General features: G+C 36.1%; 1 pseudogene; it reads right to left on the bottom strand.

The window, feature by feature from the left end:
• Positions 1–81,276: 81,276 nt before the first annotated feature.
• Positions 81,277–141,956, bottom strand: LOC149185200 (galactolipase DONGLE, chloroplastic-like; annotated as a pseudogene).
• Between the last annotated feature and the right edge of the window lie 2,223 nt (positions 141,957–144,179).

Here is a 144,179-nt window from a genome sequence, read left to right as displayed (position 1 = left end):
CAAATCGCATATCGTTGATTCATCAAGAAGCATCCAATATACTGCATTGAAGAATCGCGATGCGATTTAATTATCGCATAGCATGCTCTCGATAAAAATAAAGTGATAAATATTATGAATACATGCGGTAAAGGGATAAATCAATAACAAAGAAAAAACGTGATTTGCCAAGATTAAAACCCGTTGTCCCCCCATGCTAGCTCAGCACTCATCGCAATCACAACTATGCAAACAAATCTTTTGAGTATGGCACTTGTAACTCCCTATTTGCAGTACGCGATTATTACACAAATATTAAAATAACGCAACCATTGATCGCAAATCACGGAGTCACGACACCTATTCTATAAAAGACCGTTACAAGACTTATGATGTGACATATGGTTTTAGCATTAAAGTTTCACATTGGAAGTTATGGAAAAACATTAAGAAGCAGTTATGGGTACGTCCTTTGAAGATTTCATCCGAGATAGCTAAGTACAACATAACATCTCATGCATGTAATGTGCTTACTACCTTTGGTCTGTAATTTGTATTATCTCTGTTCAATTTTTTCGACTATTACACTCTTATTTCTTATTTTGCAAAGTTGACTAATAATCACACAATCAGGCAAAATGTCTAAGAAATCTCGAAAGGCAAAGGCCCCTGTTGTAGTGGAAGAAGCACCAACAAAATTGGTGGTAATTGCAGATACTACCTGTCTAGGACTCAGAAAAATCTCGTGGGAAGGCATCTATACTTTACTTGAAGCAGAAGATCCAATGGAGATAGAAGAAGAAGCAACAACGGATGGAACTGATAAAACAGAGAGCACGCTTAATGACTTGGCTAGCTCCTTCCTCAATAAAATAGCAGCCTGAGCGAAAGCTCTACCATATAATGATTTAGTGAGATGGGTGATCAAAAGTATTAATATAACAAATAGAGCCTTCTTCACAGCGGATGGGAAGATGTTCGAGACATTCAAGCCTGAAGATGTTAAGAAGATGTATCATTTGCCGGATCCCTAGCGACACTACAACAAGGCATTTCTGGAAGCTTTCACTAAGGAGAATGACCTAGAGTCAGACCCTATCAAATAGTGGAGACATTTTCCAAACAAGCATAAACACAAGTCTTCTGGTATGTGCTATGTGGACTCTTTAGCATTCATGTATTGTTATGCTGTTGCAATGGTATGTAGGCTCTTTGGAAGCCCAGATTTTGCTAGGTTTTTAATAGAAATGGTCCCATTAATAGAAGCAGCAGTTAGCTCTTTTATTATGGATTGGGCAACCATTCTATAAGATAAAATGGCCAGTCAAATTTTAGATTATAGAAGAAACAAATTCGTCACCACTAGAGTCATGCCCCTATTTTATATGAGCGCCTACATAATGGACACTATCTATTTCAATTCTGACTTTCCCATTCTGGGGTGGAAATGGAATGTTCAAGATCCAACCCCCATTCATATTTATCATAAGTATCTATGGAAGTCTGAATATAAGAATCACATATACATAATTTGTCATGGTTTTGTTTTACCTTTTCATCAAGCCATCTTTAACAAACCTGCTCCTTGAGTCTTTGACGAAGCCAGCATCAACTTAACTTCAATCGACAGTTGGTTCGGGGAGGAGAATTTCACCCATATTAGGATTTTTGGGAGTATAAAAGACTCTCATGTCCTTCCACTCTCTATCCCAGACAAGCTATTAGCTATGGAAATAGCATACCAAATAGTGGAGAAGGGAATGACTAGAAACCTTAAAGACTCTAAAAAATAAGTGTGGCCTCCATTTCCCCTCCACTGTGGCACTTACACATTGCATGACTTTAAACATGCTGAGAAAGAGGTAGAGAAAACTAAGGACCTGAGTCTAGCAGTAATTCCTAAGAGATAGTATGATCCAAACAAGGTCGCTTACAATTTCACCAGTCAGGTGAAAATTGCTAAATTTATACATGAGGAGGATGAGTTTGATGATTTATTCGCTTCTGCAGAGTTATTTTCACAAGTAACTCATCTAGAAAGATTCAAACTAGGAGCCGCAAAGATGGATGAATTCATGGAATACAGGACAAGGAGGTTACAGACATTGCCTCTAGATTTATTAAATACTACCCCTACTGTTCAGCAAGAATAACACAGCGGGGAGCAGACTATTGAAGAGATTTCTGGGAAAGGGGAAACAGTTGAAAAGACCAGTGAATCCCCTAGCATAGATGTTCATATTCACCCCATCTTGATAAAATAATGGGAAATTTGATTAGCAGATCAAAAGCCAGAGTAACCCCCAAAACAGTGTTGCATCAGCATCGCCCGCAACTCAATAGCCCATCATTACTGAGAGTGCGATTAAAGGGACACCCAATACATACATAGCTCAGAAAGAAGTTGAAATTGTTAGTGTCAGTCTTTGAAGCCTTCCACTAGTTATCAAATATGCTCTTACAAAGTGGTCTCAGAGTGTCAAAGTCAAATTTTGTCATTTCAGTGAGTTTTCAAATAAAATTTGGTCACTAGGTATTAAGTCTAGGGTTTGTTTTCACTCATTCCAAAGCTTTCCAAGTGTCAGTCCATGTTACCATTCAGCCGATTGTACCATCATTCAAAGAGTGGTCATCATCATTTTGGGTTCCAATAGGTCATTTTACACCTTGTTCATGCTTCAGTTGTACTTGGGTAAGGCTCATTTCCCTCTCATAGGGTTTTGAAGGTAATTTCTCTTGGATGGTCAAATCATCAGCAAAAATTGTATCCTGATATTCATACACCTTCCCCTATCCTTAATTTACCTTATTAAACACTTCCCATCAATGATATCCCTCAAATTCCTCATTTTCCCGCAAACCCTAGTTTCTTGCTACAATTTGACAATTTTCTAGGCTAAGCCTGTGTTTAGCACTTCTGGACCCCTTCCCCTCACTCAATATTTGAAATTAAACTTTCCCCTATTTCCTAACATCTCTCCTACTTTCAAAAAATTTCTCAAGAATTTAGAAGCCCATTATCCCCTTCATTTCACTTCATTTCGACAAATCCCCTGTGTCACACATCGGGATAGGTTTTACTAAAATGATAATTCTGAGCAAGAAAAAATGAATTTGGAGAAAGTGAGAGAGGTTTTCGTCAAAAATATGCCAAGGACGAAAAAACTCCTTCACATTTTACACAGGTGTCATGGTTTTATAGAAATTTCAAAAATACAGTTACCTCAGGAGAATTGATGCACCTCTGACGTGACCTTGGGAAAATCAAGATATCTCCTAGCTTGGTTGGCCAAATGACTTGCGTGATGAGTTAAGTGATAACTATACACAAATATATTTCCAATGCGCTATCATGAGCTCAATTTTGAGTTGAGGAAGACCTTCAAAAGTTGACTGCAACAGCACTCTGCCTTTAGGCAGCCTCATTTTGCACATTTTTACCAGTCTTGGGAGATTTGACTTTTGACAAAGCAAATGAACTCCAAATTAAAAATTTAATGTTTCATTAGAAATTAGACTCAATAAGCTTTCCAATGAGATATCGTGCACCCAATTTGGACAATGGGAAGGCCTCCAAAACGTGATCTGAAAATGGCGCTACGTACATAGGCTTTTCGAACAGGTGCGTAGCGCCACCGACGCTCGCTTTTGATAGGGACCTCCATTTGAAGAAAAATTGGCGTTTTTGGATTCCTTATGAAATTCAGAAATTACTAGGAAATTGTGACAAGTTTTGGATCTCCAAAAGGGCCAAAAACACCTCACAAATGCCCTTTCTGCCACTTTTTGGCGACACAGGAAGCAGTCTTGGGAGATTGCAATTTTGGAGGGTCAAATGGACTCCAAATAAAAAAATTCAAGTCGTTCCAGAAGACTCATAGGGCTTTCCAATGAGCTATACTACACCTGATTTGGACCTCGAGAAGCCCTCCAAAAGCATCTTGAAAAAAGCGCTACGCACAGAAAAAATGGCGCTACGCATAGGATGAAAAAGTGCCAATTTTGCTCAAAAACTCTGTTTTTCGCCTAGTTTTCTTCTAGTTTGACTTTTTCTCTCTTATGATCAAATTCATGATGTGACATGATGTAAATTGATGTACTATGATGTAAAAATGATAAAAATTGACTTGATAAGGTAGATACATTAGTTGTAGGTGGTTTAGAGTTGAATGAATCAGTTTCCTAGGTTTTAGAGGCAAGTTGTTCCACTACCTATTTTTGTGTTCCTAGTTTAGATATGGTTGAAACCACCCCTCTTCTCATGGATTCGACCCCTGATGGATAGAATAGGCAGTTTAGAGGTCTATATCATGCGTTTTTTCAGTCATTTGTAAAGGTTGGACTCTTGTGGATGCATTGAGCACTATTGCACATCACTTCTGCAATTTGGCAAGGAAATAAACCAGGGTTTTGCGGAATTTTGTGGGATTCTTGTGGTAATGTGAATTAGCATTGTCTTCTTCTCTGTAATTCAGTTGATCTTATGTTTATGTGTGCCATCATCTCTCTCTTTCTGCATAACTAAATTAATCAAGTTTAAAGGTGGAATTCATTGGTGTTTCAGTGCTCTACCTTGGGGTTTATTTAGTTCTACATGTTTTCTACTATTTGAAGAGGACTCATGACATTTGCATGCCCTCTCTAGCTCCTCACCAGTCTTTAGACTCACCATTACACTCATTTCAAAGTGCTAAAACACTTTCCTACCTCACCTCACAGAAACCTCTGCAAATCTGTGTTCATTTCTGGACCCAAAGCTGCCTTCCCCATTTGATCCAGCAACCAACCATTAAATTCAAACAAATTCCTCAGAGAAAGCATACCTAGCCTAAAATTAGTTTTTATGTCAATCATCTCAAGTTTTCTTTGATAAATTTTCATTTAGATTGACAAGGAGAGAGCCCTCTCCTGACCTAGTAAGGCTAGCTACTAGGTTAAGTGTGGTTTGATGTTACCCTAGACCTGCCTTTCTCAGCCTGAAGTAGATTTAAGCCCTAACAGAAATAATCCCTGAAAATCCTTTAGGTGAAATTAAATTAAATATTGAGGAGATACCACCTTTGGATGTCTTTTACAGTGCTAAGCACAGATCTGTAGTCAGGAAACAGACGAAAAAGTAGAAAATTGACCAGACATCATCCATAACTCCTCAATCAAAATTTATGAATGTTATATGGAGGGATTTAGAGGTCAATCCTTCTGAGGATTTGACTAAGCTATCCCAATATGCATGTGCTTACACAACTGCCACAATTGATAAGGCCGCTGAGGTTAATCTATTAATCAAAGAAAAAGATCAAAGGATTGATTAGCTTGAAGAGAAAACAATAGCAGAAAAATAGAAGATTAATCGGCTTAAGGAATAGTTGGCCGAAGAAAAAAAAGGAATGAGAAGCTCAAACTTCAGTAAACCTAGAGAAACAAAATATTGACCAGCATGCCATCCTAAAAAAACAACAGTTGTCCCAACAACTCAAACAACTTCAATTGACACATCAACAAGGAATGAAGGCAAAAGAGGAGGAAATCTCACAGCTTCAACTATATACAAAATAGTTCAGAGATTATCCTAAGGTCAAGGAGTTCAAAAAGGAAGCTCTAGAAGAAAATAAGGCCTTATCGCGATAGCTCAATCTCCTTTGCCATAAAATATCACTTATCGACCCATTATGCATCATAACTGCATCACTGATCGATCAGGCAGTTAATACCAGATTAGAATTTGAGGACGCAGATGACAAGGTCTCAAATTTCCTCAAATGGCAAAGCACAGTGGAAGGCAGAGCTGCTAACCTACCAAAAATTCAAGAGTCACATAAAGAAGTATTGTTTTCGGAATGGGAAACACAGTTAATAAAGGCAGAAAGGGCTACTTCCAAGGCCAAAGCTATAATGAACAATGTGATAGAGTTGGTAAATGATAATTTATATGGAGTCAATTTGATTTCTGACTGTTCCCCTGGAAAGCTCCCAAAAGAGAAAATGTTAGAAAATCAATGGAAGCAAGATTTAGCCACCAAAGCAAAACAACTCAACAGAGTACAAGGCCTTACTTGGGATGCATTTTGGTCCTTTTTGGTCAAGCCACACTATCAACAGATGACCATCAAATGCCTTACCGACATTGTTGATTGCATGGTGCCCAAGCCTTCAGATGCCACATACACGGGACAACTACACTCAAGGATGAGTCATCCTCTGAAAATTCAAAATATGCTCTCAATTTGTCAGTTGCAGATATAGGAACAGAAATAGATACAATGAATCTTTTCAACAGCAATCACACTACTATTTTGGCAATTCAAATCCCATATTTTAATGTTTACAGTTCTAACATCTCTAAGAGATTTTTGTGGACAGTTTGTTTTAGTTCTATTATAAAAACCCTTTCATGTTATTGAGGAAAAGGTCCTCGATTTGTACAAAAACTAGACTTGATAAGTTTCACTTCTATGCTTCTAAATTTATTTTTTTATAATTAGTGGATCAAGGTTTTAGATTTTTGTGAAAGAATTTTTTCAAGACCTGCATTTTTGTATCTCCTGGAAGTTTCTCGAATAAAGAGGTGGAACCGGAATGTTATTTATAGATCAAGACTCAAATGCATGCAGTATTTCTATCACTGTTCTTTTTGTCTTGATTTAATTGGCATTTCATTTAATTTTGCTATTGTTGATGTATTCATATGCTTCAAATAATTCTATATTGAGTCATTTCTGAACGATTTAGAATTGTTACAATTAGAGATATATATCAGCGATAAATATTACAATGGCGTGCGATATGTTTTCATAATTACTTTGTTTAATTTATTAAACAATGTAATCATTATTTAAATGCACCTTTCTATAGATAAGTAAATCATATATATGATTTTTTGTCTGTTAGGAATTATCAAGAATCACATTGTTATTAGATTACCTGGGTTATGTAGGTATATTCGTATATTTTAAAGTCGTATATTTTTTTTTCCTGAATCAGACTAATCTATTATATTACAAAAAGTCAAAATTTACAACATCAGTGTTACAACAGAGCCGTAGCCCTGTGATTCCTGTCGAGAGATTGACAGAATGCTCAGGAATAATCATGTCCAAAATTACATGGGAACAAAATTGGAAGCGTATCGACACAGGACAGTACATAAGACCGACACTTAACATATATGGATAGCCGACACTGAAACACATAAGGACTGAAACATATATGGATATCCGACACTGAAACATATAAGGACTGAAACACATAAGGACTGAGTCCTGACACATACAAGATAACGGTGAGAGCAAACAGAGAAAACTTTCCCTTCTCAGAGACTTGGAGCGAACTGCAGGTCGAGTTATTCATCATCTGTGGTGTGCGGTTCGTCCTCCTCTTTGCATCTGAATTGCTTGGGGATGTCCAGGTCGGGAAGATTGTTCCTCTGCGCGGGTTCGCTGGGGCCTGCCCGAGGGTCTGGGGAGGAACTATCTTTGTCGGGGCGCAACATGTCAATAGCAGGAACTTGCATGTCGATTGTGGGAACCAACCCTGGATTCCGAGGAGGGCTTGCCTGCAGAGCTTCCTCCTGACCACCAGGATTGCTACAATGCTCCACCGAAACCGAAACTATGAAAGTTGAATTTGCCAGAGTGCATGGAATTCGATATCTCACCATGGGATGCGCAGAGTGGCCACAATCCATTATTTCTCGGTGCTCCGTTGCCCTGCCACGGCCGACTGCACGTCCTCTGGAGCGACGGTGGTCTGATGAAACCTCAATTGAGGAAGAGGGGGAAATAGCTTGCCTCTGAGACGAAGCACGACCTCTGGAGCTTCCGCGCCTGCTAATCATCCTTTGGCGCTCACGCTGCATCCCCAAATTGGCCAGAGAGCAGGAGTACCCCTTCGTAATCTCCCTCAGAACCAGAGAGTAATCCAACGCAACCTCCAAACGCCCAAACCTTATGCATGACTGCGGGAGAATGGCAGAGGTGCCAAGCCTTTGTAACTCCATTTTCCCACTACCAAGGAGAGCAGTTAATACCGAAAGGACTCGAATTAAATCCCGTGGATGGACTGTCGCCGCTGATCTTAAATGACCACCGGACCTGTAATGCGTGGCTCGTCCAGGCTGACACATGCCCATGTGACGAGCCACTAACCTGCTACGCGCTGGAGCCACCCGCATCCGGGAGGGAGAGGTCCTTTTGCACCAAAGAGATGCAGTCCCTTTTAAGTTGATCATCATCTACCATGTCCAAAGAGCCGGAGAAGTATGGTAATAGCTGAGAAACACCTTGGTTAGCCATTCTGTCCGCTACCTGGTTTGTTGTTCTTCGTACATGCTGGAAGGTTATACTTTGGGGATTCTTAAGCTTTGCCTCCAGGGATTCCAATCTACTTAGCAATCTCCAGCTAGTTGCTAACTTGACTGCTGTAGCCCCTGCCTGAATTTTCTTGGCTGCTGCTATAAGGATGAGAGAATCTCCCTCAACCTCAAGAGGGAAGAAGTGCTTTTGTTCTGCTAGACAGATCCCTTGCCAGAGTCCTTCCAGCTCGGCTACATTGTTAGTGTCTTTGCCTATTGAACCATAATAAATGTGCAGTAGTGCTCCTGTGTGGCTTCTGAAGATTCCTCCAAATCCGGCAGGTCCAGGATTTCCTTTAGCTGCCCCATCGAAATTGAGCTTGAAAGAATTGGTAGCTGGTGGGGACCAGGAGGATGGGGAGGTGGAGCTGCGTGGGGGATGGGTGATGACCTTGGCAAAGGCAGAAAGATCAAGATTCCATTCTTTCAAAATGTCCCTCTCTTGTTGCGTTTCTGGCATGTCTGTATCATACCAGGTTCTTATGGCTAAGGTTTCCTGGATGTTTTTTTTGTAGATGAGCCACAGAGCGTCTATTGTCCGGGAAGTGTTGTTGAAGATTCTGGAGTTGCGCTCTTTCCAGAGAATCCAGTACAAAAAGCCTGGTATGAGACCCCATAAAGTATTGAGAAGCTGGCTTTTGAACGGGTTCTTGTCCCAGTTCCTGATATTTTCCGTTACATCCTCTCCCCTGGGTTCTGTTCTCTTGTTGCATTTCTCCACTTTCTCCCAAAGTTGCTTGGCTAGCGGACATGTCTCCATTAAATGGCTGATGGTCTCAGAGTTGAGATTGCAATTTGGGCATCTTGATGGCCCAATGAATCCCCTTTTTATCAAATTGTCCCATGTGAGAATGCGCCTTTTACTTAGCAGCCATAAGAAGGTTGAGATCTTAGGCCATAGCCCTGGTAACCAAACTCGTGCCCATATTTGATCTTTATCCGCTTGGATGTCTGAATAGCGCAGTTGATGTGCTTCTTTAGTGGTGAATGTGCCTTTGTGCGTGTGACCCCATCTGAGCTTGTCCTGCTGGTTGGAGTGACGGATTCTTCGGTGAGTGAGTTCCTGATCAATATCTGAATATGTTTCGTCTTGCCAATCCCTCTGCCATCTGCTCGCTGGTTTCCATAATTGGTAGCCATGATGCCCTGATTGATGCCAAAATTGGTGAACCTGGATAAGGTTCTCTTGCTGCATATGAGATTGCCAGAGGGGCTTTTGGAATAGATTTGCAAGTTTGGGGAGTTGCTGCCACGAATCCTCCCAAAACTTGGCTGTCGTGCCTGAGTGGATTTCCCAGAAGCTGTGTTCTTGAATTTTTAAAGTCGTATATTAAACCACCTACCATCTTCGATATATATTTTAAAACATTCATTCATTAAACCACACATTATTTGGAAACTGGTCCCATAACCCCTAGTTAGAGTCACCATCCCAAATGGAAAAGGAGTTGTACTAAGGTCCGGACCGGGTGGTTATCCCCTAATTTTGGTGCTACGATTTTGGAGGCATCAACAAAGCCTCAAGGTACTAAAGGGGTGTTTCTAAGTCAACTTCTTGGATAATGTGCTAATGTCGACAAGAAGTGACTCATCACAAGAGGGCCTTGATGTATCCCACATCAACGACACGAAACGAGGTAAATGATTTTGGAGATGAAAAATCAACTGACAACAAAAGGTTCAGAAATGGCGGTCATGAAAATGAAGGCTTACAGTATTGCAAAGGATGAAGTTTGAACTAAATGACTTCTCTTGAACATATCAACAACACTAAGATGAATTGGTAGCATTGACCCAAAACAAAGTAATGGATGGTATGATAGACCAATGATGTGATAACCATCAAGCTGAGTGACCCAACCCACATAGTCACGATGATGAGGTGAAAGTGTCATGTTCAAGAGTGACTTGCTACCATAAAGTGTTTTCCCCTGTTTCCAATTTTCCCCAGCCATTGCTGACCAGTACCTCTTTATTGTTAATCAAGCTTGAGGAGGATAACATATGCTTGTTGTATAATTTCACCCTTCAGGTGAATCCATCGCTATTTGATGCTTTAACGAGTCTAGCGAAGGTGAAACTCGGTTTTGTCTAGATGGACAAGTTTGTCACTATTTGATGTTTTTAACGAGTTTAATGACAAAGATAACTCAATCCTTTTCATGTTTAGAGATTTTGAAAAGGGACCAAAAGGAAACTCCACAAGTTCTTTTTCGTAAAATAATCTCTCAAGTCCAAGAAAGTGTAAAATAATACAAGAGAGATATCATTTCCAATCCATTAACGAGCTGGAAGGGACAAGTGCTCAGCAATCTTTTCATGTTTAGAGAGTCTGAAAAGAGCTTAAAGAGTACTCCAAGGGGGCTATTTTTTTGTTTTTAACAAAGCTTGAAAAAGAGATAAAAGTTTTCTTTGTGGTAAAAAATGTTCAATTTACATTTTAGCACGTCAAATTCCGCATTTCAGTTGTTAAACCTGCTCAAAACACCATCAAAATATATCAAAAGTACCTATTTCATGGATAAAATGAATAAAAACTAATGTTTACTCGATTAATGTGAAAGAAATAAATATAAAAACAAGCGTTTCCATTCATTTTTACCATTTCACATTTACCCTTTGATTTTGGTGCTTTGCAACAATTTTTACCTTGACGTTCACCAACTGATTGTGGAGGATCCAGTGGATCATTCCTTGTGTCATCTGGACCAGGTAGGAGCTATCTCTGTTCTCTTTCATTTCATTCCATTCATTTTCAGTTTCAAGAAAAAAAATTGAGTTTTTGAGGCCCTTAGGGTTTCAATTTTGAAATATGGGATCAGTGCACCCTTTCAATATCGAAAGTTGCACTACATTTCACACACATAGAAGGTTGCATGCATTGCAGCGCACTGTCTCTAAGGCAGGGGTGCACTGGGCACAAAACCCAAATTTACATAGCTATTTTCTCCCAAATTTTGCTCTGTTTTTTGCAAGAAATGGATCCTAATTTGTCTAATGGTTGTATTACAAGCATTCATCAAATCAAAATGGTGATTATATGGAGAGAATGAGAGCACGAAGAACAAGATATGATTGCTCTAAATAATCAGGGTACAGTTGAGGCCCTAAGGAATTGTAGGTTACTCAAGTATTTCTGACTATCTAGCATGTGGTAGCAGATTAAGCTTTTACAGTTCCTTGTTCGATCATGGGATCCAACTGATTAGGCCTTTGACACTAGGGAGAAAGTGATCCCATTTACCATCGATGACATCTACTTTCTGACTGGACTGTCGAGGCGAGGTGCCCCCATCTCACTATCTGGATTTTCCAAAGGAGGTGAATCAGTGAGAGACTACATACGAAAGTTTTGCTGGGAAGGTGCACAACCTAGCAGAGATGGAAATATTAACATCAGGGATGTTAGTGATTTACCATTGAGGTCGATCATCTTTAGCATTACCAAATTGGCTGGAAGTACGACACTACACTTGGCATACAGATCATACATGTAATATGCTTTAGAGTGTTTAGAGCCAAAAGTGTTCAACTGGTGCGAGGCAGTACTTTCATCCGTGAAAGAACAACTGATCAAGGTGAAAAGCGGAAAGACAAAGAACTTTGGCTATGGGTTGATCCTGATTTCTTTTGCCTTGGAGAGAATTCCACTTATGTAGCCACAACTTGTTTCACTGGGTGTATCTAGACCTAGGGATCCACAGATGTAGAGATGGGTAGATCTTATGGCTAGGCATGATGGGTAGTCATTGATTTCATTTACCCCTACATTCTTCGGGTGGTTTGATCGATAGGATATGGCCATCATAGAATATCCATATTCAGGAATGGTTTTCCGTGGTGATCCAGACTTGATGTTACCAGTTGGAGCGTAGTGGGGTCAACTCTAAAGTGGATCGGGGATCGAGCCTACCACCGCTCAAGTTTTCTCGTGCTCCTCTGCATGACAAACCTATCAGAAAATAGATGTCATCTGGGTCAATTGTAAGCTCATTGTCCCCGATCCTAAACACCCCTTGGTGTTCATCCCAACACTGAATGATCCAGCTCAAAATTTCCTCCTGACTTTTCATCAGTTCTAGCTATGCATATTTCACCAAACCACATCAGTGCAATGCAAGTATACAAGTTGGATCGTTTCACATAAGTAATTCCTATCGATCATGGCCCGTTCTTTCCATAAACTAGTCATGATTGATCAAAACCTACACAAATCAACCCAAAAATCAATACAAATGGGGCAAACAATATTGGGAAATCACTTTTTGGGCTTTTAGAGTGTACCCTCATGCACTAACGCCCTCGTTTGTGGAAAAAATGGAGGACTAACACCCTCCTCTAGGTCATAAAGGGCATTTAACGCTCCCTATAGACCTAGAAGGAGGCGTTAGTAGTAGTTAATGAACTAAAAATCCCAAACCTTTAAAAATACACTACCAATGCAGCTAAAAAAAGGATTAAATAATGCAAGATAAAGGTTTTGGCATCTACCTAAGATAGATGTCATGTCGAATGGTCACCTGGATTGCCCACAATTGTCTGTGGAAGATCTGCTCCTCTTTAGCTCCAAAACACTCTCACAGCACTAAAATGATGCAATGGTGAAAGTGGAGGCTCAAAAACTCCCTTATAATCACTTTGGAGGTATGAATTGTCTTAATTGAAGTCGTTAAAGTACAAGTAGTTCATTTCATATGATATTTATCAGGCGCCATATCCCCATATTGTCAGAAATTACTCATGTTTTGATGAAAGGATTTTCAGGGCTGAATGGCAGAAATGACTATGTTCGATACCCAATGAGTGCTTTCTTTTATGGGATCTTTTCTTGCTCTTAAACTAAAAAATCTCCTACTTTTCATCATCGGGCTTGTTAAACTTCTACGAAAACGATATGAATGCTTTCTTTTTTAGGACTCTTTCTTGCTCTTAAGATCTATTGAGTTTGTTGTCGTGAGACTCATTAAAAATTCACAACGAATATCTAGTTTAGTCTGTCTCCTCGTACTTGTAACAAAATGAGGCAAACATCTATTGATTGTAGGTTTATCTCTTTATCCGGGCTTAGTAGATTAACTTACAGAAAAGGAACCTTTTCGGGATACTATTAAACCTTTGTCGTACCTAGTTAAAAAATATGACAAAGGGACCACCCTGGAGTCATTCTTTACGATCTTTTCAGACTCTCGAAATATGAAAGGACCACCGAGTTGTCTCGTTTGGACTCATTAAATTAAATAGATGAGGAATGGAGCCTCTCTTTATGATCTTTTCAGGCTCTTGAAACATGAAAAGGCCAATGAGTTTACCTATGTGGACTCATTAAACTAATCAGATAGGGAATAGAGTCACTCTTTAGGATCTTTTCAAACTCTTAAAATATGAAAAGACTAATGATTTTACCCATCTGGACTCACTAAATTAATTAGATGGGGAAAGTGGACAATACAATTGCTTTGTGTTAGTATTCTTAAAAGCGTTTTTTGGCAGCATCCACTCCTTTGAACATGGCACTCCATCAGCAAAACCTTCCTTGTGATAGCCTCTCAATATGAACCTTACCATCCTATGAGTTTAGCCTATATACCCTGATGTTCTTGCATCTCTATATCCTAACACTCTTTGGTGTTCATGAGTCTAGTGCTACATGGTTAAAACCTTTGTGTTGTGCCTTCTATTGTTCAAGGGAAAACCTTTATCTTCTATTTCCTCCATCAAACCATCAAGCATATTCTTCCATCATTCCCTCCGTCATTTTGACCAAATGCTCAAAAGCTTCTTAAAAAAACAATCTTTCGTGTCAACTGATGTAGGACACATTATTGCCTACCTTTCGACAGGTCTCTTCCTATTTAATTCAACACACTATCTAGGAAGTAGACCCAGAAACACTTCAGTGCCTTGGAACTTGCAAACATCAATGGTAGGTTACCTTGTGTTTGGTAAGGGGTTTTCATTATTAGCTCCTGGTCAAACGATTCTATGAGTGTTCGATGACAAAACATTATTCACACTCACTAGATTGTACTGTGCATCTTAGAGACCATCACCATTATCAGTGGCCATCCTCACGTCTGTTAACAGTCTCCATTATTGACTGGTAATTAGACGATTTCATACATGTTCGAACTTAACTCCTTTATTCACATGTATTGAACTATGTTGTTATGGTGAAACGAAAATCAAGACCTTGGGTAGAGGCTTCCATCAATCAGCCTTGTTTCCTCTCCCAAGTTGTGTTTATTGTTTTTTGGAGATAGCTCATCAGAATGATATTATTATGACACAGGTTCTACATTGTGCTTATCGATGGCTACGATCGTCATATCTCTTTGTTGAGAAATCACTCTGACATAGCTACTGAGAGTGGGAACTCACAACTCATGACATGATTTTATATTTTTAATATATGTGTTGTATCAAGTTTCTCGTATTCCCAAAGCTCTGATCCTCTCTCTCTCTTTTCCAAAATAAAATAACAGTTATATATAAAATATTTCGACCATCGTCTTTGCCTCTAATCTCACACTTTAGGGGGCATATGTTACACAAGAAAATGACCTCCTCATCAGTACATAGGAGAAGAGTAGGATGAATGAAGGACTAACCAAGTTCATAGGCCCATTTGTCAAGCTAACGCTGTCTAGGAACAAGAAACTTGCTTTATAAAGCTTCCTAGCAAGGCATACAGTGCGTTAGTGCCTAGGGTAACTCTGTTTGTTACCTCAAGAAGGGTGTTAGTCAACCTAAATGAGTTTCTATGGGTCGAAGGAAAAATTTGACCAAGAAATATCACGAGATTCTCTCTCATGTCAGCTCACAAAAGTAGGGAAACATCAAAACTCGACCTGTTTGGAGGAATTACTAATTCCTAATGGAGTCTACAAATGGAAAAGAGTACAAAATCATGGAAACATCTCTTCTTTTTCCCAAAGGAACTCATGACATATTTGGCAAGGCTTATCATCTCATGCTATATGTGCGAGGCTAGGGACATTGTGGAGGAGGCCAAAACATTTGAAAGGATTTCCTATTTGACTATTGAGACTAGTCTCTGACTAAGGCATAGCAAGAGGTTAAGAAGGGAGAGAGAGGGAGGAGTTGGAGGAGTAAGGGAAGGCTGATACAACTGATTGTTGTAATCACACTTTTCTACATTAATATAGAACTACAATTGTGTTGTCCACTCTGCAGCGTTGGTAGTGTAATCTGTTCACATATTTATGTAATGTCGTTATTATGAGTGGCTTAGATACACGTAATTAGATATCTTTATATGTTAATGCATTCTTTGTCAAAAATATATGCTGTGATATTACGCTTGTCTTATCTATGTCTAGGTCTTGATCTAGAGCTAGCTAAGGGGTCTTCCACCTTGCTACTTTTTGCTCTCCAGCAACACCACACCAAGATTTGAGGTAATAAGTCCTTCTTCCTACTTTGATTCTCATTTGTTTAACTTAGATATGCATGCATATTTGTGACATCTACAGCTAATGTGAAATTTTGCTAAGGATCTCGGGAAGATCCTTGAGGGTTTCTACCTCACCAAACACCCGTGCATTAATCCCTATAGCACACTTACTCTCTCACCTTCCACAAATCCTCTCTCATTCATACATTACCTTCTTTTGCTTCATAAAGGGCATGTACTATGTCATACCATATGGATATACACTTCACCATGGGATGATTAATTTCCTTTGGATTAATATATTGAATCCATAGTTCTTTATTCGTATAGTATCCTTTGGTGTTGGATAACCTTCGAAGCACCTTCATACAGAAATCGCCTATACAATTCGGTCCATACCTATGTGGATCTCTGGATTCAAATAATTGGATCTATTGTCCTATGATTCCTTTGTGCTCTTACTATTCTACCATTCAATAATTCAAAAAATTGAAAGATCAATGGTCCAACATTTTATATAAAAATCCATTATGTACTTGCACTTGAATGCTCCAGGTTTCCACATACATGAATTTATACCCACACATATTTTTGGTTCCATGCACAAGATTACATAGTAGTTCAAAATACTTCGGTTCCTCAACTATTCTTTCCCCAAACCATTTCAATTTCCATGCAGTTTCAATTAACTATTCTAGCTTGGTCTCAATTCGATGATGACCTTATCAATAGCAGGGTGCAGTCTTAAATCATGGATGTTGCAGCTCCTGTTGAGCCTCCATTTTGTCCATATTTTCATGATTTTATTGAATAATTTTATGCCTGTACTAAGTGTCTATAATCAATATTATTCTTTTTACGCATTATTAAGCTATTATTTAGGGGAATTTAGATCTCACAATTGTTGATCTATGAACTCTTCTTGTTTTTTTAATTTGAAGAGTATTTAATGTGAAAATAATGTTTGGCTCTTTTGTGGTAGGTGCTAACAGTTCATATACTAGTAGTTCCTGTACCAGTTGTTCTTGTACCATTACTACAAGAGATATTAATGTTAATGGCTTTGATAGCTTGGCACGAACCTTACATTCCCCGAGAGAAGTTGTGCTTACCATTTACTTGCTTGTAGAGAACAAGCCTTGGTCCTACATTCACCTTCCTGTATCATACAACATTCCTGCACCAATTCAGATTTTACATCATTCTTGCACCAATTTAGTTCTACAACAACATTCTTGCACCGATTTGGGCCTTTCATCCATTGACACGTTTTTGGGAAAATATGAAAGAGGTTTTTGCTCAAAATGTTGTTCAAACACTTCCACATTAGTCAAGATACACCGAGGTCTTCTAGATAATGCGTGGAGCTAAGGTCAAAGAATATAGTCAAACTATTTGTAGAAGCCAAAGGTTGTTAATAGTGTATTCTTCCTACGACTGTTTTGGAAAATACTTCATGACTTGGCATTAGTTGTTGCAAACCACAAATCAATTCAAATCTCTTTATTTTGGATCTAAATTTATATGGCCCGATAACTTTCGATCTGAATAGATGGGAGGCATTGTTTTTTGGTAAACAGTAGATCAATTCAAATCCACTCAGCGATCAGGTCTCCTTATTTTTGGTTCAAGCTTAGTTTTTTATTCTAAAAATTATCTGTGCTATGTAACTGTGCATCTAAATCACTGGGAGGCATCATTGTTATAAATGTGGAGACTGTATACTGTAGTGGAGATGCGGCATTATAGTTTTTAAATAGCATTTCTTTGCAGAACATGGGAATTGATTTCGCTGTGCAAGAAGGGAGGAGCCTATGCTCCTAGTGGGATGATCCCTAGAGGGGACCACTGGAGCCCAGCTCTGTGTTGTTCAACAATTATGTGACAAGACTTAGATATTAATATACCATGGCATTCTATTTTACATTTTTGTTTCTTCTGAATGTTTTGAGATTGTGATTTAATTGCTGCAAGGGAAACGAGCTGGGTGGTTGGGCCCACCAGCCAGTTTGTTGCCCCATAATTCTTAGGATTTCCTTTGCTGCATTTTGTTTCGCATGGTGTGAGTGTGATTTAATATAGTTCTACAATTTCATTCACATTTCTTCTTCCATATCTAGCCATTCGATTTCTAATTTCATTCCATAATTTCTTTTCCATTATTCTAGCCATTTGAGTTCAATGATGTAGTTTTTCTCTTGGAATTTATTTTTATGAAGGCTGAGATGAGTTAGACAGAGGATCAATAGTGAATGCTCCACTACATCTCTTACTTTCGTTATAAATTAAGTGTGATGCTTACCCTGGTTTCATTAGCCACGTACAAGGATATAATGGCTTATCATTAATTCTGATGTAGCATATAACATTTGGATTGCCTTAAAATCATTATTTTAAATGTGAAACTGATTCTTGCACTTTGAAGAAAAACATCCATTTTTGAAATCTTAATAAACAAATGTGAGGATCAGCATAAGGTGAAGTTGTGAATCTTGTTTTATTGGAAAAGTAAAGTGCTTGCAGAATTCTTAAAATGTCTTGAGGTTAAAAATTGCGATTAATATTCCTTTCAACTTAATTAAATGGTGTACACATCATATAGAATACTTCTATATTGCAAAGGAAGAATTTAATGATTTTATAAGATCAAGGTGAACAGTAGAAATGTATTTATCTCATTCGTTTCTATTGCACACTTTCCTTACAACTAAATACTGAATTGTCTTTAGAGAAGCAGTGCATATATCATCTCAATTCTTTTTAAAGCATTCAATGGATTCCTTAGAATAGTTGGACTAAAGTTGCTTTATGATTCCTAGTTTAATTTCATGCTTTTCATCTTTGCAACATAACACTAATATTTTAAGAGGTTTTTGCATTCTTTATTTCTTGAATCACTTTCTTTTGAATGGGGCTTACATTCCCTTGTCCCCTGGAAAACTGAGGGAGACTTACTATAGGAGTCAACTCAACCCAGAAGAGGAGCCAAAAGTAGATTCTCGGAGTGTGTTTACTTTACTTTCAAAAAGATTTGTTCTGTTTTCCTAAATGATGCTTCTTTTGAATTTCTTGCAAAACCTTGGTTTTTATTTGACAGATCCTTGAGGTCATATTCTGGCATATATTGTGCTACGCCTCTAAGTTTAATCACTTGGATTGACAAATTAAATGTTGGTGTAAGTCTTACATTTATACCACCGGACAGCTCCACTTGCAAAACAGACTACACAACTACTCTATGTGAATAAGTGAGAAATCCCTAAGCTTCCACCTGAAGCTCTTTTACCCAACAAAAATCTAAATCTCCTTCTCGAAGTCAATTGTTAATCCCTACAGAGCCTCGGTTGCTTTCTCCTTGCACATAGAAGTTCCAGATTCCAACAATCTAATCAATGGTGGCACAACATTTTCTGCATCAACAAAAGCCAAAATCGGTAGCACAACCATTGAATCATTTATTTTTTTTTTGTCAGATCTTCTGATAATAAACTTGTGCTCATTTGATTACTACATTTTCCAGCATAATCATGAGAAGAACCCTTAGGAAATCTTAGGTATGATTCAATCACATTTGAAAGTAATAGCCAGAAAGAATTTGAAAACATTGGTGGTTTCCGACTGTGTGATCGGAATACTGGCTTACTTCACATAATTACATAGGTGAGCTCACTTGGATGTGGCCTTCAAAGCCAATCTAAATCTTCTCCATCTATTGCATGAGTTCACTACCATTTCCCTTGCATATGGCATTTACAAGATGGATTTTTGGGCACGAATGAAATTAACATTGTATTCATCAATGTTGGCCATAGTGATACGCAAGTCTGTGTTGCAGCCTTTTGGAAAGGTCATCTCTGTTAGTGTTAGTATATGCATACTTCCATTAGGGATCAAATCTTCTCTTTGCATTTTCATTTTAGGTGTCTCATATTGAATTTTCGATCATTCCACTAGGTCATGCCAAAATCATCCACTAATGGTTGTCTTCTCAAAAAATCAAATTTTCCCTCATGAGGTACATTCGTTGACCCATCTCCATGTTGCATTCAGTTATCGTTTCAGTTATGTTATTTTTAGAGTCAAGGTAGTTATGTTTCCATTAGGTCTTAAGGTTCATTTCCAAGGTCAAAAGCATAGTTTCAGTATAAATAAAGGGCAGCAAAGGGAGGAAGACCAATAAACAAAGAGTGATTGGTAGTAAGTCATGGTTATTTTACAAAGATCTTACTTCACTGATGTAATTTTCATCTTAAAATCATGTTTTTGAGATGAAAACAGAGTATTTTAGTTCATTCATATTTTTTCTTTATGTAATTCAAGTCAGTTCATGTAATAAGTGTTCCCATAAGCTGCCTAAGCATTTCTCATTGCTGTAGGAAATGGAGCTATTGAGGAAAATAGTTCAATCAAAGCATCATCCACTTGAAAAGAGACAAAGAAAGAAAAGCATTAAACATAGATTTGAAGACAAAGTAAAAGTTCCAAAAAACATTATAAAGTGGGTTTTTTCTAAGGAAAAAATAAAAATCACCCTCTATATAAGATTTCACAATCATTTTTCAAAATTTATCATACACATTTGACAAAGAGAGAGAAGAGAGTTGAAGGAGAGAAGGGAGCTGAAGCGAATTGGTGGTTGAGCAAATTGTGGGCACTACGCATTGAGCAAGGAGTGTTGCGCATAGGGAAAATTGTGGAGCCGATGCGCATAGAGTAGGGAGTGTTGCACATACAAACAGAGTGTTATGCATAGATACTCTGTGCCAGTGTATTTTTGCACGGCGTTGCGCACATAATAGAGCCTTGCGCCCCTGTACAAGGCGATACGCATAGGGCCAACAAACACCAAGACTATCCTAACAACCATATAAATCGCTCTTTTTCTACCTAGAGCCTCTAAACAAGTAATTACACTCCTTAAACCATCCTCCCAGCACTCATTTCATGATTTTGAAGTTTGTTTGCTATTTAAATTTTCAAACCCTAGGTTGTCTAAAAACCCTCCCTACTTACCATATCCCTTATTCCCAAATTCTGTTGTCATATCCCTAAATATCACCCCTATTCCCTATTTCCTACTATCAAATACACCTATCCCCTATACCCTAATTCCCCAACCAAAATCCCTACACCTATCCCCTATACCCTATACCCTAATCCCCCAAACAAAATCCTTAAACCCCTATTTACTAAACAGTCCCTACCAAAAAATACCCTCCTTCTCACTCTCACATCATACATATCTCATCCTACATCACACAAACTCCTCTCCCCTTCCCCTATCCCTATTCACCATAACTCACTTCTTGATTACCTTCTCTAGGGTTTCTAAAGCTTCAAATTCAAAAAGCATGGATAAAGAGGATAGAGACTATGAGGAGGAGGGAAACAGTGTCAGTGAAAGCATGGGAGATGAATGTCAGCATTAGGGAAAGCCACATAAGGGAGGCTGAATTATCAGAGAGGAACCATCAAACATCTGAGAGTTACAGGCTTCTCATATGACTGTATCTTGTTTCAGGCATCTAGGGTGTTATGAGTTTTGTGAGCAGGTACAAAGAGTTCAAAATCATCCTAAGTTGACCAGGCTTTTTGTAGCCAATCTCCATGATAAGAAGGTAACTCTTGCTGGGGTGACATTTATAGTTTCCTCCTCCATCATTGCTGATGCTACAAGGATTCCAAATGTGGGGGGAAAATGGTATAAAGCACAAGATTTGGATGAGCACTATTATGAGCCATACATCAAATCTAGGTACAGGAATGAAAATAATAGGACCTTTCCTTTCAGGTTCCTTCACAATAAGTATGCCAGGCCTATGATGAGGATCATTGTGAAGTATTTTACATGTGAGGGTAGATTTTCCAGATTGTACACCTATCATATTAGGCTTCTTATGCACTTCACAAGAGTGAAAATGATGAACATCTTGTACTTCTTATTCATGAACATTGAGAAGACGGCCTACATTGTACAGAAAAAGGCATACCCCCAACAGATGAATAGTTTTTATCACTATTCCTTGATTAAGATGATTGTGCTAGATCATCTCAACCTCCTCAACATATCCTGGGATACATTTATTGCCAATGACATCTTCAGTGGCCCTCAAATTCCTCCATCGGTGCCTCAAGAAGTAGAAAGGCCTTCTAGCAATGCCAAAGTAAAGAAAACTAAGAAGGTTAAAGAGACTAAAGTTGTTGAGAAGCCAGAAACCTACAAAAAAATATCAGAGAGGGGCTAGAAATTTTTTGGGAGCGGACAGGCAAGTGTTTACTCCACCTGATGTGGAAGGGGCCTTGCCTTCTTCATCACCGCATAGGCAAGTATTTACTCCACTTCATGTGGAAGGGGCCTTGCCTTCTTCACCATCTCATAGGCAAATGTTTGCTCCACAAACTGTGGAAGGGGCTTTGCCGTCTTCTTCAACACAACGGGTGTAGCAGGTGCATAAAGAGAAAGAAAAGGTGCTGGAAGAAAGCCTCAATGATGAAGAGGAAAGGGAATTTGACTTGATGGAACATGATGGACTAGAGCAGCCACATATTCAGAATGGAATTGAGATAGTTGACTTCAAGGCTCAAGATGAGGAAACAAATGAAAATATAACCATAAGGGAAAAAGATGCATAGATCCAAGTAATGATGGACAGAGCTAAGTATGTCATTTCATACCTTGAGCAAGTGAACAAGCAGTTAAGTGAAAAACAAGTCATCATGGAGCTAGAACTTCTCAAAGCAAAGAGACAAGGCGACAAAGGCAAATCAGAAATGCAAGAGGAAGAAACCCCAGCCACCTTGACTACAAAACAAAGGATTGAAAAGGAGATTGAGGAGGATAGAAAAACATGGCTTGATAGGGTCAATTTTCATTTGGAGAAGCTGCTACAAAGGGCCAATAGGGACAATCAAATCATTAGGCATATGGCTTGCCATTACAGGACCTAGAACAAGATTTGTAACATAAGAGTCAAGCAAATGAAGACAAGGCTAAAACAAGCACTCAAAGGCAAAAAGGAGGGTGATAGGCTTAGGTTGCTTATTGAAGCTTCCTTGGCTAACCCAGACACTTGATGGTGGTGTTCTCCACAAATTTTGAGTATGTTTTGAGAATTTTTTCCCTTTTGAAGAATTTTGCAATTTTTGACTCAGAAAACCTGGCTCTATGTGCAGTGCCACTGGTGCTGCGCTTTTCCTAGGGGCATCCAAACAGGAAATGGTCAACATTTTTGGATTCACAATAATGAGCACATGCACCATGTGCATTTTCTAACCTTTTGGAGCAAAACTGGTTAACCAAAAGGTCAAAAAACACCGAAAAGATGACCTTTCTGTCGTCTTTTTGACCATGGCGCTATGCATAGAAGTAGTCTTGGGAGAATCCATTTTTAAGGGGTCAAATCAACTCTAAATGGGAAACTAAATGCAAATTTGGAAATTAGATAGGATAGGCTTTCCAATGACCTATCATGAGCTCAATTTCGACACCAAGAAGACCTCCAAAATGGTCCTGCAAAAAGTGCTATGCATAGAGATTGGGTGCTGCACATAGGACAATTTTACGCTGAATTTTCACTTTGCTGTGCCATGACTGTAATTTTGGGTTTTCTCTTATGGATGATGTTTTTACTAATGTAAATGGTGACTAGGTGTGTAAATAGGATGGATAGTAGTTACTGGAGGGCAGATTCATTAGATCAAAAGTTATGTTGAGGACAAATGAATCAGTTTCCTCCCTTTTAGAGGCAAGTTGTTAGGGTTGCCTATATTCCCATTTCTTGTTCATTTTTCGATGGATTATTTCCTCATATTAGGGATTCGACCCCTGAGGATGGGAGGAGTTTGAATTAATGTCTATATCTTCTTTTTCTTTCTCATTATAAAGTGTTGGACTCAGTGGGATGCCTAGGCTTTGATAGACATCATTTTGTACCAGTTACAGTAGGAGATTAATGAAAAATTGTAGATATTTCTTTGGGATCCATGTGGTATGATGCACAATTCATTTTTTCTTATGTTTTCATGTGTTAAAATGTATTTTTGACTCCATTTCATCATTTCATACTCTTTATGTGAATGTATACAAGTTTGAAAGGTAGAATCCATAACTTTTATGCTCTATTTTGGGTAGACATTTCACGGTCTGTGTTTTCTTCAGTTTAGGAAGAATCCATGTGGTTTACATGCTCTTTCTAGATTCTCACCTATCTTTCCACCTCATCCATCGAACCCTAAAGTTCTGATCATTGTGCCTACCTTGCCCCATCGAACACCCTGCAGTTTTGACCTAATTTCCTTGCCCTAACTATTTTCCTCCTCTTGATCTAGCAAAACCCTTCAAAATAAAATGAAACCTAATGTTACTATACCTAGCCTAATATCAGTTTCTAGATCCAATCAATTTTGGTTGAGATCCTTACAGAGAGAACCCTCTCCTAGCCTACTAGGGCTAGCTACTTGGCTAAGTGTGGTTTGTGGTTACCCTGGCATTAGCTTCCTTCAGCCTGAGGTTCAATCCAGGTGATAACATAGTGGTGACCATTTTGGGGAATGGAAAGATTAGAAATTAATCACCTCAGTAAGATGTTTTATTTGAATTCTTAAGCTTGTGGATGATGAATTTTAGAATTTAAACATAGGATTAATTGGAAAGTTGTAAAGCAATATCTTAATTTTCAAAATTAGACATACTGGCTTCCCGAAAGTATACCAAATCCAATCCAGATTAGAATCCTCCGACCATTTTTAGTGATCCTCTTAAAATGGGGCAAAATATAAGAAAGTTGTAGAGAAATATAGTTTAGCTAGAGAACAATCAAGTGAGGATTTCATTCCTTGAGTTAATTCACTCCCAGGAAGGTTAGACACTTTGTAAGACATTGAGTTTGATATTAATTTTGAGCAAAGTTTATTTCGTAGAAAATCTTTAAGTTGGATTGATCAAACAATTGTTGATTCCCCTATATCTCTTTATAACCTCATTGAAGAATTTTTTTCACACAATAAATCAAGGTCACAGCTTCTTCACACTCTTGATCATTTGCAGAACCTCTCTTCAAACTTAAACACTTGGGTGCAAAATAAAATTCATAGGCCATCTTTTGATTTTTGAAATACTTCCATTGCATCTACTACCACTCAAACTATCTCTCATCCTCCACCTTCTTCTTCACATATTGTTCACACCACTCAAGCTATCATTAATCCCCCTTTGATTATATCGAATATCCCAATCCTTGTTTTAAATCCACCACCTCCCCCACCTCTAGTTATGGCTGCCCGATATGCACCCCTTGTTTTTCCTCAAAATCCTAGTGCCATGCCCCTTGATTATCAAACCAAAATACCTTTCTTCGACGACACCCAAACTATTACAACTCAACAACACGTAGACAAGATGAATGATTTCTTTGACCTCCATGAAGTTGAAATCAAAGATGTGATGATGAGGCTGTTTGTACAAAGTTTTGGAGGAGAAGTTCGGAAATGGTTCAGAGCCCTACCAACAGCTTCTATCACTACTCTACCTGTCCTCCAGAGGCAATTCCTAGATCAGTGGGAGGTGAAGAAAAATCCCCTTCAGATTTTGTCTGAATATGAGAACATCAAAAGAAATGTTGGCGAGAGTGTGCAAGACTATTGTGTGAGATTTAATGCAGTATACAATGCTATCCCTGCAAATATCAAACCACCAGAGGGATTGGCTTTGCTTAAGTTTCCAGATGGATTTGATGCCAATATGGCATATCAGTTGCATGAACGTGATCCTACAACTCTAGAAGATATGCAAAAGAATGTTGTGAGCATAGAAGCGAACTTTCTGGCCAAAAGAACAAGAATGAGATTAGAGAAAAGAGTGACCATGAAAGAAGAAGCATCTACATCAGATGTAAAAATGGATACATTGATTTGACCAATGGAAAGGATGGTTGATCGGTTTTCCATCATAGACTGACTTGAACCACAAATCCGGAACCCAAAATTTAGAGGGCAACAACAGCCCCAATTTTGAATCAAGCAAAGAGAGAAAAAAGCACCAGAACAACCAGTGCAACAACAACAACAAATCAGAACCCCGTTATAGTAGAATTATGTTCAAGGAGTGGAAGAAGAGGAGGAGGAAGACCTGGTAATTAAAACAAATCACTTCTTCACTGCAGATATTATGCCTATATTTCTGACCGAAGATGAGAAGTATGCAAAAAGTTTTGACATTCTAAAGGATGAGGACTACATCTTAGCAAAATGATGTTTTTTTGGAGGCCAAATCTGATGATTATCAGCATGGTTACATGAATGCTTTGAGTGCACAATAGAAACAATATTCTTTGAGGAGCAGAGATGTACCAATCAGTCCTATTCAAAAGAGGAAGGATGTTAAGTCAAAGAATGATCTCTCAAACAATCAGAAAAAAGGAAAGGAGCATACCGATCATAATCCTAGCTAGGTAAATTAGTCATCAACAAGTACAGCTACAAAAGAGAAATACAATCAGAAAAAGGATGGTGCAACGAAGGAGAAAATATATAAGAGGGACATCGGTGTCAAAGAGGTAGAAAAAGTCACAGCTTTTATATTAGAAAGTGAAATTGCTAAATTGAAAGTGTCCATTCCTTTGACTGAACTTGTTAAGAATAGCCATTACAAACACAATGTGTCTAGAATACTGCAAATTGATCCTTTGTCTAACATGGTGAATGTTGAGGATGATCATCCTGAACTTATTTTTGGTCCAACTATAGAAGGTTAGCTAGAAGATAGCGAAGTCCCACCCTTTTATTTGAGTCTTAGACTCCATGAGTATATTCTTCATAATGCTATGCTTGATTCTGGAGCTTCCCACAATTTTATGCCCAAGGCTATCATGGAGAAGTTGAGCCTAGATATCACCCGAAAATATCATGATTTGCATTCATTTGATTCTGATAGAGTTCACTGCATTGGTCTCATCAAAGATTTAGTGGCTTCCTTAGATCAAATCCCAGCCAAGAATGTTTTGATGGATGTGGTAGTAGTTGATATACCACCTCGATTTGGTATGTTGTTATCTATATCATGGGGAGCTAAACTCAAAGGAACTTTGCAACTTGAATTCTCTTATGCTACAATCCCCTTTTTCGGTCAATTGAGGAAATTATACCGGGAAAAGAAGATGAAAGATATGATCACTAGTAAAGAGAAGCCCATCAATCATCCGATAAATGTTGTACATACAAATTTAGAGTCTTTTGTTTTTTACACTAATAGTGGATTGAATGATGTAGATATTCAGCTCGTTGAAGTAGATGTTATACCAGAAATTTCCAAAGGTTTTAGAGTAGTTCTTAATCAAGAAAAGGAAAAAGTGGCAATTCCTTCTAAGCAGCCTCCATAGGAGCAGAAAGTCAGTGAAGAAAAGAAAAATGAAGCAACCAGCAAAGGTAAGATCGAAACAAAAGCAGAATTCCAACATCTGGAAGACGAAGACAACCTGTGGAGCATGGACTTTGATGGTGCTTTGGGTAAAAATGGTGCGGGTATTGGAATTTGGATTCGAAGCCTTGTTTTTTAGTGAGACAAAGTTCCAAGCAACATTAGAGTGTGTTTCTATAAATTATCTTTCGATTGCTCTAACAATGAAGCAGAGTATGAGGCATTGATTACAGATCTAAAGATTTTGAAGGAGCTGGGTGCGAAAAGGATTTCTGTTTATGGTGATTCAAAGCTAGTGATTAAACAAGTCAAAGGAGAATATCAAGCAAAGCATCTGTGATGAGAGCTTATAGGAATGCAATCCTGGATATCTTGAAAATGTTTCCAGAATACACATTGACAAATGTGCCGAGAAGTCAAAACATCATTGTTGATTCACTTGCTACAGCAGCGAGCAATCTAAAAATTCCAATGAATTCTAGCAATAAATTTTAAATTCATGTCAAACACAGGCCTACTGTTCCCAATAATTTGAGATATTGGCAAGTTTTTTGGGATGACAATGAAATTAATTCCTTTTTGCAGAATGAAGGGAAGTTTAAGAATGCTTTCATTGATGATGTTTGTGATTCTGATGAATAAGACATTGAGCTAAATCAGATGGATGTTTTATAGTTGAAGGATAATGTTATTCCTAGAGGTCTTATACCTTTAGAGGAGTTGTTTGACCAAGATGATGTGGCGAGAAAACCAAGCTTGGTTCTTACTGACAAAGGAGTTGAAGATGTAAACATTGGGACAACAAACCAGCCCAAGCTTGTTAAGTTATCAAAAACATTATCTCCTGAATCAAAAGCTAAGTATGTTAAGTTGCTTTCTGAATTTTCTGATGTTTTTGCATGGGATTACTCAGATTTGAAAGTGTATGACAAGAACATCATTCAACATACCATTCCTATTAAACCAGATCAAAAACCCTTTAGACAAAAGTTGAGGAGGATCAACACAAAGATGCTGCCATCTATCGAGAAAGAGGTAAATAGATTGTTTAAAGTTGGTACCATTGTTCCAATTAGATTCTCTAATTGGGTTTCAAATTTGGTCCCAGTATGAAAAAATACTGGAGAGATAAGGTTGTGCATTGATTTCTGGAACCTAAATAAAGTATCCCTGAAAGACAATTATCCTCTTCCTAAGATGGACCACATTCTACAAAGAGTAGTTAGAGCGTCACGGATGTCACTACTAGATGGCTACTCAGGTTACAATGAGATTTTGGTGCACGAAAAAGACTAAGAAAAAACTGCCTTCACAACACCATGGGGGACTTTTTAGTATGCCAAGATGCCATTTGGGCTGAAGAATGTCGGGGCCACTTTTTAGTGGGCCATGGATATAGGTGTTGGCTTATTGGGGCCTAATCTAGGTTCAGAAGTGTTTTTAGCAAAACAAATCCCGAAACTACCAGCCCTTTTGGCAACAGTTTGTAGAGCGTGGACTGAGGTCTCACCCGAGGTAGTATGGGATAGTGCTCAAACTAGGTTTCCGCACCCTAGGGATGTCTTGATGAGATCTAGAAATTTTGCGAACTGACCCTACATGTTGTGCTACTTCCATGCAACTGTCTTTTTGGTGTAACTATCGTCGTGTGTCTTGGATGACGAGCATGCACATTCTTTACCCTTTACTGTGCTTTTTATCATTATAGATTGTGAATTAAATTAAGTGGGCCTGATACTTTCAGTTATTATTCAACATAATCAGACATGCGCACAACCATAAATTATAAAAGATGCATAAATATATAACAGAGGCATAAACATACAGATGCACAATATTTCAGAACCAACTTATATTCTATTAATCTTTCGTTCCAATTATAGTCCACTTCCTACCCTGTGCACTCAGCTGTAGGGTTTCACGCACACAGTTACGGACTCTACTAGGCCTCTGTGCACATAGCTACAGAGCCTCTATCTATTACTATGACCCAAAACTCGAACTTATAGACTCAGAGTGAATATTGTATTCAAAAACCCATCACTTAAGATCAGATCTAAAACTTCATTCTACCCTTAGAGCCTCGCTCTATTTATACATTCCCATGGTCCGCGGACCATGGGTAGGCCAACACATTCTATATTAAATTACAATATTTAGGGTGGACTACCCTAGACTCTCATGCTCCGCCCCCGCATTTTGCGGGGTCTTTACATTACATTGACCCAAAACTTGGCTTTAAGCCCCACAACTATTATGCGGGGGATCTGCCACCCAACAGGCCCCCAACACAATCATTGTGACTCATCTCGAGTCACTCGTCAATGTGGCGAGGCGCGCTGCCAAGGCTTCGCGGTCCACCATCCCTATGAGTGATACACTACAATTTATTGCTCCATCCTTGCCTCCTGCAATGCTTCTTCAAGCTCCTGCTCCATTGCCCCTAGTAATTCGCTTAACTATTGATGCTCATGCTACTCTGCTAGGTTAACAAAGTGACCCCTCATAGGATTTTAGCTCTCACTAAGATGTCAAATGCGTGAAGTTTTTGTGCAAGAGCAACAAGCTTGTGATCTCTGGTCCAATATACTCAATGTCTGTTGAAGCTTGTGTTGCATTTTCGCAAGAGATTTGTTTCTATCTGCGAGGTCCCAATCTTCAAGTTTTGTCGTGGGCATGCGGCCCAGGGATGCACTTTATAACGAAATTTTTCCTTTTGTCCCAAGATTCACCGTCTTTCCCTTATCTTTCATAGATCGCTTACTAGACCGTGGGTATCGCAGTGACATCCAGACCTGTCCTACTACCTGTCTGGGAATTCCCGGTACGTCTCCCACCATTGGCATTGGGCTCGATGTGGCGGCCTTGGCTGTTGACATTATGCTATCCCGAAGGTCCTACGTCTCTTTTGGCATTGTTGCAACCATTGGTTTTACTCTCAAGGCATTGAAGTTTGACGGGTCCATACCTATTGGATAGCGTAATAACTTAACTCTCAAGATGCCACGGTTTGTTCGGTGGATGACCAGCTGTGATTTATAGGTTTGTTGAAATTCAAATTCGACCATTCCCCCCTTTTCTATCTCATTAATGCTATATTGGTGGCAGATCATTTCAAATCTAGTTCTAACTTTGTGTCTTAATTGCCCGCTGCCTGCTCCTCTTCACCGTAACTCTGACATCTTGTCATGAATAGTGATAGAAACGGCCACTTTCCAGCCTTTCTGTGTAGCAGCGCAGCCCCTTATGTGCGACCGTGATCCCTGTGACATATTGGTCCTGCGTGAAACCTCCTTTCCGCACAGCTCTCCTGGAGACTCATTTATAGTCCCACGCCTTCTTTCAATTGCTTGGAGCGCTGAGACTGTACTTCAGTCGGTTAGTCAGACAGCCAGCCCCCCCATGTAGGGCTTTAGGTGACTACCATTTACTCTTCTTGGGAAGGGCTCCCTGTTAAGTTTGGCTAGCTGGACTGCGCCTTCGTCTGTGACCTCTTTTACCACATATGGTCCCAACCAATGCATTCTGAATTTTCCAGGAAATTTTTCGAATTTGCTGTCATACGACAACACTAAATCATCTACCTTGAATGTGCACAACTTGATATGGTGAACGTGGCAAGCTTTCTCGCACCGTTTCTGTACCTGTTGATGGAATCCCGCCAGAAACTGTTCTTCCTCAAGTTCTTCCAGTTGCGCGAGCCTCTTGTCCAAGGAGGAGCGGTCTGCCATGCCTATCATTGCTGCTATCTGCAAACTGGGTACAATGTATTCCATTGGCATGACTAAATCTGTACCAATGTTTACCAGCTTTTTTTCAGTGGAACAGTGATGTCAGGGTCCTCGATTGATGGTCCTCGAGCTTCGCAAATCCCTTTATTTTCTGGAATATTAACATTTTTGGGGTCGTCATTGTCATCCTCCACTTGTACGTTCTAGCATTCTAGGGCATGGATTAACTGAGGTGACCATACTAGTTGAACTATTTCTCATGGTTCTTGTGGTATTTTGAAAATGGTGGATTTCATGGCTTGCAGTGCGTCGTCAACAGTATCCGCTTATGGGTCTTCAAATGAGAATGTTAACAGAAATTACTTGTGCAAAACATCCCATTCTCCCATACCATGTCGGAGTTATGTCTCAGTATACTAGTTCCTTGGTATGAAATCCAGGGTATGATATAATAAGTGTACCCATTCAGGCTGAGGTTCTTCTCCATAGGCCTTGGTTCATTTTGTGAGGTGCCTGCATGGGTCATCGCATCCATTGTATTTCTTGGTTATTCGTAGTTCTGGTTTCCCAAACAGTAGCCACATCATCCTCCTGTAGCCGCGCCAATTTTCAAAGTCTCCTTGATGTGTTCCCCACCAATGCGCAGGTGTCACATGCAGTGCCCACTTCAATGCATCGAACTGTTGGTGCTCTGGTACTGCACTCTCAAACTTGTTCAAGAATTCATCTACTAATGTCAATCCATCATATGTTGATAGATCTTGGACTTGGGCTGTTACGCAATGTAGTGATTTAGTCATCATGTTGCAATTCAGCGTTGTCACTTGGCTCAATCAATTGTGCCAGTGTTCATCTTCTTTGTCTGAATCCGAAGGGCAGGAACCTGCATGTTCCCACGAGACCCTTCCCTTTGCGGTTAGATTCACCCAATCCTGATCTCGTGCATTTAGCTTGTAAATACAATCTAGCTCATCATCACTTCCATCATCACACACGAGTTCAGTGTAGCGCACTCCTTCAACAGGATCTAGTGGAATGACTACACGTAGGGACTTTTTCTTGAATATCATCTTCCGTTTCTTTAGGTTGATGACCCCATTCATATCAGTGGCCCAGTCTATTCCTAGCAATGCGGGGTAAGGATTGTTGTCATCGGCAATCTCTATTACCTCAAAGTCTGTCTGCGTGCTCACACCTTCGATATCCATTGTCACTCCTTGCAAACTTCCCATGGGCAAGATCTTTTGTTGGTTCACCATCCATAATTAAATAGGATACCACTGTAACGTGGGCCTGCCCACGTGTTCCCATGTCTGCTTTGGTAACACATTCATGTCCGACTCCAGGTCCAGGATTACTTGATCCATCTCATATTTTCCAATCTAGGCCATTAATCTCATTTCCCTCCCAGTGTGCAATGCATGCTTTCCCAGCTTCCGGACTATGTGAAGTTCACTCGACCCTGTGCACCTAGTGATCAGCTCTTGTAGTCCTTTAACTACTTTATTGTTGTGCAGCAGCTTCATGAATGTCTCTAAAAAGGTAGTAAGCATAGAAGGATCCATTCCCGGCTCTGGTTGATCCTTACTACCTGAAGTAGGGGCCTCTATGAAGCTCTTCTTGGCTTCCATAAACGTCTCCCTTGCGCATTCCAAGTCAAACACAAGTTCTTTTGTAGGAGCCTTGCACACCCATGTATCTTCCTCGGGATGCTTCCCCTTGTCTTCCCCTATGGTTGTGCCGCTTCTGAGCATCATGTTCACATTGGGGTCTTCTTCGCATGGTTCAGACCTCATCATTTGGATGTTCTGAGTTGGAGTAGACTGTAGTACCCATTTCTCGTGCATTTGTGCAAACAACGTCAGATAATCTACCGCTTCATCATCAAACTGATAAAAATATGGAATGTCTTGGTTAGATTCGTACAGTCACACGCGTAGTGCCAAGGTCCTTCGCAATTATAGTAGATTAATTATCTGCATCCTCATCCGGGTCCCATTCCTCCTCGTCCTCATCCGTGTCCTTGGAATACACCACGAGTTATTGTGGCGGCTGGGTCTTGACCTCGCGCCTCAGTCTGCATCCTGTAGGCAGGTGTTCAATCCATCAACAATTCATAATTTTGACAGTTTCGCGCATCGAGGCCCACCGATCTACAAAAATTTCAAAACAGCTGCAGTGGAGTCTGTGTATACTTTTGCAACAAGTGATAGTTGTCCATCGTGTGATTTCCTCCCACCTGACAGATCGCGCACCAGAGCATGGGTGCCACACTTGGACCCACCTATGCCTCTGGTCTCAACGAAGTTGGGACCCCTCTTGCCAAATAGTTCGCGAATACCAGACAATGATCCTTATTGTGGCCCTGGCCTTTACATTTTATGCACCACACTTCTTCGCGCGCTTCTGGCCAGGGTGCCCTATCCTACTTCAAACTCTGCAATTCCAAGCATAGGTTTTGTAGCTACACGTGGATTTGTTGGACTCCCAACCTCGAATCCTATATTGATGTTTCATGCAACCTCATCGCCATTTCCAATGCTTCTACCTAGGTTGAGAGCTTCTATTATGACAGTGCCATCCTTAGGTGTGGTGTTAAAGACGCCACAAACCACACGCGGTGCTGTGCATCCATCAGTGTCATCTTAGCCTCGTGGATTGTACTCTTCAGCCTCTGATCCAGATCCCAAGGGGTCTCACTTGGAAGCACCGCGATCTCTTTAAATCTGATGATCATCTGTGTCTCTGATTTCAACCGGCTAAACTCTCCATTCAGCACATTTTGGATCTTCGCTATTCCTGCATTTGCATGATCATTCAAGTGCTTGATATACCAAGTCAGCACACGATCCTACAATGCTCTCACCAATGTGGCCTTCTTAATGTTGTCATCTGTGACTCCTTGGGCTTCCCATACTGCTCTTACCACAAAACAGAACTAATTCGGGTCTTCCTTCTCTACTCCTTTAAATACGGGTAGCTTGATTGCACTCGTCATGCTGAACTGCGGATTTGGTGGAGGTGGGGTGGTTGAAGATGGAGGTGATGTAAGTGAAGTGGGTGATGGCGTAAGTGGAGGTGATAACTGTGGAATGCGCTCTCCTATCAAACTGACTGCATTTCTCGGGGAAGCCCAAGCGCGCTCTTCCTCGCTTGCTTGCGGAGGTGAAATTAAAGGACTATTTCCTAACCCCTCAATCCCTTTGTAGATCTTCCCACTTTCCAATCATTAATGTATTCGCATAACCCGCTTCTCACATAATAGCATCGTAATCCAGGTATTCAGGGATTTGATGTACCTACCTTGCGGTCCCTTGAGAAAGCATCGTTCTACTTCACTATAGCTCACGGTTGTGTCTATCGTGTACTCAATGATAAACCCTCCTATTATCCGATTGAGCCAATGGTTGACGACCCGCGCGATCTTATATTCTGATGCCTCTAGTTTGCGCACTAACTCCAGAGTCCACACTATCGGTTGATTGAGCTTCGCTGGCTATCTGCTAACCTCGCAATCCAATCATACAACTCCGAAGAGAAGGTCGCAAAGAAGACCTCATGGATTTCCATATATATGTAGTGATCCAAGCACCTCTTCTCAGATATTTGTAGAGTCCTGTTCTCCTGTGTTACGAACTCGTGAAGTTTTTGATCCAACCAATCTTCAATTTCCTTCTTCATAGGGTTCTAGTGTTTCGACATCAGACATCCCTTAGGCAGATCCTGGTCCTAGCAACAGAACAATTTGTTGGCTTATTGGGGCCTGACCCAGGTTCAAAAGTGTTTTTAGCCAAACAAATCCTGAAGCTACTAGCCCTTTCAGCAACAGTCCGCGGACCGCGGACTGAGGTCTCACCTGAGGTAGTATGGGAGGGTGTTGCAACCAGGTTTTTGCACCCTAGGGATGTCTTGATGAGATCTGGAAAGTTTTCGAACCGACCCTTCGCGCAGCTTGGATGATGAGCACGCACGTTCTTTACCCTTTACTATGCTTTTTATCATTATAGATTGTGAATTAAATTAAGTGGGCCTGATACTTTTAGTTATTATTCAACATAAACAGACATGCACGCAACCATAAACTGTAAAAGATGCATGTTATAGCTCCAAATCTCACTCTTGGGGTTTGTGATGCTGCACTTATGGCCTAAGGCAACCCCTCCTTCCAGACCTGGTCCGAAAAATTTAAAAAACAATGTTTTACTCCCTATACGCGACATTGCCCTGAGCTAAATGCATGTATACGTGGGTCTGTGTATATCCAACCCGTGTATATGTCTTAAAACACTTAAAAAAAATTAAATCTCCTTAATTTCCGATGGAGATCACAGGTTTCACCTGTTGATTACCTGTTAGTGCCCGTGGCCAAACTGTTCCCAACGAATTCCCAACTAAAAAACCACTTTGGGAGAAGTATAAAAAGGCTTCAATGGGAAGGCCTAAGGGAGGAGAGAAGAGAGAGAAAGATTATTATGCTGAGATTTCCTTGACCAGGTCTGAAGATCCTAGTGCCTCCTACACTTCCCTCATTTTACAGGAAACCTTTGTTTCCTTGTGTATTGATGTCTATCTACTACTTGAGATATCATGGAGTAAGTCATGGAAGGAGTTTGTTAAAGGCTTGAGACTGGACGAATCCAGAGGGCGGTTCCGCTTGGAGCCTGCGAAAGGATGAATCAGGTGAAATTATTCCTTTCTGTACTTTATTTGTCTATAATAAAAGAAACACTTGTCTTTGTTCCTGATATAAATATTCTTCATGTTTATGATATCCATGTTATGATTCATATATGAATGGTTGTTTAATTGCATAACTAACTACCTTTCAATATAATATGAAGATGATTTCTTTATGATGTTCAGTCCATATACTGTTGTACTTTCTTGAATTGATTGTTTTGTAGGTTGAAGGAGAAAAAGGAACTCCAAGAAGGGTTTGGACCTTGGAAGGTTCTTCTCAAATGTAGGACCTCAAGTATGCCCCTTATCTTGGAATTTTCTTATACTAGCATTATGGCTGAATGGAATGTGTGTTTCTCTACATAGACAACCTTTTTCTGCTAGGGTATTAACCCAAAGACCCTAGGGGAATTTGTCCCTTAACAGAATTGGCGACTCCACTGGGGACAACAGTATTGTTGTTCCTAGTTTGGGTTTATTCAAGCCAATCAGGGCTCAGCTGTCTGTCTGCTTGCTGTTACTGTGTAGTCTGTTCCTGTAGGAACTTGAATTGTAAGTTTGATCAGTTTTTTCCAGATTGTTTTTTGTTTTTTCTTGAAATCTTTTATATACGTTGTTTTTTCTGTTTACAGAAGTGTATATACACATCTTTCCTTAAGTAGACCTGCGTATACACATGTTTCCTTAAGATTAATAGCGTATGCACGCATCTGTGCACAAACACAGTCGCGTATATCTTATAATTTTCAAGATTTTTCAAATCTTTTTGTTTTTGGAGGTCTGTCTGCTGGTCTGATTCAATCCTGAACAGTTACTTTTCTGTGTCAGTTTTTAGTTTTATAGCAAGCATCTAATTTCAAATTCTCTCTGATTGTGAAAAGGTTGGTCTTGTTTGTTTTTCTTGCAAACGTCATCATTTTTTCTTAAACACACAAGATTTCTTGTTAGGAATCTTGGCTGCTCTGTGTCTTCAGGGCAGGAAGGTTGATTTCAATCTTTGTGTCAAGTTTTGTTTTGGTGACTTTTTGGTTTGCATGTTTAAACTATATCTTTATGACCATCTGCTTTTCTTGCTTTCCGAAAGATGTTGGTTCACACTTTCTTGAAAGTTGTCTTTTCAATCTTTTGGTCTTTATTGCCAAGCTCGTGTCACTGCTTTTTGATTGTTAAGAGCATTTTGAAACATATTTTTGTTGAGTTCTAACTTGTTAAAATCACAAACTGTTTCATTGCCTATTCTTCAATCATAAAGTTTCAGTCTTGTCTAGAACACTTTTGAAAAGACATTTTTGTTTTGCTTTTGAAGGAAACTTCTTGAAACTTTGTTTTGCTTTCTTGAACTTTGTTTTGATTTAGTTTCTCTTTTTTTGAGTGAAAGTGCATTTTTGTTTGTCTTGGAACTTGCTTTTAGTTCTTAGACGAAATAAGCAACAATAACTTATATTCCATCTAAACATTTTAAGTGGCAAATTAAAAATTGATAAACAAGTAACTCTCATTTCTTGATTTAAGAGTAGTTTTGAGTTTTGCATCAGCATGTACTTGTTGCATTAGGATAAATTTGTGCATCTTTGTAGGCATCCATAGTTTTGTTAACTTTTGTGAGTGTGAAGCTTGAGTAAAAGAAAAGAAAAGAAAAATTTGTTGCTTTATTTGAAGTTCCTCTGAACCTAGTAGAAATTTCTTTCATCGAAAAACGAAAACAAGTGCATTTGCATGTAGTTTGGTTTTTATTAATTTCTTTTGCATCAAAACACCACTAGTTTCACTTCCACTTATCCCTTGACTTAAAGAACAGCCCATTTAAAAACAAGCGCTAATTAAAATATACTAGAACATTTTATAATTGTCAAGTTAGACATACCAACAAGTTTTAGGATATTTTAGGGCCTTGGATTAGGCGACTAGAGATATAACTCTCGAAGGCCATTTAAACTGTCAAACATAGGAGTCTGAATAGTGAGTGAAAATCCAACAGTGTTAGGGAGACCAGGAAAGCTCCGGATCTGGGAGTTAAGCACAAGGGTTTTTGAAGACAGGGAAGAGAGATAGCCCCTCTCCTACTTGTTGAATCTTACCTCACAACTGTTCCACCTGGCTTCTAATTCGAGTTGGTAACCTTAGTTGCTACTCCTAGGGATCTACACAGGTGGCTGCAGAGGGGAATCCCATGGCACCTAAGGTCGACGTTGTATCACTTTCAACGGTACTACTAGAGGGCACCCTTGCGAAGCTTGGGGGCTTGCACCGGCGCAGGCTGTTGTTAGGAGGTCAGCATAAATTCCTCTGTTACCTTTGCTGGTAGGACTGGGCCATCATTATCCCAGACTATCTTCAGAAGGCCCCTTACTTCACTTTCTTGTATTTTGGTGTCCGGTCCTCATCACCCAGAGTGGAAATACTTGAAAGTTGTTTGACTGGTTGATATCTTTTAGGGACTTTTTAGTGTGTGCTCTGTGCTCCTAGTTGGCCTAGCTTTCAATTTTTTGAGTCTTTAGTTAGATCTTAATAAAAAATTCAAAGTGGCTGATCGATCACCTAGACGGTCTTGAAGACTTCGTGGTCTTTCACCACCAAGTTTAGAGCCTTCTCCTAGAAGGCGCAGAGGTAATATTGCCGGTGGGTTTCATCTCGCGGCAGTTAATGCATCGGGGATTGATCCTCCTCTCAGGGGCATTAGTGTTCAAGATAGGCCTGGTACTTCCACAGAACAAGAGAGGAACACTCTAGTTCTTTCTCGAGTTCTCTTTCAAATGGAAAACAACATAGAGGTAGAAGAACTCCAAGAGTCGTTAGCGGCTCCAAATTCTCCCCTACCTTCTAGCTACCTGGAAGTATTACAATACGTTGGTACTCTGACGCATAAACCATCAAGTCCAGGCCACATTATGCACTTACCATCGATGACCACTACTGGAAGCATGGCTTCTACTACAAGTGCTACAACTATGCAGACTCCGACATTAGTACAAGGGGGAGGAACTATTTCCATCCCCTCTGCATCTTTATTTGGGTCTTTTGCTAGCACATCTTTAGTTGGGTCTACCTCCATTCCTTCTACGAGTGGAAATTCCCAAACCAATGCTTTTAGTTCTGGATTCTTCCCATTTGGCACCCATTCACAGGGTATTCCGTCAGTTCTGTTTAGTTCCTCCACATCCATGATGGGTGGATCAACTTCATTTCAGGGTTTTCCTTTTGGAAGTGGTCATATACCACATTCAAACCCGATAGTAGGATCTATGCCTTTTTCTTCTACAAGACAAAGCAACAATCCTTTTCAAGGTTGGACTAACCCTGCGGTTAGTGGCATGGGAATTGGGAATCTGTTTTTCGGCCAACAAGGGAATAGGTTGTACTCCACAGTTAGTTCATTTCGAAGTATTCCTCCCTTAGCTTCTGCTTGGAATCCGTATCAAGGGTTATCAACTCCTTATAATCCTTTAGGAGGGAGCTTCGCTGGTTATGGAGGTTTTTCAGCTGGAGTTGGTCAAACTCCGAGTTTTGTTGGATCACAAGGTTTGCCTTTTGGTTCAGCTAGTTTTGCTGGTTACTTCGGGCAACCTGATGCCTTCCAAAATCTAGGCCAATGTTTTTAGAACTTTGGGAGCTCCGCCCAGTCTGGGTGGAATCCCCAAGGTCCTCATAAGCTTCCATTTCTGGCAACTTTGAACTTGCCAGATCTCATGAAATTAACAAATGATCCAATCAAATACAATCCAACCTGGCCTCCAATCCCAACCAAACTCCCTTCGGACATTCCAAAATTCGAAGAGAAGGGCGGTGAAGATCCAGGCGACCATGTGACCACATTCCATTTGTGGTGCTCATCAAACTCCCTTATTGATGACTCGATTAGGTTGAGACTTTTTCAACGCACCTTGATTGGTAATGCAGCCAAGTGGTATATAGAGTTGATAGGGGGCAACTTTACATCTTTTGCCGACTTAGCTAATATTTTCTTAAACCATTTCCAGGTGCCTATCCGTTATGATGTCAGAATTGAACTTCTGGCCAATTTTCGTCACGACATGGCAACTCACATTTTTGACCACATTCAGGAATGGAGACAGAGAAAGAGGCTCATTAAAGCTGAAATCCCTCCGGAGTACCGTCTCGAATGGTTTTTGAAATCTTTACAACCTGAAATCTCTAAGGATGTCTCCATGTCCGGAGTCTATTTTGAGGAGCAAGCTATTTTTAGGGCCCAACAATTAGAATTGGTTTACTCTTAGTCTGGGATCCTACAAAAAATATTGCTAGATGCTCCTGGGTCTAAGGTTGATATAGCCAAGTCGAAGCTAGGTCCCATGTGGATGGTATCATTGGATCGGTAGACACAAGTGCGGTGAACTTGTTGAACCAATTGCAGCAGTTGTCTTTGCAAACTGCTCCTAACAACCAGGTCACATCGTCTAACCCTACATCTTCCCAATCCTCTTCGATTAATGCCGTCCAATCTAACAATTCCAAAGGAAATCAAAATTCCAATGGAAAAAAGAAAGGACGAGGTAAGAAAAAGAGTCAAGATGGGAAGGCTGACGCAAATAAATCTGGCAACAATGCTGGTGGTGGTAGGAATGAGTCTAGAAAGAAAGTTAAGTTTCCATGCAAGTTGTGTAGTGGAGACCATTTAACTCATCTCTGCCTGAAGATTCAAGACGATCAGCGCTTGTTAGGGTAGCAAGGGACTTTTAGTTCTCAAGCTGTGTTAACCAACCCTTTTCCCCAAGGGTAGCAATTGCTTGCTAGCACGAGTTCAAATCTGGGTACCTCCGCAGGGGGCAGCCAGGAAGGGGACAAATCATTAAATGTTTTCATGATGGGTTCCAATGTCCATGTGGCCACACGGTCACGCGATTATGGTGAAGGTGAAACTTCCAAGGATAAATTAGTTCCCGAAACTACCAACCCACTTCATATTGAGCGACCCTCTGTCGAGACTATACCATGGATACCGAAAGGTTCCGCTAAACACATGACTATCAACCCTAATATTAGGGCAGCCCAGAATTACTCCATAGTTGAGGATCTGGCACAGAGTCCATGCGCCATGTCCACTTTAGAGGTTCTCCAGTCGTGTCCAGCTCAACGAAGTGCTTTACTTTCGGCGATTGGGGCAGTGGATCCAACTAACTCTTTAGTGCTCACTTTCAACATGTTAAATGTCAAAAAGCAACTCCCTCATCATATGGCTTTTCAAATAAAGTCTACATACCGGAAGATTAACATTTTTCGAACCTTTATTGATGAAGGAGCTTCCACGTGCATCATGTCGATGTCATGCTAGAAGGCCATTGGGTCTCCTTCGGCTGTTCCTTCACCTACCCTCCTGACTACATTTGATGGGCATTCTCATAAGCCGCATGGGATTATCCTAGCCTTTCGCATATGTGTTGGGGGGAAGGTTGTCAATATTGAAGTAGAAGTCATTGATGCTAACGTAGACTACATTCTCCTCTTAGGAAGGAACTGGGTATATGAAATGGACGTCGTTGTTTAGACTCTGTTTCGTGTCATCTTATTTCCTCATGAAGGAAAAATCATTAAGGTTGATCAATTGGATTATTGTCCAGTTGATCCTCAAGCAACTTCTGACTCTATTGTCCCTTTAGTGGATAACCCTCGCTCGCCTACTGAGAATCTAGGAGTTGGGATGTATTCTTCATTGATGGGTACTTTTGATTTTCCCTCTCCTATCGCTAGAATCAATGTTGTTTCATCATCTAAGGAGTCTCCTCAAGAAGAGTTCTTTCGGACTCATTATTTTTCAGATCCTTGGACCTTGCCTTCACCTATGACCACATTAGCTGAAGGAAAAGTTAATGGAATGGAATTCCCTATGTCTGCAGCTGAGCTTAGATCTCAATCTATCGTTAAGTCTGCAGACAACCACTCTACTCCTTTCTCTAAGGAGGAGTTAGATGGTGATGTGGCCCCAACTTGGACCCTTGATTCTACCTCTGCTTTGGACTGCTTAGATATGGTTTTACCTTCTGAAGAAGCAATCCTCAAGGTAATGATGGGTGTAGATTGACCTTGGGAAGACTTACTCCATCGTTCATATTTTCTTCCTCCATTGCAGGAAGTCTAATCTAGGTTCTCCGAGTTCTTTACTAGTGATGTTTGTACGATATCAAATCCTTTGGCTCCAGCACACTTTTGTGCCGAAGGTAATATGTCGATGATTTCAAAAACGATATCTATAAACATCTCTAAGAACCCTAATGTAATTGAGAATATCTTCATCGGAGTTGAATGTTCCCCTGAAGAAATTAAAATTTACACTGACCTTTTCAAAGAATTTCAAGATGTATTCGCTTGGTCTTATGAGGAAATGCCTGGCATTGATCCTTCTATAGTTCAACATGAGATCAAGACGTATGAAAATGCCAAGCCGATTCGTCAATGGCTTTGACCGGTTAATCCTAGGAAAGTAGCAGCCATTAAAGCTGAAGTAGAGAAGCTACTCAAGGTGGGTTTTATATACCCTGTTCCTCTTACCGATTAGGTTTCTAATCCGGTCCCTGTGGATAAAAAGCAAGGAACAATCTGAGTATGCATCGACTTTAGAGACCTAAACAAGGTTGTCCAAAAGATAATTACCCCACACCCTTCATTGATCAGATTATTGACGAGTGTGCGGGTAATGAGATTTTTTCCTTCATAGACGGTTTTCCCAGTTATAATCAAATCTCTATTCGTCCTAAAGATCAACATAAGACAGCTTTTATATGTCCCTAGGGTACCTTTGCATACAGAAAGATGCCTTTTGGTCTTAAAAATGCTGGAGCGACTTTCCAGTGGGCCATGTCATATGCTTTCCATGACATTAAACATATCATCGAAGCATACTTGGATGATCTCGCTGCTCGTTCTCGAAAGAGAACTGATCACCCTAGTCATCTTCGATTGGTTTTTGAGAGATGCCATTTTTATAAAAGCCGGTTGAATCCCAATAAGTGTGTTTTCGCGGTTACGTTCGATTAGTTATTAGGGTTCATTGTGTCAAATGAAGGGATTAGTGTTGATCCCTTCAAGGTTGAGGCAATAATTCAGTTGCCTCCCCCGTCCTCAATTCGGCAACTTCAAAGTCTTCAAGGGAAGGCTAATTTCTTAAGATGGTTTATAGCGAATTATGCCGAGATCACTAAAGGGTTCATGCAGTTGCTACGGAAAGGAGTTCCATTTGTATGAGACGACTTTGTGCAGCGATCTTTCGATGCTTTGAAAAAGGCATTAGTCTCTGCCCCGCTTTTGAGTCCACCGGATTATGGTAGGGACTTCCTTTTATATCTCGCTACAGCAAAATCAACCATTGGTATGGTTCTCGTTCAGGAAGACGATGCTCTCACAGAGCATGTGATTTATTATTTGAGCCGAGGCTTGATAGGTCCTGAACTTCGTTATTCTTCGGTTGAGAAGTTGGCCTTGGCAGCTGTCCATGTTGTCCAGCGGCTCCGCCATTATATCTTGCTATGCAAAACTTTTGTCTTAGCAGCGGTCAATCCATTTCAATTTTTCCTTAGTAGGCGAGTTATTGGGGGCAAATATAATCAATGGATTGTTATTCTACAAGAATTTGATCTCGAGTTCTTGTCCACCAAATCTAAGAAATCTATGGTTTTTGCAAAGCTAATCTCAGATTTTCCTTGTGGAGAGGATACTATTTATGAGGAAAGTTTTCCCGACGAACATTTATTCCTCATCTCTTCTCTCGACCCTTGGTATGGAGATATCATTGTCTATCTCCAGACTTTGAAGTTTCCCTCTACTTTCTCTAAGGATGAATGTCGAAAATTACGTCACCTGGCTAAAAATTATGTTATCATTGGTGATACATTATATCATTGAGGGGTCGATTCAGTCCTTCGGCACTGTTTAACCCTAGAGGAAGCAGAGTCAGTGCTCAATGATTGCCACAGTGGAGCTTGTGGTGGTCATCTATCAGGGCTTGCTACAGCTCACGTATCTTGCGTGCTGGCTATTTCTAGCCTTCGCTCTTCAAAGATTGTGTTGAAGCGGTCAAACGCTATCACCCGTGTCAAATTTATACTTGAAAGATGCGTGCACATCCATCTCCTCTCTTTCCTGTTGTCACTGTCAGTCCCTTTACTAAGTGGGGTATTGATTTTACAACTTGTAATCTGCCTTCAGCATCAAATCACAAGTATATTATCGTGGCCGTAGACTACTTCATAAAGTGGGCTGAGGCCATGCCCACTTATAAAAATGATAGTGAAACAATGGCATTGTTCCTTTTTAATCAGATTATCTCAAGGTTCGGTATCCCGAGAGAGATTGTCACTGACCATGGCAGTCATTTCTAGAATCAACTAATGTCTGAATTGGCTCTCAAATTAGGTTTCCGGCAGGAGCATTCATCTCCTTATTATCCTCAGGCCAATGGACAGGTCGAGGCAGTGAACAAAACTCTTAAGACGATCTTGCAAAGGACAATCGACAAGAATCGGTCCAATTGGCACCTTATGTTGTATCCGGCTCTTTGGGCATACCGAACCTCCGTAAAGACTGCTACAGGTTTTACATCTTTTCAGTTAGTTTATGGGATGGAATCTATTTTTCCTATTGAATGTGAAATTCCATCTCTTAAGTTAGTTGTTGAACTCCTTCCAGAGACTTCTAGTCTCGAAGAGCGCCTCCTTCACTTGGAACATCTCGATGAGCAACGTCGAGATGCCACCATAGTAAATGAGGCTCATAAGAAAAGGGTTAAAACTCAGTATGATAAAGCTATCTATCCTCGAGTCTTTTCTGAAGGCGACCTTGTCTTGGTCTACGATCAAGATAAGGACACCTTGGGGGTAGGCAAGTTTAAACCCATGTGGTACGGTCCCTTCATAATTAAACGAGTTTTAGAAAAAGGGTCATATGAGTTAATCAATTTTGAAGGAAGCAAGTTGGCGGAGCCCCGAAACGGGCTCTACCTTAAGAAGTACTTTGCTTAAGTAGCAGCTAGGCAATGGCTTCTTTGTACATTATGTATATTTTTACATATCTTATCGAGATTTTTTGATATCAACACTTTTTGGTCTACTGTGGCAGTTGTTGATGGATGACTTGGTCTATTTTGGATTCGCCGATGGTGCTAGTCGGCACACTCGGAACCTTTCTTCCGCAGCTTGGGTACTCTATTATCCAACTGGTCAGTTGATGGTATCAAGGGGAGTATGCATTGGTCCCTCTTCAAATAATATGGCTGAGTATACTGCCGTCATTAATTTACTATCTGAGGCAATTTCCCACGAAATCGACTCGTTGGTAGTTTATCTTGATTCGCAATTGATAGTGTCACAATTAAATAACATTTATCAGGTAAGGGATCCATGTTTATATCGCCAATATTTAAGGGTGAGGTTGTTGCAAAGATCATTTTCATATATTAATTATTTGCACATTCCAAGCTCTCATAACTAGTTAGCTGATTCTATCGCTAATCACGCATTAGACTGGCATATCAATCATTCATCACAATAAAATTAAGCATCAAAAAGTTGAACTGTATATATATATATATATATATATATATATATATATATATATATATATATATATATATATATATATATATATATATATATATATATCATAAAACATCTCGAGTGTACATAGGTCTGTCCAAAAAATATACAAAATTGGGACTCAAATGCCCATAATCATGTCTAGTATATCTAATGCCCCAGCTCAGGATGAGCAGCTAAGTAGGCAACCACTGCATTGCCCACACACCTAAGAGTGCGAACCCAGTCTCGTGGCATGCCAACCACATGACGCTGCATATCTACAGGAAGATCCTCTATGGCTGCCATCAGTACCCTGTGAGTTAGTCTCACTAAGTGCCGCTCAACTGTATGAAGTAGTCGCTCTATGTCTGCAACTGCCTCTTCGGCCCCTTGGCCGAGACGTATGTGCCGTGGGAATCCATCTGGTCATACCGGCCCAATATCTGGAACATGATCATCATATTAATCATTTGAACCCCATCAAAAACATTTTTCAAAGTTCATTATTATATTTGAAAAAATCCAAAACAAAATCATAAAATCATAAAAACACTTACCAATGTCGCCCCATGCTGCGGTCGGTGGTAATACTAGATCAGGATCTCCTTGGAAGTCCAACCCAGCATAAGGGTAGTCATCTATGGCAATGATCTGCTGCTCCCACTAGGAGAAGAAGTCATCATCAAATGCAGTCTGTGGGACATCCACACCTCCTAGATGTTTCATTAGGTCAGCCCACCTGCCCATGCATGGATCTCGTGGGGTGCTGATGGAAACCGGTACTCTAGGGTGAAGTGCAAGGACCCTCTCAAAAAAGAAAGAACACAAAATAGTCCCATATCCAAAGTTTTTGGTCTGCCCTCTCTTGATGGAAGTGAGCTGGCTTTTCAGACTGGCCAGAAGAGGATTACACCAGTCAAATACGGTGGTGAGGTAGTCTACCGCCAAGCTCATGGTTAGCCATGATGCCTAGTGCAGAGAAGCTGATCCGTTCACTCTAGCTATGGTGAACAAGATTATCCTCAGCGATAAACTCTCCACATGTGTGATTGAAATCTGACTTCCAACCTTTCTTGGATGTCTCGGGCAATATATATGTACATAGTCCTCGATCGAGAGGCTGCCTCGTGTCCTGCCCCGGGAATGTACTAGCTCTCCCCTTCGGGAAAGGCCTGTGATGAAATAAATATCTTCCACTTCTATCCTGAGTGGCATCTGGTCAATCATAAAAGCATCATCCTCGATACTCCAATATTGAATGAGCATCTCAAGCAGACGTGTGTTTGCTTTCATATTTGGCAATTTGAAGAATTTTAGCAAACCGCATCCCCGTAAAGCATCCAGAGCATTAGGATCATTCATGACCTCATCATCCACTGCGGTATGCTCTTTTCTCGCCAAGTGACTGGCATCCTGAAGAAAAAATGAATTTAGACCGTTAGTTCTTTTGTTTGAAATGCTCACGGAATATACGCGGGTCCATTTACACATAGTCACATGTAGGGCCATCGTATACACAGGTTTCATATATCCAACTCGCGTATATGCCGCAGTGAAATTTTTGGCAAAAAATTCAACGGTAAAACTTAAATTAAAAATTCTAAAACTAGTCACCATCAATTGCAAGACAAGTTTAGAGCTTACCTAGTGATTTTGGAAGGATCTAAATGATTGAATTTGGCGTATGGAAAAGTTTGCTCCTTTGCTTCACTTCTTTGCTCTCAAGCTCAAATGGTGAAAATGGTGAGTCCAAAAACTCTTTTATAGGCTTTGAAAATGATTTTTTTTTTTCAAAACTTGGTTTTGTTTGGTCTCATGTAACTTTTAACTTGGGAGCTTGGAATGTCGAGAATGGTTTGATTTTCAGGACATTTTGGACGTTTTTCAACAGCTTCGAGACGGTTCCATGACTGCTGACCCGTCATGGCAGGTATCGTTTTCTCACTGGCATATAGGTTAGGGAAGCCATTTTTCCATTGCATTATGCATACTAGCCTCCATTTGTCGATACACTTTCCATAGGGTCGATCCCATCGTGTTATGGTTCGTAAACCACTTTCACTCACTAATTTTTAAATCATGACACGATGGTAGAGCCATCCTTTTCATGGGCATTGTAGTTAGCACCTCACTGACATTTGTTGCCCATGCTGCTCCGATCTGAGTAGGCTCGGGAGTCCTCTGTAGTCTCGCCATGACTTATGCGATGAAGACTCATTCCTCTTTGCTTCTTCGCTTCGTTCTGGCCTTATACCCTAGAGGCTCCTTTGTGTTGAGTTGTACTGCTACATTGCATTTTGACCATTTGCACCTTTTGGCCTTTAGCCGACTTCACTTGGACTCATGTTTAAGCCAACTTTTGACCATGACGACTGCAAAATCAAACTTGCATGCCTTTGACTTATGCAGCTTGACACACCTTGACCCATGGAAGGAACACACCTTTGAGTGTCTTTGACCAGTTTTCACCTCCCTGCATTGAGCATAGGAATGTTCCAATCCCAAGAACTAGATCATCTATTTCACCGACACTCGTTCTTTCCACTATACTATAGCATTCTTTTATTCTTTTTTTGTTTAAAGAAAAAGACAAAAAAATTATATATTCCAAAAAAGAGCGGGAACGGGACAAGATTTCCACTTATCATTGGCAGCTAGAGTCAGTTTTGTCACCCTTGAACAAATCACTCAAAACAAAGTCTCCTCCATTTGGGCGGGATTTAGTTTGACTTAGGTAAGCCATAACCTTGTTATTGAGTCAGTTCTCCCCTGATTGGTTATCTCTTCCAATCATATGGAGGGTTTGTTTGTGCCTCCTGCATGACAAACTGATACAGAGTCATCATATGCTGCCACATAGTCACAATGAGTCATGCTTTTGTTCAAGGGAAGTTAGCCTGAGTCGGTGTCTCTGCGGTGTCTCTTGACTCATTTTTTAGTCGGCCATCCCTGGTTGTTAGTATCATGTCTATCATCACATCAGCTATATTGGTCCTTTACTCGTGCCGGTTTGAGAAGGTCTCCATTGACTTCTTGCTGGCGGGTCTTGTCCTTATCGACGACGAAATCTTGCTCTGAGGACAGGCCTAGAGCTGCACCCTGGCCCTATTTTCATTATTGATAGGTCACCTTGTGCTCAGCATCAATCAGTATCATGGGTCTTTGACTGGGTGGTTTCCCTTGCGTTCAACATTAGCTTACATTATCACGCATTAGGATTTGTGCAATACCTTGGTTTCCATTTGACCCTATTGGTGGATACCTCGCCTTTGTGTCAACTTTCATTATTGGTTGGTTCAGAGGGTTTCTGTCATGCGCTAGCCACATCTTGTGTACGCCAGAAACGTACTTCGGTCGGGTTACTACATCTTTTTCATTCGATTCCTTCCACATTATTGGCCTACGGGTTACACTCGCGCTAGATTGATGAAGGATGCCTTAATGCCTTCCTTCTAGTGGATCTTTCCCTATTGACTTCAACTCATTGCTCTGGGGCAAAGATCTAGAGTCCATTTATCAGTACCTTGGGGTTTGCAGTCATTAGTGGCAGATCCTTCGCTATCGACAGTGGGAAACCATCATTGTCTCCTGATTGATAGATTCTTACTGGTGTTCGACTTCAGCTCATCTATTCACACTTGTTAGATTGTATTGGGTACCTTGACGCTCATTATCATTATCGGTGAGTAGTCTCGCATTTGTTAACAGTATACATCAATGACCAGTAATCAAATGATTTCTCACATGGTCGACTTCAAATCATTTATTCCCATGCTGTAGAAATGTACCACGGTGGTCAGTGAAGACCTCAGGTTGTATCACCATTCATTGGTTCACTCGACAATTGCTCCTGTTGCTGCTAGTTGATACCACTCCACCTTATATGTTGCAGTCAGTCATGGCGACATTTTATATGTTGGCACCTGAGTTTATAGTGCAGTACCATCTTATTCCATTATGATCATTTGGTACTTTTTGGATCAATCTTTAATATCAGTGATTCGCTTCATCCTTCAGCATCATTGACATTCTTATATATGATATTCAGACATGTATTTGTTCGATCATGATCAGATGATCCATTATGTATTTTCCAGTCTTTTATACTTGTATACTTAGTGGATCTGCTTGTACTTGATATGCGGACATGTTGTACTTTCTCTGAGCATGGGTATGCCCACCTCAGACAATGTTTCTTTCTGATCTCCTTTTGTGGCTTGGCAGGCTGAACTTTGGTGAAGTCCTTCTCAGTTTTTGACAGATTTCCTTTCCATGTACTTGCTTAATACATTTCGGCCATCATGTACCCCTTCTAACCTCATATATTAGGGGGCATCTGTTATAGCTCCAAATCTCACTCTTGAGGTTTGTGATGCTGCACTTATGGCCTAGGGCAACCCCTCCTTCCAGACCTGGTCCCAAAAATTTAAAAAACAGTGTTTTACTCCCTATACGTGACATTGCCCTGAGCTAAACGGTGTATATGCAGGTATGTGTATATCCAACCCATGTATATGTCTTAAAACACTTAAAAAAATTTAAATCTCCTTAATTTCGGGTGGAGATCACAGGTTTCCCTTGTTGATTACTTGTTAGTGCCCGTGGCCCAATTGTTCCCAACGAATTCCCAACTAAAAAACTACTTTGGGAGAAGTATAAAAAGGCTTCAATGGGAAGGCCTAAGGGAGGAGAGAAGAGAGAGAAAGATTATTATGCTGAGATTTCCCTGACCAGGTTTGAAGATCCTAGTGCCTCCTTCACTTCCCTCATTTTACAAGAAACCTTTGTTTCCTTGTGTATTGATGTCTATCTACTACTTGAGGTATCATGGAGTAAGTCATGGAAGGAGTTTGTTAAAGGCTTGAGACTGGACGAATCCGGAGGGCGGTTCCGCTTGGAGCTTGCGAAAGGACGAATCAGGTGAAATTATTCCTTTCTGTACTTTATTTGTCTATAATAAAAGAAACACTTGTCTTTGTTCCTGATATAAATCTTCTTCATGTTTATGATATCAATGTTATGATTCATATATGAATGGTTGTTTAATTGCATAACTAACTACCTTTCAATATAATATGAAGATGATTTCTTTATGATGTTCAGTCCATATACTATTGTACTTTCTTGAATTGATTGTTTTGCAGGTTGAAGGAGAAAAAGGAACTCCAAGAAGGGTTTGGACCCTGGAAGTTTCTTCTCAAACGTAGGACCTCAGGTACGCCCCTTATCTTGGAATTTTCTTATACTAGCATTATGGCTGAATGGAATGTGTGTTTCTCTGCATAGACAACCTCTGTCTGCTAGGGTATTAACCCAAAGACCCTAGTGGAATTTGTCCCTTAACAATGCATAAATATATAACAGAGGCATAAACATATAGATGCACAATATTTCAGAACCAACTTATCTTCTATTAATCTTTCGTTCCAATTACAGTCCACTTCCTACCCTGCACACTCAGCTACAGGGGTCCGTGCACACAGCTGCAGACTCTACTCGGCCTCCGCGCACACAGCTATGGAGCCTCTATCTATTACAACGACCCAAGACTCAAACTTACAGACTCAGAGCGAATATCATATTAAAAACCCATATCACTTAAGATCAAATTTAAAACTTCCTTCTACCCTTAGAGCCTCACTCTATTTATACATTCCCATGGTCCGTAGACCATGGGTAGGCTGACACATTCTGTATTAAATTACAATATTTTAGGGTAGACTACCCTAGACTCTCACGCTCCACACCCGCATTTTGCAGGGTCTTTACATTTCATTGACCCAAAACTTGGCTTTAAGCCCCACAACTGTTATGCGGGGGATCCACTACCCAACAATAGGTTTCACTAACGAGAAGAATTTTTTCTTAGTGGTTTACTTAGATGACTTGATAGTGTTTTTTGGTTCTGATGAGAGCATTTACACCATTTGAGGATTGTTTTTTAGAAATGAAAGGAGTTCGGGATTTCTTTAAATCCAAAGAAGAGTCTTTTCGCCATGGAGGAAGTTAAGCTCCTCGGTCATATAATTTCCAAAGATGGTATTCGCATTGATCCTTCTAGGGTGGAGGCAATGTAGAAAATAGACCTTTCGCGCAACAAAAAGGATATCCAAGCCTTCATAGGTAAGATGAACTTCTTATGCAGATTTATACCAAATTTGGCTGAGCATTTGCATGAGTTAACTAATATGTTGAAAAAGGATAGCACTATGAAATGGACCGAGGATGCCATGAAATCTTTTAGCTTGGTAAAACTTGCTTTGACCACAACCCCTGTTTTGATTAGTCCCAATTATACTCATGATTTTATTATATTTTCATTTTCATCTGCGCACACTTTGGCTACAGTGTTGATGCAAAAGAAGGATCAGGTGGAGCAGTCCATTGCATTTTTTAGTCGAACTATTAGAGATGCTGCTCTACACTATAACATCATTGAGAAACAAGCTCTAGCTCTTATAAAGGCATTGAAGGATTTTCAAGTTTACATTCTACATTCACATACCATAGCATATGTTCCCAATGCGACTGTCAAAGATGTCCTCATGCAAACTGATCTGGAAGGAAGAACAGGTAAGTAGATAGCAGCAATGTTAGAGTATGATCTTAAGATTAAGCCCACGAAACTGATCGAAGGACAAGGCTTGGAAAAACTCATGGTTGAATCGAATATTCATGCTCTAGACATAAATATTATTGCAGCAATGTCAGATGACGAAGATGGTGGCACACTCATTCAAGTGTTAGAGATGTTTCTCAACTCACCTTGGTATTCTGATATATTATATGTTCTTCAACATCTTTCTCCTCCTCCTAGAATGTCGAAAAGTAAAGGTAGATCACTAAAACTGAAGTGTGCAAAATTTTGCATTTTACATAGTGCTCTCTATTGGAAAGATCTGGGAGGGGTTCTTCTTAATTGTTTGGTTGAAAATGAAGCTGAGCCAGTATTGAATGATTTTCATAGAGGAGATTGTGGGGGTCACTTGTTTCAGAAAACAACGACTAATAAAATCTTGAGAGCAGGGTATTTTTGGCCATCTTAGTTTTCAGATTTATATAAAATAGTCATGAGTTGCCATGAATGCCAAGTTTTTCAGGGAAAAAGGAAGTTGTTTCCTCTCCCTTTGAAGCTAGTTGTTGTAGTCAATGTGCGTTTCTAGCAGTGGAGGTTTGATTTCATAGGAGAAATTCATCCTACATCATCAGCACAACACAGATGGATTTTGACAGCTACCTATTACTTCACCAAAAGGATCGAAGCCATTCCGACAAGGCAAGCTACGGACACGGTAATTATTTAGTTTTTAGAGTCCAATATCTTGTCTCGTTTTGGTTTCCCTCACAATATTATTACAGATAATACAACAACGTTTAAGTCAAAGAAAATGGTTGATTTTTGCAACAAATACAACATCACATTAGGTCATTCCACGACATACTATCTGTAGGCCAATGGACTACATGAGTCTTCAAATAAATCCTTCGTAAACATTATTAAGAAGATGTTGGCGGAAAACAAAAAGAATTGGCATCAAAAGCTTGTAAATGCTTTGTGGGCCAACAGAGTGAGTAGTAAGAAATCAATAGGTATGTCACCTTTTGAATTGGTTTATGGTACTAATACAGTGTTTCCTACATCCCTTGCACTCCCAGTCAATATATTATTGCAAGAAGCCAATAGTGAAGGAGATGATATTCAGCGCTAGATCAATAAAGTGATTCACCTTCAACAAATAAGGGAAGAGGTTTCTCAAAATACTTTCTGGCTGTAAGAGAAGATAAAGAAAATTTATGACCACAAAACCAAGGCAGAAAAGTTTCAGCTGGAAGATGTAGTGCTGCGATGGGATGCATGAAATGAATAAAAAGGGAAACATGGTAAGTTTGACAATCTGTGGAAAGGACCTTATAAAATCTTAACCTATCGAGGATAGAATGCATTTTTATTAAAGGAAATGGATGGTCAAGAATGCTCAGGAGGACCAGTGAATGGTAGGCTCCTGAAACACTATTATTTCTGATGCAGCTTGCTGAAGTTGTTTCACTGTCATTATATATACCAGTTTTCTTTCCTTGCAAGATTTGAAGTACAATGTCATTTGAGATTGGGTCTCGAAGTGAAGGCTATAAAGCTTAAATGCTTTGTGATGTGTTTATTTGGTTTTTGAGTCAGTCTAGAGTTGGTTATGAGTTAGTTTTCAATTTGTATTGAGTCATTTTTAAAAAACTTCAAAAAGTTTTCAGTCTTTCATTTGTTTGACTGTATTGGCCCAATCATCTAAGGACTTAGTCTACGGTGTTCTTGACACCTCCAAGGAGCTGCCATCCCCAATAAGGCCAATGTTAGTGTCAGTATATTCATACTTCCATTAGGGATCAATTCTGCTCCTTGCATTTTCATTTTAGGTGTCTCATACTGAATTTTTTATCATTCCACTAGGTCATGCCAAAATGGTCCATTGATGGTTGTCTTCTTCTTAGAAAATCAAATTTTCCCTCATGAGGTACATTTGTTGACCCATCTCCGTGTTGCATTTAGTTGTGGTTTCAGTTATGTTATTTTTAGAGTCAAGGCAGTCATGTTTCCGTTAGGTCTTAGGGTTCATTTCCAAGGTCAAAAGAATAGTTTCAGTGTAAATAAAGGGCAACAAAGGTATGAGGAAGACCAATAAACAAAGAGTGATTGGTAGTAAGTCATGGTTATTGTACAAAGATCTTATTTCACTAATGTAATTTTCATCTCAAAAACATGCTTTTGAGATGAAAACATAGTATTTTAGTTGATTCATATATTTCTTTTGATGTAATTCAAGTCATTTCATGTAATAAGTGTTCCCATAAGCTGCCCAATAATTTCTCCTTGCCGCAAGAAATGGAGCCATTGAAGAAATCATTTCAATCAAAGAATCATCCACCTACGAAAAGAGACAAAGAAAGAAAAGCATTAAATAGAGATTTGAAGACAAAGTAAAAGTTCCAAATAACATTATAAAGTGGGTTTTTCTAAGGAAAAAATCAAAATCACCCTCTATATAAGATTTCACAATCATTTTTCAAAATTCATCATACTCATTTAACAAAGAGAGAGAATAGAGTTGAAGGAGAGAAGGGAGTTGAAGCGAATTGGTGGCTGAGCAAATCATGGTCGTTGTGCATTGAGCAAGGAGTGCTACGCACAGGGAAAATTATGGAGGCACTATGCATAGAGTAGGGACCACTACACATACAGATAGAGCATTGAGCATAGAGACTATGTGCCAGTGTATTTTTGCATGATGCTACACATACAACAGAGCACTGGGCACCTGTACAAGGCGCTACGCATAGGGCCAGCAAACACCAATACTATCCTAACAACCATCTAAATCTCTCTTTTGCTACCTAGATCCTCTAAAAAAGTAAGTACACTCCTTAAACCATCCTCCCAACACTCATTTCATGATTTTGAAGTTTGTTTGCTATTTAAATTTTCAAACCATAGGTTGTCTAAAAACCCTCCCTTCTTACCATATTCCTTATTCCCACATTCTGTTGTCATATCCCTAAATATCACCCCTATTCCCTATTTCCTACTATCAAATACACCTATCCCCTATACCCTAATCCCCCAAACAAAATCCCTACACCTATCCCCTATACCCTAATCCCCCAAACAAAATCCTTAAACCCCTATTTACTAAACAGTCCCTACCAAAAAATACCCTCCTTCTCACTCTCACATCATACATATCTCATCCTACATCACACAAACTCCTCTCCCCTTCCCCTATCCCTATTCACCATAACTCACTTCTTGATTACCTTCTCTAGGGTTTCTAAAGCTTCAAATTAAAAAAACATGGATAAAGAGGATAGAGATTATGAGGAGGAGAAAAACAGTGGCAGTGAAAGCATGGGAGATGAACCTCAGCATCAGAGAAAACCACATAAAGGAGGTAGAATTATCAGAGAGGAACCATCAAACATCTGAGAGTTACAGGCTTCTCATATGATTGTCTCTTGTTTCAGGCATCTAGGGTGTTATGAGTTTTGTGAGCAGGTACAAAGATTTCAACATCATCCTAAGCTAACTAAGCTTTTTGTAGCCAATCTCTATGATAACAAGCTAACTCTTGTCAGGGTGACATTTAAAGTTTCCTCCTCCATCATTGATGATGCTACAAGGATTCCGGATGTGGGGGAAAAATGGTATAAAGAACAAGATTTGGATGAGCACTATTATGATCCATACATCAAATCTAGGTATAGGAATGAAAAGAAGAGGAGCTTTCCTTTCAGGTTCCTTCACAACAAGCATGCCCCTATGATGAGGATCATTATGAAGTATTTTACATGTGAGGGCAGATTTTCTAGATTGTACACCTATCATATTAGGTTTCTTACCCACTTCACAAGAGTGAAAATGATGAACATCCCGTACTTCTTATTCAGGAACATTGAGAACATGGCCTACATTATACAGAAAAAGTCATACCCACAGCAGATGAATAGTATTTATCACTATTCCTTGATTAAGATGATTGTGCTACATCATCTCATCCTCCTCAACATCTCCTGGGATACATTTATTGCCAATGACACCTTCACTGGTCCACAGATTCCTCCACCAATGCCTCAAGAAGTAGAAAGGCCTTCCAACAGTGCCAAAGTAAATAAAAGTAAGAAGGCTAAAGAGACTAAAGTTGTTGAGAATCCAAAAACCTACAAAACATATCAGAGAGGGGCTAGAAAGTTGTTTGCAGCAGATATGCAAGTGTTTACTCCACCTAATATGGAAGGGGCCTTTCCTTCTTCATCAGCTCATAGGCAAGTGTTTACTACACCTAATGTGGAAGGGGCCTTGCCTTCTTCATCAACTGATAGGCAAATGTTTTCTCCACAAACTGTGGAAGGGGATTTGCCTTCTTCATCAACACAACAGGTGCAGTAGGTGCATAAAGGGGAAGAAAAGATGCTGGAGGAAATCCTCATGATGAAAAGGAAAGGGAATTTGATATGATGGAACATGATGAACAAGAACAACCACACATTCATCATGGCATTGAGATAGTCGACTTAGAGGCTCAAGATGAGGAAACAAATGAAAATATAACCATAAGAGAAAAAGATGCACAGATCCAAGCACTGATGGACAGAGCTAAGTATGTCATTTCATACCTTGCAGAAGAGAACAAGTAGATAAGTGACAAACAAGTCCTCATGGAGCTAGAACTTCTCGAAGAAAAGAGGCAAGGCAACAAGGGCAAATCAGAAATGCAAGAGGAAGAAACCCCAGCCACCTTGACTACAAAACAAAGGCTCGAAAAGGAGATTGAGGAGGATAGAGAAACATGGCTTGACAGGGTCAATTTTCATTTGGAGAAGCTACTACAAAGGGCCAACAGGGACAATCAAATCATTAGGCATATGGCTCGCTATTACAGGACCCGGAACAAGATTTGTAACATAAGAGTCAAGCTAATGAAGACAAGGCTAAAACAAGAACTCAAAGGCAAAAAGGAGGGTGATAGGATTATGTTTCTTGCTAAAGCTTCCTTGGCTAACCTAGACACTTTATGGTGGTGTTCTCCACAAATTTCGAGTAAGTTTTAAGAATTTTTTCCTTTTTGAAGAATTTTGCAATTTTTTACTCAAAAAAATTGGCTTTATCCGCAGCACCACTGGCGTGGCGCTGCGCTTTGCCTAGGGGAATCAAAACAAGAAATGGTTAGAATTTTCGGATTCACAATGATGAGTACATGCACTCTGTGCATTTGCTAAGCTTTTGGAGAAAAACTAGTCAACCAAAAGGTCAAAAAACACCCAAAAAATGATCTTTCTGCCCTCTTTTTGATCATGGCACTGCGCATAGAAGCAGTCTTTGGAGAATCAGGTTTTAATGGGTCAAATCAACTCCAAATGGGAAACTAAAGGAATATTTGGAAATTAAACAGGACATGCTTTCCAATTAGCTATCATGAGCTCAAATTTGACACTAGGAAGACCTCCAAAATGGTCCTGCAAAAAGTGTTGCGCATAGAGCTTGGGCACTGCACATAGGACAATTTTATGTTGAATTTTCACTTTATTGTGTCATGACTGTAATTTTGTGTTTTCTCTCATGGATTATGTTTTTACTGATGTAAATGGTGACTAGGCATGTAAATAGGATGGATAATAGTTACTGGAGGGTAGATTCATTAGACCAAAAGTTATCTTGAGGACAAATGAATCAGTTTCCTCCCTTTTAGAGGCAAGTTGTTAGGGTTGCCTAGATTCTAGTTTCTTATTCAGTTTTTGATGGATTATTTCATCATATTATGGATTCAACCCCTGAGGATGGGAGGAGGTTGAATTAATGCCTATATATTCTTTTTCTTTCTCATTGTAAAGGGTTGGACTTAGTGGGATGCCTAGGCTTTGATAGACATCATTCTGTACCAGTTATGGCAGGAGATTAATGAAAAATTGCAGCTATTTTTTTGGGATCCATCTGGTATGATTTTCAATTCAGTTTTTCTTATGTTTACATGTGTTAAAATGTATTGTTGACTCCATTTCATCATTTCATACTCTTTATGTGGATGTATACAAGTCTAAAAGGCAGAATCCATAACTTTTATGCTCTATTTTGGGTAGACATTTCACAGTCTGTGTTTTCTTCAGTTTAGGAAGAATCCATGTGGTTTACATGCTCTTTCTAGCTCCTCACCTATCTTTCCACCTCATCCATCAAACCCTAAAGTTCTGATCATTGTGACTACCTTTCCCCATTGAACACCCTATAGTTTTGACCTAATTTCCTTGCCCTAACTGTTTTCCTCCTCCTGATCCAGAAAAACCCTTAAAAATAAAATCATAGCTTGTGCTACTATACCTAGCCTAATATCAGTTTCTAGATCCAATCAATTTTGGCTAAGATCCTTATGGAGAGAGGCCTCTCCTAGCCTAGTACGGCTAGCTACTTGGCTAAGTGTGGTTTTTGGTTACCCTGGAATTTCCTTCCTTCAGCCTGAGGTTCAATCCAGGTGATAACAATCTCCACGAAGACTTATTCATTCTAAATCAACATCTCATTATCCTCCTCACACGGTGTGGATAATGCCTCCTCGAAAGCATTAAGTTTTGCAACTTCGAAACGATTAATCTAAAGGTTGACTCGTTGTGATACCAAAAATTTGATGCAACGCTCTAACCATAGGTCTTCACAAAAACAATAAAACTAAACTAAATATCACACCAAGCATATGCACATAAAAATATGAGAATAATTAATTAATAAATAAAATAATTACAGGAGAACTATTGGCCCAATCATTGGCCTATTCATTCCTCACACTCACTCACACACTTCTACATCTTACATGCCTCATAAGCTCACATCAATTTATAAAAATGGATTAGAACCCAAGTAAGTTCTAGATACCTAAACTAACTCCAAAAATATCTCTTTTGATCCCTAAAATCTCTCATTGAATCCCTTATCCCCAGATAAGAGCTAACTAATCCATAGTCTTCTCAAACCTTCCACAATACTCTTGAACCTTCTTCTATTTACAAGAATTATCATTCTCTCCTAAGAACTATAGAAAAAAATACATTAATTAATTAAAGCATAGCTTTCTAAACTAACTCCTTAAGTAAACACTTAACCTGCGTTAGATGCTCCTGCATCACTAACGCATTAATTAGCATAAATGAAAATCAATTTTAGAATTTCAATTTTGAGCATTTGTTAATTCTTATTTTGAAATTCATTTGATGATTATGCATGGCCAATTTCTCTCAGATTTTCAAATTAATTTTTCATGAATTCTCACATTTGAGAGCCCATTATCATATACTGGCCAGTCATGTAATCCCCCAAGACATTTTCTATATTAGGACCCATGATCTATTGATTCATATTGAAAGAAAATGTTTAGTCATTTACATATAGTTCCTTATTTACAACAACCTGTGATACTCAAAGATTTATCATATAACACGGGTTTGTTGTTTCCTCTTTCCCTGAATCTCTTTCAAGCAGCCATTGAAATACATCCTGAATTCTATGATCCTATAGGAAAATATTTGTAAGAATTTAAGGGAAATGATTTTGTAAATAAGATTTTTCCAAGTTTAGATGTAAATAGCATGCTGACTTTTCTTTTCAATGATTTGGTTATAGGTTTTTTTTAATGTTTGATGTCTTTACATCTACAATAAAAAAGCACTTGAATGGTTTCACTGGAAGTTTGATCTTACCTAGTCATAATCTACTTTTGAGATTAGAATTATGAATAGATTAGATTCCTTTTTGTTAATGTTTTGTAGATTGAATAAAAAGATGATTTTTAAACATTTTAAAATACATGGAAGAAGATGAAGACTAATGAGGTAAAATTATTATCAAATTCTTCTAGGTATACATTTTCATTTTTATTATCATCTATTAGTAGTTTTTTCTTTTTCAAATTATTTCGTTCTTATATTTTTATTGTTCTTTTTGTAGGTTTTGGTTTGATCCAACTTTTGTGAACAAAACAGTTGTGATAAAAGGAACATTTTTCAAGACTCACTCAAAAATATTTCCATAACTCAAATTTTTCCTATTCATTTTCGTGATCTGATTTTAAAGAAAGTCTTGATTGAGTAAATAAATCCCTATTAAGCTCTCCAATGCAATTTTTAATCACAGCCCTTCATTAGGTAGTTTTTAACAAAATCATGAATAAGAAACTCATTTAATAAGACAACATTTTACTTGAAAAATACATAACAAGATATTAAATTCCTTATGTCAGGATATTGATTTTATCTTATTTGAGTTATGCCTATTTCATGTTTTTTCTTGTAATGATTTGTTTTATTTTAGTTTGGTTTGCATTTCTCTTTTCTCCTTCTTTTGGATCCGATTTCACGACATCACATTTTGTTTCCTTTTGAAAATCCCCTTGTGTGTGCTTTTGGTGATATTAACAACCTTTTAGTTGGAGGGCCTTTTCCACCCATCTTTGGTCTGATACATGGGAAATCTTTACTCTTATTTAATGAAATTCATTGGTAAAAGGAAGAAAATCAGAATAATTATCAAATTGTTATTTTTCAGATTTAGATTTGAAACTCTTATTATATTGTTTTTCTTTATCATTTTAATAGTTTCAATTCATAACATAAGAGATAATTTTGTTTTTGAAACTAATTGTATTATAAACAACTCTTTCTAAAGCAAAAAAAAGCAACAAACAAGTTTAGTATCTTATAATTCTTCTAAGTCATCCTAGTCTCTTAAGGAGAATATTTGTCTCCCCATTTATGATAAAAGTATCAGTGTAAATTAAAATTTGTGTAAAATACCTTAAAATCGAGGGCTCCATAATGATCCAACCTACCATGATCATGGGTCTTGATGGTTATGACATTATCGTATCTAGTCACCAAACCAAGATAATGGCTTATCACAATTTGCTGTAAGATGAGAGGTCTCATCATGTGTTATGAAACCATCTCACAAAGATAGAAAAGAGAGATCAACGCCTTCAAAATAAGCCTCTTCGAGGGGGAACCTCCTTTACATTACACAAATGAATAATTCTTGGATGATACAAATGACAAGGCCTCCTTTCTATGTATTGAAGTCTCAGTGGTCATAATATAATCAAAGCCGACATAACAATAATAATGTAACGGCACAACAATAACAATAGTGGGCTTCCATGGGGCATAATAATACAACTATGGGGACTCAATGGGCACAAAAATATAATAAGGGGGGTTAAACTAATAACAATAAGGGGTTACACTAGTAGTATAGGGACCTAACATGCCCCTCTCCTTCAAAAAGTGTTGTCCTCAATGCTTGAGTAGTTATGGATGCTTCCATATAAAATTTTCATCCTCCCATGTGGAATCTTTAGTGGGTAAGTTCTTCCACTCGATGAGATACTTTGAAATTGATCGATTTCGTAGCTGTCGGTTTCTTATTTCTGTGACTGCTTCAGGTTCCAATATGATTTTTCCTTCCTTGTCAAGTTCTGGCAATATTATTTGAACTGGGGCCTTCTGCAACTTTTGAATGAGTGGCCACAATTCTTCATCATCCTTCCATTCATCCTTTGCTTCATTTATCCAATATTGTTGGATAATAGAAATAGCACAAAAAAATGCTTCCATATCCTCATCCTTTCTTGAGAGTGCATTTGCAACAACATTTTGCTCCCCTTTTTTGTAGATGATTTCAAATTCATGATCCAACATATTTTGTTATGCTCTTGACCTGCGAGAAGATACTAGAATACCAAATATGCGAAGAAATATAACCATTAACACAGAACAATGAGAAATAACAGCATGTATTTTATTTTTTAGAAAGGAAAGCAATGTTCACTTGCCTCTTTGAGGGGGAAACCTCCAATAGAGCAGTGCTTGATTACAAAATAAGACACGATGCTCCTCAAGGGGAGTCTCTATCCTTTATATAGGATTCATACATGTAATACCATGGGACAGTACCATGGTTCTTATTAATACCATCTATCTAATACCATGGGCCATTTGGAACTAACTGTGGTCCCTTCTTTAAATGCGGGTCAACCACTTACAATTATTAATATGGGCTTTATTGACTCTTTAAATAACTATAACTATGACTCGACCCTATTACATAAATAAGGGGGTTAGGGTTGGACCCTAACATATTTGTGACCCATTTTTCTGTTCTTCTGAAGATAATCTTTGTTCTAAAATGTATTTAAGACTATCATGATCCGTTTTTACCTTGAAGTGTCTTCCCGTTAGGTAAGGTCACCATTTCTTAAGTGCATGTAGTATTGCCAACATTTCCTTCTCATAAATAGCTTGCTTGAGGGGCATTTGTTTGTATGGATGTAGCCATAAAAATACCCAATCGCCTACATCAAAATGTCTTTCACTGTGATGTTGATCTGCCCGTTGTTTCATTCGATTCTACACCAAAGTGGTGTTATCCTTTAAAAGTTGGAGAACCTATTGGTGATGCTCGATGTGATCTTTCACTGCTTGAACCTTTTTCTTCTTGATATGTCCTTCTACCTTGCGAGTTTGAGGAATGGTAATTTCTGCCAATGCATTACAAGATATGGTCGTATTCATTTCTTGATGCTCATTTTTATCTTTCACGTCTTGAACATTTTTCTTCTTGATATGTCCTTCTATCTTGAGATTTTGAGGAGTGGTAATTCTTGTCAATGCTTTACAAGATATGTTCAGATTCATTTCTTCTTTCTCTGGGGTTGGTTCCTAGTGTATATCTTCTTCTTTTGACATTTCTTGATCCTTTTCTTCCTCCTCTCCACAATCAATGTAAAATAATTTCTTATCAGCACACTTATGACCTTTAATGTATTTGTTATCACAATTGTAACAAAGACCTTTTGCTCTTTTTTCTTCCAATTGTTATGCTGTCAACCTTGTAGGTCGTGGAAGGCTAGGAGAAACAACACCTCCATCTTTGTAGTTTTTACGGGTAGACTTCCTTGTTGCCATAATTTCTCTTTCCACTTTTCTTTCCAACCTGAAGCCTTCTCCAATGAATTAGGTTCCCAAAGACGAACTTCATGTTGAATGTTATTATTTAAAGTCCCTATGGAGATATCAATCCTCTACTTCTCTAGAATATCATTTTCACTTATATTCAATTTTTTAAAGTCCTCAATAGGCTCTACCATTGAACACTTTTGTTTGAGATTTATCAATTGGCTAAAGAAGGTGTTACATCCTCATAATGTGCTATCATTTCCTCCTTGAACATTGACCACGTAACAAGTGGTTTACTAGGACAAAGCCCTTTATACCATAAAAATTAATCTGGTTATAAATATGAAGATGCAATACATACCTTTTGTAAGAATTTCACCTCATGTAGATCAAAATATTTCTCCGTCTGTAGTATCCAATTTATTGGATCCTTGCCATCAAACTTCCTCATATCGCCTTTTCTTGATTTTAGGAGATCGATCTTGAAACAATTGTAACTATGTAATTTTAGATCTCCAAGTTCTGAAATTGTGTCCTGCAGTAGCCCTCTGAGTCCTCTTTCTAACCCCACAAGTCTAATTAAGATTGGATTCTACAAGGAAGAGTTATGTCTAATCTCCCACGATGACTTGATTGTAGACTAGTTAAATAGAGAGAACTTATACGAAGTTCCACGTGCCATTGTTTCAACCTAAGGACCTAAAATCGATACAAACAAAGCTACAGTCTATCCTCTTTCTGTAACTTCTTATGAAATTTCAATTGGATGCTCAGAGAGAAAGTTATGACTATTTTCCCAAGGTCACCTATTTAGGATGTAATTTGGGAGCCTGCAGAAACCCTAAATGTCTTGGACTGTATCTCCGAAAAGATAGTGAAACAAGATCTTCAATTTGGGTGTGATATTCACCAATATTGTGGTTAATTTTTTTTTTTATTTCAGAGTTTGAACCTTCGATTATAGCGAAAATTCCACAATGACCTGTTTGAGATGGAATTCTACAGTTTTCAAACATCCTAACTTCCTCAAATCATATCTCCGAAAATATATTGAGCGAAGATCTGAAATTTGGACTCGAGGTTCAAAACGATTACGGATCAAATGGATTTTTCTTTTAGCTTCTAAAACTTTGTAGCGAAAAATTTATAGCGAAAATTCCACGATGACCTGTTTGGAGCAGCAAAACTATAGAATCCAAAGCTCTGATACCAAATGTTATGAAACCAGCTCACAAAAGATAGAAAAGAGAGGTCAGCACCTTCAAAATAAGACTTTTTGAGGGGGAAACCTCCTTTACATTATACAAATGAATAATTCTTGGATGATACAAATGACAAGGCCTCCTTTCTATATATAGGAGTCTAACGGGTCATAATATAATCAGAGCCAACATAAAAATAATAATGTAAGGGGACAACAATAACAATACTGGGCTTCTATGTGGCACAATAATAAAACTATGGGGATTACATGGGCACAACAATATAATAAGGGGGTTTCACTAATAAAAATAAGGGGTTACACTAGTAGTATAGGGACCTAACATTATGAGTTGGCTTATTCGTGACTATCAATGCTTGTGAATGGCATTTTCAATATCTGGTTACCGAGCTAGGACAATGAATTTCAGAGTTATTAATGAATTATGTCTCCTATGAAATATTTAAACATAGATGGGATATTGACATTTCCTTTGGTCTAAGAGGTAACCCTATCTAGGCTATGGATGCTTGTTTCCAGCAGTGGCTCTACCTATTACAATGAGAGTTCATCTTTCTTACTAAACACAATGATAAGCTTTTGCTCTTTAATTTTAAGCTGTTATCAATTAAATAATTATTGTCAAACATGACTGCTATAATCAATTTTAGAGATATAAAAAATGATAAAATTTTATTATTCGTTATTGTGATTTCATTGAAAATATGAATCCTATCACTTTGATTGATTTAACCTTATTCCTTAAATTTCATGATTTTTCCATAGATCATTGTTTCTTTCCAGTGTGTCACCGTTGTTGTGGTAAAAACACAAACCCCCAATTATTCACTTAATTCTCATTATGGGGACCCTTTGATTGAATGGTTGGTCATATTACTATTTGATTTTGAGAAGTTGGATGGCTTCAATGACCTCAATATGTTCCTATCTTCCTATCATAACTCGTTCAATCTCATTTGGACATTTGGTTTGAAAATAATGCCTAATTGAAGATTGGATGTTTTTTACTGCTTTGGCCTTATATAATGTATTTTACCTTTTATGTTATAAATTTGTCTCTTTCTAAATTATTAGCTTTTTGGAAATGTTTATATTCGTAAATATTCTTTTTTATTTTGTATTATGCATTTCATAGCCACCAAGACCAAGCCTTTTATTATGTAATGGCTTATTGTTTAAAAGTAGAATTAAACCTTTCACATTTAAAAAGTTGGCCATAGTCGAATGCTTAAAACAAGTGACACACACACATGCGCACAGATATATATACAAATATATATATATATATATAGTATCAGAGCTATATTAAAAATATTTAAAGTTTGAACTCATATTTATATGGCTTATGACATATATTCAAAGTCAATCAAAACCCAAAGTCCCATCATATATTAATATAGCCGACAGGAGGACCCACCAGCCACATCATTACTCTCGTTCTCATCAGGGTCAACACTTATCAGAGATTTTCAACTGAGCAATCCTTTAAAAACTCTAATACACCGATCCCTCCAATCATCCATATTCTGATATCACACACCGTCGATATTTCGATACGACACTCTGTCGATATTTTGATAGCGATATAACCTTTGATAATCATATCCCTCCAATATCTGACCTCTGATATTTTCCAAGCTATGATATGTCAGACTCAATATGGTATTAATTATGGTCTATAAAGATATCGCATCTGCTCCAAATCGGAGCCTCCTAGTATCAACGTATCAATGTTTTTTTTGTTTGTGCGCATTATAAAAAGTTCTGATCGTGTTACCTCTGATACCACTCATCACTTGCCACGTGTCACTCCTGCTCTGGCCACTATTATTAATATAAATAAAATTCCACTTAATTAATTTAAAAAGGGTCTCATGACATAAATGAAGTTTTATATGTATTATAGCGTTTTGACCTATTTTCACCATTTTTCCTCTATTTGCAATTGATTTTATTATCTGTTACAACATAGAGGCTTCCATGGCTAATGATGGTGAATAGATCCAATCAATATTTCCAAAGAAACCCCTCCAAGTGGTAAAAATAATTTTTAATAAATAGAAGTTTTTGAAGCAATTGAATTCCACCTATCAGTTTGAAACAAGTTGGACAAACTTATCAGAGAGAAAACTAAACTGGGCACTTTTCTCAACTATGGCCATCTACATTTGGCCAAAAACCCAACCGAAGGAATCATTTTGTTTCATTTTATTTTAATTAACTCAGTTGTTGAGAAATAGATGGGGAATGTTAATATTTCCACTATGTATAAATACCCATATTTGATTGTGAGAAAAGGGAATTTGAATCCCGGAGATGAGGCAAAATAATATAAGAGCTTATAGCCTATTTATAGAGGGAGTTCAACGCTCATTTTCACTACTGCAGTGGGATCCAAGCCTTTCTTTGAAGACAAGGAATCGAGTTTCCTCGTAGTGGGAGATTTGCACCATTGTAATCTTCTGAGGTTTATGTAACTTGATTCGTAGTTATAATAAAATTGTTTTCTATAATTGTTTTCATAACATTACTGTTTGCATCATTATTGTAAATAAATTTTTCAGCTTTCAAATACATTTCTAGTGTATGAGTAGATTAGTTGACTTTAGCACTATTGTTAAATGTTACTTGTTAGATTATTTAAAATATGACAAATCTATCTTGCAGGATTAATCAGAAATGCATCTTGAAAACTGAAAGTTGTATAAGAACAAACTTTATTTATTTAGGCTAGCTAGCTATCTAATAGTTTAAAGTAACAGATGTCCTGCTTCTCTATATGCCATTTTATTAGAACTATTTCAGTATTATGGCATGAATATTTCATTTCTTATGCATATGTTTATTAGGAGTTGGAGTTATTTACAGTTAAGTGTCTGGAAACTATATATTAGGCACTTAGTTGTTTATATCTTCTTTAGCAAGGATTAGATCTTGTGAACTATTTCCCTGGTCTATTTCCATTATCTCATTTCAATTCCAACATGCTTCTTTTCCCATCCTTTTATCTTTCTCTTGATGGAGAGAAAGAATACTCTTTCTTTCCATTAAGATAGGTTTAGGTTATTTTTCATTTTACTTGCATTATAGAGTTAATGTGTATTTAGATTAAATCTTGCATTCTAGAATTCCTCTCATTGAATAAGAAAAATCCTAGTTGTGGCTTGGCTAAGCCCTAAGTCAGCTTAAGGATTTGCTTCTTTTCCCAGCAGGAAGGCTAATCAAATTGCTCTTTCTTTGTTGGAAAATAAAAGATAAATTATAAGCCAATAGAGAGATAGAGAGAGGGTAACTGGACCCATTGAACCAATCAAAACCACCATTTCAACAAAAAAGAAATTGCTTTAAGTTCCTGACTAGGTGGTCTCTCTTACATGTTGATGAGGCCATTTTCTCCAATAAATAAAGCCCAAGTATCCTCAGAGAATATCTCAAAAATTAGAGTGAGACTAGGTTTTAAATTAATAGCCATAGGTACTCCTCTATCTCCTCCATATTTCAAAATATATAACATCCCAAAAATTAAGTTATAGAGAAAATTACAAGCTAACCTATTTGAGGAATATTTCAGGAGAATGCAAGAATCCTAACTTCCTCAAAGAATATCTAAAAAATTATAGTGAACCTAGGTATGGAATTTATACCACATGTACCTAGAGATATTTCCTCTATCACATTCATATTTTACATTTTGGAACACCTCAAAAGGAAATTTATAGAGAAAATGCCCATATAATATGTTTGAAGTAGATTTCACGAGAATTCAAGAACTCTATCTTCCTCATATAATATGTTTGAAGTAGATTTCACGAGAATTCAAGAACGCTATCTTCCTCATATAATATATTTGAAGTTATAGTGAAGTAATTCAAATTCCTATTGTATCTAAATGAATATTTTCCATTTATCTCCTCCATGTTTCATAATCTAAAACATCCCAAAATAAATGTAACAATGAAAATTCGAAGCTAACCTATTTGAAGCAAATTTCATGAGCATTCAACAATCCTAGCTTCCTTTGATGCTTTCTCCAAAATTACATTAAACCAAAGTATAAAATTTATACCATGAGTATACAAAGATATCCCCGCCATATCCTTCAAGTTTCATGGTCCAAAACATCCTAGAGGAAAAATTATAGAAAAAAATCGTGGTGAATTGTTCACTCCACAAATCACATTTTTTCTCCATGTTTAAGACCCAAGAGTATTCCCCACTTTCTATTTCATACCTTCGATTTATTCTTGTTTGGATGGTATTCAAATGCACTCATATATAATTTATTTATAATGTTTCCATGTTAATGTATAGGGGAGACTTGTAAAAATAGTTGGGTTGGCCTGTACTTTTTGGCTAAGTCGACCTAACATAAAGATATATCTCCTCATTTCTATGGAGCTATAGGGAGTACCACAAACATTTGGAAAGGTCTCAACATAATATTTTTCACCATATTTCAATTTCTCCCCTTTGATATAGGTATTTAGGTTACAAATTCCTTCAAATATAAGTATCTAAATTGGGCATCAACAAAAAACTAGATATTGAAACAATATTTCTAACAATATTCATCTTGAAATATTTATCATGGACACATATAGTATCCCCCTATCATTGAAATCAATGACAACAATATTTCCAACAATCTCCCCATTTTCCATTGATGGAAACCCTTACTCAATTTTGAAACAATATTGTAGTACTCCCTAACCTTTAGTTAGACATTCATCTTAGGCTCCCCTAACTTTAACATTCTTAGTCTTCCCCTATGTTTGAAATAAACGACAACACAATATTCAACAACATCACCAATAAACATTTTTTTTTGTGCTACATTCATTAAGAGTAGATAAAATGGATTCAACCTTAGCCATACTAATAGGGTGTTCTACAAATGCTAAGACACCCATTAGAAAGAGAAGTAAATGTTGTATTAAAGGAAAAATCTGAAGAAAAAAAAGAATGTATATGAGAAAATAAATTAGCATAAGGTTTCAGATTGATGTTGTGCTAATTTATTGTTGCTTTGAGGGCCTAAATCATTTTACGTCATTTTGACTCTAGATGGTTATCTCATGCACAAAAATTGCACTACCTCTATGTTTTCTTACATTTTGATTTTTCTCCTTTATCACCATTTGAAGTAGGAATTGGTTGAGAGGGTCCACAACCCTTGTTTCATTTGTGGATACAAAGATGTTTCTTCTTCAAATGTTTGGAATTATCCTTTTATTCATCCAATAAGGCTTCATTAGATGTACCTATAGTTGTGCTCACTCTAAGATGCAAGAGTTTATCTTGCTTTCTAATCAAAGAATCACAAAAATATTCAATATTAAGTGGTGTGTAAGAATCCCCTATAGCTTCTGTTGTGGAGTAAACGATACATACAACAATGTAATATGCACTAGTAGGCTTATAAAAATAACATATATAAATTAGGTATCCTTCTTTTCCATGTCATCATATTCAAGTAAAATAGTCTTTTGAATCGAGATAGATAATATTCAATACAATATAAATCATGAGAATCTAAAAATATCAAGTGGATTTTAATCTAATGGGATCAAATATTATTGTGTTTTCTAAGTGGGGTTCCCATCTTTTCTTGAACATCATCTAATTTTTCAACTCATTGAAGATAAAACCATAAACAACTAAGATAAAAAAAATTGACTAATCCACATGTTTCATCCTTTTTATTGTCTTATTTGGATTTTCTTGAGGTATCAATGGTGGTAGTTTCTTTTACCAAGGTAATCTAGTAAATTCCTTTAATTCATACTACATCCTCTACTATGGGATTTCCATTAGAAGTAGTTTGAGTTGGTAAGCAAAATATCACTTGGACAAGTAGATTTAAAATTTTAAAGTAATATTTCTTTAAAAGTACTAAATAACTATTTCGATGAAAAATTATTCAACAAAGTCACATTTTAAGGAAAGTGACACTAAAAAAGGACTTCAAATGTCAAAGTAATGTCATTTTGAGGAAAGATAAAAAGGTAATTGAATTACAACTTCATAGGTAGAAGTTCGTCCATGTGGCAATGGATACACAATGAAGATGTTGAGTAAAAACAAAAAAATTCCTTTGTCTCTAACTTTTCTTATTAGCTTCCTTTAAGAAAGAGGTTAATTTTACAATAAAATGACCAACATTATAGAATAAGTGAAAACCACCTCTATAGATTAAATATTTATTGAAAAAATAAATTAAAAAAGAACATGAAAATTACTTTATAGTGATTTCTTTTTATAATTTGAGTGAAATAAACATTACAATAAAATTATATGATAGCATAAAGTTCCATGGAAATTTTCAAGAAACAACTTAATTCAGAAATCTTTTGAATTCAAAAGTTATTTAGTAATCTAAGTTTCAAGTTAAAGTTTAGATTTTTCCTCAATATGTCTCCTTACCTCCCAAAACATTGCATTCTATTCCCAAAAGTTTCAACATAGATACGTTGAAATACAAGTGATTTATTTTTATAAAAAATTCAAAACTTTATAGAATTGAGATTAGATCTTAGTTAGCCTAGCCCTAAAATGAAATTTTGGTCTCTATTTTTTATTTGTAGAGATTTCATAAAGAGTAAAGCGAAGCATATATGTAGAAAATATAAGACTTTCTTCCCTATTTTTTACTTGCTATGATTGCACGTGTTGTATAACAAAGAGTAGACTCAGACCAAAAAGGTAGTAACTTAGGAATATAAATGAAAATCCCAAAATATCAAGAGAGTGTATAAAAATTTAAATAACGTTATGAAACTTTATATGTATGGATTTGAAAAAAATGATTCTATATTTTTAGGTAAAACCAAAAATGTTTCCAATTGAAAGCAATGATTTATATTTAATGGAGCTACTCACTTATCCCAAAGATTTATAAAATTAGTAGAATTTAGAAATATTTTTATGCATGTAGTGAAATAGGTTCATGATCTTGATCATAAACAAGAGTGCGTCTTCAAATGGATTTTACTACCATGTTAATTATATAGGTATTTCTATACATGTCAAACACCTTAAGCAACCAACCACACAAAAAAATTAAAGATTAGTGTACTATAGTATTATGTGATTAAAATTCTCAAAGAAGGAACTAGTCTATGACACTAACCAATGAACTCAATTGAGGATATTATTGATAAAAACAAATAAATTTCATATCAATTATTCATAATCAATCATCAACAAATGACCCTCCATGCTCTATAATGTAGATATTATGGTATAGTCAAATGTTAAGTCATGGATCAATATACCCATTAGTATCAATAAAAATATGTGCTATTATATGACTTTAGATTTAGAACATATCATAACAATTAAATGATATAATTACATATGCCTAATAATATATATTAAGGGAACACACTTTATCTAAAGACATATAAAACTAAGTTAATATTATATATCTTTTCAGTATCTAAATATCCTAGCCGCTATGTTTAATTAGTAAACTATAATTAAGTAAAATATATTTATTAATAAATTCCTATTAACTTTTAAATTAATAAACATAAATATCTTTTGCCCATTAAATACTATTGAATAATGCTAAATGATTTATATTTATCCTTATAAATGAAAATAATCTCTAAAACACCATCCAACTCAATGAAATCTTATAAAGATAATTAAGGAATAGTTAAAAAATTTAATTATTCATCAGTAAAACGTTGGCCGCTTAAGACCAACATTTGGAAATTAACAAATTTAACTATTCATCAATAAACAGTAAAAATATTCACCCATTGAGACCAACATGATTATTAGTATCTTCTCACAGCGACTTGGATTTATTGTACCTTAAAAAAGTGATAAGAACTACATGATTTCATTTAATATTCTAGTTTGATGGTAAATAAGATTGGAGATTATTATTAAAACTTCTTTGATTTTCATAACTAAACAAGTTATATCATAGTCTTATTAAGAAACATTAAATTTAGTTTTTTAATTAATTTTAATTTTAATTTTTTAAATTCAATAGAGATGAAATTATTACATTATGAACCTATAAATACAAAAGATCTCAATAAATTCACTTCCTAATATCTCAATCCTAAAAACATAGAAACAAATTTATCTAATTAATTAAGTTGGATTAATAAATTATTACATTATGAACCTATAAATACAAAAGAACTCAATAAATTCGCTTCCTAATAATTCAATTGTAAAAAACATAGGAACAAATTTATCTAATTAATTAAGTTGGATTGATAAAAAAAAATTAGCAAGGTGGGATGGAGTTGAAATGGAGCAAGAATAGTTAATAGAGAGCAAAAGGATATTTCATCAAATCTTTCCAAGAGATATCCTCACGAAAGAGTTATTGTAAGGTTGTTTGAAAATACACTATTAGTGCTAAGCATTAAAGGAAGGTTAAAATTATTTGTAACTTTATAAGGTGGATATTATATATTCAATGAAAAATCAAGACTATTATCTATTTTGGTTAGGTGATAGGTTTGTAGTGCTAATTCAAGCTATATTAATAGGATAGGAGGTGGTTGGGAAAATGAATGCATGTAATGGGGAATAAGGCAAGTAAAATAAAGTGGAAATTTTTTTCTCACTTTATGGTATGGTTAAAAATGATTTTAGTATAGGGTTTGGAAACGAAAGATGCTAAACTAGATAAGAGAGCAAAATTTAGAAAGAAATATAAGGAAAATATAAAGGTAGGATGGATAGAAAGAAAAAGGGAAGGAAAATTTGGTTCATATCCCATAATTTTATATGATGTTTTGTGTTAAGTTATTATTCAAATTCAATTCTACAAGTGAGGTTGAGGAAATATTGGGGAGGAAGTCATATTGAGGTCTTTCTATATTATAGCTAAGACAATGGAGGCTAGGTTTTAATCCTAGTAAAGAAACATCACTTAGGAAGTTGGTTTAGATAATAATACTTAGTTTACTTATGGATCTTTAGAATATAAATATCATAAAAATGTTGATGGAGAACATATGTATTTTTATAGATTATGAGTTAGAATTTTAAACCAAAATCAAATAAAACAAAATAAAGATTATAGTAGAGATAGACCTAAGGGAGGGTCTCTGAAAAGAGAGAGAAATAATTTTTGGGCCATCAAGATTTAATCATTGGATTTTTAGAATATTTCATTTAGATTTTTAAGATGTTACTAAGTTGGGTATACGTGGATGGATTTCTCCAAGTTGGGTCTTAGTGGATTAAGAATAAAGGAACATAGGAAGTCCAAGAGGTGCAAAAATATCCAAGAAAGTAGACCACTCAAGAGGAATAATAAGGCAATGTGGAAACCCTAGCAATGGTTTTATAAGAAGTTTTGAACCAACAAGAAAAAATAAAAAATAAAAAGAATACCTCTAGAGTTATAAAATGGAATCATTGTTTACACCTCTAGCTAGGAAAAGAAGGTCTTGGAGAAAAAATATGTAAAAGGTAAAGAAGAATCAACCACTAGGTATTCAGAGGAAGGTATGGGTCAAATAAATTTTAATCTTTTATCTCATGTAAAGAGGGTAGATGAAAAAAAAATGTGTGTAGAAGATTTTATCTGTAGTTTGGAGAGATTTTAGAGGGAATTCATAGAACTTATGTTTAGTAGTCTTGAAGAGAAATAAAAAGTACCCTAGCATTTAGAATTTGAAACATTCAAAACCTTATGGTTCAATGACCATAGTTCCAACTAAAGACTTGCCTTTGAAAGGTGTAGACTTCATAAGTTGGATAGAAACAAATTTATGATTTATATACAACCTCAAGTTTATAAAAGAATACTTCCCTGATGAGGATCTAGGTGAAGAAGTGGGCTTGGTTTTGAACCCTATGATATCTTGGATGCTAGGTTTTAAATCCTACCTATACCTAACAAAAATAATTCCAAAAAGGAAGTCAATGAAGGAAAACAAGTGACCATAAAAAGGGGCTCTTATGGTGGATATGGATTTAGACAAGGTACACCATGATTATTTTGTTACTAAATGTCAAAAGGATATAGGGTTATAATAAAAATCCATCTATGAATTTTTTTCCAATAAATATTAACCATATATTAATTTTCTCCTAGAGGTCAAGGGTTAGCGGAATACCATTATTTTTATTTTTCCTTGCTATTTGAAAGATTGGTCATTTATTATAATATAATTGAAGGAAAATTAGGGGTATTAGAAATAATTAATTTGTCTCCTTTAGAAATAATGAGTGTAAGAGTCTCCTTTAATTGTAGGGATATATTTACAGTTGGGGAAGAAATTCAACATTATCAATTTGTATGGTGTATTGAGACAACTTCAATTCTTAAGGATAAAAAAAAAATGATAATGTGATTTTAAGAAGTGGCTTCAATTTAAAATCTAAAATAAAAAAGTGGTGGGGAAAGGTTAGAGGAAAGAACCTCTATTATATTATTTTGTTCATTTTATTTTAGGAAATGCAATTATGTGACGAAGAACCTATTTAGATAGACCTTTCTTGGATTGATTTTAGAAGTGGAAGGGGTATCTAAGATGATACCTAGGTTGTGGCTTTGGAGATAACCTTGGGAGAATCATAAAGAATGAAAGATTGGATTTAGAAGATAGTTTCTTTGTTTGTTTACAATATTATCATTCTTCTTTTATGTAGGTCTTTTTTATTCGAACAAGAAAAAAAAAATTAAAAACTCATACACCTCTTCAAATTCAATACTTAGTTGAGGAATATAACTACATAACTATAAAACTAAAAAAATATGTCTCAAATATATAAAAGTCAACATTATTTTACTTCAAATAAAGTGCAAAAGCAATATATTATAAACTTAAATATAAAATAATAATATTTAAAATTATGAAAAAATATATATGAAACAACATCACTCTTATTAAAAAACTCCTATATAAACTAGGTAACTAGGTCCTCATTGTACTGTAAAACAATATTTGTAATCAAACCTGATGGTGTATTAGAAGATATATATGTATCCTTAGATTACCCTGTTGATTTTATATACACTTTATATATACATTATTAGCCTCATAAACCGATTATTTTATCATATCCAAGTTTTCGAGAGATTTTAACTATGTGTGCATGAACTCTGTTCGTCACATTTGGTGTTTGATCGTGGCCTTTGGTCACTAGATTCTTGGTCAAAAAATTCAGAATCTATGTTGGCTTCCTAAATATTTTTTGAGCTCTTTGACTTATCTTTGATCACAAATTGTCCATTGGATATTTTTATGGTGAAATAGTTGTTGGCCACAATTTTGAAGTGTTTATTAGTGAATAACATACCAACCATAAAATTGTTGCACTTAGATTTAATAGCGTTCCGTGCCATTATGAATGTAATACTAATTAAAAAAAGAAAAGTGTTATCAAAGGTGTGCTCAAGGGTGTGCAGTTTGTTGGAGCGGTGGTGTATATTCATGCCGAAAACAACAAAAAAATATCATACCATTGGAAAAACAAAACTAAAATCACCAAAAAAATCCCACCCTCACTTCTCAATTTCAGACAATTCGTCATGGTTCTCAGGTTCTCAATTCCAAACAATTTGTTAAGGTTCTGAGGTTCTCATTTCTAGAAAATTCGTTAAGGTTCTAAAGCAAATCAACTGGAGTATCAGAAAATAAAAACAATTATCATGCAAGTGAATAAAGTGTATTGAATTACAGGAGTGTTTAATCTGCCAGCGACCAATAAAACCAATTATCATGCAAGTGAATAAAGTGTATTGAATTACAGCATTGTTTAATCTGCCAGCGACCAAATCACCGTACTGTGTTTGGTAGAGTCGTTTGAAAAAAGAATGGAAAAAAAATCATGGACTGGAGATGAACGTAGGGTAATTGGATTAAAACTCATCCAAGTCTGTCACCGAGTTATATAGTGTAAGCCATCGGTGCATATCAGGCCACCTGGAATTTTTTTCGCGAAGTTTGTAGGTTAAATCCGCGCAAACCATCGTATCGTGAAGGGGAAAGTACCTGTGTAGGGGATATATAAAAAAGGGTTTAGTTAAAATTGATTAAAATTTGTGAAAGGAAGTTGCATCCATGAGGAAGAAACACAACTATAAAGTCACAACGTTTAATCTTGTCCGATGCTTCGGTATACGGAATCCACAACATTTCAAACTACAAGGGTCCGTTCGATTTAAAGCATTATAATTAAATTATAAAATAATCAAAGTCGTTGTTTCATTTTTCAAAGTAAACACTCCAGAACAAAATCTTCAAAAAATAGTTTATGGTGTTTTTACCATCAATTTAAAAGTTTATGGCGTTTTGCACATCAATTTAGAGTGCTAAGTATTGAAAGTTATAACATAGAAGTAAAATATTAAAGACTCTCTAAAGCCAATTAAAAAAAATAAAAAATAGTTAATTGAAAACTATATTTTGATTTTCCAAGTAAAAAAGTCAATTTAAAATTAAGATAAGATTATTTCATGAAAAAATATTTTTTTTTTTTAAATCTTATTTTACTCAAAAAAATCTTATTTTACTCAACAATATATATATAGAAGAATAAAAGAAAATAAAGTAATATATATTAAGGGAAGTAAGAGTAAAAAAAAATTATTTAAAGGAGTTTTGAAGTATAGAATGGAAAATTCAAAAATGACATAATAGTGATTCTTCTATAAGGTTTTTCCAACTGCACATTGTAGACTAGTTACATTAAAGCGGGAATATCCAAGGAAAATCAGTTAATTAACAAATCAACTATTAATTCCAAAATCAAATAGAGAAAGAAAGGAAGGCATTTTAGCAAGAAACAATATGAAATTAAGGAATTACAACAAAAAACTGATGATTATGAATGTATATCTCAATTTAGTGTCATTATTATGTTTGAGGAAAAAATAGACATAATTTCCAATTTTCAATTTTTCCTAGTTTGAAAAAGTTTTTGATTGTTTTGGATAAGAAGAAGAACGTGACACTTTAAGACATACAATGAGTTAGATTCAATAATACCTTAATCCAAACACTTGAATGCTATATCAAAGATAATTAGTCAAGAAATTCAAAAGTCAATAATAAGAATGCAAAAAGAATTTGATGAATTAAAAAAAAAAAAATCGCTTAAAAAATCATGGTCATAAATTACATGCACAAGTAAAGAAGTCCAAGGCTACTAAGTTTTCATTAGAAAATATAATACAACAACTTATCTATATAGAAGCATCAAAATATTCAAGTAAAAACATCCAAGTTGAGGAGAATGGAACAAATATAGATCCCACTAACCTCATATTCGAAAAAATCCAAATCCAATTAAATAAAGACATACTCGAATGTTGCAGAATAAATGATATAAATTCCTAGTAAAGATCCAATTATCAACCAAGAAACATCAACTTTTGAATAAAATCATACACCTGAAGTAAATCAAGGAATTGCGACAAGTATGATAAGGGAAAATCACGTCACAAGAACTCCTTATTGACATCCAAATCACAAGAGTGGATGCCTCAACTGTACCCATATCTCTCACAAAAGAAACATTAGACTTATGTTCTAAAGAATGTTGATGTAAGTACAATTAAGTTTTATGATCATAGTTTGTCATAGGTATCAAATAATTGCAAAGTTCCATAGAAAATTGATTTGGGATGGTTAAATAATTTCACTTAGAAGTTCATATCATATTGTATCTTCAAAGATGTTTTAATAATTCAAAAATTTGCAAATAGTTTACCAGATAAAGATAAAAATAAACATTTTTCTTTTAATTCATATATTTTGAAAAAAAACATTTCTAAAATAAAAGACAACTTTATGAACATGAATATAAATAATACAAATAATAATATTAATTAAAAATAAAAAATAATAATTATAAAAGGAACCTCTCAAATAACGCAGCTCTTATGAAAGAGTACTTCTACCTATATAAATTGAATCTTCATTGTACTATAAAACAATATTATTCATTCATACATTTTATATATGAATTACTGCCCTATAAATAAACTCATTTACCATATTCTAAGTGTACTATAAATTAATTAACCATGTATACACAAACTCCGTTCATAAGGCTACTAATCCACATAAGACATATAATGTAAGAATGAGGAAGAAATCAAGGATATTTTTAAGACATATAATTTAAGAATGAGGAAGAAATCAAGGATATTTTTGAGAATAATGTGAGTGGATTCATTTTTAAGGAAAACTGCATGAAAGTAAGGAAGTTGGAAAACATTAAAAGATACGTTGAAGAGTAGGAAGAGGTAGTATGCAGATGAAAAGTGGAATTATCGAGCTAGATAATTTTTTTTTAAATATGTTAAATATTAGAAGAATCTTAACATTGTTTTCAAGAAAAGGAAGATAAAGAGAATAATAGATAGATTTACAAATTGTAGAATAAGGTAGGACAATAATTAAAAAAAAATTCTCCAAAAGTTCCTATGACCAATATAGCATAAATAATAAGCATGGTCTTTATATCTACATGAACAATAGATAAATTGAGAAAATGGGGATGTTGAAAAAGAGATCTTAGAGGAACTCAAAGAATATTTATTCTCTTTTAATGAGACAAAAGAAACCTTGGTTAACCAAGTGGATGTCAAAAGAGGTCTTAATAAAGTAACTCAAAGTAGATTTATTCTCTTTTAATGAGAAAAAAAACCTTGGTTGACCAAGTGGATGGATATTAAAACTCTATTATAGGTTTTATGTCTTTTTGGAGCAAGAATAAATAAGTGTAATAAATGAGACTAAGGTTTATATGAAATTACTATAAGAAATAAATGCAATTTTAATTTCCTTATCACAAAAATAAACCTAGATATATTTGATGATTTTAGTCCATTTTCTTTATAAAATTATTTCTAAAATCATTTATAATATATTAAATAATCATTTATGGTTTACATTAGAAGAGAAATATTTTGAACATGGAGATTAATGAAGCAATTGAAATAGTTGTAAAATATATGCACTTGTTATAAGTTAAAATATTGAAGCCACAAAAATGAAAATAGACTTAGAAGGGCTACGATAAAGTATTTGGTTGTATTTAACAGTCATTGAAGATTCAAATAGGGACGAGTAACCTAGTGGTTATTTAGATAATAGGTTGTAGGGCGTTAAGTTCATTTGCAATTATAAGTAATGGCTCAACATCAAGATTATTATATGCCACAAGAGGAAATAAGCATGGGTTTCTAATGTCCCTATTTCTTATTTCTATAGGTTATTGAAGGACCGAGAATAATTATTATAATCACAAAGAGGAGGGATATGTTAAGGGTATAAGGAAAATAATGTCTTTGTTCTTAACCCATGTTTTTATAATGGATGATGCTAAGCTATTTGGTTTGCGAATATAAATAAACTAAAGAAATTATAAACTAATTTTGTAAGGAAATATGGATGGAATTCAACTTCAACATATCATGAATTCATTTTAGTGGTTTAGAGAAAAGCATAGACATTAAACTTTCTCTAATTCTTCCATTTACTCCTGTCCAGTTTAATAATGAAATTAAATATTTAGTTTTCATTCTTAAATCTAACAACTATATTTTTAAAAGTTTGCATATTATGGTATGAGAAAATTAAAGGGATAGGGTCCAATTGGAGCTATAGAAGGATTTCTAGAGGATGTAATGTAACTAATAAAATATTTTCTATAAAGGATATATTTATCTCACACATTGAAATGTATTGTAGATAATATCAAAAGAAAATGCTTTCACTTCAATACACTAGTTATATTTATCTCACACATGGAAATGAAATATAGATAAGATCAGAAGAGAATGCTTTGTCTTTGAAAATCCTAAATAATATGGAGGATGGGGCCTTAAAAACATTCACCTTTTTCAAGTGTAATTTTTGGTAGAGAAAATCCCATGTAGGATGATAATCATGAGGACTATGGCTTGTGCGAAAAAAGTAGTAGTTGTGAAATGCATAATACTAAATTTGATTGAGGACAAAATCATAAGGAAGTTGAAATCTACAATGGAGCATTATTAATATGCAAAGCTTTGGTGAGGTTCTTTCCCTTGGTGAGAAAAATGAATGTCTTGGAAAATAGAGAAAGATATCAAAGTAAGTGTTTGAGAGACCAATGGATGGAGATCTCAGTAATTTTAAACTTTCAAATCCATTATACCCTTAATAATAGATAAACTATCACTTATTGATGTATACTATAGTACTATATGGGACCAAGGGTGGAGCTATGCCTTAAATATGCTTTTACAATGCTTATATAGAAAAGTGGACAATGATTAGATTCGGTTGGGCAATGATTAGATTCGGTTCGAGTTGGATTTTTTTGATGAGATTTGAATGAGGTTCTCCATTTGGTTCGTCTATATACATTTTATACATATATTAAGTTTAAAGTGAAATATAGGACAAAATAGTAAGATATCAACATTAATAAACATAAAAAATGTTATCACGAACATGGAAATTGCAAGGACATATTAGAAGCTTGAGTTTTGACATGAGGTTATGAGTTTTGATTTATGGACTTGGTCAATAGCTATGAGGTTCGTCGAACCTCAAAATATTTTTAAGGTTCACCAAAATTCGAACCTGAAGGTTGAAGTTCAATGAACCTTGTGACATAAAGTGCAATAACTATAAAGGATGAGTTGGAAAAACTTCTATGGTCTAAGCTCAAAATAATACTGCAAAATTAGGGTATAACGTAATGGTGGAAGATGGGTGGAATAGGGAGTAGAAAATTATAAGAAATGGTGGTGGAATTACAATGGATGTTGGATAGTCCTCTAAAAGAAAATATTTTTGTTGTTTCTGTCTAATAATTTTTTTTATTGGGATAACTATCAACATGGCATAGACCATGTAAGTGTATAATGTGAAAGGTCCAAGAGGAAATCATAGATCATCTACTAATTCATTGTCCATTTAAAAGAAAAGTATGGTTAAAGACAATAATTTGGTTAAGCTTAAAAGGAAGTGGAAAGGTGAATCTTTTACAACATGCTTTCAAGAATGTTAACTAATCATTCTTAAAAGATACACCATTGCCTTGTATTACCAAAATGCTTCTCACTTATTTATGTTTCCAAGTAAACTTGAAAAAAATATTGAATCTAGAAATTGACAACACATAAAATAGGTACGTGGATCTATTATTAAAAATAAACACTCTATTATGTTAAAATATATTAAAAAAATCTAAAAACAAACAATAATAGAGATGGTTTTATGTATTATATACATTGATTTGGATAATATTTGAAATTAAGATAATATTTGATGTATTATATACATTAATTAGGATAATATTTAAAAGAAAAATATCATATACATTAATTAAGATAATATTTGATGTATTATATTCACTTTTGAAATTGCATTAGAATCCAGATACAGCAACAAAGGCACGGCACGTGCAATATTCAAAATCATAAAGAGCAACCCATTTAATCATCATGCAAACGTGACTAATTAGTACTCTTTATAAAGGCAATACCTGTACTTAAGTACTAGACCGGGAATTCTGAGTTTGCCTGTTCAAGATGTTCATGGCGGTTGCAGCTGCAGCGGTTTAAGAGTTGCAAATACGTCGCCAGGTTATGAACGCAGGAGGGGTGATGAGACTTACTGTGGAAAAACTGGGTATGCAGCTTGTGATTCAGCGCTAGCTCAACGCCGACATGAGAATAACTCCATGAATTAATTCTGTCCATCAAGTTTTCCCAGAGCCGAAATTTCTCGTTAAATATTACGCCTGGGATCTTCGTCACCACGTCGTGGACGTTGACAACACGCAAAATCCGGAGCCCGAGCTCCCCACAGCGTTCTCTGAAGGCAGCATTTCCCATGCGGGGCCCAGCGAACGAATACACCGTGATGGGAATCCTGGAAGGAGAATAATAATGAGTACGGTTTAGTTCCAGCTCTGCGATATCATAAGCACACAAGGTAGCCATTGCACTGCCCATGCTGTGCCCTGCCATGGTTATGCTCAGCTCCTCTCCTTCGTATTTCTTCACGAGTCTTGCAATCTCAGACAGAAGCTGCTCTCTGGCACTTCCATTGTTGAACTTGCACGTCGAATCCTGCGAAGTGTACAGGCCCAATAAACCCTTCGCTACCTTAACATCCGCAAGAGGGTTTAAAGGGTTTAAACTGTAGGAGTTAGGGTATACGTGAGATTTGCCAGCCATTCCGCGTACGTTACAGTGCCTCGCAATGCCACCACAATGTCCCTGCGGCCCAGTCGTTTAATCTCCTTCTTGTCCTCCGTAATTGCAACGTAACCAACCCAGTTAGATCGATCTCCTTCTAACTTTTTCTTTATGACACCGTGAATGTTAATGTCAGGCGTTGCGTAGATGTATTTTGTAACTTTATAGCCGCAACTCTTCAACCCCAGCTCATCGAGCAGGCTCTTACGACCATATTTGCAGAACCCACGAAACCTAGACCCGGGGTCCAGATCAAATGCTTCATAACAAGCTCGCACGAAGACCCCATATCTCACGATTTCTGAGAGGAACAGTGGATTCAGTGGATTCAATATTCATTCCAATCGACGTGAGATCCTTGTATATATTTCCATATGTCCGCTAATTGTAAAACACCATCATTATTTTTATCCTTCTGAGCACTGACCCCCACATCGGGCCCGCGTTGGTAGAATGGGTGATCTAGTGCCTCTTGCCTAGGGTTTTGCAAAACGAATTCCCGTCTGGCCGTTATGCGTGCATTCTGCACAGGATCTGCAACTGCTGCTATTCCTGTGGATAGATTCTCACCAGAAATTAAACATCTCCGGTTGAAGACTTTTCTGGGCCTTAGGGGACGATGGTGAGCGAGAAGGATAGTTGAAGTGGGATTTAATGCCATGGCAAGATCTGAACGGGATACTTTCAAGAAGCAGTTCAGTAAAATAATGATCACCTATATGTTTCTCGCACACCACATAAAACTTAGATCAATCTCACACAACATATATGTAGAAATGTGGTGCATATCAATCTCACACAAGATATATTTAGAAACTTATATGGCACACTACATACATATATCCATATTTCTAGTCACAACATATATCCAGAAATTTATATGTATCTAATCACAACATATGTCTAGAAACTTATATTGTACACCAAATACATAGATCTAAAAAACTTATATCAATCACACACAACATATATCTTGAAAGAGTTGGGTTGGTTTTGGCCCTTGGACTCTCAACGGGCGGAGCTGCATGGAAATGGTCCAAAATGCAGTTGGAACGCTTCTTTTTCGGGTATTCAGGTAATGAAGCTGGTCGGTATAAATAAATATTCAATCTCGAACATTGGTCGGCATATATTATTCTCATGTATTCGTTTCAAACGGTACGAAATCAAATGTCTGCGAAGGTAAACGGTACACTATGGAACACTAGTTGATTGGACCAAAAATCAACCCATACGGTTGGATGTCCGAATCATTGACAATAGGACAGGGCTTTAAAAAGGTTTTGCAGGTGGATCGATTTCAAACGGCATCGAGAAACGTGAACCCTAACTAGGTATCCCTGCTGGTTTAATCTCGACACGGCACTAACAAACGTGAAACACAATTGTTTCCGTCGTCTAAGTTCAGCTAATCTTTCGTCAAAAGTCACTGTACATTTAGTGGGCGTGGAAGACGGATTTTTGCTGCAAGATTAGCACTTAATAATTAGAATTAGAATTAGTGGCAGCGAAGATGGATTTTGGTCATAGAACTAGGATTAGGTGGAGTAGAATTTGTGGCTAGTTCTACGATTTTCACTATCTCCAGATTGGAATCTCATGAAGAACCGTGTGTATTCAGTGCGACACGAGATAAACACCACAAGACATTAGGAGCTATATCTGGGATGTAGGTGGAAAATGTGAATATTTTACTCGATGACTATCTAGAATATGGTAAATATCGATATATGAGAGCTATGTGAAGAATAAATTTGGTCAAATAAAATGATATTGGCTGTTTTGACATTTGTATTAATGATCGACTGTTTTCTTTTTTTAATTTTTTGAAGTGTTAATAAGGATTTTTTATAATTTGGATGTAAATTCTGGTCGATATAGATCTATTTGGAATAAAAAAAAATTGGTCAAATAAAATGAGATAGACTTTTAACATTTATATCAGTGATGGAGTGTTTCCTTTTAAATACTTTTAACATTTATATCAGTGATGGAGTGTTTCCTTTTAAATTTGTTGAATTATTACTCAAACGTTATAAATGTAATTATGAATCGTTTACATTAATTTATTTATAATTTATAATAATAATAAAATTTCAATTGTTTTAATTAATTTATAATTTATGATAATAATAATATTTTTTCTAAACCAAATATTAATGTGATGCAATTTGTGTGGGTAGTGGAAGTTGTTCCCATCTAAATTTTAAATACTTTTAACATTTATATCAGTGATGGAGTGTTTCCTTTAAAATTTGTTGAATTATTACTCAAACGTTATAAATGTAATTATGAATCGTTTACATTAATTTATTTATAATTTATAATAATAATAAAATTTCAATTGTTTTAATTAATTTATAATTTATGATAATAATAATATTTTTTCTAAACCAAATATTAATGTGATGCAATTTGTGTGGGTAGTGGAAGTTGTTCCCATCTAAATTTAATTTAATTTCAAGAAATTGTTAAACTTATAATAAATATACCATTGTAATAATTTCAACTTTATTGTAATAAAAATAATTTATAATATGAATATCACATTAAAATAAATTTAGATAATAATGATTTATATATAATATTTCAAGATACACAATTAATAAAAATATACAAATTTAATTAATAAATATACTATATATGTATTAACTATAAATTAAGATTTATTTTGATGAGTTGAGGAGTGTGGGGTATGACGCCTGGCTTCAGGTGAGCGAAATCAGTGATATGACACGTAGGAAAAGAGGAGGCCACACCAAATGGTGTCGTCGATCTAGAAATCAAGAAGGCGAAATAGTTCTTATAACTTGGCGTTCTAGAGCTTTCTGTGAAATTTCGGTCCTTGGCATGGGCGGTTGCGACATCGGATACACAAACATTGAGGATGCACAAGCTTTCACGCTCTTCACCTATGCATGCCCGCGTCTTTGAGAGGATTTAGTAATTCCCTCACCAAAAATTCGGTAAGCGGAGAATTACCTACCTATTAGAATTGTTGTTGGTTTTATGCTTTTCATCGATATTTAGTTGCTCTGGCTAGTTTCCCTTCTTGGGAGAATGCTTCTCTGAGCCTCAACTCTGCTTCGGGGATTTGGGGTGGTAGAATTGGGAGGTCCTCCTATCCTATTAGTTTACTTTTGGATGTTTGTGTCAATTTAAATCATAGTAGATGAGTCGGAAGTGGTTGTGGCTAGAGTGTGTGTTGGGTGTATCTCATGGCCATTATGTGTGTTAGCGAGAACAACAAGAAGAGTGGGTGTGGGTGGGGAGCTTCTTTCTCTCTGTCCACTTGGTGCTAGGAAAACACAAGAATTATTCATCGCCAGAGGAGGCGGGTCAGGCGTGGTATTGGTCCTCACAGTTAGCACGGGGAGTGGGCCAACCCGGGAGTGAGGAACAATGAAGTGGCATGGCGAGTGGATGTGGAGGGCAAGGTTTCCTGTGTTCATGCTCAGTCCCCAAGATGAGTAGAGAAACTTCCCACACTCGCCTCCATTGCAGATGAGATGCATGATATTCTGGACAGTCTCAACATCATTCGTCTATAGAGGTATGATCATCAAAATGAAACCATTCCTTATATTATTGATGTTCAATTTAGTTAAGGGAATGTTTTGGAATGCCTTGCTTCTATTTGTCGGAGCCAGTGTCGAATCAGTGAGAGGTTTGATGAGCTTCAGGCACAACTTGCTCACATAGACTCCATATCCATGAAGATTGTGGCCATCCTACAGCCCAAGGTGTTGTTCATGCACCAAATCCTCCCCCGTGAATAATATTAGTTGGTTGGTTTTTGGTTTTGCTCATGTTTTGGGTGATATGGCTTTTTCTCCTATGGAATTCATATAAAATATGGTCATATCTTCTCAGCTTCAACACTAACAAATCTATTTGAAATGAAGTCTAGAGAACAAAAAGCTTCAACATTATAAGATGTACCTTTTTAATGAAATAATGAAATCATGACACTATATATATATATATATATATATATAGAGAGAGAGAGAGAGAGAGAGAGAGAGATACTATATTTTATAAATTGAAATAATAATTCATATTCTTAACCATTATATTTTAAAATTTTATACCTTTATATTTTAGAATTTAGTAACCATTATACCTATAGCAATTATATGTTAATATTTCATATTTCAATTTAATTAATAATCATATAAAATTTTAATACTACTCATACATATATATTACATTAAAAAGTTAAATTAAGAAAAATATATAAAATATTTCAAGGAAAAAATTCAATATTCTATATACATGTTTTAATAAAATTAAAAGTTATATATATATATAAATTTAAAATCAATATAGATTTATCTTAATTTTTTTATATACTATGTGTTAAATAATTAATTTTTTGGATACAAATGAAGATTTGTAATAAAAGAGAGATTTATATTTTGAAATTTTTTATTTTTTTTATACTTAGTACGTTTAAAATTAAAATAAATCTATATTATTTTTTAAATAAAATGAACAATTTAATTAATGCTAAATCATCTAATTATATTTTAGAAAAAAAATAATATTATTAATTTATAAAAAAATTATAATCTTTAAATAAAATACCAAACGTAATTAATTCAAAATAATCTAAATATCTTTTGAAATAATAGTCATTTTAAAACAATAATAAAGTTACCATTAAATGCAAAATGACACACACACACATATTTCATATCAATTTTTTTATTATTATCGTAGATATAATTATTAAAATACTTCCACATATATGATGATGATGATGATGGTTAACGTTGGCTGAGACCAAACATTGGTCTATCGGACCTAAAGAAACAAATTATTTATTTTGATTTAAGATTTTATTCCTATGTTCAAAAAGCTTGAAGAGAAGCCTCTCGAGCTCACTATAATTTTGACATTGTAAAAGGCTAGGAAGGTCAGTATTGTAACAAAGATTGTGAAACTGAGATCTAATGTGGTTGTATGCATGGCACTCTAAGAGGAAGTGGTTTTCATCCTCGATGTTCCTATTCTCACATATATGGCAGATCCTTTCCATCCATGGCGTTTTAGGAACTGCCCAACGACCCGTTTCACTGTGGAGCTCATGAGAATTCATTCTAATCTTTGCTATATTAATTTTCTTCTTTGAGCTAGTTAAAATAGAGAGATACTTTTGATCTTCTAGGGTGGGGTTGATGACCTTCTTTAATAAAGATATATGTATATAGTAATGATATTTATAAATATTCCAATAATTAATTTAAAATTTTATATGTTAATTAATCTTGTATCAAGTATGTCCGCATATTGGTATTACGATTGAAATATTTAAAATAAAAAACAAAGTAACTGAGAATAATAAGTGTATGATGCATTTATCTTTCAAGTAATTTTTATTAGAAAGTTAGTTTTAGTTTTATACAAATAGAAAAGTGAAATTAATGTAAGTAAATAAGTATATTAGAAGAGTAGGTGTCAGGCCAGGAGGTAACTCCTCAAATAAATTGTGTTTGTTCATTAAGATTACTCATGGTTATATACATGAGGGAGTGACTCTTGAGCTTCACCTCCCGATGGCTTTTTATTTTCCATCATTTACTATTTACATTATTTACAAGTCTTCACCCAATCCCAATGATTAGGTGTCAACATTCCCCCCCTTAATTTGAAGGGATGTTGACGAGTCCAATGATTAGGTGTCAACATTCTCCCCCTTAATTTGAAGGGATGTTGGTGAGTCCAGGCATCGTTCTGAATCTTTCAATATTTTCTCTTCTAAGCACTTTGGTGAAGATGTCTACAATCTGCTCAATAGTGGAACAATGGAGTAGATGGATTGTCTTGGCCACAACGTGATGTCGAATCAGATGGTATTTTGTATTGATGTGCTTCGTTTCATCATGGAACTTTGGGTTCTTGGCCAAATTTATTGCAGAGGTGTTGTCAATCATGAGTGGAGTTGAATGTACTTGTTTTCCCTGCAAATCTTCCATAATTTTCCTGAGCCACACAATTTCTTTTGTTGCCTCAATTGCTGCCACATATTCTGCCTCTATTGTGGAATCTGCTGGAACTGATTGTTTGCATGATCTCCAGGAGACAAATCCTGATCCAAGACTCATAGCATAACCTGAAGTAGATACCCTAGTTTCTTTGTCTCGATCGAAGTCTGAATGAGAGTATCCGATCAAGTTGAAGTCGCCCACCTTTGTATACTTGAGTCAAAATTTTTGGGTTCCCTTCAACTACTTTAGAACTCTTTTTGGAGTAGACCAATGTCCCTCACAAGGCTTTTGCATAAATCTGGAGAGGATTCCAATAGCAAATGAACTGTCTGGTCTGGTAGTAGTCAAGTATTTGAGACTTCCTACCAGTTGTCTATACTTTGTTGCATCCTCAAATTATTTTCCTTTAATGGATGTGAGATTTAAGTTTTGTTCCATTGGAGTAGTCAGAGGATTGCACTCAACCATGCCAAACCTGTTCAACAAATCTCCAATCTACTTCTTTTGAGAGAGGAATATAGACTTCAGATGTTGAGTTACTCCAATACCAAGATAGAAGTGAGCATAGCCCAAGTCAGCCATTTCAAAACCTTTCCTCAATTCCTTCTTTATGGATGCAATGTAGCTCTCATTGTTCCCTGTCATCAAAGTATCATCTACATATACCACAAGATATACAACTGTTTTACCAAATTTCTTGACAAACACAATTGCATCATCAAGATTATAATGTTTGAAGTTAAGTTTAAGAAGATGCTCAGTTAACTTTTCATACCACGCTCGCGGTGCTTGCTTGAGGCCATACAAGGATTTCACAAGCTTGCATACTTTATGTTCATGTCCCCTCATAGAAAATCCTCCAGGTTGGGATATAAAAACATTCTCTTTCATATATCCATTAAAGAAAGCAATTTTTACATCCATTTGATGGACTTTCCAACCATTCTGAGCTGCTAGAGAAAGGAGTTTATGGATGGTAGCCCGTTTTGCTATGAGGGCAAAAGTTTCCTCATAATCGACCCCTTCCTTCTATGCAAAACCTTTTGCCACAATCTTGCCTTTGTGCTTGTTAAGTGAGCCATCAAATTTATACTTGTTCGTGTAGACCCACTTGCAACCAATTGGTTTGGTTCCCAATGGAGGATCAACAAACTTCTAAGTGCCATTATTTATCAAGGCATCACACTCCTTTTGCATTGATTCTTTCCATTCATCGTGAGAAGAGACTTCCTTAAAGTAAGTTGGTTCAAAATTTGTAGAAAAATTCAATTCACAATCATAAGAAATGTTCATATCAACACATGAATTAGAATCATCTACATCACCTCCATTTTGCCTGGTTTAATTTCTTGTTCCTGTCTTTACAACCTAATCAGGATGAACACTTTCAAGTGTCTTTTTCAGCCACTTTGGGGGACCATTCTAAAATGGTCTAGGTTGCTCAATTGATTGAATTGGGACTGAATCAAGATTGAGTCTCCCAATTCTGTCAATCACATCACTCAAAGTATCATCAATGGTTGGAGTTTCATGTGGGGGATAAAGTGATTTCGAAGAAGATTTCACATATTGATCGAGTATAGGAACCCCCCTTTCAAGATGTGGAATATGATTATCAAATTCTTGAAACGACTTTTCATGTCTGAATCCATCCAAGCGATCAAGTTTCCGCTTAAGAACATTGTCATGTTTGGAAGATTGAAGAAAGATTACATGTCTAGATACAACAAAAATTTTATTAACTTCATCATAGAGATAGTATGCTTTGGAGGTATTTGAATACCCCAAAAAGATACACTTACGACTCCTTGCACCAAGTTTGTTTCTATGTACCTTTGGTATCAAGGCATAACATGTGGAACCAAAGACCCTCAAATGATTTACCGAAGGACTGTGGCCATACCACATTTCACAAGGAGCCTTGTTTCTAATAGAATTAGATGGACATCTATTCTTTATATATACAACACATAGAACTGCATCATCCCAAAACATCAATTTTACATTCTTGAAAAGCATCATGGAACATACCATATTTAAGATTGTCCTATTCATTCTTTCAGTTACTTCGTTTTGTTGGGGATTATAAGGCACAGTTGTTTGATGTTTGATCCCATGCTGGCAAATATAGTTTTTAAATTCATTTGAAGTGTATTCTTTTCCATTATCAGTGCGAATAGAGCTAATATGAGATTGTGCATCATTTTCAATCCATGTATGAAAGTTCTTGAATGTTTGAAAAGCATCAAATTTGTTCTTCAATAAATAAACCCAATGCATTCTAGTGTAGTCATCAATAAATGTCATCATATATTTATTTCCATTTGTAGAAGGAACAAGCATTGTACCACATAAGTATGAATGAATGAGTTCAAGTTTTCAATGTGCTCTAGAATGTGAATCATGAAAATATTGTTTTCTATGATTTCCTAGAATGCAAGCATCACATTGCTTAAGTTTCCTAAAAATTGTACGCAAACCAGTAACACCGTTTTTCTTCAACAAGAAAAAACTGTCATTGTTCAAGTGTCCAAATCTAGCATGTCATAATAGACTTGATGGAAATGTACCTTCATCATAATGAGAACTATATGAGAAATTTTGTGCACGAGCAGAGGTACATTGCAGCGTGAGAAGTCTTTCTTCTTTTGTTCCCGTCATGACAAGTGAGTGATATGATTATTTTCTCACCTCAACCTTGCCATAAAACATATGAATGGAGTGTCCTTGCTGGTGGATGTGGACCAAGGACAACAAGTTTCTCCTCAGTTGTGGGAGATATAAAACATCATGCAAAAGAAATTCTGGAAGATTGGGCCATTTGTGCTTGACTGTGCCAAGCCGTCATGGCTTGAGTTTTGATTTGTCTGCAAAATATACTACTCCATAAACATTGTTAGTAAATTCTTAAAAAAAAACTTTTCTAAAAGTCATGTTGCAAGTTTCTCCTAAATCAAGCAACCAATCATTTTTCCAAGAAGTAAGTGAAGCATTAACCAAGTCTTCATGTGCCACAACATAGTGAGTGTATTCAAGTGCTTTACCTTTCTCTCTGTCATTGGTTTTACCTTTGGGTTCATTTCTTTCTTGTTCAATTCTGTCCCAAGGCAACTTGCATGTGGATGCATCATGTGATCCATCTCTATATCAATGTATGCAGTGAAGAATAGAATGTTCTGTTTGAGAGTGTTTGTCCCCCCTACCTTTGAAATTTCTTCTTCATCTTCCTCTTTAACCACCTATTCCTCTTGAAGAATCTTAAGCATGATTCTTCTCTCTATGTGCAAGACATACAACTTCTTTAGAAGAATGAAGAGTTGTCTTCTTCCCAAAATATTTCTCTCATAAAATTTATTTACAATGGAGTCAAAGGGAATTTCTTTGAGGTTTCCATTTTCTTGCAATGACTCAAGATAATTTCAATAAGTGGGATAAAGTGCGTTGACAAAAGCTATCAAAGGAATACCTAGTTCAACATTAGTGACTTTAATATCAAGCATAATAGATTTTACTTTTGATGCAAGAGCAAGAGGATCATCATTTTTTAATTCAAGGCTAAACAATTTAATCATCAATTGGACAAATTCAAGTGCAGTGTGAGTCATAGGGTACCTTAAAATTCTGTATGGCTTCAAAAGCATTTGAAAATGGTGAAATATGGTGACTCACCTCTTCATTTACAGATGCTGCAATCAAGGCACATGCCTTGATGTTATTGTTTTCCCAAATGGTGAGTTCCTTGTCTGAGGTAGGCTTTGCAGGTTCATTGTCTCCTTCTCCTACACAAACTCCTTTCCACTGCTCATTGAAAATGAGACCCTGTTTAATCTGCCTAGACCACTCATGATAGTTCTCCTTCCCGGTGAGAACCACCTCCATAATAGATATCAATGAATGCATTTTAAAATCTGTTTACTAAAAAAAAATTTTGCTGCCAATGTATAAAATTTGCACTCCTAGTGGTAAAAAAAGACATTTCTAGTGTAAAAATGTAAAAAAAAAATGAACACTGATATATAGGACAGAGGTAGGACAGAGGTAAATGAGACTAGAGAGGGTACCAAAAAAACAACCCAATGATTTTCACCCCAACAAAACCTGCAACTAGATTTCCTACAATTTAGACCCATATTGCGCCTCGTGGCCTATCTCGGAATAAAAGGCCAACCCTTTGAAGAGTTGGTCGTGGAAGGCCTTCCTCAATGGCTTGATCCTGATGGGTTGGTATTGATTGAAAGTCCAATGTTTCCAACTCGGTATGATCCTCCCTGAAAGGCCTTGTTGGGCACTGTGAATGCAACTTGGGCTCTAAACTAACGACATAACAAAGAGGATCCACTTATCACAGAGAACCATTAAGAAATATATGGACAGAGGTAGTGTGGTGCTATATATTAAAACAACGTGGTCATGCCAGCGTATTACACAGCGTTTGGATAGAGGCCAACATATTACACAATGCTACCAACGTATTACACAATGTTTGAGGTAGTGTGGTGCTATATATTAAAACAACGTGGTCATGCCAGCGTATTACACAGCGTTTGGATAGAGGCCAACATATTACACAATGCTACCAACGTATTACACAATGTTTGACAATTAGCACAGAAAGAAGGATGAGTTGACAACGTATGCATATAGGAGCAGAGTATACACCATGGGCGCGAGGTATGCCTGTAGAAGTGAGTTAGAAGAGCTTCTGCCCTATCAAGAATGGATGAGTATAGGCTAGCCGGGAGTTGAGAACACAATTGCAGAGCACGCTGGTGGAGGAAGAGTGTATATGGAGGCCGAGTGTATGGAGGTCGAGGCGTGTATAACACAGTAAGGAAAACAAATCGACTGTGGGCACCCACAACGAGTACGAAAAACAAAGCGTGCAGTGGGAACTACTCGCAGCGCTGACAAAACGCAAGAGCGTGGAGTGTATGGGGCGTTATTCCTTTAGGAAATGGTTGCTATGGGTGGCAATGTACCAGTCGAAGGAGCATCTAGAGAGAATTGTTCTAGAGAGAAGAGTATAGGAATGAAGAATAGGGAAGACGGCAGACATGGCAAAAAGGAGTTACAAGGGTAGGAAAGTTAAAAATAGAATTGGTTTTGATAACATGTGAAGTAACTAATGAATTGTGATTATTCATTAATATTACTCAGGTTATATACATGAGAGAGTGACTTTTGAGCTTCACCTCCTAATGATTTTTTATTTTCCGTTATTTACTATTTACATTATTTACAAGTCTTCACCCAATTCCAGTTATTAGGTGTCAACCCTAAATAAGTATGTAAAGAGTAATTAAAAGGTATAAAATTTGTTATTATGACTTAAAGTCGAAGTAAAATGAGTTTAGTAGTAGTAATTGTCATTTAAACTTAAAGTAAAATGAGTTTAATGTATGTTAAATGTAGTAGTAGTATTTAGTGTTTAATTAAAATGATTTTATATTAAATAATGTTGAGGTATTTTGAATTAATTATTTGGATTATTTTGATTTTGGAATATGTTTTTAGAATTTTAGTTTAATTATTAATAAATTTTTTAGTTATATAAATTAAATGACTAGTAAACACTTATAAACATCAAAACACTTACTTCATGATACATCTCACATAAGTAAAAAAAAGGTGAACTAAATCATAACTTTATTTAAATTATTATTTTTATTAATTATAAAATAAATTAATATATAACATAAACATATATTCAATTAAAATGATTTTATATTAAATAATGTTGAGGTATTTTGAATTAATTATTTGGATTATTTTGATTTTGGAATATGTTTTTAGAATTTTAGTTTAATTATTAATAATTTTTTTAGTTATATAAATTAAATGACTAGTAAACACTTATAAACATCAAAACACTTACTTCATGATACATCTCACATAAGTAAAAAAAGGTGAAATAAATCATAACTTTATTTAAATTATTATTTTTATTAATTATAAAATAAATTAATATATAACATAAACATATATTCATTTAATAGATATGTAACAAGATTCTTAATATTGAGAATTCATGGTCACTTTACTATGGATATTCTTAAATTGTAAATAGGCTTTGTTATAGTAGCATGGGCCAATACCATGACTTGTCAATAGGACACCATGAAAAAACCATAACTCATTTAATATGAAACTTTTTCCATTTTGTATAATTTATCAATTTAATTAAAAAATAGAAAGAGACTACTACTAGGAATGCTATAGAATATTTTGTGAGGATTAAAAAATACAAATAAACATGTGTTATATTAACATAAGTTATGAATTTTTGGACATGTGGTATGAGTATGTCATGGTATTGTAAGAAAACCTCTTTACAAATTAAGAATATACATAATAAAATAGAAATAAATATATTTATAAATATATATATAAACTCATATTATAATAATAATAACAATAACTTGAAACAAAATTATAATTAATTATTATAATTAATCTTTTCTTTCGTAATGTGAAATTTAAAAAACCAGGGTTTTGATATTAACTTGATATTAATTTGTATAATTAATTTAATTAAAAAAACATAAATATAAAAAAGTTATGATACTTAAAGAACAAATAACCAATATAAACATTATTAATGCATTTATGCTAAATAAAATAGTCCCAGTATGTAAAATCAATTAATGAATATAATTGCGACAAATAGTATGCAAAATAAAATACTCAATATAAATTGGTTTTTCCAAAACAAAAGTTTAAAGGAAAATATGCTAATTATCAAGTTTCTTGGTCTACGATTTAAGTTCGAGGAACCTTTTCCCCTTTGCTCATTCACATGCAACTTTTCAAAAAGGTGGCAAAAGTTCAGAAGTGGTAGCGAGTAGCAAATTTCAAAAGATAAAAGTTCAAAACTTTTACAAAGTAGCAAATTTAAAGTTTTCGTAAAAAGTTGAAAATTTTTACCAAGTGGCATATTTTAAAATTTTCGTAAATATATATTAAAGCATATGTTTTTTTTGGGTGTTGTTTTTGAACTAGTAGTCAAAATTAACATCGTTTTTTATTTTTTCAGTTTTTAAGAGTGTCTCTGGTAGTGTAGTGGGGTGACATTAAACTTTTGAAGACAACTTTTTCTCCAAGTTGAATAAATGTTTTCAATATTGTTTAACAAAGGGAAAAACGCACTAATATTTGGTAGTGTATCTTTAAAAAACTTGTGATAAATTGATAAAATTAATTGAAAATTGGAATGTATATCAGAAATGTTTTAATAAAATGATTTTTTTTTTTAATGATAATGGTCGAATAGAAGGAATTATGATATAAAAACATGGTGGTAAATAAAAACTGTATAGGAATTAAGAATTAGAGAATTATAGTAATAGTAATAGTAATAGTAATGATTTAATTAGAGAAACATTGAAATACAACAAAATATTGATTTTTTCTAGAGAATAACAAAATATAAATAGCATAGTAATAAACGTTTTTTTATTATTATAAAAAGATGGTTACACATCATGTGAGATGGAATTTTGTTTATTTGTCTAGACATAATATATTATTTATTGAAATTGTAAAACATCTATATAGTGTAAATTGTCAAAGTTGTTGTTCAAAAGATTCCAATATTAATTTAACAAGTGACTTTTATGTGAATAGCTTATAATATATATTTCAAGATATAATCTTTATGTTAATAGTTTATAATATATATTTTGAGATATGATTATAGAAGTATATTAGATTTTATTTAAGAAAGTGTGTTGATAGCAATGATTTGTAGTTAGTACAATAAGATTCAAGAAATGGGAAGAAATTTTTTTGGTTGCTTTTAGCACATAATCAATTATATGTAATCGTAATGTCTATTAATATAAAACATGGGATGAAATATTTAAGGAGAAGATGAAATTATATCAAATAAACTAAATGAAAGATAGAAGTATTTGCAAAACTAAAGTGTAATTTGAATGGTTGATATTACCATTTAACATATGATTGAAATTAGATTGTAATTTATGTAAGCTATCAGATTTTTTTTTGACAATTTCAAATTATATTTTTGAATAAAATTTTTGGAGCAATTTGGAAAATTAACCAGGTTTATAATTCAAAACAAATTTGTTGTAAAAGCAATTTAGTTTAGATGGAAAAAGAAAAATGACAAAATTGTTTGTTTATTTTTAGAAAAAGTTGGATTTAGTAAAAGAGATTTTAGTGAATTGTAAACTAAGTGTATATTGTTTGGAAATATATTATGTATTTATTATTGCTTTCATATGGTCTTGTTAACTACCTTTCGCAAAAAGTTTATATAGGTTGTTTCTTTGCTACAAAATTTCACAATACAATCAACAAATCTAATTGGATAAACTATTTTTTGTGTAATTCGTACATAATGTTTGATGAAAGGTAAATATTTGTGTAAAATTTTGCAAATTTATTAATGGATGTGATTGCACTCATAACAATATAGTATTTGACATCCCTTTATTCAAATCAAAGATTTGAGGAAAAATTCAATATATATAATACATATATTCATTCTAAATATATTTAATACATATATTCATTCTAAGTGGTGTCATATGAAGAAGAAATTAAGAAATTAAACTATTAAACTATTGGAAATTAAACTATTAAACTATTTACAATATTATTGTTATTATCACTTATTCATGTTCACTAATGAGATTAGTATAGACAAGTTGCATTTTATTTGAGAAAATTTGTTTTTATTGAAAACATTGGCCATAATAACCTAATACATCACCTTAAAACAACTTTTTAAGATAGATAATTACATAATAAAGCATGATATATATAGGGATCCTAAACTATTAACAAAAACATATGAATTTTAAGAAATTTATTTTAAAGGTTGCTTATTAGAGTTGTACTCTACGTTTAAAGATAAAAAAACCATTTATTGATTTTGTTAGGTTGACTTTCGTTTGGAGAATAAATTAAAAAAAAAATGAAATTATTACTTTAGGAAAATTGATATGAGTGAAACTCAGTTTGTTAGGTATAGTTGTTTTGAAAAAAATAAAATTAATTAACTTTTAAGTTGAGTCTTGTAGTATCTATAGTAATAATCATATTTGTCAACGTTTCAAATCTCAACAAGAATCCATCATCATTGTCAACGTTTCAAATCTCAACAAGAATCCATCATCAAGACAATTTCTAAATCCAATAAAATTGGTTATATTATTATAATAAATAAAATAAATTTATCTTTTATTAATCACAAAATCAAAAAAATTAATTATCTTTATCAAATATGAATTTATCATTATACTATTTAGTAATTAATTAATTAATTAAACTAATTAGAATTTAAGGATGATAATGAATTAAAAATTAATAACAGAAATTAGTCACATTATAATAACATTAGAATAATAAGAAAACTATTAATAATTAATAAAAAAACTATTCATTAAAGGATCTTTTAATAATAATATAAAATATAGTTTAAGATTATAATATAACTTTAAAAAACATGATTAAATAATTATTAAATAAAAATAAAAATTAAAAATTAAAAATTAAAAATTAAAAATGGAAATAAATTTTTGTTAAGCTGACCTCATTTCCTTAAAATCAAATTATCTTTTTACTATTTATCTTCTCACTATAGCTCTTCTTCTATCATCATTCGGAAATTGTCCTGATGATGGATCCCTGTTGGGATTTGAAACATTCACAAGTATGATTATTATTGTGGATACTCTCAGACTCAACTTGAAAGAAATAAACCACAGATGCCTCAAATCCAAAATCAATTTACATTAAAAAACCATTTTGGTTTTTATTTGAATTATAAAGAATTATCAAAAATAGGAAGGAATAAGATATTTAGTTAAATTAAATATAATACATTTAAGTAGTAGATTGATCATAAATTATAAGTTAGAGTAATTGTTCAAATAGATAAATATATTTAGTTAAATTAGAAACTAATTGGATTTTTTTAATATGTTTTTTTTTTTTTTTTTTTGGCATATAAATGAGTTCAAATGGATTGATTTTAAAGGGCATATAAGAAAAATAGAAAAAGAACATTAAAATGAAATATTGAAATGAATAAGAAAATCTGGTGTACTATTATTTTTGCTATGTTTATAATAAATGTATTGTTATTTCACTTAATTCATTAAAATAAATTCAAATTGATTGATTCTAAAGTGTATATAAGAAAACTAGAAAAATAACATTAAAATGAAATATTGAAATGAATAAGAAAATATGTTGTGTTGTTATTTTGTATCCAAAACCACAAAGGTAATGATTCCAAACCTATATATAAAGAAACCAAGTCATCGTGCATGTAAAGTTTCCATTAAGAGACATTTAAATTAAAAAAAGCTATGTGTGCATTCATAAAACTAAAAATGAGTGCATGTTCCTAGTACTAAAGTTGCATTCACATTCCTAGTCGTAGGAATGCATATGTGTTCCTACAATTAGTGATTTTAGCAGATGGGAAATTGTTGAGGTTGTGTTGGCGAGGTGGGGAGGGAGAGGGAGAGAGAGGGATGGACAAAGGATCCAACATCAGTAAGGAGGAATAGAGAGATAGAGGGAAGGGTGGGGAATAATGAGTTCATGAGTTAGGGGAGAGGGTGAGTGAGAGTTAAAAAGCAATAGAGATAAGGAAATAGGGTGGGGAAGTAAATAAAAAGAGATAGTTGTGGTTTACATAGGGAAGAATAGAGAGACAAATTTGTAGGTGTGTTGTTATGAAGGGGGGAGATAGAGAGAGAGGGAGAGAGGGGGGGTGGGCAGAGAGTGAGAGAGAGTGAGGGGGGAGAAGAAAAGAGGGGGAGAAAGTGGAGAGGGAAGAGAGAGACAAAGTGAGAGATAGAGAGATGACATTATGGGGGGTGGAGAGAATGACATATGGGAGGGAGTGAGGAAGAGAGAGCGAGAGGGGGAAATATATATATAAGGATAAAGGGAGGAAGATAGAGATAAAGTTAGGGGGAAGAGATAGAGCGGGAGTTATGGGGGGGGGGGGGATTTTTTGAAGCAAGGAGTGGGGAAGGCAAGGAGGGAAAAATAGAGGATAGAGGAGGGAGGAGGGGAGAGAATGAGAGGGAGTGAGAGGGATTAAGGGGAGAGAGGGAGAGGGAGAGGGAGAGAGGGAGGGAGATATAAACAAAATTATAGGCGTAAGAGATAGGGACTGAGGGGGTGAGAGAGAGAAGGGGAGAGAGAGGGAAAAGGAGGAGAAAGAGAGATAAATAGAGTGACAGGGAAGGGAGAGAGAGGGAGGGAGGTGGGAGATATAGGGAGAGAAAGAGGGGAGAAGGGACAGATTTAGAGAGAAAGTAGGAAAAACGAGAGGGAGGGAGGGAGACAGAGATAGAGTAGGGGAAACAGATAAATGGAGAGAGAGGGTGAAATATATAGATAGGAGTGAATACAGATTTATATAAAGGGACATATTCAATGAGAGAGTGTTATGGGAGAAGATATAAAGATAGGGAAGGAGGGAGAGGAGAGAGAGAGGTAGGAAAGAGAAGGGGAGATAAAGATATAATGAGAGAGAGAGGGAGAGAAGGTAGGGTGAGAGAAATCCAAAGTTGAAAGTAGGTTGTTGTGAAGGAGGGATTGAAGAAGTGAAAAAGGTATAGATAAAGAGAGGAAGCATGAGATTGAGGGGGTGTTAGTTAGGGAGGGAGTAAGGAAAAGATAGAATTGGAAGGGGGAGATAGGAAGAAATTTAGGGGTGAAGGAAGAGAGTGGGAGAGCGAGATAGAGGATGGAGAGTGAAAGGAAGAAAAAGGGATAGAGATATAGATATATATATTGGGGGGGGCGCCGGTGTGGGAGAGATGGAATGGTTGATATAAGTGAAGCTAGAGGAGGGATATATCTTCTAAACATGTTATTCTCTTAACAATTTACAAGTTAATCAAATTCCAAGAAATAAATTCATCAAGTTCATAAACAATATGAATTTTGACTCGATCGCGTAACCAACAATAGTTTAGTGGAGTTCATGAATTCAATCCTCACAATTTATCTGATTAATTTGGTTAAATAGAATTCAAACAATATTCAACTGGAAAAATCATTAAAGAGACTATTATGGCTTTCCTAGAACTAATTTTAATCATGTCTATGAGATTCCATCAAAATATTTTTGTTCATTCTAACTAGAAGAATTATGTAGCTCATAGATATATGTTAGTATGGATTCCACACCCATACATTTTCTCATAGATATATGCTATTATATATTATACACCCATACATAAGTTAAGGAGAAAATAACCTTAAAGTGTTCCTTAACATGTCTTCCACAACCCTTCATGCACCAATCATTTAAGCCTCTTGTTTATTAGAAAGGTCATACCTCAACCTAGTATTTGAGTAATTTCAAGTTATTTGATGCATAAAGTCAACCCAAACTACACAATCATGTCAAATAAATCAAAGGAATTCCATTCCTACTCATTAATAATGTATTCCCATATCATATTTTAACACATCAAATTAATACACTTACATTACTCTTGAATCTACATTCACAGTTATAAGTATCTTTTGTTAAGTTTCCACTAGTGTAGGTAAGAAAAGAGTCAAAATTATCATGATGAACTCCATCATCATGTTAATTGAATCTTGGCCTTACACTTCTTACACATTCCCAAAGCATACACACCAAGGTCATCATACTATATTTGTTGATGTTGCATCAATTATGTATGACACCTAAAATGTGTTGATGTTGTAAAACACTAACTTTAGTAATCATGAGTAGTGTGATGTCATGATCCTTAGCCAAACATGTGCTCTAAAGCCTATATAAATAATTTTAGTGTTTTTTTTATACCCATAGGAAAAACTCACAATATGTTCTTAAATGGATCGAGCAAATGAGGTGTAATTGGCCATAAAATACAAATTGATATAGTTAATTCTTTTGGACTCTTAGCACGAGGTTACATCTAGAGGCACCCTTCTCCCAGGATTTCATAAGACAAAAAAATGATCTATTTAGGATCTTCGGATCTAGGCTTTTGTTTAGTAAAGGAAAATGCAAATTTTTCACTAGGAGGTGGATTTTGCAAAACACCTTCTAAAGAAATTGTTATTAGTGTGCTTCAAAGGGCCTTGGTCAAACCCACTTTTGAAATCTTAGGAAACTCATTTTTGTTGGTTGGTTTTGTTTTGATACCCATAGAAAAAAATCACAATATTTCCTTAAATGGCTCTAAGAATCAAGTTACAACTAGCCATAAAATTCAAACTAAGAATCAGATTGACAAGCCATCATTTATGTTGGACTCATTAAACTGAATTAGAGCTAGGAGTAACCCCATCATAGGATTACATAGGTTAGAAAATGATTTATTGACAATCTTCTGAGTTAGGGCCTTGTGAAGTAAAGGAAAACATAATTTTCACATATTTTTTGTGCAAGGCGATGGATTTTACAAAATTCTCAATTTGGTGATTGCGAGTAGTGTGCTCACATTGACTTGGCTAGACACACTTTCCAAAGCTAATAGAACTCACTTTTACAACACAACTTTGTTTATACCCATGGAAACAATTCAAAGTATGTCCTTAAATGGCTCGAGCAATTGAGATGCAATTGACCATACAATTCAAACTATGACTCGAATGGGAAAACCATAAATTCCATTAGAATCTATTGACAGTGATGGAATTCATCAAGAATAGGGGGTATCCTTGGTATGAAGTACAAATTAGACATCACATTATTTGGGATAGGAGCCCCATCCGAAATATGGGTCCAAGTACCATTATAACGATCTTAAGGATATTCCTTGGCTACAATAAACAACATAAGAGATCACACACGTAGATTTGAAGTCAGTAAGTGAGTAAGATTTGTGAAACACCAATTTTAATGCATAAGAGGTACTTACACATAGGGAAAAGAGAGAGTGAGCCTCTAGAAGAAAAGTAATAGTACTATTTTAAAATAGACACATACAAGCAAAGAAAGAATTGTTAGCTAACCTGCAAAATAGTTCACAAGATAACAATGATCATGAAAGAAAATAACAACTCACATTCAACAAGATATATACCAAGCCAATGAAATAGTTCATTTTCCTTAGTATGTATGAACACAAACATATACTGAAAACATTGAAAGAATAGTATTACAACATACATAATACATGCATGAAAGTCTGTCAACTCTGAAAACTTCTGATCATTATGTGAAAGTTCCAAGTACACAGTTACAATGATGTAATACTAGCCCCAATAGTGGAACATGAGGCTACCACTTGCTTCTCCAAAGAATGATCTTCTCTCTTAAGCTAAAATAGAGAAGCCAAGGCTAACTCTCCTAAAGTCCTTTACATGAGGCATGAGGGACTATTTATAACAAATGGGGTAACCTTTCGCCTCCCCATGTGTTTAGTCAATTTAGTGTCCTAAATTGCTTGCGTAAATTATCAACCGAGGTTTGTAAGCTGATGAAGTGTAGTGCACTATATGTGCTTAGTTAACCCTTCTTACTTCGTTGTTTTTTATTTTTATATTGTTTTGGGGGTTTCTATTCTTTGATTCCTAATGATGTACAATCTGATCTATCAGAAACTGATCTAAACTTCCTAATGGTGAACCAAGAGCTAAAACTAGTCAAAATCTAATTTAAAGGAAGGAAAAATAGAGCATCTGTCTTATCTTGTCATTAATCCTAAGTCATGAGTCTAATTCTTAAAATTAAAGGTGAAGTTGTAATGCATGTTGAGATAAATACAGAGAATGAAATCAACTGAAGTACTTCTAGTTACTTTAACCTTCAATTTTGAAAGATAACCTTCTTGAGATGGAATACAAGCGAGTTTCTATACTGTATGATCTAGAGAACTAAATGAAACATGCAGAAGGTAGCTGATTGATTTCAACCATTGCGTGAAGTGAATGTTTAACCATTTAGTCTAGGATGAGTATCAACTTAAAATGGTAATAAAAAACATTCATTAACGCAATGTATTGATAATATGAACTAGAAAATAAATAACAAAATAGTGAGTAAGCTAGTCAACAATGCATTCTCATTACTTCAACCTTACTCTGTTTAGAAACAAAAACATTTCCTTTCATGAAATGTGTTGGAGAAAAAAGACTGCACAATTTAGTTTTAACATTATGATATTGATCAAAACTGAAAGAAATCAAACCAAAAGAAATCAACCTAAGTTAGAAATACTACTAAAAACAAATAGTGAAATTAAAACTAAATAGAAAATGAACGGAAAGAAAACCTCCTTCAGTGCAGGGGCCCTTTGCAACTGACTGGGTTGAACTGCTAACTAATTGAAAATGTTCTCTTAAATGATCATTGGTCAACACATGATTTTATATTATAGATAGGGACAAAGTCCAAAAATACAGAGCTAAAAGTCTGAACTTAATACATAAAATTCTTCGAACCTCCCTCGGTTCTGTACAACCAGTATTTAAAAGGAAGGAATCATAATTATCATTGAGGAAAACTAGCTACAGGTGGCCTATACGTATTACAACAGGACTACGTAAATGTCTGATCAGCTACAGGTGACTTAAATTCGAGCAAAATGTTTGCAACAGAACCGTTAACACTGGTGGTTGATCCAAGTTAATGCTGCAACAAAACTATTGGATTTATTACTTAATCACGAAAGAGTAGACGAAGAGTCCTATTAACACATATTTGATTAAATTTGGAATTAAATAGTGGATCTAGAATTTTAAAATAACCAAAAATTCAATTCTAATGATATCCTTGAAATAAAATGTTCCCAATTTTAATGAAATATTTGTTTATTGCTTCCAAGTATCATATGTTTGACTCCACCTTTGAATACGATCTTGAGCTTGCTTTCTTATGGATCGGGGTTGAGTGACTAGGATAGAATCCATGTGGAGACGATTCTAGAGATGCCCATGTGGCTGGATTCTTCATTTGACACCTAGAACCTACCAGACCATGGAAATAGCTACAGAATACACAATTAGTTGTAGAATAGGCTGTATTCTATAGCTAATTTGCAAAAAATTATTCAAATAGAAAAAACATAAAAATATAACATGTCAATCATTTAATCCCCTCGTTAAGACAAAACCTATCATTTATCATTGATGAGGATCTGTAATCTTATGGAAAAGCAAGGGAAATAAGTGAGAAAAGCTGTCAAGGAGAGGGTAATTCTGAGGTTCAACATACCCCCACTACAAAATCATTACATGTCCTCATGCAATTTGCCAAAAATATGAATTCTTCTTTCCTATTGCATTTGCTCTGACACTTTTGCTAGTACATCTAATTTTCTTATTTTGCTCTTCTTTGAAGTGACTGCCATTCTGGGTTTTTTCATAAGAAGCTCGTATTTAAGGTTGATGACTGTTTTGTTCAAGCTTCTATTCTTCCTCTTCAACTTCCTATTCTTCTTATGCCATAGCCCTAAATGCATAATTGTATTATCATGAGTAGCCTTATCCAATTTACTTTGTTCCCTCAAGGTTTCATTTTCTTTCTTAATATGTCTGTTCAAAATCCCTAGCTTGTAGATTTCCTGTTTGAGAGAGTCAACTAGAGGTTCTTGTGGATTGACAAAGGGTTCTAGATTGACAGAGGATTCTAGATCCACTGAGGCACTTTTCTTCTCCAGTGATTCTATATAATCATATATTTGTTGCTGCACTGGGTCTATGCTTGGAGATCTTCTATTGGGGTTGCCTTCGAAATACTATTCAGGAGAGTTTTGAGAACTATGTATAGATGGAACATTATCAGGAGATGGTACTGGGGTTTCTTCTTCTAAATTTATGAACTTCGTTCCCTTTGATGATGTAAGACTTTACCATATCTTGGAGTCTAGAGCTCCAAGATATGGTAGAGGGCTTACGTTCTCCTCCTTTGTACCCTTTTTTCTCCTTTCTTATCTTTTCTTTTCTTTTGATTTTTTTCCTAATCTCTGTCAATTCTTCAAAGATTAATTTTTTCATCATCATGAAGATTCGGTTTGTTTCCAGAAGTTTCACCATCTTTCTTTTTCATCTTCCCTTTTTGTTTGATTTTCTCCCTGATCTCTGTCAATTTTTCAAAGACTAGCTCTTCATCATTTTTTTGCATTGAGGACTCAGGTTTGCTTTGAATGGTTATGATGGTCTTCTTTCTCCTACTCCTCCTGACATTACCCTCTTCAGGTGACTTTGGTGCCTCCTGGAAATAGTTTCTATCAAGAAATTTTCCCAATTATCTCCTATTATTTTCAAATGAAACTCAACCAGTATCTTTACCAACCCATGATGGTACATGGTTATGTCTATGAATTCTATTTTCTTCTATACATTTGAAGCCATCCTTCTTAAATTGTTTAGTAGGAAGAAAGGGAGATTGATTTCTCCATTTTCTAGAAAGTTCATCAATAAACGTATATGGTAGACATACATGCACCCGAATCTCCCCTCACAGGTAATGAATTTCTGTTATATCAAAACCATGCTTCTCCATTTACTTTTAAGTGTTGAAATAGGAATTCCTTTCCTAAACACAGATACATCCATACCTGGGTTCCTGAGGATTACTTTCCATGATTCATTATGGAATTCCTTGTTTTTGAACCATCTTTCACCATGTCTTGGTAGTTCTATAGCCTCTGTTACGTAAGATTCTATTACTGCAAACTTAATGTCTCCAATTTCTCCTTTGGTACCATCAAATGATCTAGAAAATGATTTTGTGATATCTTTGTGGAAGCCATCAAATTTTTCAATGGAATTGAGCCATCCAACCTTCTGTAGCATTTCCTTGAGTTGTGGGTATCCTTCCATATATTTTTCTCCTACTGGCTCTGTCCTGACAATGAGTCCCATGGCTTCTGTTTCACAAAATTTCTTAACCTTCAAAATTACTCTCATGGTCTATGAAATGGACTGACTGTGGGTATGGTGAAAAAGAACTACTAGTTTGCATGGAATAAGTATATGGTGAGGGTTTGGAGAGATGTGGATACATTGGTCACATTGTAGCCATGACCGTTAATAGATGGAGTTATTAGGGACTGTTTAGGTACAGAGTATGGAGAGTGTAGCGAAGATGTGGTATGATGAAGTTATTATGGACCGTTTGGTACTGAGTATGGAAGATGTGGCGAAGATGTGGTATGATGAAGTGGAAGTGAAATCAAATGATGACTTGTTAAGGAGACATATGATTATTCATATTATACATGTCTTATGTTTTTAACTTGTTTGAAATAAATTTTGCATTTTACCTTTAGAACTTAACCTTTCTACTTGATACTCTTTTGGTGTTGATCCGTAGGTACCTTTTAGCATGTTTGGTCTCCAAAACTTGATTCTTCAATTTCCTGTGTTCATGATTTATTTGTGATCTGTACAATTGTGCCAAAGCTGATAAATAAGTTGTAGCTGCAGAATGGAATTAGCTGCAGAATGTGAAAATAAGGAAAAATGAAGTATGGCTTATGGAATATGAGTGTAAAAATGAAATGGAAATGGGTTATGACAGTGAGATCAAATGAAAGATAAAATAAAATGGGAAATAGGGTGAAATGGAGTAAAACTATAAAAATAAAATGTAAATGAAATATAATAGTGAGATGAAATGGAACTGTAAAATAAAATGAAAATAGAATGAGATGGAATGAGACTATGAATTTGCAGACTCTAAACTGAAAATGAATGTATCTTTTTGTCACTACTTATTATAGAAAGGAAATGGAAAATATAGGATGTTAGAGATCTCTGATTTTCACCCTGTATTTTTTGTATAAGTATGCCAATCAATGATTGGTTTTCAAACTCATACAGTTTATTTATTTTTTAATATTTTTTATTAATTTTTTTTAGGAAAAATAAAGGCTAAGTTAGTGGAGAATAAGAATTCTTCTTCACTAGCTTCATTTCAGAGTTATTTTGGAAAATATTAATGAACTCGTCTCTTGAAATTGGCTTCTGACATATCTTCAACCAATGACCATTCACAAGAAGAGGTATTTTTCTTCCATATATTGTCCTTATCCTTACTGCACTGTTATTAAAGACTTCTTCAATCTCATATGGCCCAAGCCAATGAGTCTGAAACTTCCCTTGAAAATATTTGAATTTTGAATCGAGCAAAAGTGCCCAATATCTTGCTTGAAACTTCTTCTCCTTGATATATCTATCATGCCATTTAGCCCTTTTCTATTGGACTATACTAGTTCTTTGAACTGCATCTTGGCCGATTTCATCAAGCTCATTGAGTTGCTCTAGTCTATGTTTCTGTGCCTTTGATAAATCCAGTCCCAATTGGACTACCATCTTGAAGGTTTTGATTTGAAACTGTATAGGGAACAGGACTTGTTTCCCATAAATAAGTTCATAGGGTGTGTGTCCCATTATGTTTCTCCATGTAGTTCTATAAGCCCATAAGGCTTCAGGAAGCCTTTCTGCCCAATATCTTCTATGTAGATGCACAGTATTAGTGAGAATTCCTTCAATCACCTTATTTGTAGATTCAAATTGACCATTTTCTTGTGGATGTTAGGGAGTATATTTCCTATGTTTGATCTTGTAATCTTCCACAAGACCCTTCACCATTTTAGATGTAAATTGAGATCCCTGATCTGTCACAATTTCTCTTAGAACACCAAAACGAGTGAAAATGTCCTCAAAAAGAAAATTAACTATAGATTTTTCATTAGAAAAAGGTAATGCTTTAACCTCTACCCATTTAGTGACATAATCAATGCATACTAATATATACTTCTTTTGCTTAGATGGGGGATTAATTGGTCCAACAAAATCTAAGGCCCATTTTTCAAAAGGTTCAATGAGTACCTGAATTTGTAGTGGCATTTCATTTGAAGGAGGAGTTTCTCCTACCCTTTAGCAACTGTCACACCTCTTGACATATTCTTTGGCATTTTTGAAGATGGATGGCCAATAATATCCTAATGAAAGGATTTTATAGGTTGTCCTCTTGTCAGCAAAGTGTCCACCACATGGTTCATCATGACATGCCTTAAGAATATCAGACATTTCATCTTCCCTAACACATCTTTTGATCATGAGATCTGGACCTGTTTTATACAATTCATTAGTGATCCATGAGTATCTTGCACTTATTTGAATGTTTTCCTTTTCTCTCTAGGAAACAAATGTGAAGGAAATTTCCCTGTGACTAAGTAATTGACAATATCTGCAAACCAAGGGGTTTGAGTAGTCACTGCAAAAAGATATTCATCAGGAAACTTATCTTCAACCAGAGTGTCATCTTTGATATTTTGAATTATGGACAAGAAATCAACAACTGTGTTTTGTTTTCCAGGTCTATCTAGCATAGTAATATTGAATTCTTGCAAGAGTAATAGCCACCTTGTAACTCTGCCAGTAGTAATAGGTTTATTGATTAAGTATCTAATTGCAGAGTGATCTGTATGAACAAAGGTTTCATAGCCTATTATATAATGTCTGAACTTATTGATGACATGAACAACAGCTACAAATTCCTTTTTAGTTACAGTATAATTTAACTCGGTGGGAGTCAAATTCTTACTTGTATAGTAGATGGCATAGGGAATCAAACCTTTTTGTTCTAATACAGCTCCCAGAGCTGTATCTGAAGCATCTGTTGAAATGTGAAAAGGTAGCTTCCAATTTTGACCTCTCAAGATGGGTGCTTCAGAAATTCTTGCTTTTAAAGTCTTAAATGCTAACTGGCAATCAGGATTCTAATTGAATTCACAATCCTTGGTGAGTAATTTGAAGAGTGGGGATGCTATTTTAGTGAAATTTTCTATAAATCATCTATAGTATCCTGTAAATCCTAGAAAACATCTAACATCCTTTTGACAATTTGGAATTGATAATTTAGAGATGACTTCAACTTTAGATTTATCAACTTTAATTCCATCTCCTAAAATGTGATGTCCTAAAACAATCCCTTCTAAAAGAATCATAAAACATTTTTCATGGCTTAGTGAAAGGTTTGCTTCCTTACATATTTTAAGAACATTTTCCAAATTTTCTAAAGCTTCTTCAAATGTATTCCCATAGACTGTAAAGTCATCCATATATGCCTCTACATAATCATGTATTAGATCAGAAAAAAATTCTCAGTACTTCTCTTTGGAATGTTGCAGGTGCATTACATAATCCAAAAGGAAGTACTCGGTAGGCATAGGTTCCCATGGACAAGTAAATGTGGTTTTATCTTGATCTTCAGGTGCCACCTGAATCTGATTATAACCACTAAAACCATCCAAGAATGAGAAATACTTCTTACCTGCTAATGTATCTAACACTTGATCTATAAAGGGCAAAGGAAAATGATCTTTAAGGGTAGCTTTATTTAATTCTCGATAATCAATGCATACCATCCATTTACCATTCTTTTTAGGCACAATCACTAAAGGGGAAACCCATTGGCTGTCTGAAATTAGGTAAATGAAGTTTACATTCAGCAGTTTTTGCAGCTCTTCTTTCACAATTTCCATAAGATTTGGATTCATCCTTCTTTGAGGTTGTCTGATAGGCTTACAATTTTCCTCATTATAGATGTGATGTATACAAGTCTTAGGACTAATTCCTTTCATGTTAGTATATTCACATGCATATGCAGCAAAATGTTGTTGTAATGTCTTGATTAGCTTTTCCTGTTGTAATTTCTCCAAGTTATTGTTTATGTTCAATGTTCTCCCTGGAAAGATTTCAATTATAGAGCTACCAAATTCTTCCATAGAATAAAGAGACATCTACCTAAATGAAAAATATTCAATATTGGATTTTTCTTGGAATTGATCATGTTCATATTCTGGAGATGATTCAAAATTTTCCATTGTATTCAAGATTTGACTATCTTCACTACTATCTGAAATAGTAAAGAGAGGATGAATGTCATTTTCATCATCAATCCATTCTTTGTCATCTATTTCTATGATTGTTCTTGCTGGTGGATATAGAGGGAATTTCTTCATTGAATTCCCATTAGAAATATACATGTCACTAGATCTACAGCTAATGAAAGCATCAGTTGTGGCTAGCCAAGGTCTTCCTAATATAAGTGGATGTCCTCCTATATTGTTCTTGGGGCTTAATATCATAAAATCAACAGGGTATTCCCAAGAATCTAAGGACACTAAAATATCTTCTAACAAACCATCTGGTTTGATTACAGATCTATTTGTTAATTGCAGTAATGTAGGTGTATAAAGAAGATTAGGAATATTGAACTGTTCCATGGTTTTTTTGCTCATGATGTTTATATTTGCTCCTAAATCAATCAATGTATTCGGAATTTCGACTCGATTGATATGTGTTTTCACAATTGGACTTCCTGGATCTACATATTTTTGTATGGCAATTTTTCCCATCATTATGTCTGCTATTTTTCCTACCAGGTGAATTCTTTTTGTTCCATTTGCTTTTCTTCCTGGTTTCTTTATGCTCAATTCATTTATTGTTTTAGCTAGGATTGGAATCTCCTTAATGGCTTGTAACAAAGGGATTTTGATACAGACATTTTTCAATTCATCTAGAAAATCATAATTAGGCAACATAATCTGCTTTTCTACCCCTCTATCAACTTGTAATCTTTCAGGAAAAGGAGGTGCAGAAGTAGATATTGGTTGCTCAATGATAGGAGTTGAGTTCATTGGTTCTTTTTGTTTTTCATTTTCAGTATTTTGGTTTCGGAGAGATTTTCCTTCAAAACTTTTATTGGGCTATAGAGAATCTTCCTCAGAATTGTCTTGTTCCTGAATAACTATAGAAGGCTTTTCCTTTTCTAATATCCTACCAGATTTTAGTTGAACATCATTGAGATCTTGAGAAGTGATCATATAAGTTGGAAATCGTTGTCCTTCCACCATGTAAGTATTCTAAGGATTTTTATTGTTGGAGTTTGGTAATGGTTGGGCAGGTAGTTGATTTGGTCTCTGTCGAAATGGTAGTAAGAGTTGAGGATTTTGGTTTTGAAGTTGAGGTTGCTGGTTTTGTTGTGGAAATGGGAGTGAAAGTTGAGGGTTCTGATTTGAATTTGTGGCTACTAATTTTGTTGTGGAATTTGTGGGGGAGGATAATTCTGATATGATGGACGACATTGATAATATTGAGAAAATCTTCCATAAGGACTTTGTATTCCTTCAGACCAAGGCTGAGAATGAGATTGAGGTTGAGGTTGAGGCCAAGGTTGCTGCTAAGAATTCCAATTTGGTGGGGGATGAAGATACATTTGATTATTAAATCCTTGATTTTGTAGCCTCTGCTAAGGTCTTCTAGAGACAAAGCAAAGAGATTCTGCTGAATTTGGAATTGTTTCTTCTTGAAAAACAACCTTAAGACCTGGTATTGAAGGACAACCCTTGGTCTCATGGTTTTCTGAACTAATCACACAAGCCTCTATGATTTTTGCATCCAAAGGGCATTCTCTTAAAGCGTGTTTTTTTCTGCATTTGGGATAGAAAATAGCTAAAGCATCAGCCTCAGTTTTCTACTTGTTTTGTAATTTAAGGGTGTCTATTTTCTCGCTAAGGCTCCCTAGAATATCTATTTTGAATTCATCAAGCATATTCCCAATTTCTTCCTTACTTACTGATCCAGTTGTAGATTTATTTACTCTAACAAGAGAAGAATCTCTTGGACCTTTCCCAGTTTTGGATTTCCCTGTTGAGAGATGAACACATAATTCTCCTATGTCACTTAATGGGAGTTGAGAGATATCTTCCTTACCCATCATGTTAAGGATATGTATCCACTCATCTCTAATGGATTTTAATAGAAGATCTTTTAAGGTATATTCATCTAAATTATCTGTTTTTTCTCTTTTCAAGTTATAGTTGAATCTCTCAATTAAATCCTCAAAATTTTCATCCTCTCTTTACATCATTTTGAACACTTCATCCTTGTGATTGGTAGGCATGCAATAATCCAAATACCTGTCCAAAAACACTTTCTTCATGTCATTCCATGTTCTAATGGATTGAGTGACCAACACCATGAACCACTTCAAAGTATCTCCCTTCAATGTTGAAGGAAACAACTTAAGTTTTTGAGAGTCTTCTAAGTAATCATAGGTTCTGCACAAGACTTCAAACTCAAATAAAAATGTTTCAGGATCCTCACTTTTTAACACATAGAAATTTGGGAGGACAGAAGGTGAGATATTTTTCATTGTGGCATTTGTTTCTTCATCAACTATAGGGAATCCAAAAGAACTATCTATTTTCCTATTTTCTCTTCCTCCTCCATTATTTCCTCTACCTCTTCCTCTACCCCCTCCTCCAAACAGTGTGAATTCTCCATCCTCTCCTTCTTCTACCATTATAATTTCTTCAAAGTCAGTATAAGGTTCAACCTGCAAGGTTAATTTCTCTTCCTATGGTTCCTCTATAATGGTATGTGGGAGACAGCTTCTACTTCTTCTTCCTCACTAGGTATTCTTAATTCTTCAACTAAAATATGCTCCCCTGTGGAGGTGAAAAAGGCTACTTCTATTGGAGATCCAAGATTTTCCTCCTCTAGGACTGCCTCAGTAGATGAAGTAGGAGATCCTCTTGATTGAATTTCTGACCTTAGAACTTCAGCGGTTCTATGGCTAGGAGTCTGAGCTTGAGATGGAGGTGTATCTCTTCTTATTCTTGGTGGAGTAGGTGGTGTTGTAGGAATTGAACTCCTGCCTCTAGCTATAAATCTATCCCTAGAGTCTCTTTATCTATGCATATCAATTTTTTTTTTAATGTAAGAGACAAGGTTACCTAATTACACTTCTCCGGCAATGGCGCCAAAATGTTTAGTCAATTTAGTGTCCTAAATTGCTTGCATAAATTATCAACCAAGGTTTGTAAGCTGATGAAGTGTAGTGCACTATATGTGCTTAGTTAACCCTTCTTACTTTGTTGTTTTGTATTTTTATATTGTTTTGGGGGTTTTTATTCTTTGATTCCTAATGATGTACAATCTGAACTATGAGAAACTGAATCTAAACTTCCTAATGGTGAACCAAGAGCTAAAACTAGTCAAAATCTAATTTAAAGGAAGGAAAAACAGAGCATTTGTCCTATCTTGTCATTAATCCTAAGTCTTGAGTCTAATTATTAAGATTAAAGGTGAAGTTGTAATGCATGTTGAGATAAATACAGAGAATGAAATCAACTGAAGTACTTCTAGTTACTTTAACCTTCAATTTTGAAAGATAACCTTCTTGAGATGGAATACAAGCAACTTTCTGTACTTTATGATCTAGAGAACTAAATGAAACATGCAGAAGGTAACTTATTGATTTCAAACATTGTGTGAAGTGAATGTTTAAACATTTAATCTAGGATGAGTATCAACTTGAAATGGTAATAAAAAACATTCATTAACGCAGTGTATTGACAATCTAAACTAGAAAATAAATAACAAAACAATGAGTAAGCTAGTCAATAGTGCATTCTCATTACTTCAACCTTACTCTGTTTAGAAACAAAATCATTTCCTTTCATGAAATGTGTTGGAGAAACAAGACTACACAATTGAGTTTTAACATTATGCTATTGATCAAAACTAAAAAAAATCAAACTAAAAGAAATCAACCTAAGCTAGAAATACTGCTAAAAACAAATAGTGAGATTAAAACTAAATAGAAAACGAATGGAAAGAAAACCTCCTTCAGTGTAGGGGCACTCTGCAACTGACTAGGTTGAGCTGCTAACTAATTGAAAATGCTCTCTTAAACGATCATTGGTCAAAACACGATTTTATATTATAGACAGGAACGAAGTCCAAAAATACAGAGCGGAAAGTCTGAACTTAATACATAAAATTCTTTCAACCTCCCTCGGTTCTGTACAACCAATATTTAAAAGGAAATAATCATAACTATCTTTGAGGAAAACTAGCTACATGTGGCCTATACGTATTACAACAGGACTGCATAAATGTATAATTAGCTACAGGTGACTTGAATTCGAGCGAAATGTTTGCAACAGAACTGTTGGATTTATTGATTAACCACGAAAGAGTAGACGAAGAGTCCTATTGCTTCTGGGTATCATACGCTTGACTCCACCTTTGACTACGATCTTGAGCTTACTTTCTTATCGATCTAGGCTGAGTGACTAGGATAAAATCCATGTGGAGACGATTTTAGAGATTCCCAGGTGGCTGGATTCTGCATTTGACACCTAGAACCTGCCAGACCATGGAAGTAGCTATGGAACACACAGTTAGTTTCATAATAGGTTGCGTTCTATAGCTAATTTGCAAAAATTTATTCAAATAGCAAAAACATAAAAATATAACATGTCAATCATTTAATGCCCTCCTTAAGACAAAACCTATCATTTATCATTGATGGGGATCTATAATCTTATGGAAAAGCAAGGGAAAGAAGTGAGAAAAGTTTTCAAGGAGAGCCTAATTCTGAGGTTCAACACCATGTGACTCTTGGCCTTCCCCGTGACTCTTGAGCTATCAAGTGACTCTTGGAATCCCAATTGACTCTTGAGCTCCCTAGAGACTCTTAAGCTCCCTAATAACTCTTCACAATCCCTATGTGTTATGAAACCAACTCACAAAAAGATAGAAAGAGAGATCAACGCCTTAGAATTCAGCCTCTTCAAGGGGACAACCTCCTTTACATTACATAAATGAGCAATTCTTCGATGATTCAAATGACAAAACCTCCTTTCTATATATAGGAGTCTAAGGAGTCACAATATAACCCAGCTGACCTAACAATAATAATATAAAGCCACAAAAATAACAATAGAGGGGTTCTATGGGGCACAGAAATAACAATATGGGGACAATAGGGGCACAACAATATTAATAAGGGATACAACTACAATAGTAATGGGGTAATCACTAGTATTATAGGGACCCAACATGCCCCTCTCCTTCAAAAAAGTGTTTTCCTCAACGCTTGAGTAGTTCTGGATGCTTATGTATAAAATTCTCATCCTCCCATGTGGAATCTTCAGCGGATAAGTTCTTCCACTTGATAAGATACTCTGAAATTGATCGATTTCGTAATTGTCGAGTTCTTGTTTCTGTGACTGCTTCTGGTTCCAATATAATTTTTCCTTCCTCGTCAAGTTCTGGCAATATTGTTTGAATTGGGAGCTTGTCACCTATAACCTTCTTTAAAAATGAAACATGGAAAATTGGGTGCAATCGAGAAGCTGCAGGAAGCTCCAATTTGTATGCCATAGTACCAATCTTTTGCAACACCTTGTACGGACCATAATACTTTGGTGATAATTTATTATCCTTCTTAGCTTGCTTGAGGGACATTTTCTTATATGGTTGTAGCCGTAGGAATACCCAATCACCTACATCAAAACTTCTTTCGTTGCGATGTTGATCTGCCTGTTGTTTCATTCTATTTTGTGCCAACACGAGGTTATCCTTTAAGAGTTGGAGGACTTGTTGTTGATGTTCGATGTGATGTTCCACTGCTTGAACCTTAGAATTTTCTCTTAAATATGATGTGATGGATGGTGGTAGATATCCATAAAGTGCCATAAATGGGGTCATTTTTGTTGCTGTATGGAAGGAAGTGTTATACCACCATTCAGCCAGAGGCAACCATTTGACCCATTGTGTCTGTTTATCAGATACAAAGCAACGAAGATATCCTTCCAAACATTTGTTTACTATCTCAGTTTGCCCATCAGATTGAGGATGATAAGATGAGCTATGAGCTAACTGAGTACCAAGACAAGAAAATAATTATGTCCAAAAATTTCCAGTGAAAATGGGATCTCTGTCACTTACAATAATCTTTGGGTTTCCATGTAGCTTTTGAATTGTTTCCATAAATGCAGTAGAAACTGTACTGGCTTTAAATGGATGTGATAATGCACAAAAGTGTGCATACTTGGTAAGTCTGTCAACTACCACCATGATGACACTCTTTCCCTCAGACTTGGGTAAACCTGTGATAAAATCCATTGAACCTCCTCCCAACGTTGGCTTGGAATGGATAAAGGTTGTAATAGACCCGGTGTATTAATTGTTTCAACTTTATTTTGTTGGCAAACCAAACATTCTGCCACAAAATTTTGAATATCTGATTTAAGGCCCTCCCAAAAAAATTCCTTCTTAACCCTGTGGTAAGTTTTTAAAAATCCTGAGTGCCCTCCTAAGGGAGAAGTGTGCAATTCCATAAGAATCTTTTGTTTTAGCTAGGAATTCTTACAGAGGTATAAGCGATCTTTGTACCATAACGAATCATTTTGCCAGCTAAATGTATCAGATGTACTGGAGTCTTGTTGTAACTTTCGAATAAGTGCCCACACTTCTTCGTCATTCTTCCATTCCTCCCTTGCTTCATTTATCCAATCTGGTTGGATAATAGAAATGGTGCACAACAATGCTTCCACATCCTCATCCTTTCTTGAGAGTGCATCTGCCACCACATTTTGCTTCCCTTTTTTGTAGATGATTTCAAAGTCATAACCCAACATCTTTGTGACCCACTTTTGTTGCTCTTCAGAGGATAATCTTTGTTCTAAAAAGTATTTAAGGCTATCATGATCCGTTTTTACCTTGAAGTGTCTTCCCATTAGGTAGGTCGCCATTTCTTAAGTGCATGGAGTATTGCCAACATTTCCTTCTCATAAATAGCTTTGTGTAAAAACTTTCCCTTGATTGGACGACTTTCAAAAGCAATGGGTCTTTCATCTTGCATTAAAACAGCACCAATTCCATTTCCTGAAGCATCACATTCCACAATAAAGGTTTTTGTGAAGTTGGTGTAGCTAAGACCGGTGCTTGGCACATTGCCTCTTTAAGATGCTCAAAGGCCTTTGTTGCTTTTGGAGTCCATGAAAATGCATCTTTCTTCAATAATGTTGTTAGAGGTGCTGCTATTCTCCCATAATTCTTAACAAACTTGCGATAATACCCTGTCAACCCGAGAAATCCTCGCAGATGCTTTATGGATGTGGGGATTTTCCATTCCTTAATGGCTTTAATTTTTCTAGGGTCTACCTTAACTCCTTCATGAGATACAATATGACCCAGATATTCCACCTCTTGTACTCCAAAGAAACATTTGGATCTTTTTGCATATAATTGTTTCTCCTCCAATAGTTGTAGCACCCTGTCAACATGTTCAACATGATCCTTCCAAGACTTGTTGTAGATTAGTATATCATCAAAAAATACTAACACAAATTTTCTAAGGAATGGTTTGAAAATGGAATTCATCAAACCTTGAAATGTTGAAGGTGCATTGGTAAGGCCAAAAGGCATGACCAAAAATTCATAATGACCCTCATGAGTTCTAAATGCTATTTTCGGAATGTCTTCAGTCTTCATTCTGATTTGATGATATCTTGAATGAAGATCCAACTTGGTGAAGTAAATTGATCCATGCAATTCATCCAGTAATTCATCAATGACAGGAATGGGAAATTATCTTTAATAGTGAGCTTGTTGAGCTCCCTATAATCTGGACACATGCGCCATGATCCATCCTTCTTGTGCACCAATACTACTGGAGCAGAGAAAGAACTTTGACTCGGTTGAATTATACCAGCCTCTAGCATTTCTGCAACCATACGTTCAATTTCACTCTTTTGGGCATAGGGATATCTGTACGGCCTGATGTTTGGAGGAACACTTCCTGGAATCAGATGAATAGCATGATCATGATCATGAATAGGTGGGAGACCTTTGGGAGTCTCAAATACCTTGGAATGATTGTCCAAGACTTTTTGGAGATCTGGAGAAATAGATGATTCCAATGTGGAAACATCTAGCGAACATAATTGTGCAATTACACCTCTTTGTTCCTTTTTTAGAAGCTTTGTCATACTGTTAGAGCTGATTATCTTTCCCGGTTTCCCTGCAATACCCCTTAATTCAACTTCCTTTCCTTCCACAGAAAATTTCATGAAAATTTCTTGAAAATTAAAAGCTATTGTACCCAAGGATTGTAGCCATTGGACTCCTAGTACAACATCAGCACCTCCCATTGGAATGGAAAGCATTGGGCTAGTCAATACATATTCTCCCATGGATAGCTTGATATTATGGCACTTTCTAGAGCAATTTATTGTTCCTCCATTTGCAACCATCACTTGACACTCTGGTGCTGGATATAAGAAGCAATTCAATTCTTTTGCTACCTTACAATGAATAAAATTGTGGGTACTTCCTGAATCAATCAACACTATTACCTTTTTCTTCTTGATTTGTCCTTCTATCTTGATGGTTTGAGGAGTGGTAATTCCCGCCAATGCATTACAAGATATGGTCAGATTCATTTCTTCTTTATCTAGGCTTTGTTCCTGGAGTATATCCTCTTCTTTTGACCTTTCTTGCTCCTTTTCTTCTTCCTCTTCACAATCTATGTAGAATAATTTCTTCTCAGCACACTTATGACCTTTAGTGTATTTGCTATCACAACTGTAACAAAGCCCTTTTGCTCTTTTTTCTTCCAATTGTTGTGGTGTCAACCTTATAGGTTGTGGAAGACTAGGGGCAACAACACTTCCATCTTTATAGTTGTGAGTGGTATGCTTCTTGGTTGCCATAATTTTGCTTTCCATTTTTCTTGCTAACCTGAATGCCTTCTCTAATGAATCAGGTTCCCAAAGGCGAACATCATGTTGGATATTATCCTTTAAAGTCCCTATGAACACATCAATCCTATGCTCCTCTGGAATATTTTTTACCCTTATGTTCAATTTTTGGAACTCCTCAATGTGCTCCATTATTGAACCCTTTTGTTTGAGACTTATCAATTGGCTAAAAAAAGTGTTGCTTTTTGTATCCTCATAATGTGCTGTCAATTCTTCCATAAAAATTTCCCAAGTGATAATTTGTTTACGAGAGCAAAGCCATTGATACCATACAAACTGATTTGGTTCCAAATATAAAGTTGCAATACGTACCTTTTGTGTGTTTTGCACATTATTGAGATCGAAAAATTGCTCCATCTGTAATATCCATGTTGCGGGATCCTTGCCATCAAACTTCCTCATATCGATTTTTGGAATATGGTGGGTCTTCAATCCAACATTAGAGTCTATGGAATCATGATTAACATTTCTTTTTTTCTCATCATGAGTTTCCTTTACTACCGTTTCACCATTAGTGACCATTTCTTGTAGCAACTTATTCATATTTATCTTCAATTCTTCCATCTTATCATCCATACCATCAATTTTAGCATCCATGCCATTCATCTTAGCTTCCATGCCATCCATCTTAGCTTCTACACCTTTCTTTAAACAATCCATCTTAGCTTCTACACCTTTCTTTAAACCATCCATCTTAGCTTCTACATCTTTTCTTAAACCATCCATCTTAGATTCTGTTGCTTTTTGTGCAAGTGACACTTGTTGCACTTGGTCTCGTAATTTTGATATATCATGTTGCATTTCTTCCTCTTCTTCATGAGTCATGCTAGAGCTATTAGGTTGCTTACTAGGTGTTTTCATTTTCTTTCCTCGAGGCATCAATTACTGATTCAAACTAATTTTTCAAACCAAGCTTATGCAAAAATTTAAAAAAAACTACACACCTTTTTTCACTTTGTAGAAGCTTGATATTGAATCTGATGTATCTCTACAATTTCAGATCATCTAGTGCTAAATTTCGATCTGTAGTAGCCCTCTGTGTCCTCTTTCCAATGCCACTAGTCTGATCCAAATTGGATTCTCCAAGGAAGAGTTATGCACAATCTCCCAATATGGCCTGATTATAGACTGGTTCAGTAGAGCGAACTTGTATGACGTTCCACGAGTCACTATTTCGACCTTTGGCTCTGAAACATATATACAAGAAACTACTGTCTATCCTCTTTCTGTACCTTCTTACGAAATTTCAATCCGATGCTCAGAGAGAAAGTTATGACGGTTTTCCCCGGTCACCTGTTTAGAATGTAATTCAGGAGTCTGCAAAAAGACCAACTTCCTCAGATCATATCTCCCCAAATATAGCGCAAAAACCTCTAAAATTCATATCTGAGATTCAGCGCGATTTCTTCTCAAATGAGTTTTTTTTTTTAGATACTGAAATATCACAGAAAAAAAATTATAGTGAAAATTCCACGATGACCTGTTTCGAGCAACAAAACCCTAGAATCCAAAGCTCTGATACCAAATGTTATGAAACCAACTCACAAAAAGATTGAAAGAGAGATCAACGCCTTATGATTCAGCCTCTTCGAGGGGGCAACCTCATTTACATTACACAAATGAGAAATTCTTCGATGATTCAAATGACAAAACCTCCTTTCTATATATAGGAGTCTAAGGAGTCACAATATAACCCAGCCAACCTAACAATAATAATATAAGGCCACAAAAATAACAATAGAGGGATTCTATGGGGCACAGTAATAACAATATGGGGACAATAGGGGCACAACAATATTAATAAGGGATACAACTACAATAGTAATGGGGTAATCACTAGTATTATAGGGACCCATCACTATGTGACTCTTAGACTTCCACACTCACAATTTACGCTTTATTATTATTCTAAAATACAAAATTACATTGGACAAAATGTGGCTATAACCATAAGAAAAAATGAATACATCATGTTAAAATTTGAGGAAACTGCAACTTGGCGTCCATAAGCAGTAGCTTTGTTATAACATATTGGTACTAAGATTTATACTTTGCAACTATATTTCCAACCTTTGATGGAAGATATGGATTATAATTAATATTTCCCTCTTATTCAACTGAGTATATAGTCTTGGAACCTATTTGTATGTTGTTCCATAATAAGATTAAATTCATGTGAAACTTAGCTGACTTAGCTACATATTGCAAAACATATTCTTTCGTTACTTTTAAATCATCCTGAGTGGTCACCTATCTAATGTTGCTCAAGATATCTTTTATATTTTTCATCATAGCATTCCTGGCCTTCACTTCTGTAAATGTACCAACAAAAGGTATCTTGTGCATCGTCATCAAGGCATCCAATCCATGGTACATTCATGAATATGCTAATATGGTGTTGGTTAATAAGGGTAACTTGTTCATAGACTTGTATACACATTTTTATCTCTTCCCTATTCATCTCAAATTTCTTCCTTCCTTTCCTAAATAACATTTTGGGTGGATTCCCATATTTAATGCCCCATTCTTGGATCACATCTATGGTCGCATAAGTTGGCTTCAAAACTTTCATCTCCCCTTGTGATCCTTTCTATGTTTCATGCAAGGGAACCACTACCTTGTGAAGAGTGATCTTTTCCTCATACACTTTGCTCATTGTGTCTCCCAACACTTGAAGCTCTTCAAATATAGTTGCTTGTAACTTTCTTCCCTTAGAATTACTAGGAGACAATATTTGATTTCCAGCAAGGAGATGATCAATTTGTTACCTTGCATGATCTGATAATCACCCTATGAGTGACCTCAGTGAAGATTTATTAAACAAAAGGTATTATAGACCCATGTGCTGGTGTGTTTTCTGTGTTATTGAAACAACGGATTGATCAGATTGCTAATACACAGAAAATAAATGGAAAGATAGCAGAGAAATATAGTAAGCAACACAAAGACACAAACTATTTTTAATAAGGAGTTCACCCTATTCTCCAGGGCTATGTCTCCGGTCCAGCTTCAGTGGTGGCCTTGTTTTATTATGTCTTTGAGCAGAGAAATTACAATACAGGGACTCAATATGAGTTCTCCTGAAGCAGATTTTGCTTGGCAGGTGGTTCTTAGATTCCCCAAGACACTTGGAGTACACAGACTCTTGTTCTTCCTACCAGCTCTGTGACCCTCGGTCTACAGTGGAAAGAGCCAACTGTGATGCTCAATCCGGACAGATTCCTATATGGGAGGGCTTGATTCTTCAAGCTCTTTGGTGCTCAATGATGCTTATTGTCAGCTCGGCCCTCTGTCTCCTCTGCTTGGTTTTACTGCTCTCTGTGCTCAGTCCTCCTCTCAAGGTTCACTATTCACTATCTCTCTTGGTCGCTTGGACTCTTAGATCTGAATCTCTCTTCTGATGTCGTTCACTTTCTCTGTTCATGGCTTTAGCCATTCAACCTCCATGCCTATTCATTTCCTCTCCCACCTGCATCGATTCGCCTGTCGCTTGCATGCTTGGAATTCCCTGTTCGGCGTCAGCATGAACGCTCAAGAATTAGCCACGCGTCCCCATCAGAACTGCGCCAGCCCACTCGTCGATTCATTGCTTTCTCCACTGTGGCGGTCAACAAATCTCAAAACCCCTTAAATCGCGGCTTAATTCCCTGTCAATTCCAATCTGTCTATCGGACGCAATCTCAGCCGTCTGATCTGGGCTCCTCCAAATCCAACGTCATTCACACGTCAAGCGCGGTTGACTTGCTCAACTGATAACATGCGATCGCGGCGGTTTTTCTCTCTCCTCCGCTGCCACACGTCGATCACTGAGGGTGCTCGCTCCATTTTCTCCAAAACCGCTTACCATTCAAGGGCACCCCGGGTAAAACTACCGGTTTCTAGGTTATGGGTCCCACCTTCGTACGATGGAACTTTACCTTTTTCCACCCACGGCCCTCTGGCTCCCAATGTGACCAAGTGCTTAAGCTCTACCATTTCAGCCCTATTTTCCCAGCGATGCGCGTTACGCGCATCGAAAATCAGCTCCTTTTCCCATTCCGAGGCTCCCAGGGGCTACATCGACCTCCTGCATAGTCTCCATGGGCCTCGGTCAATGCGCTTTGACCAAGGTCATCGTCGTCTCCATGCCGGCTGCCATGGCCACAGTTCCAGGGTGTTTTCGATTGCTGTTTTGGATTCTTCAAGGATTTGTTCGACTTGATTTAGTCACGGTTCTATGACAGTCATCTATGGATCCGATTCAGATCACGACCTCCCAACTGAAAAGCTTTTGGACCACCAAAAGTTGGTTTTTCTTCAAGCATTGACTAACTGAGGAAACTGTTGTCTCACTTGTCCAATCTAAATCCACTTCGCACTGCTCAGCTTCGAACCTTTAAGCCCAATTCTGAGGTATTCCACCTGTCCACTGCATGCCGTCCTTACCTTCCTGTCCAGCACTGCATCTTCCTACAACTCATTAAGATATTTAGGTAGTAAGTCATCAACAGAAGGCAATTGACTTTGCTCTTCAGGGCCCTCAATCATTGAAGGTTTAAACAATCTCAAGCAATCTGCGTTCACGACTAAGTAGATGTGCATGTAAGCTGGTAGATCAAGGCGAAAAGCATTTTCACCAATCTTCTCAAGTATCCTGAAGGGTCCATACCTAATAGGTTTTAGCTTCTTACCTTCACCTTGCATCCTGTCCTTGCTGATATACAGCCAGACTTGGTCTCCAGCTTGAAAACTATGCTCCATCCGATGCTTATCATGCCTAGCCTTATACTTGGCCTGGCTCTTTTCTAGCTATTCCTGTACTGCCTGATGGATCTCCTAGATTTGTTCAATGAACCTAGCTGCTTTTTCCACATCACTGTGTCCATCAACCATGGTATCTTTACCAAAGACAAAATCCAAGGGAGAACTTGGTATGAAACCAAAGCAGGTCTCAAAAGGAGATCTCTGGGTAGAAGAGTGTTTGGCTCTGTTGTAAGCATGCTGCACATAACACAAGTGTTCATCCCAAAGCTTAGGGTGTTTGCTGCAATATCCTCTCAGTAACTGGATCACTGTCCTGTTAACTACTTCTGTCTGGCCATCTGTTCGTGGATGAAAAGTTGTGCTTTTCTTTAATTTGGTGTCCATTAGTTCCCACAGACTGGACCAAAACTTCCCCACAAATCGGGTGTCTTGATCAGATATAATAGAAGTGGGTAATCCAAAATGAACCCATACATCTTCAAAGAATAATTTTGCAGTTTGTTCAGCCGTAATCTGTTTACTACAGGGTATCAAAATACACATTTTGTTGAACCTATCCTCAACAACATATAGTTAATCATGACCTTTCCTAGATTTATGCAGCCCTCCAACAAAATCCATGGAAATGCTCTCCCAAGGGTGAGAAGGAACTGGCAATGGAGTGTACAAGCCTAGTTTTTTGTTGTTGGGCTTGCTTTTAGCACACATAGCACACCCCTTTACATATCTAGAAACTGTCTCACTCATTCTTGGACAATAACAGAACCTTTGCAGCTATGCAACTGTTTTACTTACCCCAAAGTGACCTGATATCAGAGAAGTGTGTGCTTCCCTAATTATCTTTGCTCTCTCAGTTTGTGGAATGCAGAGTTTCCCACAATGGTATAAGAGTCAGTCCTTCACATGATAGTCCAATTCTTCTACTCTTTTTCCTTGACTCAAAGTTGCATATACATCTTTAAAGTCCATATCCTGAGCATACTGTTCTATGTAGCTTTCATGTAGCACAGAATTATGCTTAAGTATGGTAGATGCATTTATAATGGGTCTAGATAACATGTCTGCAACCTTGTTATGTATGCCCTTTTTATATTTGATGACTAAATGAAACTGTTGTAGAAAACCCATCCATCTGTAATGTCTTGATTGTTGCAACTTAGTTTGGGAGTGTAGATATTGAAGTGGCTGATGATCAGTATGTATTACTGTTTCTTTGCCCATTAAGTAATGTTTCCACTTTTTCACACTCTGAACTAATGCATACAATTCTTTATCATATGTAGGATAGTTAACTACTGCAGGATTAAAAGTCTCAGAATGATAACATATGGGTTTACCGTGCTGTGTCAACACTGCTCCCATGGCATAGTCACTGGCATCAGTTTGGATCTCAAATGGTCTTTGTAGATCTGGCAGTGCTAGTACAGGTGTTGTACTAATTTTTTCTTTCAAGGTGTCGAAGGCTTTCTGCTGTTTGCCTCCCCACTGAAACACCTTGTTCAATCCTGTCAAAGCATGTAAGGGAGCTGCAATTGAGGAGAAATTTGAAATGAACTTCCTCCAATATTGTGCTGCTCCTAAGAAGCTTCTCACTTCTATAGCAGACTTGGGTTTAGGCCAGTTTACAATGACTGCCACTTTAGAGGGATCTATTTTCAATTCACCTCCCCCTACTATATGACCCAAATAATTTAGAGAGGTTTTGCCAAATTCACATTTGGAGAGTTTAACATAAATTTTTTCTCTTTTCAAAACATCTAATGTCTGCTTAACATCCTTTAAATTTTCTTCCCACGTTTTACTAAAAATCAGAATGTCATCTAGATACACAATAACAAAATCATCAAGAAAAGGTATGAGTACATCATTCATTAATCTCATGAAAGTAGCAGGGGCATTGGTCAAGCCAAAAGGCATAACCAGCCATTCATACAATCCCTGCTTTGTTTTGAAATTAGTCTTCCATGCATCTTGCTCTGCAACTCTGACCTGATGGTATCCACTGTGCAAATCCAGCTTGGTGAAATAAACAGCTTCCTTCAATTGATCTAAAAGATCATCTATGCGAGGAAGGGGATAATGATTTTTGATCATTATTTTATTCAGTGCTCAGTAGTCAATGCACATTCTCCATGAGCCATCTTTCTTTCTCACCCAAACGATTGGTGACCCACATGGTGATGTGCTAGGCTTGATGAACCCTTTCTCGAGCAACACCTGCACCTGCTTCTTGATTTCAGCATTCTCTAAAGCAGATAACCCGTACATCCCAATGTTAGGCAAAGGAACATCTTGCAGCAAAATAATATCATGTTCTATTCCCTTTTTGGGTGGCAGACCTTGAGGTTCTTGAAACAAGACGTCATACTCTGAAACCATATTTTCTATATCAGCTTGCTGATCAGAATTACAACCCTCAAATACATTGGTTTTATCAGTTTTCTTTTCCTTTACAACCATTAGTAAGAACTGTTTGCATGAATTTATCATTCTTTTCATCTGTCCTGAGTTTATGAGAGTATAATTATTCTTGAGCTTATGAGCTCTTACAAAGTATTCGATTCCATCTTTAACAAGTAGATACTTGTTCTCAGCTCTATAGAAAATAGCCTTTCTATCATACAAGTAAGGACTTCCTAAAACAATTCCACATATATCCAAAGGAATTACATCTAACTCAACCTCATCTACAAATGCTGACCCAAAAGAAAACTTGAGTTTGCACTGTCTAGTCACTTGTAGTTGTGCTTTATCATTCAACCATCCTAATGGGTATGGTTTTTTATGAGGTGTAGTTGCTAATCCCAATTTCTTTACAATTGCTTTAGAAATCAGATTTACTTGTGAGCCACTATCAAACAAAGTATTAATCTTTTGATATTTGGAAACAACTCAAATATGGAAAAGCTCACACCTTTTTCTCTCATGTTCTTCATCAATAACAGATTGAGCAGAATTACTAGTAGATGCTTCAGAATTCTTACCTTTTATACCTGTGGCTGCTATGATTGTTTCATCTCCTGAGTCTGACCCCAAATCCTTCTGAATAGCTGCAGCAATCATCTTCTTCTTGCCCTCGGACTTCTTAGTTCTCAGCTCTAGATGCAGAATCCAACAGTGCTCATCATCATGCCCCTCCTTTTTACAGTGGGTGCATGAGGCTTTGCCTTTCTGTGCAGTGTTAGCCTTCCTTGCTTTCCACTTCTGCTTTCTTTTCTCCTTGCTCTTGCTTACAGTGGGTTGGGATGGTCCCCCAACTTCTGGATTTCCATTCTTTCCTCTAGCTTCTAGATGAGTAGCTTGTACAGATACCTCATCTATACTAGTGGGATTAAACATGAGGATAGTGTGCCTCATGTAGCTATGTAGATCAGCAATGTACTTCAAAAGAGTTTCTGGTGAGTCTAATGAAATACCCAACATCAATGCTCTCTTCAGAACTCTTGAGTATACCCTTGTACACTTTGCCCTTTCAACTGTCGAAGAGTTTTCCAGCTCATCATGGCTTGTTGCATGTAGGCCAATGGATAGAACTGCTTTTTGATTGCAGTAACAAATTCACTCCAGACACAGATGGTCTTTCCATGCTTCCTCATATCAGCTTGGGTTCTGCCTTCCCACCAAACCAAGGTAGTGCCCCCTAGGCGAAGGCTTGCCAGCAGAATCTTGCTCTTCTCTGAGTCTATATTTTGTACTCTACAATACACATCAATTTGTCTTATCCAATTGTCCAAATTTTCAACATTTAGCTCTCCATCATATATGGGCAAATCAAACTTAACATCTAACTTAATCAAAGATGCTTTCTTATTATGCACAGGGCTACTAGGAGGTGTAGGGAAGCTTTCTTCTTTCCCCTTTCCTTTGGAGTGGTCATGGGAATGAGATTCATCTTCTTCTTTATCTTGCTTAGAGCCTGATGAATCTTCACCCTTATGCTTTCTAAAGTCCCTATACATTTCTTCCACCATGGACTTTATAGCTAGGAAACTTTCTAGGAATTGAGATTCTGGCCCTACAGAACCTTCTTCTGCCATTGTCTTTCGAGAATAGACTCTCCCAATTTCAGGATTAGTTTCCACCAATTCTCCTTCTCCTAATTTGAGCTTTGATCTAGTGAGCATTCACAGCTAAACCAACACAAGCTTGTCTAACCTTATAGCCTAGAGCTCTGATACCACTTGATTTGATAATCACCCTATGAGTGACCTCAGTGAAGATTTATTAAACAAAAGGTATTACAGACCCATGTGCTGGTGTGTGTTATGTGTTATTGAAACAACGGATCTATCAGATTGCTAATACACAGAAAATAAATGGAAAGACAACAGAGAAATACAGTAAGCAACACAAAGAAACAAACTATTTTTAATAAGGAGTTCACCCTATTCTCCAAGGCTACGTCTCCGGTCTAGCTTCAGTGGTGGCCTTGTTTTATTAGGTCTTTGAGCAGAGAAATTACAATACAGGGACTCAATATGAGTTCTCCTGAAGAAAATTTTGCTTGGTAGGGTGGTTCTTGGATTCCCCAAGCCACTTAGAGTACACAGACTCTTGTTCTTCCTACCAGCTCTGTGACCCTCGGTCTACAGTGGAAAGAGCCAACTGTGATGCTCAATCCAGACAGATTCCTCTATGGGAAGCTTGATTCTTCAAGCTCTTTGGTGCTCGATGCTGCCTATGGTCAGCTTGGCCCTCTGTCTCCTCTGCTTGGCTTTACTGCTCTCTGTGCTCAGTCCTCCTCTTAGGGTTCACTGTTCACTGTCTCTCTTGGTCACTTGGACTCTTCGATCTGAATCTCTCTTCTAATGTCATTCACTGTCTCTGTTCATGGCTTTAGCCATTCGACCTCCATGCCTGTTCATTTCCTCTCTCGCCTGCGTCAATTCGCCTGTCGCCTGCATGCTTGGAATTCCTTGTTCGGCGTCAGCATGAACACTCGAGAAGTAGCCACGCGTCCCCATCGGAACTGCGCCAGCCCACTCGTCGATTCGTTGCTTTCTCCACCGTGGCGGTCAACGGATCTCAAATCCCCTTAAATCGCAGCTTAATTCCTTGTCAATTCTGCTCTGTCTATTGGACGCAATCTCAGTCGTCCGATCTAGGCTCCTCCAAATCCAACGTCATTCGCACGTCAAGCTCGGTTGACTTGCTTGACCGATAACGTGCGATCGCGGCAGTTTTTCTCTCTCCTCCGCTGCCACGCGTCAATCGCTGAGGGTGCTCACTCTGTTTTCTCCAAAACCGCTTACCGTTCAAGGGCACCCAGGTAAAACCGCCAGTTTCTAGGTTGTGGGTCCCACCTTCGTATGATGGTGCTTTACCTTTTTCCGCCCACGGTCCTCTGGCTCCCAACATGACTGAGTGCTTAAGCTCTACCATTTCAGCCCTGTTTGCCCAGCGATGCGCGTTAGCGCTAAGCGCTAACGCACATCAAAAATCAGCTCCTTTTCCCATTCTGGGGCTCCCAAGGGCTACATCGACCTCCTGCGCAGTCTCCATGGGCCTCGGTCAGCACGCTTTGACCGAGGTCCTCGTCGTCTCCACGCAGGCTGCCATGGCCACTGGTCCAGGGCATTTTAGATTGTTGTTTTGGATTCTTCAAGGATTTGTTTGACTTGATTTAGTCACGGTTCTATGACAGTTGTTTATGGAAACGATTCGGATCATTGCAAAAGCCAATTCCTTTGGTAATTATTCATTTTCTTTCATAAAGAAGTCAATATTCTTCTTTGTGGTTTCTGCAAAGGATACATTTACTACAACTACTCTTGGATTATTCTTGGTATTTGGAAGAATCAACCTTTTTTGTGAATGGAAATAGGGTGGTTAGGATCATTTAGAAAATTCCTTCATCTTTCCTATAGTACTTTTCTCTTCAACTCATCGAAGTTGAAATTTGAAATATCCATGACCTTATTATTAGGTGGAGGAAATATCCCATTTCACTGAACAGGATATGGGCACCAGTAAGAGGAGGTGGGGCCGATATCTTGTTTGTTCTACAATTGACAAAATATCTACTTCTTAGTCATCCTCCTCTTGTTCATCATCCATGTTCTGAGCCCCAAACTATCCCTCCAAATCTCTCGAAAATTATTTCTCCTGTTTCTTGTTTCTTTCTTCTTCTTCCAATAGATTTTTCCATTATTCTTCTTCCATTTGCCTCTAAAATGCTTCTTCTTGTTGTTTCTTCATAACTTCCTCTTGTTTCCTCTTTTTAAACTCTTCCTTTATTTTCTGCTTGTCTTCTCTCTTCTTCCTTTCTTGTTCTTCCGTATACCTGTGCTCCTCGTCTTTTTTGCATTCTTCTTCTCATTTCTTGTCCTCTTCTCCCCTCTTACATGCTTCTTCTAATTCCTTTCTTTTCCTCTTTGCTTCAATAACACCTTTGGTGTTTGGATCTTCTTTGAATTTTATTCTCCTCTCCTGTTCAGGATCATGTATGATCTTCCTCTTTGGTGTACCAACACTAATTGGAGTAAGCACTTCCTACTAGTTCCCTTCTTGAACAATATCTGGTACATGATCTATATTAGAAGGGATTGCCTCATCACCTAGTCCATCTAACTCGGAAGCACTGTACCAATTCTTTAGTTTTTCTTATCTCCCCAAGTTTCAGAAACATATCGGTAGGCGAAATGTAGTTTAGCACAATGTTGTTTACACACAACTCTAGGTCATATCGATGAAAATTTATTTCACCAAACCCAAGGTGGGTAAGTTCTTCAACTTAGGCATCTATTTCTCCCAAATTCTGAAGCTCATATGACCCTACCTGCAGGGGAAAGAGAGGCTAAGGTGCATTCTTCTTCTTCAGCAATAGCTGGGACAATATTTTGCAAAGTTGATATCCAATCTCTTGCATGACCACCTTGTCGATCAACACCTCAGCCTAAGATGTGGAGGTCTTTGGGAACCAAAAACTCTTATGTATGTGCCTTGAGGATAAGCGTACCAATCAACTACTTTAGAAACTACTTCTTTAGTTGAGCATTAGTCATGCAAGGTGACTCAACTTCAAAGATCATATGATATAGTATGACAAAGAAGAGATTAGCCACTTTTCCATATACCCCTCTATAACTAAATTATGACAATAATTACAATAGATGTTGAAAGGGAGTTGTTGTGGGGTCCATTTCCACTTTATACCCGAGAACTTATTTTGAGCCCAAAGTCCATCGAGCAAGTAGGTAGACATATAGAATCAAATATACTCACATTGTGATGCCTTCTTTCCCTTTCACACATAAATCTATAGTTGTTGGGGAAGTATATCCATCCAGTTAAAGATCTTTCCTTCTGAAACAACTAGGTAAAACATGTAGATCCATTCTTGCTCATAGAGCTCAGTTCTTTCCCACCCATAAAATCAGCAACACTTACCTATGAGGTACTGGTAAAATTTCTTTATGTACTTGGTCTTGTAGAATCCCTCTGGCTCTGGCGAAACTTTATTGGTTCCTACCACCATGACTTGATCACATCCTTTGTATTCAAATGAGACCAACTTTCATAATAATTTGAATTCAGATACTATTTAGGCTTTGGCAGTTTGTAGTATGAGTGAAGGTCATGTGCCTGATATGAGGCAAGATATTTCCCACTTATGCTATTTAGAATCATGTTCTTGTAGTCTAGAGTCTGCAATATCTATCTTATTACTTCTGCACATGGTAGCATCAGATCTACAAGCAACCTTATGGAATCTGGAATTATTGATATTAATGTAAAAATATCTGTGTTCTAAATCCTATGGGAATTGTTTCTTATTAAAAACCTCTTTTATGATCTACCATGTTACTTGTGAAACTCCAAACTGGAATCCTGTTGCAGCAGCTAGAAATTATTCTCCTAATTGTTAATTTTATTTAACAATTTATTTGTTGTTTGTTACGACAAATACTAAATAAATCACATTGCAATCTTCACAATTAAAATTTTGCAGAAAAATAATGTGCTAGAAACTGAGAAATGTGAGCACACATACATAGAATATGAGACAATTATTTTGGGAGAAATGTCCTTGGAAAAACCCAAATTGGGAAAATCGTTGCAACAATGAGGGTTTTTATTATTATGTAGCAATAAGGCATTCTGAGCACAACTAGACACCAAAATATGTTATATACCTAGGGGGGAATGTTATATACCTAGGGGGGATAATATGGGGTACCAAGGGAGGTACCCAAGGTAATAATGTAATAATGGGATGGGCCATAGTAATAAATAAGGTGGTTAACCCATGTCATGTAAGGGACCACAAGTAGTTAATAATAATGTAATGGGCCCATGGTATTAGTTGATGGTATGAGGGAACCATGGTAATGACCCATGGTATTGTATGTATGAGGCCTATATAGAGGCTAGAGACTCCATGTCAAGGATAGGGAAGTATTATTGTATGAACAGGAATATGGCTTGTGGAGTGTTCTCCTTCCTTAAGGAGTGAATGTATGGTGTTACCCTACCTTAAGGGTTTGATCAATAAAAAATCATTTCATATTATTTCTGGGTTTCTTTGCATTATCTTATATTTTCATATCAGATCTATAGTATTTTCGGGTTAGATCCACAACAAGTGGTATCAGAGCTACAACAATTGGTATCGGAGCTATTTCATATCAGATCTACAACAAGTGGTATCTTCAATAGTAGGGCTATCATCTTTTCCAGCAAAATATTCCATGAAGAGGGTTTGAAAAAAAATTCACTTACTTTGGCGAAAATTTGAAATTGTCACAGTTTCATCAATATTACTCAGAATCTCTATTATAACCTGTTTTTAGAAATGGAACAATCATTCTGCATCTACCCATGTGGTAGAAATCTTGATCCAGGCACTTGGAATTTCATATATGTGATGCTACTCTCCCGCCGTCACCAAAATTTCTGCAAAAAAGAGCTGATTTTAAATCAGCGATATCTCCCTCATCCGGACTCCGATTCGACTGATTTTTTTTTTGAAATTGGGTATTTTTTCCCAAAGAATCCAGATCGGCAATTATATTTTGCAGATCTTGTACAAAGACATCTAGATCTGCGCCGCAAACTCGCTGCCCTGAAAATTGTCTGCAACCGCACTGATGTTTAAATCAGCGATATCTCCTTCATCCGGAATCCCATTCAACCGATTTTTTTTTTTGAATTCGACTATTTTTGCACAAAGAATACAGATCTGTAATTATATTTTACAGATCTTGCACCAAAATGTACAGATCTGACCTGCAAAGTCGCCGCCCTCGAAACCCTGCAAAAATGAAAAAAAATTCTCCATGGTTTACCCAAGAAAGTGCTCTGATACCAATTGTTGTGGATCTAACCCGAAGATATAAGATAATAGCAATAAACCCATAAACAATAAGAGAGAAATAGATAGAAATGCTTATAGCTCGGATACCACTTGTTGTAGATCTGATATGAAATAGCTCCGATACCAATTGTTGTAGCTCTGATACCACTTGTTGTGGATCTAACCCGGAAATACTATAGATCTGATATGAAAATATAAGATAATGCAAAGAAACCCAGAAATAATATGAAATGATTCTTTATTGATCAAACCCTTAAGGTAGGGTAACACCATACATTCACTCCTTAAGGAAGGAGAACACTCCACAAGCCATATGCCTATTCATACAATAATACTTCCCTATCCTTGACATGGAGTCTCTAGCCTCTATATAGGCCTCATACATACAATACCATGGGTCATTACCATGATTCCCTCATACCATCAACTAATACCATGGGCCCATTACATTATTATTAACTACTTGTGGTCCCTTACATGACATGGGTTAACCACCTTATTTATTACTATGGCCCATCCCATTATTACATTATTACCTTGGGTACCTCCCTTGGTACCCCGTATTATCCCCCCTAGGTATATAACATAGTCATGGTCATTGTGGATTTGTTTTCCTTATTTTGTTTTGGTTGGTTCTCATGTTTCCTTAGCTTGGTTTGAGTTATTAGTCCTGGAAGTCTGTTGTGGTAAAACAGAAACCCCAATTTTTTTATCTATGCACTTCAATAATGGGGACCCCTTCTATTAATTTTTGGCTAAACACCTTCTATGATTTTTATTAAGTTAATTATCCTGCAATTTTATCATTTTTTTATTTTCATCAAATTTATGCTTTGATTATTTCATTGAACCCGACTTTTCACAAGCTTTCCATCGATACTTGTTTCGACTCATTTGGTCAACCGGTTTGTAAATCACACTCCTTTGAAGTTTGATCATTTTTTCGTCTCGACTAAAAATGTAAATAACTATATAATATTTCAATTTTTGTAACTAATTAAGTTCAATGGTCATTTGTTGTAAATATTGAATTTTAATTAACTTTTATTAATTTTTCATTTTCTCACTAACAGTCCTACAAAATGACCTAGCTAAATCATACAACCGATGAAAACGCATTTCGAGATCTTGGTAATTTACTCCAATTTATTATTTTTAAACAAATTACCAAACTCAGAATCTCAAAATTTCAAAGTGGCTATAGTTCAATTTGTAGGATTGATAATTCATATGGCCCCACTCAATTTCATTAATTTAATAGCCCCCAAGACCAAGATCATAAAAAAACTATTAAAAAATCTTTTCCCAAAAATCATATTGTTAAAAACAATTTTTCTTGCAAAAAAAAAATTTCTCGCAAAAAAAGTTCTCGCACAAACGTCTTGCAAAATATTATCACATTAATTTGAAAAGACTTAACATTTCAAAACATGGAATTGCAATAAGCCGATGAGCCGATGCGATAAATTATTTCGTTAGTATTTCATTTTGTTTGTAGTCAGTTTTAAATGAATCAAAAAGTTCATATGTATATATTAAAATATTAATATAACTTATTTATATATATATAATATTAATAATTTAATATTTATTAAATTATTTTAATATAATTAATATTTAATATATAATTAATTGTAATTAAATTAAAACAATGGTGTATATATAGTTAATTAAATAATTAACAACGTAGTTATAATTAATTAACTAATTTAGAATTAGAATTTAATTAACAAATTTTGATTTTTTAGTCGAGCAACAAAAATTCCAAAATTCTGGCAATTTTGTCTCGTCAACTTTGGAGGTTCATAGAATAAGTTTTACTTGGCGAAATGAGATCCAGGACGGCTCATTGGAAAGATAAAATCATGGAGAACATTTCTGAGGAAGATTCACTAACAGATTTGATCATTTATTGAGTCTAAATATAGGCAGGAGATAAAACTCCGAATTTTTAAACAAAATCAATTTTCTGAATTTTATTCTCTGCATTTTCATTTGCCCAAGCCTCTTCTGAATGCATATCCATTCGTTAATGATATCCTTGGCCAATTAAATCGTTACAAGAATCAATAAAAAGCTAAAATTTCATTTTCAATTATTTATTTAATTGAAATCATTTAGATTTGTTTCAATTCCAGATTTGGCATTTTAATTTTGTTTTGATTTGTTTTTATAGGAAAACAGTTGAAAAGATGAGGAGAACAAGATTTCAATCAATGAGAATGCTCCAGCAATTGAAGAATGAAATTTTAAGCAAATGAAAATTGATTGAGCAGATATTTTCTTCAACAAACTTTTTATTAAGAATTCTTTTGCAAATATTATAAATAACGGATTGCAAAATGTAATAAGGGCTTCTCTCCTCTGCAATTCTGGAATTCTAAAAACACTTATGTAATAGGGATTTAGAGTTATAGGTGGGAGGAGAGGAATCTCAGATCTGGAGATTATTGAGGTTTTTATTTCACATTCTGAGTTATGTATAATGAACAGAGTTTGCACTGTTATAGCCCTGGTTTTGAACGCAGAAGCCCAGGCAATGTAAAATACTGTTGGAGACCAGAGTTAGAGAATCAATTCAATAAATTTGGTATTTCGAATACTATTATTTTAAATACTTGTTTCATTTTCTGATGACAAGAATGTGTCAATTTACTTTCATGTTTGTGCACTTTTGTCGATATGGGTAATTTGTCTCAATTTTATGTTATTATGTATCTATACTCTTATGGATTAAATTCTGATTTCTGAGTCACTATTTACTCAAAAATCTGTTTTATAAAATTGATTTGCTGAATAGTGATATGTTGTGAACTTCTTCCACATATTATTATTTAATTATTCAAGTTACTGATTAAATGATCAATATCATTTTGTGAACTTCTTCCTGAGTGTTGTCGATTGATTATTTTAGTTAAGAGGTCTCAATAGGATGTGTTTCAGTATTTATAATGTTAGTTAATTGAACTACTTCATTAGTTTGATATTCATTATAAGCTAGACATATTTAAATCCTGATACTTTAATTATCTTTCTCTTAATTGGGTTAGATCTATATCTGCCTAATTGAGATAGGATTAAGATAGTTCCTTTTGCTTGCATCTTAGAATAAGTTTGCATTTAGATTAATTTCTACATTCTTTTAAGTCCTCTTCCCAAAGAGGAAAACTTTAGTAGTGGCTTGGCTGAGCCCCAAATCAGCTTAAGGATCACTTTCTTCCCTGATCAGCAAGAGGGTTGATCTAATGTCTCTTCTCCATTGGTAAATAAAATTCATATTTTAAATCCATTGGAGATTGAGAGAAGGTAACTGGATCTAGTTGAACCAGTTGGAACCACCATTCCAAATGGAAAAGGAGATGCTTTAAGGTCTGGACTGAGTGGTCATCCCCCATGTTGTTGCAACGAATTTCGAGGCTTCAACATTTTGGTGCTAGAAGGAGGGCCTGAAACTTGTTGTCTAAGTGGAGTCTTTGTAGTCTAACATCTTATTATTTATCACAATGGCTCCTATTAAACTTCCAATTTGGAGTTGTATCCATGGACATGCATCTTCCAATACTCCACCCAAAGTGGTAAGACTCTTGTCTTAGGTAAAGTTTAATGATAAGAGAAATTCTTCTTCTTTTAATCATACATTTCAATTTATTCAAAAATTTTCAAATCATGATTTTCAAGGAATTGATGAAGGCATTTTATGCAGATTTTTTCTTCAACATTCGCGGAAAAAACCAAAAGCTGGTGTCGAACTCTTCCAATTGCCTCAATTCATAGTTTGGATCAATTTGTTACAATTTTCATTTGTAAATTTGACAGCTATGATTATGAACAGGTATGTGATGAAATTGAATATCTACGAAGGTTTAAAAATGAGTATGTTAAAGATTTTAATATTCGATTTCGTTTGAATTGTTTAAAATTTAAAGTCAAAGATAAACCTCCGGAAGAATAATCATTAAATTGGTTTGAACATATTTGTTCTCTTCCTCCCATTCCCAATCAATATGAAATTAGTTAAGCTTTGTTCCATTTTCTTCCAACATAAATGAGAATTCCAATATGGATGTGCAAATAAATTATGATGAAGTGGTCTCACAAAGCTTGGAAAATATTTATATCCAAATGACAGAAGACAACAGCAACAATTTTGGAGAAAGAACTGCCTTCAAATCTGAAAATTACTCTACATTGAATTTAGAAAATAAGATCGCAAATCAACAAGTACAAGCAGCAATCAAAGTAACCAATAACACACAAACTGTTGTACAAATTTTTGAATTCTTTCATGATGAGAAAATGCCAAAATCAGAGCAGCAAAGCAACCTTCTTCAAGAAAGCATGAGTACACAAAGGAATGATCTAGAATCTGAAATTTATAATGAACAAAATGCACAAGAGTTCTCAAACAAAGAAACTTTTAAGTTCATTATTTTTTATTCTCATTTTTCCCTTTATCCTGATATTTTTACTAATGGTAATTTTTCCCCTCTTGGTATTAATGATATTTCAGAAAATACAGAGGCTGATCTAAATGAAATGCCAATTAGTTTTTATCAAGATAGAGAAACAATAATTGATCATTCTTTTGACATTAATAAACATGTACTTTATATTCCTTTTTGTTTTGATACATTGGATGAGATCGAAGGGAATTCTAATGAGTATCATGAAGTCATTTATGATAATTACTCTGACAATGAAGATGTTGATTTTCACTCTTCTCAAGTCAATCCTCATGAGAAAATTCAACACATATGAGGATGAGGAACGATTTAATTCAGAAATTATTCCAACTATTCCTCATTCTCAAGCAACGAATTATCTTCATGATTTCGACATCCAAGAAATCATTTCAATTTATGATTCATATCATGATCAAGCTCTCATTCCTATTCATGGTCATAATTCTCTTTCTAATTCACAAGTTGGAATCGGCAATCATTCAAATTCCATTATTCTAGCCAAATCTTGTGAAAAAAAAATTATTTCAAAACAATCTCAATTGTGTTGTAACATTAGTTGTACCATTAGTAATTTTATTTTATTTTTGTTTCCTCACTTATTTTGTTTAAAATCAGATTTAACTTCTGATTTTATTTTTCAAGTTTTTGATACTTTACGTTGGCATATTGAACATTGCACTATCAAACACTCAATTGATACATTTCCCTATTGGGAAATTGAAGTTTCATATTATAATCATGAACATCAAAATCTATCAATATTTCAAATTCAATCGATGCTAATTTTTTTTCAAAAGCTTATATCTTCTCAAAGGCAGTATCAACAAGAGAGTGTATTTTTACAATCTTACCAGCAATATAATTCAATTAATAATCTTCCATTGTATCTAACAGATTTCCATCCATTTTTCATTAACTCATTTGAAAAATATTTGGAAAGTTTTCCTTCATGGAAGATTATTAATAGTTTAACACTTACGCATAACACTAACAATGTTTTCCAAGCCTGTGAATCTAAAAGCTCATATCCACAATCTGGCATGTTATCTTCTATTTTTAATCTCTTCTAATCATTAATGGAAATCCATTCAGATTTCTATGATCCAATTGAAATCCAGTTGGAAAGGGCATTTCAAAAGGAGATGTTAAATAAGTTGCTAACAATAATTGTACATTCTACTTTCATATTTAGCTTTCTTACTTTAATTAGATTTGTATTTCTATTACTAATGTGTGAACTATAAATATATGTAGGAATTAAAATGAGAGAGTAGTTACATTGGAAATATGACTATACCTAGTAATTTTCATGTATATAGTTAAGATAGGAGTAAAATTAATGTAGCTAGTTTTCTTATATAGTTAATTTATTTTTAACAATTATGCAGATAAAAATAAAGCAAGCAATCAACCCTTCTCATATCATATACATGTTCAGAGAAATATTTTCCTCTCATCGGAAACTTTTTTATTTTTTGCTTCCCATCTTTAAATCAAAAATTTCTTGCAGCAATACCTCTACCCATGACTACATCTCTGCCTATTTCGAATAATGTCTTGACTAAATTTAATTGAGAATGCACTTGGCACACATCACCTCAAAGCCACTTTTCTCTGTTTCAACATTTCCTTCTAAGATTTTCTTCTTAGATTGTTATGTTGAAAATTTCGATGATGCAAAAGCTTCCTGATATCATTGTCCCGTAAAATATATGACTGTCTAAGCTCACAAGCTTAATGCCAATTCGATTATTATTAATCAGTCTTACTTTTTACTGTAAATACATGAAGTTCATGTTATCTTCCTTGGAATTTGTTAAAATGACCTTAAGGGTGTCCATTTTGTTGTGTGCACACATTTGAATCTATGTTGATATTATTTCATAATCAATGGCTTTATTCTATTATGATCTTTAGTTTATTATTTGATGTTGTAATATGCACCATATTTATTTACTAAAGACATTATTGAACAGCCACCTTAACAATACAGCCTTCAGTTAAGTTAATTTGGAATGAGCAAAGGTAATAATCACTGTTGCAATTCAAAATGGAGCATATTTTTATTTACATTTCTGGTGAATTCTATGAATTTCAAATTTCCTGAACATGAATAACTGAATTTCTTTAAGCTGATTTCACACTCTAGTCTATAATAAATAATGAGATGATTTTGAACACAATCTGAATTTTGAGAAATCCATGGAAGAAATTGAAGATTCATGATATAAAATTTACAGACAATTTTCTTGGAGGTTTTCATTCATTTTCGAAACTTGAAGTAAGTAGCAAACCCATTTCAAATCCGCAAAAGGTTCAGGGAAATTTTATTTGTTGTTCATTAGAATTTGAGCATTCTTTAATTTTTCTTTCATTCATTAAAAAACCCAATAGGCCTTTAAAACATTATCGCAAAATTCATATCAGAATATTTCAACTTGACTTTCATATCACTAATACTATGATGAATATACATTTGTGATATTCCCTTCCCGCTCATCTTCATCAATTCTTTCCTTTCAATATTACATCATCCATATCACAACTATTTGTATCGCAATATTCCATTGGAAGCGACTCTTAGTGTTTATTGATAAAAATTTGCTGATACAAGACCTTTGATGTTCTTTTACACTCATTCTCTCACAAAATTCCACAATTATTATATTGTATATTTCATTTCACATTTCACATATCCGATAGTTTACTTTACCAATATTGTTATGTTCACACAATTCCAGACCCAATATAAAATTTAAATCAAGTTCATTAAAAATATCACGTCCATTCAATCGCAATAATGGTAGGGGCATAGGTTTAAAAGTCCCGATGTTCCGGATCCAATACGATATTAAATTCACATAATAAATTTATCGGGTCCGTTCTTCATCGCACATATGCGTATCAACAATGTTACATTATGTACTTAAATTTGCCGATCGCCGATTTCTTTTGAGATCCAAATCCAGTCCCACCAATTTTCCACGTCATCCATCACATCCCCGCAATCGCAGAATAATATCGGCATTTCCGACATGACTATTTCCCAATGTCCCAATATGTCGATATTGCAGTCACTTCATTGTAATTTTTATTATATATGCTCATATCACAATTCTGAATCTGCGATGTGCGAAGTGCGATGTGCGATGTGGCTATTCCCTGATCCCCTATATAACGATTCTTCGATATTTCCATCAGCTCATTGCATCACATATTTTCACATAGCATATGTCCATATCACAAATTTTCCACTGCAACAAATATATCACATCGCAAAACTCAATTGAAACCTTATCTTAAGATTTTTCGATGTGATTGACTCAGATACATGCCCCTTTGCCATTAACATTCAATCGTTATATCCCATATCAGAAAAGGTAAAAATCGCGGATTGAAATTTAAATATGGCGAAGAAACTTGCGATGCGAAACATCCATTGAGGCATTGCGTTGTATAAAATATTTTAAAGTAATCTTGGGTGATGCAGGGTTACCCCCACTTACACCCATAGTATGCATCTAAAATGCATAAACACATCTGTCCCAGGAAATTTACTCTCTAAGGAGTCAAGTCTTCAATAACAAGAATGGTAAGGGCCCCATTAATCAATTCCCATGTGGAATGACTTAAAAAACACAACATAGGCTAACCCCTAGCCCATATATACTTATCGAGACTTTAATCAACTCGCGAGCCTTCATATAAGACTTTATTAAAGCCTTTCATTAATCCCTCCTATCGGAACTTTTAAAACCCTCATAGCCTTCATTTAAACCTTCGTTAATCCTTAAGCCCATGTATATAACCTTCCCTCTTTTAAATGTGGGTTACATATATTTTAACACGAAAAAACCTTCTATCAGTGCTATTTCTTTATAAACCATTACAAAGGAAATACTCACAAAACAAACCTTTCTAACTTGGTACAGTTTCGGCTCATTTCTCGAGGTTTACCTTTATCGCAATCAGGTATCAGCTCTTCCGCGGTCACATTACATATGTGCCTCATCACCCCTTCCCCTCCGATATGCGACTATTGGAAGTGTTTGAATAATGCTTTAGTCTTAAAAGACTTAGGCAAAACACTTTAACACAAATACATGGAACACACAGGAAAACCCGCTCTGAACACATATAGCGGATCTCAAATTTTATACACTCGCCACTATCACTCCATCGGGTCTGCACCTTCCAACCATTCTTCAGTGCTGCTCTGATCGCCCCGACCTCCTATCGTCGATCGACGCTTTATCGCTATCGGCGTATTGACATATCCACTGTCTGACCTCTTCCACTTGAAACCGCCGATCCGATATGTCTTACGGACCCGATAATATTATCGGTTACATTTGATAAGGTTTCGGGTCCAGCTACCAAATCGCAAATCGGTCTTTCTTTTGGCCAAGGTTCATTCTTCCCTTTGGATGATTGCGATGCGACATTCCGTTACCGATTTGATCTTGACCGTTGATCTTAAAGATCCAATGGCTGCTGTGCAACCATACTTCACTTCTCTGCTACTTTGTTCTTTTATTTTTTTACGCTATTTCTTCAATTTCCCTTTGTGGTTCGGGTTTCTTCAAAGGTTTTGGGTCTTCTGCGATCTCATTGTGCACTCTTCCTAAACTTGTCTTCTACAAATTATTACATTGCCTTCTCTTCAGAGCTTCACTCTAATCATCCAAGTGGATTCAATGATCCCTTACAATTCCTCCAAATCGGTCTTCTCCTCTGCGTATTTCTTTAGAACTTTGCGTGCAACCTCTGTTAGAGAACCTACGAATTCAAGCATAATCAATCATTACACACTTATTTCACACATTTACACAATACCAAAATGAACCTCTATATATAAATATGAACAATTGATTACAGTTGAGAATCTTTGTCTCTCACAGGCCTGAGCTTCGATATCAGTGGCCTCCATTTCCTAATCTACCTGTAGGCATACAATCACACTCTCCCTAGCTGGCTGGCGGGGTAGCTTACCCTTTCAACATTTATCATTCTTTTTTCTTTTCAATATATCATTAACATTTTCTTTATAGTTGAGGAACTGTTCCTCAATTACTTTTCAGTTGTTCAACAGTTTCTTCAAACTGATTCCTAACTAATCCTATTCCTCTCATGTTCTCCTACATTCAAGAACATTTACAAATATCAATATCTAATTAATTCCTATTTTTATTAAAGTCACTCAAAGGCCTAAATATTTACATTAATTCAATACTTAGGAAACCAACTTCCTTGAAACACAAGGCCCCCTATGTCTACTAAAATACAATGATATTGTTGGGTTGAATGCTCCTACATCAGACTCCCAAGGTAGAAAATATTCATGATCTCCTGATCATGTGTCTTCATATGTTGTTAGAAAAAACCTCCAGGGTCCCAAACTTTAGTTTGCAACCGCCCAAATGCTTTGCTCCTTTGTTGTTGTTGCATGTCTGTTGTCTTTTGCTTTATCTTTCTTTCCTTGTCAATCAAGTTCATACTCTGATTGATCATCCTTCCTGTTGCTGTCAACTTTCTCCCTATGGCCTGTTTCATCATCAACTGCCACAATTCTTCAATTTCTTTTTCCAGCACATCTTTGGGCTGGTCCATACTCTGCCACTTACTTTTACCTCTTTCTCTCTGTTTCAGGTTGTTGTTGCTGTCCACTAACTCTTCAAATTGTTGTTGGTTACTTCCACCATGTAGTTGTTGGTTCCTTACTTGTTCCTCGCTTGTTCTTGATGCCTCCCTTTCATCCTTACCCTCTTTCACAGTTATCTTTGTCTGCACTGAATTCCGACTTTCCAGCATTCTCTCCAGCAATTGAACCTCTCTGTTCCATGGATTAAATTCTTCCATAGAATATTCTTCTTTCATTTTTATTTGGTTGCTCATCTGTGCCAAATTTCCTCTAGCATCTGCAACTATACCTACACTTACAAAACAATTGTTAAAATCACAAACATAAGGCCTCAGTGCCTCTTCTTCCTTTGGCAACAACTTAGTTTGCTGCTCTAATTCTTCCTCCTCTGTCAACACATCAATGTGTTGTTTTGAATTCTCAACCAAATTCATGAGATTTTCAGCTAGTCTCTCTTCCACATCATTTGCTCCAATGATGTCTTCATGTTTTTGTTCACTGTAGTGAACTTCTTCATTCTCATTCAGTTCCGATTTTACAATCTGAACTCTTATCTTTTGGTCTTTTAGACTTTCTTCCAAAAGACTTAACTCATGCCACTAATTTGCCATCTCGTTTGGAATTTCTCCCAAAAGTTTTATACAATCCTCACTATCTTCTTCTTTGTCACAAGTATAACTTACTAATGACACTATTTCTTCATTCGAAAGACAGTCATCGTCATACTTTGCTTGGAAACTTTCTACTTCATTCAAGACAATTCCATAGGATGGTTGGTCTTCTGCAATACCTGCATTCACACACAATTTGTCAAATTTAAACCCATGAGATTTCATGATCTCATTTGATGATTCAATCATCAAATCCTCCTGTTGTTCCAAGTCCTCTACATGACTCAGAAGTATTTCGATGGTCTTCTCCTCAATCTCATCATGTCCTTTACTTGATTGCTTGATACCCTTCTCTACTTCTTCTTTTAGAACAAAATTTAGATTCTGCCTATCTTCTTCCTTCTTTATGACAATATTAGAAAATTGTCCTTCTTCATGTGTTCCACCTACAACCATACACAAATCATCAGATTTAAAATCATGTGACCTTTTGGTCTCACTTGAAGTTTCAGTCTTCAAGTCTTCATCTTCACCCAGAACTTCACCCTATCCTGGTTCACAAATAGATTCTTCCTTTTCCAACTCAGCCTCTCTGAGTTCTTCCACCTACCACTTTACTTGCTTCTGTTGTAGTCTTCTATGTAGCTTAGACCACTTCACTTCCTTTTTCCTCAAGGCCCAACCTTGTCTTTTGTTTTCCTCAAGTATCATCCTTAATACATTGAGTTGTTCCTTTATCTCTGCAATTTCCTTGTCAAGCTCCTCTTGACTCATCCTCTTGCCATTTGCCTTGGAAACCTCTTTTTTCATCTTTCTTCTGTTGTGGTCTTCCTGAGAACCTCTGCCATGACTATCAGTAGCCTTCTTCTTCTCCATCTCTATGAGTTCCTCACACTCACTA

The sequence above is a fragment of the Pinus tabuliformis genome, chromosome 3_2 (assembly GCF_031772625.1).
Source record: "Pinus tabuliformis cultivar Carrire ecotype Pingquan chromosome 3_2, CPIR1, whole genome shotgun sequence".
In the NCBI taxonomy this organism is placed as follows: Eukaryota; Viridiplantae; Streptophyta; class Pinopsida; order Pinales; family Pinaceae; genus Pinus; species Pinus tabuliformis.
Note: the sequence above shows the minus strand (reverse complement) of the source record. Positions and strands in the feature narration are given on the sequence as shown.